The 144,179-nt window shown below is 39.5% G+C and overlaps 7 protein-coding genes across 7 annotated transcripts in view; 5 read left to right on the top strand and 2 right to left on the bottom strand.

Moving 5' to 3' along the window:
• The window catches only part of LOC123723013, a 957-nt gene extending 816 nt beyond the window's left edge, over positions 1-141 (top strand). The window contains exon 1 of the mRNA XM_045685556.1: positions 1-141. This exon is cut by the window's left edge and continues 816 nt beyond it. Coding sequence (XP_045541512.1) covers positions 1-141 — 141 coding nt within the window.
• Positions 142-7,286: 7,145 nt separating this feature from the next.
• On the top strand, positions 7,287-8,473 carry LOC106712835. Its single transcript, XM_045685764.1, has one exon. The coding sequence runs from the start codon at positions 7,422-7,424 to the stop codon at positions 8,343-8,345; it is 924 nt and encodes a 307-aa protein (XP_045541720.1). The 5' UTR covers positions 7,287-7,421; the 3' UTR covers positions 8,346-8,473.
• Positions 8,474-29,645: 21,172 nt separating this feature from the next.
• On the top strand, positions 29,646-33,296 carry LOC123723199. Its single transcript, XM_045685765.1, has 2 exons — positions 29,646-30,160; positions 33,249-33,296. The coding sequence occupies exons 1-2, from the start codon at positions 29,732-29,734 to the stop codon at positions 33,264-33,266; spliced, it is 447 nt and encodes a 148-aa protein (XP_045541721.1). The 5' UTR covers positions 29,646-29,731; the 3' UTR covers positions 33,267-33,296.
• Positions 33,297-48,730: 15,434 nt separating this feature from the next.
• On the top strand, positions 48,731-51,382 carry LOC123723012. Its single transcript, XM_045685555.1, has 2 exons — positions 48,731-49,758; positions 51,255-51,382. Exons 1-2 carry the CDS (start codon positions 48,765-48,767, stop codon positions 51,380-51,382), a joined length of 1,122 nt encoding a protein of 373 aa, XP_045541511.1. The 5' UTR covers positions 48,731-48,764.
• A 7,041-nt stretch (positions 51,383-58,423) lies between these two features.
• LOC123723010 lies at positions 58,424-60,329 on the bottom strand. Its single transcript, XM_045685554.1, has 3 exons — positions 59,910-60,329; positions 58,549-59,677; positions 58,424-58,488 (listed from the first exon to the last, which is right to left on the bottom strand). Exons 1-3 carry the CDS (start codon positions 60,327-60,329, stop codon positions 58,424-58,426), a joined length of 1,614 nt encoding a protein of 537 aa, XP_045541510.1.
• A 6,077-nt stretch (positions 60,330-66,406) lies between these two features.
• LOC106718281 (retrovirus-related Pol polyprotein from transposon 412) lies at positions 66,407-69,950 on the top strand. Its single transcript, XM_045685553.1, has 3 exons — positions 66,407-66,500; positions 67,427-67,669; positions 68,854-69,950. The coding sequence occupies exons 1-3, from the start codon at positions 66,407-66,409 to the stop codon at positions 69,948-69,950; spliced, it is 1,434 nt and encodes a 477-aa protein (XP_045541509.1).
• A 9,883-nt stretch (positions 69,951-79,833) lies between these two features.
• On the bottom strand, positions 79,834-142,288 carry LOC123723009. The gene is made up of 64 exons (XM_045685552.1): positions 142,284-142,288; positions 130,408-132,238; positions 128,550-128,623; positions 128,443-128,464; positions 128,184-128,300; positions 127,798-127,925; positions 127,518-127,618; positions 127,248-127,428; positions 126,722-126,838; positions 126,534-126,597; positions 107,496-107,704; positions 107,123-107,231; positions 106,915-106,961; positions 104,387-104,522; positions 104,199-104,299; positions 103,768-103,950; positions 103,215-103,384; positions 102,932-103,079; positions 102,580-102,787; positions 102,435-102,501; positions 102,152-102,231; positions 101,905-102,046; positions 101,177-101,295; positions 100,995-101,079; positions 100,539-100,698; positions 100,218-100,407; positions 100,006-100,130; positions 99,783-99,921; positions 96,136-96,259; positions 95,833-95,942; positions 95,307-95,530; positions 95,069-95,221; positions 94,762-94,975; positions 94,393-94,601; positions 94,233-94,309; positions 93,899-94,143; positions 93,716-93,789; positions 93,507-93,595; positions 92,933-93,063; positions 92,674-92,849; positions 92,343-92,468; positions 91,877-91,988; positions 91,617-91,793; positions 91,112-91,267; positions 88,343-88,444; positions 88,161-88,252; positions 87,631-87,838; positions 86,599-86,778; positions 86,229-86,394; positions 85,787-85,929; positions 85,683-85,707; positions 85,056-85,229; positions 84,564-84,677; positions 84,110-84,324; positions 83,694-83,922; positions 82,135-82,352; positions 81,921-82,056; positions 81,597-81,804; positions 81,450-81,520; positions 81,127-81,311; positions 80,874-81,038; positions 80,390-80,485; positions 80,203-80,274; positions 79,834-80,061 (listed from the first exon to the last, which is right to left on the bottom strand). The coding sequence occupies exons 1-64, from the start codon at positions 142,286-142,288 to the stop codon at positions 79,834-79,836; spliced, it is 10,482 nt and encodes a 3,493-aa protein (XP_045541508.1).
• Positions 142,289-144,179: the final 1,891 nt, after the last annotated feature.

Raw genomic sequence — 144,179 nt, 5'->3', positions numbered from 1 at the left:
AAGACGCGCGAAGCGGCTTCCCGCTTGCAATGGAAGTACGTGTGGACAAAAGGTGGCCGAATATTCGCAAGGAAGGAAGAAGGTAAGGCTATTGAACGAATCAGTAGTGAAGAAGACATTAAAAAAATTTTTGGATCTTAAATAGTTGGTCAGTAATATGTAGTGATAAACGCTTTTACATGGCAGGGTGTACTAGTCTTGCACTGTTTCGGGTCCAGTACGCTTGCACTTGCCCTTTTTGTTGCCACTGTTGTTTTGTGTTATTGTATTTAAGAAGTACTTATTGTAATATTAAAAAAAAAACGCTTGTTAACTTATATTCATTTTGCACAATATTTGATACATTACTTTTGTACAACCGGTGCGCCAACGACTTTTGTACAGTTAATTAATTTCTCGTTGTTTACATGTTTTTATATTTTGAATAAAATTGTACTTTTGTATGTCTTTTTCCTTCGTTCTTGTATATCATATGTCTGTTGCAATGCTGTTTGGTTGGGTCTTTGCTATTTTGTTTTTAACTATTTCAAATCTTATTTATTTAGGTGTATATGGAATCTTATAATGTTATTATATTTTTCTGTGTTATATGGGAAGTTTATTGTGTTAGTTAATCTTATATCGGAAAATATAAATTATGTTTTCATAAATAGACCGGTCAGAACCTTTTTATATATTATAATTAAGTCATCGATAAATCCATTTTATTTAAAGCAAAATTTGAGTACGTTCATTAACCGGCCTTAAGTCATATTTAAAGCTAGGTTATCTTAACGTCGGCTCACTAAACACATATTGTGATGATTTCGTGGCACTTGTCGTTATTTCGTGCACTGGCACTTTCGTGGCGATGTGTTGGCGGTGGGCGAGACGTGGCTACGCGCGGGCGAGGAACAGAGCGCCCCGCGTCCCGCCGGCTACCGGCTACAGCACGCGCCGCGTCCACGTTCCGTGCGTAATGGCAGAGGTGGCGGGGTAGGATTCTACATAAAACGCGGTATAAATGCGCGCATATACGCTCATCCCGTCGACCCATCGCTTATTTATGTCGAGCAAATGTGGTTAACGCTAAAGATCGATAGCAAGATGCTCGCTATAGGCACCGCGTACCGTCCACCGTGGCTCGACGCCGACTCATTTTTTGACGCACTAACTGTATCGATTAACTCGTTAGCGGTCTGTGATGACATTATACTTCTCGGTGATTTTAACATTGATATGCTCCGCCCTAATGATGTGAAAGTTGGTAAGTTTAACACATTCCTATATAGCTTGGACTTAGTACAACTGGTGACGTCTCCTACTCACTTTACCGACCACAGCCAAACCCTGATCGATGTTATTTGTACCAATACGAGAACGCGTAGGATTGAGGTTGAACCTGTCGCACCTCTGAGTAATCATTCCTTATTAATTTGTGAATTACTCAGTGAAAGAAGTAAGATACACCCGAAAAAAATTAGATACAGGCCACTCAAAGATATTCCAATAGAAGATTTTAATTTAACATTAAATTCCATTGATTGGAACGAAGTAACTCGTATACAGGATATAGATCGTAAGGTATCATCATTCAATTTCTTTGTTAGTTATTTATTTGACGTATTTGCACCAATAAAAACCAGTGTAATCAAGGCACAAAACCAACCTTGGATAACGGATGTAATTAAATTAATGATGAAGCTTCGGAATGCAGCCCATAAACGGTATTTAAAAACAAAATTAGATTCCCACAAAATGTATTACAAAAATCTGAAAACTTTAGTTATTAATTCTATTCACAATGAAAAGAGGGCATATTTTGATCATAAGGCTGGTTTTACAGTCACGCGTTTCGGCAGCGCCGTCGGAGCGCGCGCGCTCGGATATGTATTGGGGTATTAGTAGCGTTTCAAATTCGCGCGCTTGAGCAGCGCCGTTCGTTGAACGCGTCCTATTCGCGCGGCGCGGTCGAAGCGCGCGCCGCTCGTGCGCTTCTACGGCCATTGTGCGTTTTAGTCTCACGCCGTTGAGACGTGCCGTTAGGTACTGTTGTGTACAAAATATTTATAAAATTTATAACTATTTTCTCGTAAATCAGAGAAAGATGTTACGTGTTCGCCTCTCAGTAACCTTGTAGCGTTATAAGGATCAACACCTACTGTTCTTCGACGTTTTTGTTGCCTTTTTTTCCATAAAAAGTAAATAGCCAGTACTCTAACCGCATTGCCGTTCATTTTGTATCTGTTTGTACACGACTGTCTCACAGCAGCGAAACGCGCCGTACTAATGTCGTTTTTGGTGCACCGCTGTTCAAACGCGCGCTGTCCAACAGCGCGCTGTCCAACGGCGCGTCTAGCGGCGTGACTGTAAAACCAGCCTAACATAAATAATAATTTACATAAACCTAAAATTTTATGGCATAATTTAAAGTCTACAATATTGCCACCGAACAAATATACTTTACCTGCCCATCTGGCTGACCCTGACAATATTAATTGTCACTTTCTAAATATACCGGGAATTTCCCATGCTGACCCGTCTACTCTGAGTTATTTCGACACACACCTTCATCCGAATAATACCTTTTTCTCCCTTCATCCTGTTAGCGAGCTGTTTATTTCCAAAATTATTAATAATCTTAAATCAAATGCAGAGGGCATTGATGGTATTACACTGAAAATGCTGCTTATGACGCTGCCACAGTCTCTAAGTGCGATAACTTCTATTGTAAATTGTTCAATAACATCATCCACATTTCCGAAAATATGGAAGACCGCTATAATTCGACCTTTGCCAAAAAACCCTAATCCTCAGGAATTGAAAGATCTTCGCCCGATCAGTGTACTCCCATTTCTATCGAAAATCGTTGAGAAAGTCGTTTGGATTCAGCTAACAGACTATCTAGAAAATAACAACATACTTCCCGAATTCCAGTCTGGTTTTAGGAAAAGTCACAGTACCACCACAGCACTGTTAGATGTAACAGACAACATTATCTCCGCTCAGGACGAAGGCCTGTGCACATTGCTGGTACTTCTAGATTTTTCAAGGGCTTTTGACTGCATAGACATATCCCTACTTCTTTCTAAAATGTCATATTACGGTTTCAAGTCGGATACAGTGCAGTGGTTTCAGAGCTTCCTCACAAACCGTGGTCAGTGTGTGGAAATAACTCGGGACAGCGGTCAGACACAACGCTCGGCTTACAGATCTCTTGAAAGAGGAACCCCACAGGGAACCATCCTCTCTCCTCTCCTGTTTATTTTATACACAGCGGATATCATAAAATGTATAGAAAATTGCAAATATCACCTTTATGCCGATGACTTACAAATATACGTTTCATTTAGGAGTGGCGAATGGGCCTCCTCCGTACGGTCCCTTAACGAGGATCTCGACAGAATACAACGTTGGTCCGAGAATAACTGTCTCGTTCTCAATCCTTCTAAAACGAAATATATGATCTTTGGATCACAATATCAGATCAACAATATTCCGCCAGACTGTCAGGTTACGTTGGGGTCCGAAGTCGTTGAGCGGGTTTACGAAGCCAAAAACTTGGGACTACTACTCGAACCAAGCTTGCGCTACGAAAAGCATATTTCGCAGCTGCTTCTACAGATTAAAAGTGTTGTACAAAGTTCGGAGGTATCTAAGTGAACGGCTTCGTATCCAACTAGTGGAGGCGCTAGTATTATCGAAATTAAATTATTCAGACACAGTGTACGGACCTCGTTTATATGCTAGGACTGAAAAACTAATCCAACGGGTACAAAATGCATGTGCTAGATTTTGCTTCTCGATACCACCGCGAAATCACGTTACGGCATTCCTAAATGAGCATGACATGTTAAAAATCACTTATCGCAGAAAGCTTCACCTAGCGTGCTTGCTCTTTGAGATTATAAACACAGAAGCTCCAAAATACCTGAGCAATAAACTAATTTTTACAAGGAGCAGGGGCTCTGAACAGGGGCGACGTTTTCCGCAATTGTGCACCCAACGTCACAAGTCCGCCGCGTTCCGTGGTAGCTTTCGGTATGCGGCAACAAAGTGTTGGAACAACATCCCGCCGCCTATTAAGAGCGCACGCACCAAAATCACATTTAAAAGTAAATTGAGATCGTTTTTGATGAAAATTCAAAAAGAGTTGTGAATGCGTAATCAGACCTACAGACCCCTCATTTGTTTTTCAGCAATGATTGGAAGATTCCCCGATTATTATTTTTTCCCCTTTCCAAATTATACTTTATTTTACTCTCAACCTAACCTAAATTCGTAATTATACACCTTTTTTTTTAGAATCACTTTTTACCTATACATGTATGAAAATTAACAATTATTTACTGCTGTAACTGACGCACTGATGCTAAGGCTTTTGCAGAATATCAGCGCTTATTTCTGAAAAGTAATAAGCACAATGCTGAGTAAAGGCCTTGTCCATTCAGCATTGCAAACCTAGTAGGAACTTTAATTTTTTATACTTGTTAATATGTACATGCCTGTTGCTTTTTTATATATATAGTTTTGTGTTTTTCCCTCCCTTCAGCATGTTTGTTATTTTTTATTTTTTTTATATTACATTATTATTGTTTACTTTCCAATTATTGTTTGCTTTCTGAATGGATTAAATGAGTTTATTATTATTTTTTTTTTTATAGTAATTCTGTCTCCGCCTGGCTGGTTTTTATATGATAGATAAAGTAAGTAAATAATGGTAAAATAAAAACTAATAAATATACTACGTATTTACGATAAATACATATATATAAAACCTATATTACACACTATACATATATACATACATAAATAATCCTAGCCAGACGGGATTCCCTCGGCAGGGGAGACCAGACGGCCAAGGGTCAGGGAGAAAGGGAAAGAAACCGTATTATTATTATTATTATTATTATTATTATTATTTTTATTATTATTATTATTATTATTATTATTATTATTATTATTATTATTATTATTATTATTATTATTATTATTATTATTAAATCACTTTACTGAGTTCATACTTTTACACTTTGTCTAAAAAGTAGAACTTGAACTTTGGGATGCAAACGCCACCAATTGACTCCAAGTTCAATTGCAATCAAAATAATCAAGTGTGAAAAGATCGAATTAATGTGTTAGAGAATGTATAGTATGTATGTAATTAATAAGTGTGAAATTGTAAATTCAATTTACAAAAGTGTGTGCAATTCTTGCATATTATCAAAAGCCATAAAAAGGTCTTCTTTCCACTTGTTTTACCCATTTCTGTCGGCCCCAAAAGCAGTATAATTTTTGTATGGTTAACTTTTAACGATTAACTTTAACTTGCGTTAAATTTTCTAGAAAGTAACGTTTTAACGATTAACGAAGTTAACTTTTTAATTAACGAATTAACGATTAACGAAGTTAACTTTTCGATTAACTGTGCCCACCTCTGGGTATATCTATACAGTCAAATGCCCTTGAGAAATCTAGAAGCACTAACAATAAAATCTTGTAAAATCAAGTAAAATCTTGTTGATCGTAAGATATTGAAACGTTCGGACAAGATCTCGACCGAGAAAAGACAACCACATTACTTTTAGGGATAGATAATGACAGACCATGATCTAGGAGCCAATCTTGAAGATAGCTAATAGCTGAATTTAGGCGAGAAGAGGCCTCATCAATATTCTTAGAAGAAACGTACAGAGCGAGATCGTCAGCATATTGCAGAACTTGACAAAAGGAATTAACCGAAAGCTCCAAATCGTACGTATAAATACTGTAAAGTAACGGGCTAAGGACTGACCCTTGGGGAAGCCCCTTCCACAGCTGTCTGGGAGAGGAAGAATAATTTGGAGCACGAACCGAAACGAATCTAGGAGACAGGAGACTAGAAATTATGTTTACAATCTTCACAGGAATGCTCAGCTGGAGCATCTTCTGCCTGAGCACTGGAAGAAGAACATTGTCATACGCAGATGATATGTCCAGGAAAACACCTACTAAAGACTCGTTTTTAGAGAAGGAAGTACGAATGTCTGTTACAAATATGCTTAAACTATCCATAGTGCTAAATCCTTTTCGAAATCCAAACTGAGATTTAGCTAATATGTTCCTATTTTCCAGAATCCATTCCAAACGGTTCTTGATTAAATGTTCCAATATTTTAGCCATTGTACAGGACAAAGCGATTGGCCGATAACTAGAAGGGTCAGAACTGGGCTTTCCAGGTTTTAAAATAGGGATGACAATCTGAGTCCTCCATTCTTCAGGAGGAGTTCCAGTTAAAAATATATTATTAAGAATGGAAAGGAATAGCTGTTTTACAGAGTCGCTGCTATTGGAAATAAAAGAATACGGAATCCCATCGATTCCTGGGGACGAATCACTTAGACTCTCCAAGACAGCAGAGAGTTCCTCCCAAGAAAAAGGAGAATCAAAATCGTCAGTGGAGTTAGAGGATAAAGCAGAGGGAGAAGTTTCTTCCAATGAAGGTACAGAAGGAGGGGCTAACCTACAAGAAAAATGATCAATCCAGTCAGAAGGATCGTTAGTGTCATTAGATCGAGAAGAATAAGAGCAGCGGAATCGTCTCAAATTCTTCCAGACATGAGAAGGGGGAGAGATCGGAGAAAGTTCCTCGCAAAAACGCAGCCAACCAGATCTTTTCTTTTCTGATAACAGTCTTACAGTTTTGGCCGCAATTCGTTGGTAAGAGATGAAATTTTCCGAGGTCATAGCAGCTGCATAAGCATCCTCTGCTTCTGATCTGCTCTGGCACGCTTGAGTGCACTCAGAATCCCACCAAGGGGGAGAGGGGATTTTACATCTAGCAGAGTTTTTGAGAGGGATAGACTTAGTAGCAGAAGAAAGAAGAGCGTTTCGAAAAAATACATATGAAGAAAGGACATTGTCAGGGTTAATCAAAGGAATATTCATTATTTCTTGATCTAAATGGGATCTGAATTGAGACCAATCAGCTTGGTGAATGTTAAATTTTAAGAGGGGGGGAAGGGAAGCAGTAGGAATAGAATTAGGGGAATCAGGAATTGACAGAATGATTGTAAAGTGATCACTACCATGAGTGGAAGAAAGGACGGACCAGGAGAGGCTAGAAGCCAAGGAAGGAGAAGTTAAAGAAAGGTCTACAGCAGTCTTTGGATTCTGAGATGGAGGAACTCTGCGAGTAGGAGACCCGTCATTTAATAAACACAAATCTAGTTCATCACAGAGATCAAGAAACGGGAATGATATGGAATCACAGTAATAACAACCCCAAGATGTATGATGAATATTAAAATCTCCAAGGATAAGGACTGTCCACGGAAAGCGCGATCCTCACTCTCAAGCATACTGTTCAATATTACACTACGCGGAACACGCCGGTATACGCTTGCTTTTTAGATCTCTCCAAGGCTTTTGATCTTGTAAGTTATGATGTGCTTTGGAGGAAGATGGAAGACAGGGGTATACCGGTGGAAATTATAAAAATTTTCCAATTTTGGTACCGGCATCAGACAAACTATGTAAAGTGGGCCGGCAGTCTGTCCGAGCCATACAAGTTAGAGTGTGGTGTGCGACAGGGTGGATTGACATCTCCAAAAATCTTCAATATGTATTTGAATGATCTCATAATCGAACTCAGCAGTATGCGCGTAGGGTGCCGCGTGGGCGGTGTCTGTGTAAACAACATAAGCTACGCGGATGATATGGCGCTGCTGGGCCCGACTGCGGGGTCTATAGGACAGATGATAAGAGTTTGTGAGAAGTACGCCGCATCGCATGGTCTGATATATAATGTTAAAAAGAGTGAGTTTATGCTCTTCAAGGCCGCAAGCAGGGGTCCTGATATTTTACCCCCAATCAATTTGAATGGCACGAGATTGAACCGGGTAACGCGATTTAAATACCTTGGGCATATTCTTGCTGATGACCTTAAAGACGATGACGATGTTGAAAGGGAACGCAGGGCCCTGGCGGCTCGAGGGAACATGTTAGCCCGCAGATTTTCTCGATGTACGGATCAGGTAAAAATAACACTGTTTAAAGCATATTGTCAAGGCTTGTACACGGGGAGTTTGTGGTTTGCTTGTTCCCAAAGGTCTTTGGATGCCCTGCGCATACAATATAATAACTTTTTCAGGATGTTGATGAAACTCCCCCGATTTTGTAGTGCCTCCGTCATGTTTGCCCAGGCTCAAACCGACGGATTCCATGCAATTATCAGAAAAAAGGTAGCGTCACTGGTGAGGAGGCTCCGGGAGAGTGACAACAGCATCCTGAAAGCAATAGCTAGCGACCCTAAGGCGCCTGTGCTGAGACATCTCGTGCGGACTATGATCCCGCAAGGGATGTCTCCTAAATATATGACGCATTAGAGTTTCATACATGTAAATTATTCATATTTTCCACTAGTACTATTTCTACTAACCCTAGTCATCTAAGTTTTAAGTTTTTTGTAATTTACTAACCAAATATGGATCTATGTTGTCCGAAAATAAAGAATTTGAATTTGAATTGAATAGGTGGAGGGAGACTTGTAATAATATTTTTTAATTCTGAGAGAAGAGCTAGGTTAGGTTCTGGGATGTAAATGGAGAGAAAGGAAATATTATATACTCTAATAGCAACAGCAAAAATGCTACTACTGTGGGAAGGAAGAGAGATTTGTTTAAATATCACTTTTCTAGATACTAAAATAGCACAACCAGCATAACCATCTGACCTATCGTCCCGGAGACATGAGAAACCCGGAATCCTAAAGTTGGAACCGGGCTTAAGCCATGTCTCCTGGACAGCAAAGATAGAAGGTTTGTATTTATTAATAAGAGTGATGATATCATTCTTCTTGTGACGAATGCTGTGACAATTCCACTGAAGGAATTTTGGCATTTTTGATAGTATTGACAAGCTCAGTAAGTTTAGATACGACATTGTTCGGTAGTTCAAAATCACCAAAGCGGGAGAATATATTTAAAATTGTAGAAAGTAAAAGTTCGAGGAGATTATCATTGGGAGATATATAATCTGAAGGATAGGAACTCCCATTAGGGAGACTAGAAGAGGGGGTACCAATGATTGCTTGGTGAGCTTGCCTATCATAGCCTGGACTGGATGCCGGAACTGGTGGGGATTTTTGTGAAAAATAAGTTCGACGGTACGAGACTGAACTGGAAATGGGCTGAGTGAGGGCAGAAGATTGGGGTAAGATGTGTGTAGATTGAGTGGGAAAAGAGGGGACAGACGTACGAGAAATATCTGCAAAAGATCTAACTTGTGGGAATCTGACAGATGCTTCGCTATATGAAATATTTTCTTGTGACATCACCAGTTTGATAGATTTCTGTCTGGAATTCCGGACTGGAGTTCCGGGCAAGATGGATCGGTGGCTTTATGGTTGCCAGAGCAAAACAAACAGGTAGGTATAGGAGAGACACTATTACAATCACTACCAGAATGAGATTGTGTACAGATATAACAACGCGCTTTTGACCGGCATTGTGTAGCAACATGCCCAAACCTGCAGCAATTATTACATTGTATGGTTGGTAAAATATAAGTCTGAACCGGGAGGGAAGTGTAAAAACAGTAAACCCTATCTGGGAGCTTTTGGCCAATAAAAGTTAGAACTACTGTTGAAGTTGGAGTCCAAATAGAATTATTATTATCAGTCGACTTTTTATTAAGCCGACGGGCTCTGATGACACGTCCAAAACCATCAGGAACATCAATGGAAGAAACTAAATCTTCTAGGGTCCACTCTACTGGGACGCCTCTAACAATACCCATGCGGGTCACATTATAAGAAGGAATAATGGCATTATATTTAGCCGCGGCAAGACCTGGATGATCTAAGAAAGAATTAGCGGAAACTGCAGTTTTAAATTCAACAGAGACCCGATTTCGGCCTATACGTTTAACACCGTCTTTAGCAACATCCTTGATTTCATTGTGGTGTAGGAAGTGACCAAACTTAATCGGGTGAAGTACAGCACTAGATGAAGACTCACAATCTTTGCTTACATGAATCAAAAAGGGAGCAATATCCTGATCCAAATAACGTTTTCTGTTACCCTCATATTCTGGTAAAGTATACACCGACTGAATAGAACCGATTGTTTGTGATACTGAGTTTTTCTTTGGGGGAAAAGAGGAATAATCAGAATTTGGAGGAGTTTGTCGTTTTCTAGAAGGATGGATCACCTCCGTGTCCATTGGGACTGGAAAATTAGAAGAAACAGGGATATAACCTCCCCCAGGATCGGGGGGGTCAACGCCGTTCATAATTCTATCTACACTAAACTACTATATAATACTTACAAATAAGTCAACACACTTATATAAACACACCAAACCACTAATTAGATAATCAACAGGAAATAAAACCCTATAAAACACCTAAAAAATAAGTGAAAAAGACGGTAATGTCAAAAACACTTGTATCAATCACTCAACCACAAAGCAGAATCGTTATAAACAGTTATAATAGCCAATAACAGCCATAAAGATCATGTTTCTATCATCCTCAATTTTGTAGTATATACAGGGATCTAATTTAGTCTGTGATAAACCCATCTCTTTCAGTGTGAAATCAAGCTTCTTATTCCACTGCCTACTCGCTTGTTTTAGTCCATACAAAGATTTCTTGAGTCTACATACTTTGTCACTACTCTCATATAGAGGTGGCTGCTTCATATAAATTTCCTCTTCTATGTCACCTTGCAGAAAAGCTGATACCGCATCCATTTGACATATATCTAAATCATATTTTACCGCCAAAGCGAATAAGTATCTTAGAGATACAAGTCTCACAACAGGTGAAAAACTTTCAGTGTAGTCGATTCCAGGCCTTTGAGAACACCCTTTAATTACAAGACGTGCCTTATACTTTACTGTTTCTCCATTTTCATTTTTCTTTACCTTGTAGACCCACTTGCATGGTATGGCATGTTTATTAGCTGGTAGAGTAGTCAAATCCCAAGTATTGTTTTCAAGTAAGGATTTATACTCTTCATCCATTGCTTCTTTCCATTGCCTTGCATTTGGACCTGATAATGCTTCTTCAATAGTAACTGGATCTGAAACTTCCATAAGACACATGAAAGTATTGCCTTTCATGTTTTTTCTCTGATGTGACCTCAATGTAATTCTACTTTGTGCATATTCATTATGGGAATCATTATAATCATCTGTATCAGGATAATAAGTCTCATCAGTTTGTCTATTCAACATACTACTGTCAAATGAATTCTCATTACTTGAGGATGTCAATGGCTCATTCTGTGAGCTTTCATTGATAGTTGTTTCTTCTGTTTGATTCTGTGAGTCTAAACAATCAACTTGTGTACTACTTAGAGGAAGTGTAATTAGCTGTGGCTCTGATACAGTTTCCGGAGCCACATTTTTCAAAACATTAAAATTTTCAATAAATATCACATCTCTACTAATTACAATCTTTTTACTGATTTTATCATAGAGTCTGTATCCCTTTGTATTCTCACAGTATCCCACAAATATTAGTTCACGTGATTTGCTATCCCACTTATGTCGGTTTTGCTTAGGAACATGTACCATGGCCTTTGAGCCAAATATCTTTAAATGAGAAATGTGTGGTTTCTTACCAGTCCATTTTTCATATGGTGTTGTTTCAGCTAGCATACGTGATGGGGATCTGTTTGTGACATATGCGGCAGTTGCGACTGCCTCTGCCCAGAATATTTTTTGCAGTTTTGCTTCAAACAACATGCACTTCGCTCGTTCTACCAGCGTTCGGTTCATCCTCTCTGCTACACCATTTTGTTCAGGCGTATATGGAGTGCTGGTCTGATTTTTGATTCCAGAAGCTGCCAGAAAATCAGAAAAATCATTATTACAGTACTCTTTACCATTGTCACTACTTCAACAGCTGAAGCTGCAGCAGCTGAGTCATGTTAGTCGGCTATTTCAACAACTCAGTGAGGCCGCTGATAAAGTCCAACACCGGTATCCTACAGCGCAACTTGTCTTTTTGGGGGACTTCAACGCTTGTCACCAAGACTGGCTGTTCCCATACCAGAAAACCGACCACGCTGGGAAAGAAGCGCGAAATTTTGCGTCGTCGTTTAACCTGACCCAGCTCGTAAAAGAAGCGACTAGGGTACCTGACATAGTTGGTCACACAGCTAATTGCCTTGACCTTCTGCTGACTACCGATCCAGACAGATACGTTGTCGCGGTAACTTCACCCTTAGGAACCTCTGACCACTGTCTGGTGAAATCTGTGTCGTCTTATTCTCCCCCAGACCGTGATATACGCGGAGTTCGGCGAATATGGCAATACAAGGCAGCAGATTGGGACGAGATGCGTCATTTCTTTGCATCTTATCCTTGGCGGCAGGTTTGCTTCTCTTCTGAAGATCCGTCGGAATGCGCGGATGTCATAACCGATGTGGTGCGTCAAGCTATGGAATATTTCATACCCTATAAAGACGTCCCCATTGGTGGCAAAGCTCGGCCATGGTTTAACGCCGAATGCGCGGCAGCTGAAAAGCGCAAACATTCGGCGTATCTTGCATGGTCTGAGGCTCGACAGCGTAAATTACCAGATTTAGCTGATAGGAAGAGAGCCTTTAACCAAGCCGCCAAGTCTTACAAAAGGATTTTGCAGAAGGCTCGCCTGAGTCACATAAATCGCATTGGCGCAAAGCTCTCCAGGCAACCCTGCGGTAGTAGAGCTTTTTGGTCCCTAGCTAAAGCGGTAGAGGCGAACTTCTGTAGGCCCTCACTACCACCGCTGGTAAAACCCGATGGTACACTAGCTCACACGGCAAAAGAGAAAGCGGACCTATTTGCATCCCTCTTTGCCAATAATTCGCGGCTAGACACCGGCAATGCTCAACCACCCTCAATCCCCTGCTGCGAGACGATTATGTCGGAAATCCGCATTAGGCAGAAAGAGGTCTTAAAAGTATTGCGTAGTCTAGACGTGAACAAAGCCAGTGGACCGGATGGAATTCCAGCTATTGTTCTTAAGACGTGCGCGGCCGAGTTGTCTCCAATTCTGACACGTTTGTATCGCCTCTCGTTCAAAGCTGGAAAAGTGCCTAAATCCTGGAAGTTGGCTAATGTGCAGCCCGTGCCTAAAAAAGGCAGTCGTGCCGACCCTGCAAATTATCGTCCCATCTCAATCACTTCTATACTCTGTAAGATTATAGAACGTGTATTGAACTCCCGTCTCATCGCGTACCTAGAACAGAATGATCTCCTCAGCGACCGACAATACGGATTTCGCCGAAATCGGTCGACAGGAGACCTTCTAGCGTATGCCACTCACCTAATAGGCGAGGCCCTAGAAAAGAACGGGGAGGCCATTGCTGTCTCTCTCGACATCTCAAAGGCTTTTGACAGGGTTTGGCACGCCAGCCTTATTAGCAAGCTTCCAGCCTACGGTATATCCCCTGGTCTGATCGAGTGGATAAAGGACTTCCTGAGTGAGCGATCGCTCCGCGTCGTTGTCGACGGTTCTTCGTCTGACACTATGGCCACTAATGCTGGCGTTCCTCAGGGTTCCGTTCTCTCCGCAACTCTTTTTCTGCTGCATATTAACGACCTGCTCATTCCCGGTATCTTTGGGTATGCAGATGACAGCACAGTTATACAGAGATATCTACCGGTAGGTAGGACCAGTCGAGATCAAGTACAGTCTGAACGTGAGGCCATGGTAGAGCGTACTAATCGCACACTCGAGGCAGTCTCATCTTGGGGACAGGCCAATCTTGTGCGATTCAACGCCGCCAAAACACAAGCGTGTGTATTCACCGCCAAAAAGAGCGAGTTCACCCTAGCTCCCACTTTCCAGAATGTGTCCCTCGAATTCACCAACTGTCTGCAGTTACTGGGCGTCGAAATTTCGTCGAATCTTAACTTCGGACAGCTCATAGAGTCTAAGGCGAAGGTAGCTGCAAGGAAACTTGGAGTCCTTTCAAAGTTACGGCGGTACTTTACACCGGGACAGCTTTTGACCCTGTATAAAGCACAGATCCGGCCATGTGTGGAGTACTGCTGTCATATCTGGGCAGGCGCAGCAAAGTACCAACTCGCGGCACTAGATTCGGTGGAGAGGCGAGCCAAAAAGTTGTTCGGTGACCAAGACCTAAATCTAATCAGTCTTGAGCACAGGCGTAGAGTGGCTAGTCTCTCGGTATTTTACAGGCTGCATTTTGGGGAGTGTGCGCAGGAATTACACGATATAATTCCACCATCACCATTCTACCATCGGACGTTCAGACATACGGCTGGAATCCATCCTTATGTAGTAGACGTGCCACGCGTTCGAACGAAAAAGTTTGAATCATCGTTTCTTGTGCGTACTGCTAAGGATTGGAATAAGTTGCCGGCGTCAGTTTTTCCGTCCAAGTACGATGTGGGGGCCTTCAAGAGTAGAGTGAATAGGCATCTACAAAGCTAGCGCGTACCATCTTTAGACCACATCTTCACCTCACCGGGTGAGATCGTGGTCAAGCGCTAACTTTTCCAATATAAAAAAAAAAAAAAAAAAAAAAAAAGAAATTGTCCTGCATTTGGTAAAATTTGTACTTTCTGTAAAAAATTGAACCACTATGCGGCTGGATGTAAGATAAAGAATAAAGTCAACTGTATTCATGAACACTCTGATGATGAAAATATACAATATACTCAGAATTTGTGACTATTAAAAGTGTATGATTCTATTAACAAAAACAATACGGAATGGACAGAATCACTTTGTATTGAGAATAAAATTATGGCATTTAAGTGTGATACAGGAGCAAAAATCAATGTTTTGTCTTTAAGTGATTTAAAAAAGCTTGTAAATTATATGGATACAAATTATAAACTCATGGACACAACAGTAATTCTAGAGGTTTTTGGGGGAACTCAGATCAAACCAGCTGGTAAGGTCTTTTTAAAAGTTTTATCCGGTAATGAGTCTATTAGGACTGAATTCATAATAGTGGAAAGGAAAGTGAAGCCAATTTTGGGTTTACCTTCATTAATTGAACTAAAACTGTTCGATATTGGTACTAATAGTAATAAAATAAATTTAATAAAAGTAAGTGAAGAAAAAAATTTGTTAATAAAAAAGCATTGTGAACTTTTTCAGGGTATTGGAGGGTTTGACAAACCGCTGAAACTACACATCCAGTTAGGTGCTGAGCCCGTGGTCAGACCACCACGAAGAGTTCCATTTGCTCTTAAAGCACGATTAAAAGAGAAATTAAATTCTCTGGTAGACAGACAGATCATTTCAAAGGTTGAACACCCAAAAAATTTTATTTATTTATTTATTTATTTAACTGGAAAACTATGTTTTTATAGTTTTCGCAAATAGACAGCAAAAACAATAGTATCAAAATCGCGAAGAGAATAAAAACAATTGATAAAGAATAGGGAAGTATAAAAATAATTCAAAAAAAGTTGAACAAATTAAAAGTAAACAGGAAGGTAAAAAAACAAGCGGCTAGCGAACCGGACAATCAAAGAATTCGCTGCTTAAATGGCTTAAAATGTCAGCAAGCCTAGTATTAAACAAGTCGATGTGAGGACTTTGCTTTGATATTGAGTTAAACTGTCTGGCCGCTCTGCAAAAGAAAGCGTTTGCTCTAAAGTTCGTCGTTACTCGATTTATATTAAGATATATATTACTCCTAATTGGTCTCGATGGAACGTTAATATTTATTTTGGAAAGAAGTAGAGGAGAATCAACCGTGCCATTTGTTATTTTTGATAAATATGCAATGTCAGCTATATTTCTTCTCACAGACAATGGTAGTAGGTGGTGTTCTTTACATCGTAATGTATAATCTGAATTAGGTTTTTGAGTTTTATATTGTAAATATCTAACAAATCGTCTTTGAATGGATTCAAGACGTGATATGTACACGGTATATCTCGGATTCCACACCTGAGAGGCATACTCGAGGACACTACGTACATAAGTGCAATATAATACCTTAATGACCTTAATATCAGAGAACTCAGCAGAAGATCGAATTAAGAATCCCAAGGCTTTAGATGCTTTATTTACTATTGAATCGATATGTTTACAATACAAGAACTTTGAGTCTTGGATTATCCCCAGGTCTCGTATGTAATCAACTAAAAATAATTCCTGGTTTTTAATTGTATATTTACAATGAATTATGTTTCTTTTTCTAGTGAAATTAATAATGTAGCATTTTGATAAATTAAGATCTAGTCTATTTCGGTTACAGTAGTCTTCAAATCTAACCAGATCACTCTGCAAAAGGTAACAATCGTATTCGGTATTAATTTCTTTAAAAATCTTCATGTCGTCGGCAAACAAGAGGAATTGTGAATGGTGGAAGCATGAACTTATGTCATTGATAAAGATGACAAATAACAACGGCCCTAATATAGATCCCTGAGGGACTCCCGAGGGGATGGACATCCAGGCTGACATGAAACCATTGAGAGCAACTGCTTGCGAACGGTTGGATACATAGGACGTAAACCATCTAAACAAATTGCCGTGTATACCAGCTTTCTGGAGCTTTTGTAGCAGTATTACATGGTCTATTCTATCGAATGCCTTACGATAATCTGTATAAATGGTGTCCACTTGGATACCATTGTCCATACTCGATGAGACATAGTCGGCAAAAATAATTAAGTTCGATGTCGTTGACTTTTTCTTAATGAATCCGTGCTGTTGTGCAATAAATGTCAGTTGAAGTGCACAATAGACCTGCTTATGTATTATTCGTTCAAGTATTTTGGCAATCAAACACAGCTTAGAGATCGGTCTATAATTTGAGACGTCATTTTTGCTACCGTTCTTATGAATTGGCGTTACAAAGGCTGATTTCCAAATTGTAGGGACATAGCCTTCATCGATAGAGCGTTTGAACAAGATTGACAGAGGATAAGCTATGGTTTTAGCGCATCTAACTAAGAAAATAGGTGGGAGGTCGTCAGGACCTGCACCTTTAGTTAAATCTAATTTTTTTAACAGAGATATGATTTCTTCTATGTCTATTTGTATATCACTAATAGTATTGATGGTGTTAATATCAGAATGACTGGGAAGATCTGTGGTGTTATTAAGTGATGATGATATAAAAGTTGTTTGGAAGTATTGGGCAAAAAGATTACAGATTGAGTCACCGGTGTCCGCAGTGATATTATTATAGTACATAGATGATGGAAGCGCATTTACTTTTTTATTAGATTTTAAGTATGACCAGAAAACTTTAGGGTTCGAGATTAGGGCAGATTGCATATCATTGATGTATTTATTAAAAGAATGCTTCTCGAGTTCCTTTACACGCTCACTTAGTAGGTTGAGGGTATACAAATCATATAGGTTACCATATATTTTATATTTCTTTAAGTACTTTCTTTTTTCTTTAATAATTTTCTTCAGAGCAGGGCTAAACCATGGTGGGTTATGGGAAGTATTTACAAATTTATGAGGAACATGTTTTTCACGTAAACTATATAATATGTCATAGAATTGTTCAGTAGCCCTATCAACTGAGTTAAGATGAATCATTTCGTTCCAATCAACATCAGCCAAGGCTTCGTTTAAAGCATCGTAATTAGCCAAATGGTAAAGATATTTTTTCCTTACTTGATTTGTTAAATAATTAATTTTCAAGAATTTGAAAGAAATGTTTAAAGATTTATGATGGGGATCTTCAGGCACTAGTAGATCAGTACAAGAGGTAATTTGTAGCGAATCGGAAGAAAAAACTAAATCCAATAAACGGTTATTAACATTGAAAATACTATTATATTGAGATAGGTTACTTTGTGATAGGGCATTGAAAAAAGTTAGTTGAGAATCACCTGCCACGCCATGAGGTAATAAGTACTCACCATTGTCACGCCACTCAACGTTGCTAAGGTTAAAGTCACCCATAATGACGTATTTGTCTAGAGGACAAGACATAGTTATGTCAATGAGGGTTTCTGAAAAGTTATTTAATTGGGTACAAAAAGAGTTACCCAAGTTTTGAGCACAGAGGTAAATAACACAGAAGTGAATTTTTTGTGAGTGATTTCTACTAGATTTTATAGTAACTGTTACCCATAGGTTTTCGGCGGTTGAACGCCAGACTAATTGTTCGTTCGAGATTAATTCACGACGCACTGCAATTATAACTCCGCCACCACGGCCCTGGCCCGTGTCGGCGTACGGCCTGTCGCTGCGATACACAACATATCTGTCGTCAAACAATTCAGCGTCACTGATGCCATCTAATAGCCATGTCTCAGTAAGTGCAATGATATCGTAGTCATTAAGTAATAGGTTTCTCTTAAAGATAGTTGTTTTAGTACGTAAGCCTCGAGTATTTTGATAATATATACTAATAGGGAGTGGCACGGCGTCGAGTGGTGGAAGGATAACGTATTATATAAAAATATTTGGTGCCGAGGAAGTATGAAATCCGTGACATATTTCGGTTCAGGTATAACATTAATAGAAAATTAATGTAAAGGTCTAGTAATATTGAAGATTTTCCGGTGAGAACAAATAAACCTATTAAGTAAGTTAAAAAAAGGTGTTGCATAAACTACAAGTAATATCGAAGTAGTTATGGTCGAATAAATATGAGTAATCAGCTTTATAGTTAAAACAGAGGGTAGCAACAATGTTAGTAAATAAGTTAGGCACGTATTGATGGAATATTTGCAGAGCGGACAGAGACGTATCATTAGTAAATACACAAATAATAAGTAAAAAGAAACATAAAAACATTTGAAAAGGATACTTATGCGTAAAGCAATAAGCAATTGTTTTGAATGCGAGCACAGCGTAAACATCGCAAGCGTCAAAAAAATGACCCATTCAATAGTGAGCAATAAACACATTAGTGAACAAAAGGGCGCAGTGGTGTCCAACTCGTGAGCCGCCTTTACAATGAAAAAATTATAACTTTTAATTGATATGTTAAATTGAGGGAAAATAAGCGATATAGTTATTTTAACTTTTTGAGGTCCGATTCTGTTTTTATATATTGTATAGGCGAGGTTGGTGACTTTCTTGCCATTATCTTGCAGTGCTTCACCCATACAAATTGAAAATTTCTTTCTTTTGCTAAGACCTTAGTTTTGTTTAAAAGTTGCTTATTATATATCGATAAGTGGTCATTTATAAATACACGTCCTTCTTCGGGAAAATTCAGCGACTTCAGTCTTAGGTCCTTAAACCTTCGGGACGCAGCAATAAAATCTTCCTTGATATAGCGATTGTTGAATGATATTATAATAGATTTTACGTCAGATTTCTGGGAGGGCACCCTTGAAATAAAGTTTATTTCTTCTTTTTTTACTGGAAATTCGATAACGGAGGCTATTTTTAAGGCTATGTCATATAGATTCTCATTTCTCTTAAGAGGAATTCCTTTTACTTCCACATTGTTTGCTCTTGCCCATTGCTCCTTTTCACGTACATCGGCTTGTAAGCGACTTAGTTCTTCTTGCAACAATTTATTAGTGTCTTCAATATGGCTGACTTTGAAATACAGATCTTTTAGGTTACCTGAGAATTGGGTTATATAATCGTGAGCGGTATTGAGAGAAGTCTGCATATTTCCTATCTCCGATTTAATGATTTTGACATCTTCCAATAAGGTTGACAAAGGAGTTAATTTGATATTGATATCTTTAAGTTCTTGAATCATTTTATCCAGTGGTACAGATTGCACTCCCGGAGACACTGAGCTTGTTTTACAGTCCTGACAACGCCACGTACCTTTTCTTTCTCCGAGTCGTCTGAATCCAGCTTCTGAAATCCCAGCACATCGATAATCAAATGATCTAAGACAGTTAGTACAGTGTGGACCATCGTTAAATTCTGAATTACAGAGTGGACATGTGAACATTTTGTTGTTTTAGTTACGGGCCGCAGCTAAGCACACCTGACAAGATTTAGATTTTAAAATATTTCACACAAAAGTCGTGTATTCACTTCGCGATCACGAACTCAACGAAATTTTGTGAGTAATCTAGTAGTTTTGGAAAAGAAAGATGGTTCCTTGCGAGTTTGTCTGGATCCTAAAGATCTTAATAATGTCTTAGTAAGAGAACATCACTTAATACCAAAGCTTGAGGAAATAATACCTAAAATAACAAATAAAAAATACTTCTCAGTTTTAGATTTGTCAGAGGGTTTCTATAACATAAAATTAGATAAAGAATCAAGTCATTTATGTACATTCAATAGTCCATTTGGTTGTTATAAATTTAATAGGTTACCTTTCAGTTTATCCGTTGCACCGGAAATTTTTCAAAAATATAATGAAAATGCCTTCGGTGACATTCCTGGAGTAATAATATTAGGTCCTTACATATGAAATTGGCGTTTTGTATGGGAGGAACAAAAAGTCGAATATTTTTTAATATAATATATTTAATTAATCAAAGTATGAACCATTATTTTCTATGCACTTTTGCCATCTCATAGGTAGTTTATTGATCACTTTACTAAAAAAAACAGTCGGACGGGAATCAATAAAATCTTTGAACGCGATTTGGACTGCCCCATCGGAGTTGAATTTTTTCCCTTGCAAGAAGTTATCCAAATTTCGAAAAAAATGGTAATCTGTTGGAGCAAGGTCCGGGGAGTACGGAGGATGTCTTAGACTTTCCAATTGAAGCTCTTCTAATTTAGTAGCCGTCTGTTGCGCAGTGTGTGGTCTAGCGTTGTCGTGAAGCAGCAGTGGCGTGGAGCGATTGACCGGCCTAGGTTGTTTAGCCGCTAGCTTTTCCATCATGGTTTGCAATTGCTGACAATAGACATCAGCCGTAATAGTCTGGCCAGATTTGAGAAAACTGTAATGAACAATACCGGCACTAGTCCGCCAAACGCTTACAAGTAACTTTTTTGGGGTTAATTTTCGCTTGGGGCAGGATTTGGCTGGCTGGCCAGGATCCAACCATTGCGCTGAGCGCTTCCGATTATCGTAAAGAACCCATTTTTCATCACAGGTAATGATTCGGTTTAAAATACCTTCATTATTGTGCCGGTTTAGTAATGTAACGCAACAGTCGACGCGCGTTTGCCGGTTTGCTTCAGTCAATTCGTGAGGTACCCACCTTTCAAGCTTTTTAATCTTCCCAATTTGCTTCAAGTGAATTAAAACAGTTTTATCACTAACATCGCAGCCTGCAGCTAACTCGGACGTGGTTTGCGATGGATCCGCTTCCACAATAGCCTTCAACTCTTCATTATCAACTAGAGTCTCAGGCCGTCCACGGGGCTTGTTCTGCAGATCGAAATTTCCAGAACGAAAACGTTGGAACCAAAAACGAACTGTGCTTTCTTTTGCAACACGACCGCCATACACATCATTGACCATTCGAGTCGTTTCCGCAGCACTAGTGCCACGGCGGAACTCGTACTCGTAAATAATGCGATATTTTAAGTTTTCCATTTTGTAAAAAGAGTGACGCAAACAGAAAAAAACAGAAGAAAAAAAACAAATGAATGACGGTCATCGAACCACAAATACATGAGTCTATAGCTGTACAAATTTGAATTTGGAATTCCTTACCAAAGAGGAGAAATTCGTGATTAAAGTGGCCAGTACGAAAAACGCCAATTTCATATGTAAGGACCTAATATATTGTGATGACATGTTGATATGTGCAGAGAGTGAAGCAGAGCATGATGCAATATTAGAATAAGTCTTTAAAAGAGCAAAAAATTGTAATGTTCGGTTTAATGAAAATTAATTTCAATTTAAATTAACAGAAGTTAAATACTTTGGACATATATTTTCAGAAAAAGGTATGCAAATTGATCCTAACAGAGTTTTAGCGATTAAAAATATTAAAAGTCCTAATAACAAAAAAGAACTTCAAACATTTCTAGGAATGGTTAATTATTTAAGACAATTTGTTCAACACCTTGCTAATATTGCATCACCTTTGCAACTTTTACTTAAGAAAAATGTTGATTGGATCTGGACAGATGTACATGAAAAAGCATTTAATCTAATAAAAGAAAAAATAAGTCAGGCACCAATTTTGCAAAATTTCAATCCAAGTCTGGGTATTGAAATTCAATGTGATGCGTCAAAATGGGGTTTAGGTTGTTGTCTACTACAGAATGTTTGTTTGTTTTGCTTCAAGAAGTTTAACTTACAGTGAACAAAATTTTTCTCAAATTGAAAAGGAATTACTAAGTGTTGTGTGGGCCACAAAAAAATTTCATTATTATATATATGGTCGAAAAGTCGTAATTTTAAATGATCATAAACCTTTAGAAAGTATACTTAAAAGACATATTCATGAAGTACAATCACCTAGATTGCAAAGGTTAAAACTAAAATTGATAAAATATGATTTAGATTTTAAATATCTCAAAGGGAAATTAATGTTCATTGCAGATCTTTTGTCTCGTTCTTATTTAGAATGTAATAGCACGGACGAGTCATACATGTATGAAGTTATACATTGCATTGGTCTTGCTAAATATTTACAATGTACTAAGGAACAAAAAGAGAACTTTGTTATGCATACTAAAAACGATGCAGATTTGTCTTTATTATTAGATTATACATTAAATGGATGGCCAGACAGTTTAAAATCTGTACTAGATAGCTTGCACTTTTATTTTAAGCTAAGATCAGACATAACAATTGATGAGGGCTTGTTATTTTTCAAAGATAGATTAATAATACCAAAAAATTTGAGGTCAGAAATTATGCAGAAATGACATGAAGGACATTTAGGCATGTCAAAAATGAAAGGTTTGGCAAGAAAAATTTATTATTGGCCTAAAATTGATGATCATTTGGAACAGTTTGTTATGAGATGTCTAATTTGTCAAACTTTTAGTAATAAAAATATAAAAGAGCCATTGTTGGCACATGAGATTCCAGATATACCATTTTCAAAGTTAGGGATTGATATACTTGATTTTAAAAATAAAAACTATTTAGTAATTTATGACTATTATTCTAAATGGTTAGATATTAAATTACTAACTAATAAAAGTGCAAGATGTATTAATAATGTTTTAGTTGATGTTTTTTCTAATTTTGGCTGTCCAAGTGAGATTGTATCGGATCATGTTCCATTTGACTCAAAAGAATGTAAAGAATTTGCCAAACAGTGGGGATTTAAATACACATTTACTAGTCCTAGATATCCTCAATCTAATGGAATGGCTGAGCGTGCTGTACAAACAGCTAAGAAGATGTTTAAAAAATGTTTTGAAGACAAAACTGATTTAAGAGTAGCTTTGCTACAATACAGGAGTGCGCCTGTGTGTGGCACTTGTTTTTCTCCTGCTGAGTTACTCATGAATAGAAATTTAAAAACAAAGTTACCAGTTCCCTTCAACTATTTAAAACCAAAGATGAATGAAAAAGTTCAGTTTGAGTTTGATAAGTCACGTAAAAGGAATAGTAAAAGATATAATAGCAGAACTAAAACAAAGGATGACTTTTATGTTCGACAAAATATAATTTTCTTAAAAGATCCCACTATTAACAGATGGACTCAAGGAACTGTACATAAGTCGAATGGTTTAAGATCTTATGATTTAATTGATAACAATGGTTTTAGATATACCAGAACCTCATATCATATTCGACCTTGTTGATCTGCCTGTTCCCCAGTTATTGTTAGTGATTTGGATGTGTGGTTTGAGCAGGTTAATTTAAAATGTCCTATAGCTATGAGATTTATTTTTTGTGTTAAAAAAAAATAGGCAAAAGTGTGCAAAGTAATAAATGTTATTTAATAATTTGTTAACCATTTAAATTTTTATTTCTCATTCAATGTGTAACAAGTTAAGTTGTTAAGTCAGATTGTTAGTTATATAAAAAAAAAAAAAAGTTCTTGTTAATCTTAATTTCATATTATTAGTGTGGGGTAATAGTTGTTTTGAATGTTAAGGTGTTCTAAGTACTATAATTAATTTTATTTAAGTTTCAGTTTGGAAAAGGGAGGGATGTGGCAACTTTAGAAAACTGTTTGTACAACAGTACAAAAATTTGTATTGTGGCAACTTTAAAAAAACTTAATGTCAAGTGAGTAGGGAGCATGTGAAAAAGTTTTGCAATATATTAGTTAAATATTAAATAAGTTTTATTTGTTAAAAGTGTGTAATATTAACCCAAATAACAAAAATAGTACAAAGTCAACTATCGTCATGGAAAGAGCTTTGTGATCTTTTACTTGACGAATTCGAGATAGTTGACTACGACTACCGATTGATTGATGAAATTAGGGCTCGCACACAGGGTCGTGATGAACCTATTCATATATACTTTGCGGTAATGAGTTGTCTTTTTTCTCGTTTGAAAAAACAATTGTCCGAAGAAGAGAAGTTGGAAATTCTATTGCACATTATCAGACCATTTTTTGCTGAAAAATTAGCGTTACATAGTTTCCAAACAGTTAGTGAAATAAAGGAAGTGTGTCGTAAATTAGAATCAGCACGGTTTAAGAAAAGTTTGTTCACCGAACCACCTTCTACTTCTGACTTGAACCCAGATTTAGTTTATAAGGGAAAGTGCAAAGCATCAGTTGATGCTGTGGAACAATATAGGCCTCAGGGTAGGAAATTTGCGAACAGTCACCCAAATGACCACAGTAGGCAGTTCAGGTCAAAGGTGGACACCTTTTGTAATAGGTGTAAGGTAAATATTCATAACAGAAATCAGTGTTCCGCACAAGACAAGCGTATTAAATGTTTTAACTGCGGTGAGCTAGGGTACACTGTTAGGTCGTGCCCCAAATGTAAATCGACACACCAAAAAACTAATTTACTCAAACCAGGGCGAGACCACCCCAGAAAAGGTCGATTCTGAGGATTGGAGACATTGGCAGAAATTAGTGGTTAAATATTTTAAAACTAATAACGTCGCCCCTGTTTTGTTCGAACCACATTCTAGTGATATTCGACCATATTTATATGTAAATTTAATGGATTTAACGTTATGTGGACTCCTAGATTCAGGTGCCGCAGTTACAATTATTGGTAACGGTGCACACCAGCGATTGCTGAAAGCTGGTTACTCCATAGAATCTTTTGAAAATTCTAAGGTGACCGTAGCTGATGGTTCTGAATGTAATACAACGGGCTATATGACATCACCTATTACATTTAACGGAGTTACCAAGGTTATTAAATTTTATGTGATTCCTTCTATAGTTACAAACATTATTTTTGGAAAGCCTTTAATTTGATGCCGGAAATATTTAAAAACATTTCATACATAGAAACGCCTCCTGATTTTTTGTTGAACAGTTCAAATTTAAATAGACCGGTGACAGTAGTTCAGTCTTTTCGTGATTTGACAGAAGGTCAAAGAGAGTTGGCGGAATCTATGGTCGAGAGTTTTCGCGATGTCTCGTTTGAACGCAAAGGGTTGGGACGGACTAATTTGATTCAGCACACGATTGACACGGGTGATTCTCCTCCTCCTATAAAGTGTCGACCATATCCTATGTCGCCAGAGAAGTTATCTCAACTCCATAAGGAGTTAGATAAAATGTGGTCACCAAAAGTGAGAGCCCGTGGAACAATCCTGTGCTAATGGTTCCGAAACCCGACGGAACCTGGCGATTTTGTTTAGACTGTCGTAAATTAAACGCAATTACGAAAGGTGATGCATACGCGATACCATATATTCCGCAAATTCTCGACAGTTTGAAAAACGCGAGATATATCAGCAGCGTAGATTTTAAAGCCTCTTTCTGGCAAATACCTTTAGAGGACGCTTCTCAGGAGAAGACCAGTTTCACAGTTCCTGGCAGAGGGCTGTATAAATTTAAAGTTATGCCTTTTGGACTTTGTGGTGCACCAGCAAGGCAACAAAGTTTAATGGATATGCTGTTTGGTCATCCATTTTGTAGTGACATAGATAAGGGCATGATCTTTTGCTACGTTGATGACATCATTATAGTTAGTGAGGATTTAAAAACGCACCTTTTATTGTTGAAAAGACTACACGAAAAAATCGAGAGTGCTGGTCTAACAATTAATTTTGAAAAGACTAAATTTTTTAGAAGCTCCTTGAAATATCTAGGCTATATCGTTGACGAGTGTGGGTTTAGAACGGATCCGGAAAAAGTGAGCGCTATTCTAAATTTTCCTGTACCAGCAAATGCGAAAGAAGTGAAAATGTTCATAGGGACGTGTTTATGGTACCGTAGATTTATAAGGAACTTTTCGAGTATTGCTGCTCCTTTAAATGCACTTACGAGTACTAAGGTTAAGTTTAAGTGGAACTCGGAGGCAGATTCGGCTTTTACAGAACTCAAAAACGCTTTAGTTTCGGCTCCAGTATTAGCTTGTCCTGATTTTGAGCAACCTTTTTTTGTACACTGTGATGCCTCTAACTACGGTGTAGGAGGTATGCTGACACAGGTACTGAACGGAGAGGAACATCCCATTGCGTACATCAGTAGGTCTTTGACAAAAAACGAACGAAATTATAGTGCAACTGAGCGTGAAGCGTTGGCGGTAATCTACGCAGTAGAAAAAATTGAATCGTATTTAGGGACACGAAAGTTTACAGTAGTTACTGATCATGCGTCACTGCAGTGGTTTTTGCGTTTAGAAAATCCTACTGGTCGATTAGCACGCTGGGGATGTAGGTTATCACAGTATAATTTCACGGTTGAACACAGAAAGGGAAAGGATAACGTAGTACCAGATGCATTGTCTCGTTTGTTACGGGTAGAACCGATTAGTAACGTTGATAATACCGATGAGTGGTATAATAAGATAGTTGACGGTTGTAAGAACTTTCCACTAGTGATGCAACGGATGTCTGTTTCCGTTTCCGCAAGTGCGGAAGTTCCGCATGCTTTTCAACATCCGTTTCTGCTTCTGTTTCCGCAACTTTTATAACGGAGATAAAACGGAACTTAACGTCGGCTGAGAGATCCAAATGCGCGGCGCGAGACGCGCAGTCCGTGCGCGGCCTTTCGGCACTAGTCGCGTTTGTTTGTTTACGTACTTTTTCGTGAATTTAAGCGCGTAATATTATCTGCTGCTGTTTGAAACAATCAGTTTCTCTTGCTGGAGTAAACTGTCTAGTTGTTGTCCATATAAAATTTGACAACTGGCAAAATGTGACTATTTCATACTTACGAGTTATTAAATGTACTTTTGAATAAGTGATAACCATGTAATATATCATCATCAGCTCACTATACATCCCCACTGAGGGGCTCGGAGCCTACCCCAAATTAGGGGTGACTAGGCCATAGTCAACCACGCTGGCCCAGGGCGGGTTGACTTCACACATATCATTGAATTTTTTCTCAGATATGTGCAGGCAGCATCACTATGTTTTCCTTCACCGTAGGAACGTCGGATAAATGTAAATATCTAAATCGAAAAACACATTGGTACATAGCGGGATTCGAACCCAGGCCCTGCAGATTGCAAGTCAAGTGCCTAATAATTATATCTTTTTCTAATCTAGATTTGGTGTTTTGTTGGTGGGTCTTGTTTCTGGGAGTGTTTAAACATATAGATAAATTAATAATGTTTTTTGTATTTGAGCGCTAGGGATGGCAATGGTTTAGTTCACTAATATGTAGATATTTGTTCCACGATTGCATTTCTGTGTACTAATACGTTACAAGATTTTGACAAAGTCAAGTTTTTCATCAAATTCCAGAATATTGAGTAAAACATGTAAGGATACTAATCAAAACCAGCTTTTATCATCTCGGTTCAAGATCTTGTAACATTTCATACACACCCACACATACACACACGTATACACACACACATAAAAATAAACGCATACACACACACGTACACACACATACAGGACATACATATATTTAAAAAATATACATACATAACATAAAGTTCAGCCTCAGCTTCATGTGATACAAGATATTTGTATGTTTGCCTCCGTACGAACGTGGTACTAATCACTACAACACTGTAAGAATGAAACTAATACTCTTTTTCGTTAGTTGGCTATATTGCCAGAGTGGCCACACAAAGCAACATGGACTCGTATCAAACGCCGGCGGCTTACTGGCTACTACAAAATGAACGGGCCCCTCGCTCGGATCCGAGGGGGAGGCGCCGCTACTAATAGCTCTGCCAACTCGGATCCGAGTGGTCAGCAGTGAATGTATTAATAAAGAAATATATTTGTCGTTTATCAATACGAGTGGTTTGACATTAATTTGTAAATAGTGTAATTTTGTTTCCTAAAAAAAAAAAAAAAAACGTATTTTAACTTATTGCAGCACAGTAAAAATACATATATTGAAGGCTAAAGGACACCGATATCCAATGCCTTAATAAATTAAAAACGAATACAAACTGTTCTTACCAAAAAAAAATTTTGTAAATATGTTTTTTTTTTATTATTTACACTTCTGTTTCCGCTTCCGTTTCCGTTTCCGTTTCTGCTAAAATTTATTTTTGACATCTGTTTCCGTTTCTGGTTCCGGTAAGACACTTCCGTTGCATCACTACTTTCCACAAAACTTTCCAAACTATCGTGTGGAAAATAACACACTGTATCGGTTCAGTAAAGGTAAATACTCGCTGACTCGGGAGTTCGATTGGAAGGTTGTAGTGCCCAAAGCGCAACGATCTCGCGTTATTGCTGAACACCACGAACCTCCCACTTTTGGTCATTTCGGTGTCTTTAAGACCCATAGGAAACTTTCATTGCAATTCTACTGGCCTGGAATGTACCGAGACGTGGTTGGTTTCGTTAGGAACTGTAGTACGTGCGCTGCATATAAACACACAACTCAACTCGGTCCAGGCTTAATGGGAAAACCGAAACAGTGTTACAGACCTTTTCAAGCATTGTCCGTCGATTTGGTTGGTCCTCTACCTAAGTCGCGATCTGGGTATATTTATCTTTTAGTGGTAACTTGTTGCTTCTCCAAATATACAATGCTGTTAGTGCGAGACGCGACGCGACCGCGAAGTCTTCGGATTAAACACTCGCCCTGAAGATGGACCCCCGATGGGTCCGAAACTAGTCGTTGCCGCCACCGGACGATCAAAACGTGAGTTAAGCCTGTCAGGTACTTGTAAAGATGTTGAGGGTAGATATAGAAAAACAATAAATCAGTCGATACTCAGCTCCTCTTTGATTAAACACCTCTCGTATATATTATAACAATTACATGGCGCAGCCGGTAGGATACTGGAAATTTTAAGCTAAGCTAGTTTAAAAGTGGTGTTAAGACTATATCAGTGAAAAGATTTAACAGTTATCAAGAAAGTGCAAAGTGTACGTTCAAAATGAATAACGCGTTACAACCGCCGCCGCCGTTTCGTTTCGACGACTCTGTGAGCAACGTTACATCGGGCAATATAACGCGAGAGTGGAGCAAGTGGAAAACCAGTTTTAAGATTTACATGAAAGCGATCAAGCTGGATAAGGAGACACCGGATGTGCAGGTCAACGTATTGCTGCACGTAGCTGGCGAGAAGTGTCAAGAAATCTTTGAGCAATTTAATGAACAATTCAGGACGGCTGAAGATTTACTAATAAAGTTCGACGGATATTTTGGTGGTAAAAAGAACCTAACGATCGAGAGGCATAAATTTTTTGGACGCAATCAACAGGATTGTGAATCTATGGAGCAATATATTACCGAGTTAAGTAAACTCTCAATGTCTTGTGAATTCCAAAGTTTACGCGAAGACTTGTTAAAATACAGGCTAATATATGGCATTAGAGATGACGGCCTCCGCGAAAGGCTATTGAGGGAGCAAGACCTTACTCTCAATAAGTCTATCGAAATATGTAAGCTAGCGGAAATGTCGAGAGCACAGGCCAGTATGATTAAAAGAGACAATCTACGAGAGCAAGTACTTGAAGTGAAGACAGAAGGTCATGTACATGCAATTCAGCGGTCTCGCGGCTATCTCGGGACTGGTAACATGGTGTGTACGTGTGGCATAAACCAGGCCGGCAGTTCGGCGCGCCCGGTAAACAGTGAGCGTGCCACCGGCAGCCGGCAGCGCGGCAGCGCCGGGCGCGCGGTGACGTCATCTCAACGGTCGAAGAGCGCAGCGCGACCTGTTCAGTGGCAGCGCGGCGCATGCGGTTATTGCGGCACTGTGCACTCGAGATTCGAGTGCCCGGCGTACGGGAAAACATGCAGAAAGTGTAACAAATTGAACCATTTTTCAAAAATGTGTCGTGCGGGTCATATCCATACCGTGCAGGAGGACACCTCGGATCGGGTATGTAAAAATTATATAATTTCTAAAAATAGTGATTGGGTGGTAGATGTAATAATCAATAATACTGTATTGAAAATGAAGTTGGACACGGGAGCTGACGTAAATGTTTTGCCGACTAGGTATTTGACATCAATAGGTATAAATAAAATTAACATAATTCCAACTTCGACTAAGTTAATAGGATACTCGGGTACAGCAATTAAAGTTATGGGTAAATGTAGTTTGAAAGTAAAATATAAACAAAACGATTATATATTAAGATTTATTGTCGCGGATGTGGATTCTGTGCCTATTTTGGGGCGTCAATCGTGCGAGGAGTTAAATGCAGTGCGCCGGGTGTTAGCAGTTAACAACCAGACGAGTGATAGTATTTTAGATGAATTTGACGACATTTTTCAAGGCATGGGCTGTTTGCCAGGTGAATATAAAATACAAATAAAAGACAATATCTCACCGGTAATACATGCGCCTCGGAAGTTACCAATAGCGTTGAGAGATAGTGTAAAAAACAAGTTAGATGAATTAGTCAAACAAAATGTAATTGCTAAAGTTGAGGGTCCGACGGACTGGGTGAATAGTATGACAGTCGTGAAAAAACCAGACGGGGACATACGTATTTGTTTAGACCCCAAAGATTTGAATAAAGCAATTAGGCGGGAACATTTTAAATTGCCTACTTTGGACGAAATCACATCCAGGTTATCGGGTGCAACATTTTTTAGCACCCTGGACGCTAAGCAGTCTTTTTTCCAAGTAAAATTACACAATAGTTCAACCAATTTATGTACCTTTAATACCGCGTTCGGCCGATATAAATTTTTAAGAATGCCGTTTGGGATTTCGTCGGCATCCGAAATCTTTCATAAAAAATTGTACGAATTTTTTGATGACTTAGATGGCGTTATATTATTTGTGGACGATTTGTTAGTGTTCGGTCCAACGCGACAAGTGCACGATGAACGGTTACGGCGTGTATTGAAAAGATGTAGGGAAATTAATATAAAATTAAATAAAAAGAAGTGCAAAATTGGATTAACAGAATTGAAATATTTAGGTCACAAAATTTCAAAAAATGGTATCTCCCCTGATGACTCGCATACGTCGGCCGTACAAAATATGCCCACACCTAAATCCGTAAAAGATTTAGAAAGGTTTTTAGGCCTTGTAAATTACGTAGGCAATTTTATACCAAATTTGTCAGAGAAAACACATCTTCTTAGAGAACTACTTAAAAAAAATGTTGAATGGCACTGGGATGAGAGACATGATAAATGTTTAATGAATTAAAAACGTGTTTGATTAGTCCACCGGTGTTAAGGTACTACAGTTTAGAGAAGCCGGTGACGCTGTCCGTGGACGCCAGCAAGCACGGGCTGGGCGCGTGCCTCATGCAGGACGACGCACCTGTCTGCTACGCGTCCAAGTCGTTAACGGAAACCGAGCAGCGATACGCACAGATTGAGAAAGAATTATATGCGTGTGTATTCGCTTGCGAAAAATTTTATTCGTATATTTATGGCCGCGACGATGTTATTATAGAAACCGACCACAAGCCTCTCATAAGTATAACAAAAAAGCCAATATCCGAGGCACCGGCACGCTTGCAGAGAATGCTCTTGAGATTGCAACCGTATTCTTTTAAACTTATATACAAACCGGGCAAATACTTGTACGTAGCAGACACGCTGTCACGCGCGGTGGCACCAGCGCCGGCGTTGAGTGAAGCCGCGCGTGAACACTGGGCGATGCGCGCGCAGGTGTGCGCAGTCGCGATCAGCAATCCTCTGACGGACACGCATTTTTTGGAATTGCAGCGCAACACAAAATTAGATGAGGAAATGCAATTATTAATTAAAACTATAAAGAAGGGTTGGCCCGATCACAAGAGCAAATTAGATTTAAGCTTGAGACCTTATTGGGACAGTAGGGATGAGCTCACTGTTGCGTACAATATGGTATGGAAAGGCGCTAAGATAGTTATACCTAAATGCATGCGCAAGCAAATGCTAACAAAAATTCACTCAGGTCATTTAGGAGCGGAAAAATGTAAAAACAGAGCGCGCGAAATAATGTATTGGCCTAATATGAACTCGCAAATTGTAGATTTGATATCGCATTGTCAAGCTTGTCTTACTTATAGAAAACAAAACAATAAAGAATGTCTGATACCTCACGAGATACCCAACAGGGCATGGTCTAAGTTAGGAGTGGATATTTTTCATTTTGCAAGTAAGCCATATTTATTAGTGATAGATTACTATAGTAAGTACATTGAAGTGGTCGAGTTAAATACCATGACCTCATTGGAGGTAATTAACAATTTAAAAAACATATTTTGTAGACAGGGCATTCCTGATATATTAATGACAGACAATGGGCCTGAATTTGTGTCACAATATTTTAAACGGTTTGAGACTGATTGGCAGTTTAAACATATCACCTCATCTCCGCGGTATCCACAGTCTAATGGTCAAGTGGAACGAGCGATACAAACTATCAAAAGTATGCTCAAAAAGACGTACTACGATCAATCAGAATTTCGGTTAGCGCTATTAGAATATTTAAATACACCAATTAGTACCGAATTAGCGTCCCCCGCACAACTTTTAAATAATCGTAGACTTAGAGGTATATTACCGAGGGCTCCGACATTTCTCCAACCAAAAATTATAGATAAAAACAAAATAATAAAAAGTTTACGCAAACGATAAAATTATCATAAGTTTTATTACGATAAAAATTGTAAACAGTTAAAAGAATTAAAGGCAGGAGATAAAGTAAAAGCTTTAATTAATGGAGATTGGTCCAACGGCATTATAATAGGGAACATAGGGCCCCGTTCTTATATTATAAAAATGTGCACAGGTCGCGAGATACGCAGAAACCGTAGGCACATAATAAAAGATAGCCAGTTCCGTTCTGAGTCATATGTGTCGCCGTATGATGCGGACGACTTCAACATGAGTCGCGAGAGTACGTCACATGACGACGACGCCCGTGTCCAACCACATCAATCTTCCACCCAGTCATCATCATGTAATAATACAAGTCGAGACGGCCGTAACTTACATGTAACTAAATTTGGCAGGACAGTGAGGCCTCCTGAGCGGTATGGATACTCCTAAGGCAGGGGTAAGAAATTTATAAAGTGTAATAGTTGCACAATTGTTACGGAAGGTTTTTGCTGGTTTTTGTTATTTTTTAATTTCCATTAATTTTAGTGTTGTTGTAGTTAGTATGCCCTGTAGTATGTAGTATTAAAAAAAAAAAAAAAAAAAAAAAAAAAAGTTTTATATGCTTTTATATTTTTAAGAAGGGAGATGTCAGGTACTTGTAAAGATGTTGAGGGTAGATATAGAAAAACAATAAATCAGTCGATACTCAGCTCCTCTTTGATTAAACACCTCTCGTATATATTATAACAATTACAAAGCCGTTTCTTAATTAATTAATTATGATGTCTCACGAAAGTTTAAACAATTTAAATGTTGTTTCCTTTAAGACGCGCGACTAGTGCATTGGTATCGAAGGCGTTCGAAAATTTTGTTCTTCTAACGCACGGGATTCCAGAAACCGTAATTACCGATAATGGGGTTCAATTCACGGGATCGGAGTTTCGTAGACTTTTAGAACGGTACAATATACCTAGAGTGTATTATGGCCCTAGATACACGCCACAGATTAATTTAGTCGAGCGTTATAATAAAACTGTAATTTATTTATTTATTTATTTATTTATTTAATTCTAGGAAGACCAACAGCCATTTTAACAAAGTAGGTAAGACAGTAATTAATACAAACATAGCCAATAATAGGTCCTCACAAATAGAAACAATTTAAACAATTCTTTTGCGCGAACAGAATATAAAAATACAAACAAAAAGTCAAAAAAAAAGCACAAGAAACTACAAAGATTACTAAAAAGAGAAACTTGATCTAGTTTAATTATTATAGTTTACAGTTTGTTCTTAATGAAAAAGTTTCGATAGAATGCCTGTTTTACAGAATTAGTTGTGGAATTAAAAATATCTAAACTAGAACTTTTAGAGTAACTGTTAATAAGAAAGCCAGCGCGCCACATAAATGAATTTTGACGATAGTTAGAAGATGCCATAGGGAGATGGATAGGAGTGTGGTGACGTGCTGATTTCTTTGGTACAATAAATGATACGTTGGTGAGAAGAGAGGGACAGTCAATATTACCATTTATAATGTTTACCATGAAGGTTATGTCTGCTACTTCGCGTCGAACAACAAGAGGGAGAATATGAAAAGTACTACATAAATTTAGATAATCTTGTGAACGATAATTGTAATTTAACCGGAAGCATAAATATTTAATAAACTTTTTTTGAATATTTTCAATGCGGGAGATGTATATATTATATCGCGGGTTCCATACTTGACTGGCGTACTCGAGTATGCTGCGTACATAAGAACAGTACAATATCTTATTGGTCTTCGCTTTCTTGAAGCTATGTGACGTACGCATTACGAATCCTAGAGCGTTATATGCTTTGGATATGATGGCCTCAATATGATCATCGAACAATAATTTGTGGTCATGAATAACACCTAAATCTCTAACTCGGAGACATCTTTGCAACCTTGTCTGTTTAATTGTGTAATCAAATGAGATCGGGTTAATTTTCCTGCCGTATGTTACAACCATACACTTCGAGGGATTCAAGTCTAATTTATTTTGGATACAGTAATCGCTAAGGCGATTTAGATCAGACTGCAGTGCAATGGCGTCGTCAAATGTTGAAACACAAGAAAATATTTTCATGTCATCTGCGAAACAAAGAAGATGTGAATAATGGAAACATTTATCGATATCGTTGACAAAGATTAGGAACAGTAGAGGCCCGAGCAAAGAGCCCTGTGCTATACCGCTAGGCAATGGTATCCAGCTAGAAACATAGTTATTTATGACAACGGCCTGCGAACGATTAGATATATACGACGAAAACCATCTAAGAAGGTCTCCACGTATGCCTATCAGTTGAAGCTTGTATAGCAACACCTTATGGTCAATTCGATCGAAGCATTTACTATAATCAGTGTAAACCACATCGACTTGCTTTCCTTTGTCCATCGCTCCAGTTATGAAGTCATTAAGGATGACGAGATTGGAGGTGGTGGACCGACCTCGAAGGAACCCATGCTGGACGCTACTAAATGAATGTTTTAAAGCTGCGTATAGCTGATTGTATATTATTTTTTCAAGTACTTTAGCAAGTACACACAATTTTGAAACTGGTCTGTAATTGGTCACATCGGTTCTCGAACCTTTCTTATGAACAGGCGTAACATATGCACGTTTCCACAATGTTGGGAAAGTACATTGAGACAAGGATTTTTGAAATAACAGCGTAACCGGGACAGACAAAGATTCGGCACAGTTGATCAAAAATATCGGCGGCAAATGGTCCGGGCCGGCAGATTTAGTGGTGTCTAACGATTTTAGGTATTTCTTTACCGCAGCGTATTGTACTTCGATAGTAGCGATATCAGACAACGGATCACAAGCAATGTTTTGGCGACGTGCATCAAAACATGCTTGTGGCGCTTGAGAGTATGTTGAATTGAAGTAATTCGAGAATAAGTTACACACTTCGATGCCGTTCGATGCCACTTGGTCGCCATAGTAGACCGACTCGGGGATTCTTGTTTGTGCTTTTTTCGTTTTAACGTATGTCCAGAAGTATTTAGGGTTATTCTTAATAGACTCCTCTACAGTATTGATGTACTTGTCATAACACTCTGTCTCTAATTTCTTTACCCTATCCCTAAGTAGCTTATACGTTTCGTAATCGGACCTGTTATTATATTTTTTAAATTTCTTGAAATATTTGTGTTTCTCTTTAATACATTTTTTAAGTGCCGGGGTGTAATGGGCAGGAAATGATTTACTTTCATGTACAATAATCTTAGGAATATACTTGTCTATTAAGTTGTTAATAATTGAATAAAAGCGATCAAAACATTCGTCTACGTCAGTTGAGTAAAGTTCGTTATACCAATTGACATTTGAGATTTCTTCATTAATTGTGTCGTATTTTCCCTTATTGAATAGATATTTGAATCTTGGGGCAGGCTTTAATATAGGCACATCAATGGTCGACACGTAGCAAATGATGGCCTTGTGATGAGGATCAATGGGAACTAAAGGTGCGTCACACTCTGCGACCTCAACAAACTGATTTGCTAGGACGAGGTCCAATAATCTTCCGTGCATGTTGTGTACATGATTGTACTGGGCTACGCCTACCGTACTCATCGTATCGAGCAGGGCGCACTCGTTTGCGCCGCTCGCGTGGCCGGTCAGCAGAGCGCCCTTCTCGCCGTCCTCGCTGCGCCATATAATGCCGCTCAAGTTAAAATCTCCCAAAATAATAAATTTATTGTTTACGTTATTAAACATAGATTGTTCTAATTTTTCCAAAAAATTATTTAACTGACAAGAAAATGATAGTCCGAAGTTTTGCGAACATAGATACAAAACACAAATATTAATGTTATAACATAGTTTACCGTCCGCATTTTTAATAGGCAATGTTATCCACAAGTCCTCCGCCGACGAAGCATAGTGCGGTTGCAGAGAGGCGGCGAGATCCCTGCGCGCGGCGATGAGCACCCCGCCCCCGCGCGTCTGCCCAGTGATCGCATACACCCTGTCTCGTCGCCATACTAAGTACCGATTGTCAAAAAGTTCAGAATCACTAACACCGTCGATTAACCATGTCTCCGTTAAGACTATAATATCATAGGTAAATAAACATAGGTTTCTATAAAAAATATGAGTCTTTGAACGAAGTCCACGAACATTTTGATAATAAATATTTAAATTGGCCGCATTATTGTAAACAATCGTTTCATTAGCCATTGTTGCTGTGTGATATTAATGTCATTCCAAGTAGCAATACAAAACGGAGAAAAGCAAAAATATTAATAAAAAGTGATGACAGCGAGACTAGTTCATTTACGAAGTAGCAGCGACTGACCATTAACTGCAATAGTTGTAAACGAGAGCGGTTATCAATATAAAAGTTAAACACGGAAGCGAGCGAAATGTCTAACCTCTCTTTTTCACGTGATAATTGTATATGTAAAATAAAGTTAGTGAGCGAAATGAATGGTAAATACACACAGTGATTGGTTACGTAAAATGATTGAATTTGTAATGCGACGGCGCAACGTAAAATTTTAACGAAACATGTTGCCGGTTCGGAATAAATACCCACAAACATAATCGACATTTTTCGTAACTTTAATATGAAGGCAAACAAGACAAATAGAAGAACAACACGACTTACGACCTTAACACTTATACAATAAGGCATAAAATTACAAGATAGGTTTGAAACAATAATAAGTTGGTAACAAATCAAATTATTTTGTTTAAATCGTTGTCTTTCAGTATAGTAAACACAGGGCTAGTATCGTTCTTTCTGACGTGAATCTTACAGTATTTTACCCAAACGTATTTGTAGCCCTTCTCGAAGCAAAGTCGCTTCGTTTTAGTAAGTAGGGCTTTGTGATGCGGCGTGAGATGGTCATTTATGAAGATCCGTTGTTTATCACCGTCGAAACCGATATCTTTCGCGAACAAATCCTTGTTGGCCCGCGCCGCGGCGGCGAACTCCTCTTTGACATAGCGATTCACAAAGGTGACAATAATAGATTTAGCACTCCCAGAGAAAGACGGAACACGGGCAATGTAGTTTATTTGAGATTTATTAAACGAAAAACCGATCTTCTGCTGTATTAATTCAATCAAAGAAAAGAGGTTCTCGTCTTTCTTTAAGGGCACTCCTTTGATTTCGATATTGTTGAGTCGCGACCACTGCTCCTTGTTGGTTAGTTCGGTTTTTAGGTTAGAAATTTCTAACTGGGCTGATTCAAGGGCGGCTCGTAATGGCACAAGTTCCGCAACACTCCGCTCGACTACTGTAATCCTGGATTCACATGATGTTATTTTTTCATGATTGAATTCCAATGACAATTTTAAGTCGGCAATATCTTTTTTTATGGTCTTCACGTCATCCGCGAGGGAATGAATGAATTTAAATTGCGTCTTCAAATCGCGGATCTCGCTGAGGACCACTTCGATGGACGCAACTCCGATGTTGGTATTTGGCGGCGATGCAGCCAAGGGGGGCGCCGACGAAGCTGAGGCAGGGCTGCGGCACTGAGGACATCTCCAGGCGGCCCTGCGATCGGCGCCCAGCTTCCTGTACCCCGTCTCAGTGATGCTCGCGCAGCCGAAGCACAGTTCTTTATTGCACCATCCACATTTGACACAGTCACTCACCACCGACTTGCATAGCGAACAGTGCATAATTGGAATAATTTCTTTTCTACGTTTGACTTAGGGTAGTTACGCACGAGCGTATCGTTAGGCGTTTCGCGACTGACTGACTGAATGACAGCAGTCTTGTCTTATGTTAAAGACGATCATCGTACTTGGGACGCGAATCTATCCAAGATACAGTTCGCGATAAATAGCGCTGTAAACGAGTGCACGGGGTTTTCGCCATTTTTTTTGGTGCATGGCAGGGAGCCTATTATAAATGGTTCTTTTTATAAGCAATCAGATGATTGCGATTATGAAGTTACTGTTCCGCGAGAAGAATATGCGGGCGAGTTTGGTATATTGAAAGAGGTCTTTGAAAAGGTCAGAGAAAACATACTTAAAGCGCATCAAATCAACACCAAATATTACAACTTGCGCAGGCGGCAAGTCACTTTCAATGTAGTGTAATAATTTTATAAAAGGTAGTTTTAGTTTTCTTAGATGGCAGCACTGCTCGACCCCGCCACTCTTTTGTGACAACTTCCGGCGAATGGATTGAGAGTGGTGGGGTTGAAACAGCGTTTGATTATTGAGTCAGGAGCTCGGCCAGTCGTTGGATATCCGTCGATGCGATAAGTCGTCTAGTGAAAGACAGTCGTCTAGTAGAATTGACCGTTAGAAATGTTGAAAATGGAATAAAAGTATTCACTGTGCAATGAATTGGAGTTTTTCTTGACATTTCAGAAGTGGGATATAAAAATCCAGGTATGAACGCCCTCAGAATTTTAAATACTAGTACAAAGTAGCTATAACGCTTGTTAATTTTTTTTTTTTTTATTATTTTATTTTACTTTCGATACTGCACAAATATGACACTGTCATACTGCATTTGATCACGACTATTTTCCGAAAATACAAATTATGCATATCTTCTATCTATCTATGTATATATATAAAAGAAAGTCGTGTTAATTACACCATTTATAACTCAAGAACGGCTGAATCGATTTGACTGAAAATTGGTGGGCAGGTAGCTTAGAACCAGGAATAGGACATAGGATAATTTTTACCCCGTTTTCTCTTTTTTATTCCGCGCGGGCGGAGTCGCGGGTAAAAGCTAGTGTTACAAAGACTTTTTATTGAGATCATTATTTACGTCATTATTAAAAAATATTTATTTAATGTCTTATTGATTTATAAGTATCGAATGTGATTTTAACTCGTATTTTCACTTTTCTTTATTTATATTTATGCTACCTATTTTGAATTCTTTAGAATTTTAAACGTTTTACGGGATATTTGGAAATTGAATATGGGTAATGATTTCATAGTTATACAAGCGAGACCCCCCAACAGGGAAATAAATAATAGAGGTTTCTATTTTATTATGTATGAAACTTTATTTGTGTGTGAATCATTTACTTACTTTTTATTTTTTTTGTATTTATGTCTATTGAAATTACTCGCTTCGAACGATTAAACAGTGGAGAAATATCATGTTTTTGGGATACCGATTGAGCGAACAATGAATGTTCGCTGGATAATGATTGAGCGAACAATGATGTACGCTGGATAATGATTGAGCGAACAATGAATGTTCGCTGGATAATGATTGAGCGAACAATGATGTACGCTGGATATTGATTGAGCGGGCAATGATGCTCGCTGGACTGTAAGAATCGACTGAACTTAATGACTGAGTGAACAATGATGCTCGCTGGACTATAAGAAACGACTGAACTTAATGATTGAGTGAGCAATGATGCTCGCTGGACTGTAAGAAACGACTGAACTTAATGATTGAGTGAGCAATGATGCTCGCTGGACCGTAGGAAACGAATGACTTTAAATTCGACTGAGACTGAACTTTGATGTAAATAAGAGAGATTGAGACATGATTCCAGGGATTTAATACATTTAGATATGACGTCAGACGATGACTAAGTTGGAGGTACGCTACCTACAACTCCACCAAGGAAGCGTAAGCACGCAAAACGGAGGAAAGTAAAGAGGAAAAGAGCTCCTTCGACGTCATCTACTTCGACGTCGTCAAGTGAGAATAAAAGTAAATGTGTGTATGTAAGGACGCTTGTTGGGATGAATGTGTATTGATGTATGATTGCGTGTGTGTGTATGTTTATGTACGTTTATAAAAGTAAAGTTCTATGTTTGTATCAAGGATTAAAAGGTTCTATACAATTAAATCAATGAGTATAATATGAAATAATATCATTTGCATTTGAAAGAGGTAAGATTGGGCTTAAGAAGTATGAAAATTTTCCGGAAAACGTAGTATGAACTCTTGGCACTTCACATATATTATGTGCGGAGCGTTGAATGAAGATTAGTTCGTGATTGTATATAATTGATGAGTGATGATGAAGGATAAGAGCCGGTATATATAGTTGCCTTACTGTAAGAACTTTATTCCCTGTACAGGTTAGCTGTTGGATATCTGTATGGGCGGTTTGTGCTGCATTTTAGTATACCGCGTTGGGCTCTCTCGAGTGGAAAAAGATTTATTTTATTTGAACCTCCCCAAGACGAAATACAATAACTTAGCACAGACTGACATAGGGAGTAATATAACATTTTAATGATGTCTTTTATATGCACAAACCCTGATGTTTTGAAAACTGCAGTTAATTTTCTGATTCGCTGAGTTAATTGATTACGCTAAGATATCTAATTGAGGTAACTTTTTGTATGGTCTGGCATTTACACATGATATTCGGGAACCTGTTTTGGCAGGTAGATGAGGTGTGTGCAAGTAGAAAGAGGGACTCGAAATTCTGCGGGTTCTCAATGGAAAATGTTACATGCTTTGTTTTTCTATATTTAATGTTGATCTATTATTTCTGAGCCACATTGAGATGTTGTTAAACGCTCCCTGGGCTGATGCAAAAGTCTCAGGCCAGGTGTCTCCTTGGACAACTAAAACTGTATCATCAGCATAAGTGATAATGATACCGCGATCGACTGGGAGGTTGCAAAGCTCGTTTATATAAACTAGAAAGAGGGTAGGCCCTAGTATACTGTCCTGCGGAACACCACAGCTAACAGTTAAGGGGTCACTTATATGAGGTCCTATCTTTATGCTCTGTGTCCTATCCGAGAAGTAGTCTTTGAAAAGGTTAAGTTGAACATTTTTGATTCCTTGTTTTTAAGACCTTCTAACTTGTTTAAAAGTAGCGGTATTGGCACAGTGTAAAAGGCCTTTGCAAGATTTAGAAATAGAGCAATACTCTTTTTTCTGATAGTTTTTGGCGACATATTCTGTTAATGTTAGTACAGCATTTGAAGTCGACCTATTTCTTCGGAAGCCAAATGGATTTTTAGAGAACATGTTGTTGTGTTCTAGATAACTGACCAATCTATTGTTAATTATCTTTTCAAAAACCTTCGATAAATATGTTAATATGGAATTGGGCCTGTAGTTACCAACAATCATTTTATCATCACTTTTGTGCATAGGTATTTTTTTGCCATGTTTAAGAGATTTAGGAAAGACTCTTGACTGTAGGGAAAGATTAACAATGTGTGTTATGACTGGTGCAAGTAAGTAACTATTTTGGCGTAGTACAGCGGAGGGAATATTGTCCCAGCCCATGGAGCTATCGATTTTTAACGCGTTAATGGTGTTCAGAATTTCAGGTATATCGGCATCTGTTAGGATCACGGAATTTAGTATTGTATTAGTTGGCTGTAGACTATTACTTATATCAGTGTCGGGAGCAATATTTTCTGCGAGAGCTTTACCTATATTAACAAAATAACTATTCACATCGTTGACTGCTTTTTTTTTATAGTTGGTTATTTTCTAGAAGATCTTGTGATACCTTGGGAATTGTTTTAAAATGTGTAATTTCGTTTATGATTCGCCACGTCATTTTCATATTTTTCGCTTTACTAGCTTCCCTCAGACGTTCTATTTCATAATTGGCTTTTGCTTTTCTAAGAAGGGTTTTACAGTGATTTCTATAACGTTTATATGTCTCAATAAAAATAACATTAACAGGTTGATTTCGTAATTTCATATGCATTCGATCTCTATTTTTCATGCACCTTAATAGTCCTGTCAAGATCCAGAGTTTTTTTTAGTGTCTGGTAATTGGTTTAGATATATTATCTAAAGAAAGTTTGTGGCCAAGTTACAATCAGCAGTAATAAATATTTTTGAGAGGTCTGATGCTTTGATTGTTTCAGAAACTTCTTTGTAATTAGTCTTGGTAACAGTGATAGTGAAAAAGGGTTTTGTTTGGTTAGTATCCATGACTAGGAAGGAATATGGTATTGTGGTCGGTGAGAGCATTTTGAACATTATGTTCATATCACCTGTTATTACGATGTTTTTTTTATAATTCTTACATGAGATTAATAGTTCTTCTAATGATTTAAGGAATGGTATTACATTATGAAACGATTGCGATCTGTTAATGTACTTTAGGATAATACCATTTTTTTATTTGTTATAATACAGGTAGCATCTGAAAGTTTATGTTCAAAGGAATCACAGTGTAAATAGTTTTTAGTATATATATCATTATGCCATCGTTTTAGTTTTTTTTTTAAATTCTAGACTACTAGTATTGTACCCCTTTATTTAAGGGATACATAAATTGTTAAGCCAGCATTCTAATAAAATAATGGTGCCAGGACTTATTGCTATTCTGGAAAGAAGTAATAGGAAACCGTTAAAATTGCACAATATACTCTTTATATTCTGTGTTAGAATCTTTAGTTTATGTGTTGGTGATTTTATTAACGAGTTGAATTCTTCAGATGTGCAGGTTTGTGCCTTAGATGGTACAATGTTGTCGATGTTATCATTAATTATTGAGATTGTGTGGTACATTATTTGTATGTCGGATATAATTAAGGGTACATTAGTACTCCTACCAAAAAAATGAATGGATATAAGTACTACGTTTAGGGCTGTTTGTTTTGTAAAACATCAGAGTGCCTTAGTATGTGTATACATAATACGACATATTAATAGAGGTTTAAATTGATAAAACGTATGTTTTGATTTTGTAAACAAAATTCGTGCTTCGTTATTAAGTAACAATAACAGTTTTCATGAAGTTGACACTATTGGAGGAATGATGTTATATTTTTATTGTCATGAGTTTTAATAATGTTAGTTGATAGTGTGAAATTGATATTTATATCATTGTATATAAGATATTGTAGATTAGTAATATGACACGTATATTGCAACTTTTATTGTAACTTTACATAAATTTAGTGTGCATGAGTAATATATAATGTTCTCGAATGGTAGTAGTAATAGGCCGTACAGTGTGTTGATGTTTACACAGTACCAGTATTTACAAATTAAGCAACCGTAATATGGAACATTAATTTCAAGGTTAGCATACTTGTAAGATAAACAAATTGGGGAACTAATGTGAATTTTATAAGTATGCCTGGCATTGTACACTTCTATGATGCGGTGGTAGTATGTGTGATAAGAGTAAGTTGATTGTTGGCAGTTAATTGTATTATTTTGGGAGTGTTGATTTTTATGTTTTAGTAAAGTGTGTCTACATATTACATTTATAAAATGAACAAGCAAGATAACATTATGGACGGTATATGTTATACAAATGTGTTCAAATATTGTACTACGTAGAATATTTTATTTTGTGTCCGTAATGAATGTAGTTGATCTTCGTTTTTAATGACAATGCCCCTTCTGTTTTTCGTAAAAGTATTTTACCATTTTTAACCCAGCTGTGAGCGTATTTTTCTGCCTTTGCTAATTCTCTGGCGAGAAAATGTACTCTTCTAATTTTTGTTAATCTCTTTTAATCTTTATAACATGTAAACTGGAATGACTTCTCCGACGAAAGGAAGTTGCTTGGAGTTTAGTTCGTCAGTTCTGTTTTTTCTGTGCTTTTGACAGACGCTAGCACATCCATTTCAGTCCAAGTATTGGTAAATTCGACAACGACTGTAGACGTTGTGGAGTCGGCTCATTCTTCTCAATTTGAACATCCAAAGTATTAGTTAGGCGCTCAAAAGTTTGTAGGAGATTGGATTTGAATTCTGCTTGTTTACGAAAAACGTTCCAAAGTATCTAATCGCTGTCTCTAATAATTATTACATAGGTTGAATACTTTTATGAGGAAAATAGATACTTTTATACCGTTTTATAATATTGTATTATAGTTATATTGTTAAATTAAATTAAGATTTTATTATATTGGCTTCAAAATTATAATAAGTAACTTAAGTTAGTAAGTAATTAATTGGCAGAGTTCCTGATGTTTTAGTGTGCCAGGAGGCTACACATTTCGTAGGATGGCCGAATGTAATAATTTTATAAAAGGTAGTTTTAGTTTTCTTAGATGGCAGCACTGCTCGACCCCGCCACTCTTTTGTGACAACTTCCGGCGAATGGATTGAGAGTGGTGGGGTTGAAACAGCGTTTGATTATTGAGTCAGGAGCTCGGCCAGTCGTTGGATATCCGTCGATGCGATAAGTCGTCTAGTGAAAGACAGTCGTCTAGTAGAATTGACCGTTAGAAATGTTGAAAATGGAATAAAAGTATTCACTGTGCAATGAATTGGAGTTTTTCTTGACAGTAGGTCAGGAAGTTTGGCGGAAGACTTACATTCAAAGCGACGCTGCTAACTACAAAGCCTCTAAACTCGCTCCTAAATACGAAAAGTGCATAGTGGCAAAGGTTCGTTCACCTTTAGTGTACGAACTCGTTTCCCATAATGGAAAGCCACTAGGCGTTTGGCATGTTAAGGACCTCAAAGCCAGTAACTGAATCTGCCATGCCGTAGGCCACGTTTACGTGTGTCAGTGTCTCCCAGGAGCACTGGCGATGCCAAGGCAAACCTTTTTTTTAGTTTAGTTTTAGTTAAGTTACTTATTAAGTTGTTTTTTTTTTAACCTGACTTTTATAAAATAAGTACATATTATATAGCTACATATAGGTATTAGGATTAGTTATATAAGATTTAGTTAGTTCATAAATGATACCAAATGTATGGTCTATTGTTGTAAAGTCAGTCAGTCCAGCGCGGTCCTTGATACTGCGAAGACGGTTGTCACCCTACATTTATTATAGGAGTGATTTTTTTTTTGTAGTGATTTAGAAAATACAGTATGTACTTAGAAAATAGTTTAGTGTACTATGAAGGTAGATTAATACAACAAAATAGGTAAAAACGCCATTGTAGTATTAAATTAAGTAAACTTAAATAGGGAGTGTGAGTTTCTCCGTAAAACTCAGGGTTCAAGTTCGCGAAGTGGGTGACAGAAGTGAACAAACTTTTCTGCTACTTTAAATAGTCCGGACAGCAGGGAATTTGATTGAGTGTAAGAATAGTCCTGACGATTGGCGGGGTGGGGTATGGATCACTGAAGGGTAGTTTGAGCGCACAATTGGCTCACAATATGTGCTGCATTGTTTTTTTCTCTTCTTTTGTTTTTTTATTGGTGTAGGAAATGTGTATGTCGCGGGTTTGTGTTGCCGATTTGGTTATTCGTCCTTATGTTAGTTTTGTTAATTTTCCTTTTTTTTTCTTTTGTTTGTTTTTTGCTTTTTACTTTTTTTTGAATCTCACAACAGTAATTAAGTCGTTCGGAAGCATTTAGTTGTAGTTGTTGGTATATAAAAGTGTTATAATTACATTTTGTTTAATTTAATATCTCTGAAATTTGAGGAAGCTACGGGGTATCCTCTCGTCCCAAGACTTACCGCAGTGTCTCAAGACGAAAGTCTACGACCAGTGTGTGTTGCCAGTGTTGACCTATGGAACTGAGACGTGGCCCCTCACTGCGGGCAACATTAGGCGGCTCAAAGTCACAGAAAGGGCAATGGAGAGAGCAATGCTCGGAATCTCTCTGCGAGATCGCATCAGAAATGATGTGATCCGCAGCAGAACCAAAGTAACCGACATTGCCCAAAGAATTGTAAACCTTAAGTGGCGATGGGCCGGCCATATTGCCCGCAGAACGGACAGCCGATGGGGCCGCAAAGTGCTGGAATGGCGGCCACGTACAGGTCGACGCAGCGTGGGCAGGCCTCCCGCAAGATGGACCGATGATCTGGTCAAGGTTGCGGGAGTATCCTGGATGCGGGTTGCACAGGACCGATCATCGTGGCGATCTTTGGGGGAGGCCTATGCCCAGCAGTGGGCGTTACGAGGCTGAATGGATGGATGGATGGATGGATGAAATTTGAGGATTGTGTTACCGACGCTGAGGGCAGCGCAGTTTCTCACTGGTTCGAAACTTTCGTTGGTGGAGGGGTATTGTAACGTTGCGATTTTTTTCGCATCATTATTTTTACTTGATTCGGTTTTTTCTTCTCTTCGGTTTCCGAACGCACACATCTGTCAATTATGTCAATGTCGTATAAAAGGGAGATTGTCAAAATCAATTGCCGGTGGTAGTCTACCGTCCTCGGATTTATTATTTGTGCTGTTGTAATTCTACTTTTAGAGAATTTAAATCATTCGTGATCGCACTTGATATTGAAAATATTATGGCAGGTTAGCCAAAATAAATAATAATGGTAAGTTTTTTTATGATATTAAAATCATATTTCTTCAAACCTGAAGCCTTAGGGCTGAGCACGTTGATTGACCCCTTCGCTGTTTCACAGGGAGAGGTGGGAAATCGCGAGCGGATTGGTTTATAAGTCCTTTGGGACAAAATTGAATTTGTAGCAGCCGCCGTGGTATGTATAGGAAAATAATTTCAATTTATTCGGTGTTATAGTTGTTAGATTTGTGAAGATTGTGAAGTAAGGTACAACCTTCCTTACCATCACTACAAATCACACATCCAGGTCAGTGTCACCAAATTCCTGAATAGGATCTGTCCAGTGGATACTCGGACTGTTATCCGGAAGTTTCCCTCCGAGCCGCCACTGCACAGGTATATGGCTGATCGAGCATAGGGACTTGTTGTGTTGTTTAAAAATAATTTGTTTAAAATGGTATAACTTAAAGTCTCAATATTGTTTAAAAATAATAAGTGGGTAAAAGCAAAGTTGATCAAGACACGCGAAATAGTAACGCGACCCTGAGTATAAGTTTTATCCTTTACTATCTCCGATAAACATTTTTAATTAAAAAGCCTTAAGCTAGATAACCTCTTATTACATTTCTATAAAATTTAAATAAAACAACTATCATTTGGATAATTCTTATTGTTTATATATGTTTCTATTCTTACTGTAATATAATAATTTGTGAAATTAAATGTGTTGGTTATATGAAGACAAAAGAATAAATAAATAATATTATTGTTGTGAGATCATATTGGTTTTTTATTCCCCTTATATCTATAGACTTGTGAATGTAAGTAAAATACCAGTTTTCAAATTCAAGTCGGCCACGGCTTTTTTCACTGTTGTTGGTTGCTGATAAATGGTATGAAACCATAAGGGGTTTTGTAATACGATGAGTGTCATCCGCCACGGCGGTTCGCAGGTAACTAGCTGCCCTCACCTTATGCTTCCGTTATATTAGTTTTAATTTCACATTAATCATTCAATTTGAATTGTAACAAAAAACAAATACAACTTTAGGGTAAATATTTACTGTTCTTCAAAAAACTGAGAAAATATTACGTTTTTTATGGATGTTTTGACCACCGACGCTCAAAGTAATTGTGACTAAATTAGATATATTCATTTGCAAGCGGTTCCTTTAATTATGTTTGTGTTTGTAAATCGAGCATAAAATATCAACAATAATTTGACGCAAATTAATTATATGAATCAACGAGTTATAGGCGACATAGTGAATGGTGACAAGAAATTGATTTGTCAGTATAAGTGGGTTATTAATAAAATAATGCTGACATGCAGTTTTACGGAAGTATGTTAGGAGTTACTCGGAATTTGCCGTGGTAAGGGAACATTGTGACATAAAAATAATTTTACGAACATAAAAATCGGCGTAATAAAGATAACGTAGAAACAAATTATCACTCGCACGCTTACCGCCGGACGACACGTAGTTATTTTATGCCAAGATATTTTCAAGTTTTACTTGTTAAAAGTTATACTTTCTTCTCAGATTTTGTTTAAGAAGATATTTCAAGTTACAGTCAATATTATAGTTTAATTGTATTTAAACAATATGAGTCAGTTTAATTAGAATTTGTGTATAATTGTGATTTAGATCGTTAGTAGTGAACAGTGAAATACGTCGCGGTAAAACGCGTAAGTGACGGCTGCTGCATGGCGCTTATGCCATTTTAATCGCAGACTCTAGTGACTAGCGTTATTAGTTTGCTTATTATTTTGTCCATCTCAAGTGCATACCCACAAAATGAGTTCGTGCCTTGGCTGTCAACAGCTCATCAATGTCACTGATAAAATCTCTTGTTTTGAATGTAAAAATAACTTCCACTACGCCTGTGTTGGATACACAAAGACATCTTTTGGCAGACTTGCAGCTAAAGCTAAGTCAAACTGGAAGTGTCCAGAGTGTAAATTACCTCCAAAAAACGACGATAATACTCCGGTTAAGTCAATGTTCGACAGTTCACCGCCCCACGTACCCTTGCCGTCGGCGGCGGGGAACTTAGATGAATATTTTAGAAACATGGAAGTATCACTTTTGTCGAAACTAAAGACTGAGTTGGTTTCTTTAATTGAAGAAAAAATACTTAAGGACATACAGAAAAAAGTAGGTGCAATACCACAAGTTAAAGCACACCTTGATGAAATAACGCAAAGTCTGAGCTTGCTATCAGATAAGTACGATACAATACTTGCAGAAAACCAGCAATCACGGGAAAAGATCAGTAGATTGGAGAAGACAGTTGTAAATATAAACAATAAGTGTGTGTATTTTGAGAAGAGCAACGCTGCGCTTGAACACAAGATCCATGAATTTGAACAGGCTTCTCTAAATGATCAAATAGAAATTGTGGGCATAGAAAAATTACCAGGTGAAAATATCAAGGACCTTATTTCTAAGGTTGGGGACACAATCAATGTAAGTACTTCAGAAATAGAGTGGGCCAGGCGAACCACGACCACCCGCCTTATGAAAACAAGCGCAAAACCGGCACCTATAGTGGTGAAATTCAAGGTCTCAGGCGCTGACTCTCGTGACATCTGGTTGGTGCAGCGCCGTAAAATGACGGAGGTGACGAGTAACAAAATCACAGGTGGATCGGCGACCAATAAAATATACATCAACGAAGCTCTTACTAAGGTAACTAGAACCTTGCTGTGGAACACGAAGAAACAGCTTCATGGCGTATACAAGTATATATGGGTATCTAGTGGTAAAATCCTAGTTAAAAAAAGTGAAGGTGAAAAGTCAATATGCATTCGTAATGATAGTGATATCGTGGCTTTGCTTAACAACAACTGAAGTCTTTTTATTGACTACCTAACAACTGGTGGTATGTCTGTACTTAACTATTCTCATAAAATTCAACGATTCATTTCAATTAGACTTAATATTAGGTCCTTACATATGAAATTGGCGTTTTTCGTACTGGCCACTTTAATCACGAATTTCTCCTCTTTGGTAAGGAATTCCAAATTCAAATTTGTACAGCTATAGACTCATGTATTTGTGGTTCGATGACCGTCATTCATTTGTTTTTTTTTTTTCTTCTGTTTTTTTCTGTTTGCGTCACTCATTTTACAAAATGGAAAACTTAAAATATCGCATTATTTACGAGTACGAGTTCCGCCGTGGCACTAGTGCTGCGGAAACGACTCGAAGGGTGAATGATGTGTATGGCGGTCGTGTTGCAAAAGAAAACACAGTTCGTTTTTGGTTCCAACGTTTTCGTTCTGGAAATTTCGATCTACAGAACAAGCCCCGTGGACGGCCTGAGACTCAAGTTGATAATGAAGAGTTGAAGGCTATTGTGGAAGCGGATCCATCGCAAACCACGTCCGAGTTAGCTGCAGGCTGCGATGTTAGTGATAAAACTGTTTTAATTCACTTGAAGCAAATTGGGAAGATTAAAAAGCTTGAAAGGTGGGTACTTCACGAATTGAACTGAAGCAAACCGGCAAACGCGCGTCGACTGTTGCGTTACATTACTAAACCGGCACAATAATGAAGGTATTTTAAACCGAATCATTACCTGTGATGAAAAATGGGTTCTTTACGATAATCGGAAGCGCTCAGCGCAATGGTTGGATCCTGGCCAGCCAGCCAAATCCTGCCCCAAGCGAAAATTAACCCCAAAAAAGTTACTTGTAAGCGTTTGGTGGACTAGTGCCGGTATTGTTCATAACAGTTTTCTCAAATCTGGCCAGACTATTACGGCTGATGTCTATTGTCAGCAATTGCAAACCATGATGGAAAAGCTAGCGGCTAAACAACCTAGGCTGGTCAATCGCTCCACGCCACTGCTGCTTCACGACAACGCTAGACCACACACTGCGCAACAGACGGCTACTAAATTAGAAGAGCTTCAATTGGAAAGTCTAAGACATCCTCCGTACTCCCCGGACCTTGCTCCAACAGATTACCATTTTTTTCGAAATTTGGATAACTTCTTGCAAGGGAAAAAATTCAACTCCGATGGAGCAGTCCAAATCGCCTTCAAAGATTTTATTGATTCCCGTCCGACTGGTTTTTTTAGTAAAGGGATCAATGAACTACCTATGAGATGGCAAAAGTGCATAGAAAATAATGGTTCATACTTTGATTAATTAAATATATTATATTAAAAAATATTCGACTTTTTGTTCCTCCCATACAAAACGCCAATTTCATATGTAAGGACCTAATATTAGTAATAACCGAACCTAACATCAATTATTCTTTGTTAACATTTTATAACATTCCTGGATTCGATGTTAATGTACACACTCGTTGTGGGCGAAGAGGTGGAGGTGTGTTGGTTTACTCTCGTGCGGAGTTGGGTGCGCGGCTGTGCACCGAATCTGCACCAGCCGGAAAGTCAGTGAACCGTGTCGTCTATTTAGCCACTCGGATAAAACCGGTCCTATGGCCTCAATTGTCCTGCAGCCTTTTTTTTTTTTTTAAAGAGGGGAATGCTTTATGCATACGCCGTGCCCCGGGGGGGACACGGAGTTATGCGAGATTCTCTCCCCTAATGGGAGCATACCCGCTAAACCACCTCTGTTCCTCCTGCGCATTGGTGACGGGGCTACGGGTACGTTTTCGCACTCCTCCGCGGCCCCGTCTGCGCCAGCCGCCGAAGCGGCTCCACCACTGGGGTGGGTAAACCCACCAACCATCCTTTGGGGAGGCGCGCCGGAACGATACGCGCCATCCTCCTGGCCCTTCGAAGCGGGTGACAGGTCCCCCCGAACCTGCCACCACAGGGCTATGGAAGCCGGAGATGCGGGGTTTTACCCCCGCCTCCCCAACCACCATCGGCGGGTCCGATGACGGGTCCCGCCGTTAACCCTACCGGGCCGCGGGGGGGCTGGATATGCCAGTACCCCCCCGCGGCCCCACCACATACATCCGGCCACGAGGGCGGCAAGGGGCAGGATAAACCAGTAGCCACCCGCACCCCCCGCGGCCCCACCTCCAGGCATTGTTCCGAGGCGGACCCCCAAAGTCCGCCTCTGGCAGCCTCCTCCGGGTGGGTCGGCCCTGCACGCTGGACCAGTCAAGTCCGGCCCAAGACGACCGGTCCTACACGCTAGGCCGACCCTGGTTCCTCTTAGCTTCACCGTGGGAGGCGACCACGGTTACTAGAGCCCCACCGCCACGACAAGGCGGGAACCGTTGGTGGGGAATTGTCCTGCAGCCTGCTCTAGGGTGGGCTAGCCTTTCTTTCCACCCACCGAGCAACAATTGCTGGGCGTAGAGCTTCTGCAACTTCCATTCTCTAGGGCAAATTTCTTCGCCAGCTATTCTACGTTGAACCCGCCATTGATATGTAGCCGCAAGTGCCTCAGCTTCCAGATCCCAAGGAGGGGATCCTGCCATCACACAAGCCGCTTCAAAGGAGACCGTACGGTAGCCACGTATAACTCCGATGGCCATAGTCCTTTGCGGTCGCCTGAGGTGGGCGAGGGTGTGCCCTGTTAAGGCCCTCGCCCAAACAGGTGCACCATATAAGGCCATAGATCGTACGACCCCCAAATAAAGACCACCATGCCACCTAGGTTTGGCAATAGTCGCCTTAAGGCAGCAGCCACGGCCATTAATCGAGGGGCTAGCTGGGCAAAGTGTTCCCGAAAGTTCCAGCGGCTGTCAAGGATAAGTCCGAGATACCTCATTTTAGATGTAACTTCTATTCGATAGTCACCAACACTGATAAATGACCCACGGGGTGGCGCTTGACGGGGTCCGTGGAAACACATAGCCTCAGATTTATTGAGTGCCACGTTGAGACCCAGAAATCTTATTCTGCTAACCACCTGCTCAACGGATATGGACGCGAGACGGACTGCGTCTTCGAAGTTACTTGCTCGAGCTGTAACAAGCGTGTCATCTGCGTAACAAACTAAGTTCACACCAGGGGGCAGGTTGCCGCGCAAAACCCAATCATATCCTATGTTCCACAATAGAGGGCCAAGAACGGAGCCTTGCGGAACACCCCGTGACACTTCTCTTCTCACCATATCGCCTGTGTGTCCAGTGTACGAAATATACCTGCCAGAAAGATAATCAGCAACTATCCGTCTTAAATAGAGGGGCAACCTGTGGAACATTAGTGCTTCCCTAATGCACGACCAAGGCTTAAATGCATTTACGATGTCTAAAGACACTGCTAAAAGCACCTCACCCCTCGCTATTGCCTCGTCCGAGTAGGCCTTAACTCGCATGATAGCTTCTATCGTCGAACGACCCACTCGGAAGCCATACTGTTGGTCCGATAGGTCGGGTCCCACCGAACCGAGATGTTCCATGATCCGATGGGCAATGACCTGCTCAAAAATTTTACCGACTTCATCTAGCAAGACAATTGGGCGAAAAGCGGTGGGTGAGTCTTCAGAACGTCCTTCTTTCCTGATGAGGACGAGTCTTCCAGTCTTCCATTTGGATGGGAACTGGCCCGTCTCAAGACAGACGTCAAATAGCCTACGTAACCGGTCTCCCAAAGCGTCAAGGGCTATAACCCAAACACAACTAGGTACTCCGTCAGGCCCCGGAGCTTTATTTTTAGTTCGTAGTTTAGAAATTACGCTATCGAGTTCCATTTGTGAGGTCTTTTCTACTACTAGTTGCACGTCATGGGAAGACTCCGTTAACGGTGGTGGTGGTGAGTGTTCACTTTGACCGGGAAATAATGTAGCCAAGACGTTTTCCAAAACACAAGGTTGCAGGGTTTCTGTAAGCGGTCGCGCCCACGGTCGAATTTTCCCCCTTACAGTTTTATATTGGCGTCCCCAAGGGTCACGGTTAAGCTTCTCTAGCAGTTCCTCCCGCGATCGAATCTTTGCCTCTTTGATGGCCTGCCTGAGGGCTTTGGTGCGCTCTTTATACTCTGCGTATAGCTGGACTTCCAAATTAACGTCGCGGTGTAGTCTTCTACGATACCTAGCATACCGTCGCCTAGCTACCACACATTGCTTCCGCAGATTAGCTATGTATAAAGACCACCAATATACTTGACGTTTCGGACGTCAACACTGAGAAATCTTGCGCATACCGGCGTTGCATACTTGGGCCATGCCAAATGCAAACCAATTCGCTTCTTGTTCAACGTCAGTATTTCCAGGTGGAGGGTCCAACCACGCTTGAACTATGGATGCTTCCTCCAGCGCAACTTTATTATATCCTTTTACAGACCACCTTCTAGTAGACGTCAGAGTATTATGTCTTCGCGTATAGTTTGTGATGGAGACTTCTGAGCTATCAGAGATGTCGAACCTGATGTAAAGATGGTCAGAGAGTGTTTCAACATTTTCTTTTAGCACTTAAGCATAAGTGATGCCTCGGTCTTCAGCTCCGGGCTGGAGATAAATTACTACAGCCGCGGATTTAGGTGTACGAAGTCTAGGTTGCCGATAACGACTATTCTCCACTGATCTTAAACCACTGTTGCCCGCAGATGAGGTTTGGAGTCCTACATTGTTATTCTTCTTTTTGTCTCGGCTTTTACGTCTCACCACAGTGGCCCAACTTTCACTGACTTTTTCGGGCTCGACATGTTGGGAACTAGTTCGTTTTGAGTTTTCTTCTTGCAGGTTGCTGCCACCAGCCGTCACCAGCCCTGACTCACTGCGCTTATCAGAAGCTAAGGGAGGACGAATGCGCCTCGCTGGCAGGAGTCTCTCCTCCAATGCTTCGAACCTCGCATCTATCATCCTCCCGACCTGGCGCATAACGACGCTGGCTTCTCCCTGCGACGTATCAGTGTCATTAATGGGTGTAGGAGTCGACCTTCTGTTTATCTGCTCCACCTCTTTACGCAACTCCGCCATATCTTTCTTAAGATCTTGGATTACACCCTGCAAACGAGTGTTTTCTTCTTGTAGTTTGGCTGTTTCTTCACTTGATGTTCTGAGATGTAGTGTGTCAACTGCAATTTTGATGGACATAGCTGCGTCTTTTAGTGCCCGTACAAATGTCCCTTTTAGATTTTTTGACTTATTAGCCACCTGCATGATCACCCCGATGTCGGTAAGTACCTGATCGCTTAACGCCGCAGCTGTGCGATCATCACATGGTACACCGGGAGCCACGTTGATGGCTGCGCGTCTTTCTGCAGCCTCTCGCGCCGTGTCTTCCATGTCTTCCTCGTCTGTTTTATCTCCCTCGATAGGTTTTGGTAAAAGAAACTGTTGTCTCATCTCGTTCGCTTGGGTTGCCTGCACCTTAGCCGGTTGAGCGGTAGGTGTCTCGCTGTCGGTTGAACAAACTGTCTTAGACAGACGTCTTTTTCCCCGTGCTGGCTTAGAAATCTTTTTCGCTTTATCTGTAGTTGTCGTGGCGGTTGACATGAACGAGGCGTCTGATGCCTCACTTTCACTCTCACCTACCCGACCTCCTGTCGTCGTGTAAGGGCGAACGCTTCGCCCTCGTCTATTCCGTGTTGGTACTTTACCTTTCCACAACATCGCTATTTGGTCACCAGATGGACCCGCGGCCGGCACAATTGCATTGTCGCGAAGTAGAGCAGTGCCCCCCCCAGATACGTTGGGGCTGCCCAGGCAAGGCCCGGGGGTGGATTCTCCGGTATCGCCGGTACCACCCTGGGGTAGATTATCTTTCAACTCTACATTCATTTTGGTTTTCCTTTAATGGGTGTGGTCCCAATTAGCGCTAGCGACCAGGTTCCCCCCCAGCCATTCATCCTATCAGCACGCGAGACCTTAGGATTGGGGTTATTTTTTATAGAGGTTGTCTTCCTCGTAGCTCTTTAGAACTTCTGCAGAGCCCCCGATTCCGTTGCCTACGGGTTGCCCGGTGTCGACTGAAGTCGAGTGCACTTGACACATCACCGCGCTAATCACATCCCACGTTTCTTCTCTATTAGAAGGAATCAGGGAGCAACCTGAAACCCGACTCGCAGGTCCCCACCTTTGGCCGTTTCTCAGTTCCTAAAGGAACCGAGGGTACGCCCCAAACCCAGCCAGTTTTGTTCCGCGTCGGATATCCGATACCACCCATATTAGGGTGGCGTTCCCCTATCCGCCACCTGGGGACGCGCCCGAAAGGAGATCTGGCGACTCCTACGGGGAGGGGCTTGGAGCCTACCCCAAGTTAGGGGTGACTAGGCAATAGTCAACCACGCTGGCCAAGTGCGAGTTGGTTGACTTCACACATATCATTGAATTTCTTCTCAGATACGTGCAGGCAGCATCACGATGTTTTCCTTCACCGTAAGAACGTCGGATAAATGTACATATATAAATCGAAAAACACATTGGTACATGTCGGGATTCGAATTACAAAATTACAGGACTTACAAATTGCAAGTCAAGTGCTTAACGCCTGAGCTACCGACGCTCTTATTAAATGGTAATCAACAATTAAGAACCAATTTTTTTAAAGTAATTATTAAGAGCTTACCCGTCTAACATATGTTTAACTAAAGACATTTTATTTAAACATCGTTCCAGCTACCACACATGACGTGTACCTGATCGTATGCGTGTTGCCAGTCGTTGGCCAGCGCCTGCAAAGTGTAGACGTGCGGCACGTTCAGCGACACGTATACGTGGTCAGCGCACGTGCGCACGCGCCAATCTCTCGCCTCGGAATCCCGCACGGGCGTCAGCAACACTGAAGCCTGCACCCGGAACTCCTCCACGAGTCGCTCCATGGTACCCGTAGTGCAATCCAAGATGTCGCTTCTGTTGAACGAGAGAATCAAAGAATTTTTAGCAAAATTAATAAGTCGGTTAGCAAACAACCTTGTTGTACGTTATTATATAGAAACAACTAACGAGAAGTGGGCGTGCATAAGACAGCGTCGGGTGGAGGGGGCAGGGCCCAGGTGTAGGTGGGCGGCGCTGTCGCGCGCGGACAGCGACAGCACGCGGTGACTGCGCCGCAGCGGCCTCGATACGTTCCAAGGTAAATACTTTATATCTTTTTAAAAGAGAAATTTATAAAAATTCGGAGCGACCTTTAGAAAATAAAATTTTGACGTCAATTTTTCAGAATCTTTATATTATTTTACACTTAAAAAGATGACATGACGAGAAAAAAAAAATTAGAACAAAAAAAATCTGATTTTCGGCAATTTTGGAATTTTTCAAAAATTCTGAGCGACCTTTTAAGATTTTTTTTTAACCTGTCCTTTGGTGGAGGTTCTTAAAACATAGTAAACTCACATATTTTCACACGAGAATCGAAAAAAACAAAAATTTTATTTTTTTGGGCCACCCTACAGTACACAGAAAAACAACCTTCGACATCTGAAAATGAATCTCATTTACAGTCTGTATCCACAGAATCTCCCACGACATCTCAGCCAGCTCCAATTTGTGAATCAATAGATTTACAATCTGCAACTCTTCAAGATATTTCTGACGTTTTTGAACCAGAAGTTAGTGATAATAATTTTGTAACTCAATATGTTAATATTTCGACCGATAATATTGCTGGTAAAAATGATAACGAAGTTATTTGTATATTTTGTAATAAAATGAAGAAAAAAGTGCGATCGAGAATGCTTCCGCTTCATGCAGCTGATGTTCAGCAATTTAAAGATAGTGTCAAACCTAATATTGAAAGTCATAAAGCGTTTACATATTTTTCTAATAAATTAGATAATTTTTCTGGCTCAAAAATCTATTATCATACCGAATGCCGAGTTGATTTTAATAATAAGTCATCTTCATAAAAAGCAACGCCTAGCAAAAAGGAGTGGCATTATCAATGATGAACATGTTTAAAGATTTAATCAAAATAAATGTATTTCTCTGTAATTTTTTTATTAAAAAAAATTGCCCTTTGATATAATAAACAATAAAATTTGATTTACTTTAATTCATTGGCTTTACAAGTTTGATAGAATTGAAAATATGTAATATAAATAAAATTATTAGAGTTTCGATATGATTGAAGTTGTATTAGAACAATTTTACTGAGTAATGTTTTGAATATTTGTTATTCAAACTGTAAAAATTTATTTAATGAGATTTCTTGATAAAAAAAAATAAACTGCACAATTTGAACTTAATAACAGTGTATGCGCAGTGAAGGGCCGAAATAGACCAAGCGCTCTGTCTCACTCGCACTAGTTACTGTATACGCTCCTTGCTCACTTGCTCTCCGAACTACTGCTCACTTTGAATGCGTCTGGCAAGATGATAGAACCGTCGAAACTGTCCGGCTTTTATGTAAACATAGATTAATAGGCCCCCAAAAAATTATATATAAAATTTAGGTTTTATAAAATAACGTAAGTATAATTATAAATTATACTAGTTTAAGGGTGTCCGGCAGAGGGTTGCCACCATACTAACTGTCTGGCAATGAGCAACGCGACTTTTGATATTATTATGAATCAAATATAAAAAAATTGAGTTTTATATTATGATAAATTTGAGATGGAATTTTATACACCTTTATTACCTGTTACCTACCAAAGCCACCGCTGCCTCAGCTTCATGGGTGGGGATCATTCTTACCTGTACTAGGGACACACATAGAAAATTTTTCAGCTTTTATAAAATTACGAAGGTCTGGCACTCACGGGCTCTTGGACTATTGTGTCTGTGCAAGTACTCGGAGTTAGCAAGGCGAGAACAACCGGAAGTGACATGTCTGAGGGACTCGCCGGGGCAGTGGCACAAACGACAGACATCTAGCGTGCCGTCCCTCATAATGTATTTCCGGTAGTTGTTCGTCTTGATAACTTCGTCCATAATTGCACAGACAAAGCCCTCGGTTTCCCCAAAGAGGTCGCCGAAACGTTGCCAGTTCACAGAGGCAGGCAGGTCTACATCAGGCCCATGCAGAGCCCGATAAAACCTGCCGTGTAACTCCTTGCTCTTCCATATATCTAAACGCTCGGAGGTGCTCAACACTGAGTGTTTACGCCAGTTCTCGTTATTAAGAGAGAGCGGGGTGAGCCCCTTATCTACCGACACCACATCTCGATGTATTTCCTCATCGATTTTCAGGAAATACTCCCGTAGATTGTATACCTCACGGTTATGCATGTCCTTAGCATTAAGGAGGCCTCGGCCACCACATTTCCGTGGGATATACAATCTCATAACCGACGATCGTAGGTGATGCATCCGATGTGTGGTCAGCATGCAACGGACCCTTCGGTCCAAGATATCCAGCTCTGTTTGAGTCCACCTTAGTATACCAAAGGAGTAAGTTAACGAGGGCATAACCCAGCTGTTAAAAGCGCGAAACTTGTTACCACCTGATAGAAGACTATTTAGGACTTTTCTCAGGCGACCAAAGAATCGTGCTTTTATCAGATGTTTTACATCCTCATCAACAATACCCAACGACCGTGATATACCAAGGTACTTGTAGGTCTCACCTTCGGAGAGGGATCTGAAGGACATACTTTCGGTGAGTTGTAGCCCATCAGAGCTTGCAACTCTCCCTCGCTGTACATACATGACCGCACACTTTTCGACACCAAACTCCATCTCGATGGAACTACTGAACTTTTCAGTTATTTTGAGCAGTTCCACTAGGTCGGTCTTTTTCGATGCGAAAAGCTTGAGGTCATCCATGTATAGAAGATGAGATATGACTGCACCCCCTCTACGAAGCTGAAAGCCCAGCCTTGATTCGTTTAGCAATGTGCTTAAAGGATTCAAGGCCAGGCAGAACCACAGCGGACTCAAGCTGTCACCCTGGAAAATCCCCCGCTCAATCTTTATAAGTCCGTTCGAAATAGGCGCTGCACTCCCAGGTAAAGAGAGTCTAGTAACCCACTGCCGCATACATGAACTGAGGAAAGTACATAGAGTTACATCAACTTTGTATAGCTCTAGTACTCTCCTCAACCACGAGTGCGGCACCGAGTCATAGGCCTTTTTTATAATCGACCCAGGCAGTGCAGAGGTTTTTGCTATTTCGACGGACCTGTTGGTTGATGGTCATATCTATGAGGAGTAGTTCCTTCGTACCACGGGACCCAGGTCTACATCCATTTTGAGTTTTGGCCAAAAGATCTTTGAGATGCTTTGTTAATTTTGAGCTCAAAATGGACGTAAGCAACTTATATAATGTTGGTAAACAAGTAATGGGTCTATAGTTCTTAGCTTCCGTGGTACAACCGGATTTGAACAAAAGGTGGGTGACCCCTGTGGTCATAAAGGTTGGGAGACTACCCAGGTCGATGGCAGCCTGGAATTGAGCTGCCAGACAGAAATGCGAACTCTTGAACCATTTGATCCAGAAATTGGGCAATCCATCGGGCCCAGGACTTTTCCAGTTATGAGCCGAACGGATTGCACAACTCACATCACAAGGTTCTATTGTAACAGGATCCATAACTGGCATCTGTTCACATCCCTGCCCGACAGCTTCAACCCAGTCTGATTCTGTATGATTGACAGACACCGACCATATTCCACGCCAAAAATTATTTAAATCGTCTTGGGATTTGGGAGTTGCCTGTCATTCATACTTTCACTAGGTTGCTCCCAGCCTCTATAAACACCCTTTTGATCACTTTGGAAGCGACGATTAAGAATAAATCTGTCCGCTCGTTTTTTATACCTGCGTATGCGGTTCGCCTAAGCGCAGATCTTCTGCTTATAAAAGTCTATGCGTTCCGTGACCCTAAGTATGTAATTATTAGGACTAATATTAGTCCCGGAAAATGCCTGGGTCACAAAACGCATAAAGTTCAATTCTGGCTTGCCAGGCTGGTGTGCTATAGGTGTGTGGTACGGTTTGGGTATTTTTGATATTAAATTTGACACCTACCATACGACACACTGCGACAACCCCGCAATACAGAATAGAGTGTGTTTCTGCTAAGCTACTACTAGCATCAAAATACGGCGCTAGTAGTGCGTTCATTTGATTTACAATAGCCAAACTACCCTTATGGATAGGCAAATGCGGTAACCGCGATCTACTTAATGTAGGGACCTATCAATAGAATTTCACGTGAATTTAATGAAACGATTAATAAGTTATCGGATATAGACATTTTCTTTGATTCAGTGTCATCCTTTCTTAAAAAACTTAATGCAACTGTTTCCTTAAAACCGGTTAAGTAATATATACATTTTATTCTGTTTGCTTATATTTCATTACATGTTACTGAATTATATTTTTTTTCTGATTGTCACTGCACTTTGTTTTGGATCTCTTTAGATGTGTATAAGTATAATGTTATTTATAGTTTTGTTTTTGTGGTACTCTCTTTGATTACATGAATGCTGTGTTTGCCTGTAATTGAAATATGTTTAAGATTACGCTTAGATGAAACTTATGTTTTAGATTATGTATAACTGTATGTAACATATTTTGTTGGCAACCCTAAATAAATAAAAATAAAAAATAAAATAGGGACATCTTTAAATTCCTTAATGGCCTCCTCCAAAGTTCTCCTCATATGCTCATTATCCTGGCTACTTACGTTCGCAGCTATAGCATCACTTGTGCCTACGTTTAACGGTGCTATTGGCGTCGGTGGCCGACTGGCTACACAGTCAACGTCTAGCGGCACCGTAGGTGTAGACTCCGTGTCCCTAAGGCTAGAACGTATTTCAGTGTGTAGACGGTCAAGAACGAGTATTCGGTCGAAGGACCTGAAACAGAGACAACATCCTACCACGATACGCTGTGAGGTTTGTTTCCAGCTCTGTCCCCTGGTAATACGCGCGCATGACACTCTCGCTTAGTTCTGAAGTCCATCTCATGCGGCGCACTACACCACCGGTGGCGGGGGCCAGGTGCGGGATGCGTCCCGCAGGCCCTGAGCGTGCCGACGGTGGCCGTCCACGGCCCCGCACAGGTCTTCGTGGCGGGGTGGACGGCGCTGGCTCCTCCTCACTAGCGGTCGGGGACTCATCTTCATCCGACGTTGATGGTATTAGGCCCAGCGAGGTGAGCGACGCAGGTCTTAGACGTGCGCATCTCCGACGCGGCTCAATTTTGTCCTCTGAATTATGGTTCCTGTATCTTCATTCTATGGTTTTTTGTTATAAATATTGATATTGTTAGGACTGTTGAGGGTAGTCACTCAAAAGGTTTTATAAGGAAGCGTGCGCTGCTGCTCGAGGCAGTCTCTTTCCATCCGTCATTGCAGAACGTCTGACATTTTTGTTTATTTACGTTCGATTTGAGGATACTATTGCGAGGATTATTTAAAAGTAGAGTTAAATTCACTATTTCGCTGTTAATTTACTTCTTTTAAAATACTTTTGCATCAAATATCTAACATCAGAAGTGGGATAGGATTCGCGTGATTCTATCCACTTTGCTCACTCTGTGTTTGTGCTTGTATTTTTGTGAAAATAAATGCAAAGAGAAAAATGTCAGATCGTTACCGTGATCATAATAATCGTAGTAGTAGTAGTAAGTTGAGTCGATATCAAAGTCGTGCCAGTGTTCGCGAAACATGGGTAGCGTGGACCAAGCCATGCATGGGAATATGTGGGTAGTGAGGCGAACGCGCTGTCTGTGTATTTCACAGCAGACGGGATCGTGGACACGATCTATTCAATTTGTACTGCGGTAAGATCGAACGAATATTTTTATATTTCAAATTTTGATGCCAAATAAGACAACATCTGACTTTTTAATTAATGTAAAAATGTGTTCTTTACTTAAGACTGAAATTGAATACCTCGGTCAGTTCATTTGTGAGGGTCAGGTAAGGCCGAGTCGTGATAAGATTAAAAGCCTTTGCCTGAGTCAGATGGATGTCATTATGTCGTAATAGCCATTGATGCCCTTTATGAGTGTGAGACGTTTTTGTATCAGGAGATGATGCTTCTAGGGTATCTTCAGGACTGACAAACTGCGGGACGCTCCTATCGGCAACGGACTGCGGGACGCTTGTCCTACATTGTACCATGGTGAGAAGAATGATGTCCCGAGACGTGTACAGCGTTCTTTGAAAGTATTTCCACCGGTTACTTCGATGTCATGTTGATATGATTTATAACAGTAATTGTTTATCATATGATCCGATGTAGTTGTTACTGGATCGGTGTTGTTTGATGATCCGATGTAGATGTTACTAGATCGGTGTTATGTAATGATCCGATGTAGATGCTACTGGATCACTGTAACCCAATAAATACACTGAGGCAAGTTTAATCTGTAAGGCCTGTGGCAGTGTGGTCCCTGAAACACGCGCCTGAGTAGTGCCTGTCTACAATCAGCGCACCTGAGCGGTGCCTGTCTACAATCAGCGCACCTGAGCGGTGCCTGTCTACAATCAGCGCACCTGAGCGGTGCCTGTCTACAATCAGCGCACCTGAGCGGTGCCTGTCTACAATCAGCGCACCTGAGCGGTGCCTGTCTACAATCAGCGCACCTGAGCGGTGCCTGTCTACAATCAGCGCACCTGAGCGGTGCCTGTCTACAATCAGCGCACCTGAGCGGTGCCTGTCTACAATCAGCGCACCTGAGCGGTGCCTGTCTACAATCAGCGCACCTGAGCGGTGCCTGTCTACAATCAGCGCACCTGAGCGGTGCCTGACTACAAGCAGCGCGCCACAGCCGCGCCTGACTACAAGCAGCGCGCCACAGCATCGCCTAATGACGAGCAGCGCGCCAGTGCAGCGCCTGACGACGAGCAGCGCGCCCGCATCGCGCCTGCCAACGAGCTGGTATCGAAAGACCCCATGCCATTGTTACAGACAAATTCCAGTGTTGAAGATGCTGGAAGAACGAGCCCGAGGACGGTCTCATGTCAGGAGAGGCCGTGTTAGGACTGTTGAGGGTAGCCACACAAAAGGTTTTATAAGGAAGCGTGCGCTGCTGCTCGAGGCAGTCTCTTTCCATCCGTCATTGCGGAACGTCTGACATTTTTGTTTATTTACGTTCGGTTTGAGGATACTATTGCGAGGATTATTTAAAAGTAGAGTTAAATTCACTATTTCGCTGTTAATTTACTTCTTTTAAAATACTTTTGCATCAAATATCTAACAATATATTCTCTTTTGACATGTTATGTGTCATACATATGATTCGGTTTTTACAAGTTTTTTGATGTTGCACGCTTTTAGTATTGCTTTATATAGTTCCCAAATGATTTAAATCCTTTTTGAAAATGTTCCTGTATTTGTTTTCCGGTATATTGTATTTAAATCAAATTATAAAATTTTACATTAAAAATTCAGTTACTTTTTCGGTGACGGCCGCTGTCATTTTTTATTATTATTATTATTATTATAACTGTAATATCAAAATTTCACTATGGATGAATTTATTATAAAATGTTAGTAGGCTTAATTTTATAATTGGACATAGATAACACAGGACAACAAAATCAAACTTTTTTTTTGTTGCATGAAGTGTTTCTACTGTTGTTTACTAATTTGGGTGCGCTGATTTCAAATCTATCCTCAGATTTTTTGTAGCAGCTCTAGTTAGTGAGATACAGGTACCGGCTTGAATTTACATAAGTAGTCGGTAGTTTCTATCTATAGCGGTGTAACTTAACTAGTTCCTTTATAAATTTTATTATGTCTTCCTCAAGAAGGACGTGTTTAATAATCCTGATTGTTTTTGTGTTATTTGTGGAGAATATATGTTCCAAAAATTTCGTTTAAATGTGTCGGACTTTGTGAAAAAGGCATACTTCGACTACTTTTGGTTTCCATTGCCGTCAAATGCCAAACCTTGGATAACAAGTTTGGTATGCAAAAATTGTGTTGAATCTTTGCGACTGTGGGCAAACAAAAAAAGACCCACTTTTAAGTACAAAGCTCCTATGATTTGGCGTGAACCATCCAACTGAGGTGGGGGAACGTCATATTTCTTTAAGTATGTAAGCTAGTGTTAGTTTTATTACACATTAAATTAGAGCGTTATCCAAAGCAGACGTGTTCGTTATTTCGCGCCTCCCCGCACTCCACACCTCATGGCGACCCTGCCATGCCGTGACGTGGACGAGTGTCGGATAGCCGATATGTGCGCACGGTGCACATTCCTGTGTGCCTCGGTGCCACTTATATGAAGTTATAACGATTTAATTAAAATTAAATTACTGAAGCATACAAACAACATGGGTACCCGTTCGGCATAAAAGTCAGAAAGATGACATAATGTTGTCTGAAACATGTTGACAAAAGAGCTCAGCAAAATGTTGTCTTTTCGATAACTTTTTGCCGATGTCATTTTAAAGCAATCTCAATGATAACTAAATGATGACTTTTCGAGAACATATTTTTTTGTTAATAAAACTTTTAAAAACCAACAGCGGCCATTTTGTTCTATACGGACCTCTCACTCATCCATTAAAGAGTGATTGTTGACAAGCGTGAATTGCATCGTAATTCGTTCAACATTGCTAAGTGTTTTTATTCAATTATTACAACATAAACGTAATATTTTTGACTTAACATACTGGTTGAAAATATAATTAATAGTATTTGTGATTCTTCTTATTCAGTTAGTTATCAAGAATTTAATTGCCGAACAAATAAACTTGTAAGTATGAATATAGGTTATAAACACATTTTTTCATATTTTATAACTAATTAAATAATTCAAAATTGTTGTAAGACGATGCTCGTCGCTATTTTAATTAAAAGCAGTTTAAATATTTTACTTTTTAAAATATTTCTAACTTTAAACATTTGTATACAATTTTGTTCATTTAATTCATACATAATAAAAAAAAAACTTATCAGCATCGTCTTTGTAAAAGTGTCTGATAAAATTTAGAATGCGCTAAAATTTAATGAATATTTTCAATTTCTGATTTGATATTTTTTTTAGGATTCAACACAAGATGTATTTCGTAGTTTTTTGGGATAAAACGTCTGCAATCGTAGCTGCATCATGGGTAGATTCAGAATCTCGAACTTTCAAGTGGCCGAAAACAAAAAATCCTACCTTACTAATTATTCGAGCTGATATGGTATGTAACATGGTATGGTATGTATGATGAGGTATGTAACAAATAAAGTTGTTCAATTATATATAATTATTTTGTTCCTTATTAATAAAACACTTTATTTTCAGATAGCGGAATAAATAATATACCAATGCCACCTGCCACGTACGTGAGCCAAAAGGATCAGCAACCACCACCAACATTTAAAACTCCTATATCATTACTTGAGCCGTAAAAGTATTTGTAATTTTAATAATAAGATTATTTATATTGGTATGTAATATCGTTACTATTCATTGTGTTATCAAATAAACAATAATTAAACCTATTTTCCATGTCAATTTTAATTTTACACTAGCCTCTTAATTTTAACATAAAAACGTTAACTTTATGATCTCTAGAAAATGTTATCTTTCTGATATCTTTTTAATGATCTCTAAAAGATGGCACTAGATGGCTCATAAGAGAGCTTTATGTTAACTTTATGTTGACTTTTTGGTTATCATTTCTGATATCAGATCTTGAATAATGTTAACATTAAGAGGACTTTATGCTATCTTCTTGCCGAACGGGTAAAAGTTACTCGAAGGAAGAAGATAAAGAGGTGATAATCACTCAAAACGCAGCAGGATCTAACAACGCTGGTACGTCAGAAATAGAAAAACACATTATTACCAATAATATATTATTAACAGTGGCCCTGGTAATTTTCCTTGCGGGTGCAATATACTTGGGTTGCAAGTGTTGGAGAAAAAGCGAGCGTAACTGGATGGAAGGTCGCATGCAGGCCGAGTACTTTCGAAGAATGCGGCAACGACTTTCCGGTCGATTTAATTCGACCGATGGTGGAGATGCAGCCTGACCAACGTGCAGAAGAAAAGAAAAAGTGTAGTGAAGTAAAAGTGTAGCGTTCGTGTTAAAGTGTTAATTTAAGAACTATATGGAACAGAATTTAGAATATGTATTAAGTAAGTTAACTGATATTCAAATTGATTTAAGAAAATTAGGCCCTAATAGGAGATTAAAATATTCAGAAAATGTTCATGGTAAGATTTTAGAAGCTCAAAAATTATTTTTAACGTATAAGGACATTATTAGTAACTTTAATGAGCAAAATATTAGAATAGAAGTAACAAATTATGTTTTAGGAACGTTACAACAACGTATTGAATTAGTGTATAATAAAATTTTGCATTATAAAGTTAGTAATTGTGAACAGTATAAAATTATAAAAATGGATAGATTGATATAAAGACGGCAACTTCTTTGATCCCCGTCATGGACAATACGGAGGAAACTATTGAAAAAATTATTGATGGAATTGAAATGTACGATGAATGTCTAGTATATAATACACAGAAAAATTTATTAATTTCTTTTGTGTTAAAAACAAGATTAACTAAAACTGCTAAATTAAAATTAAAAAGCGAATATAATGACGTAAACACTTTAGTACGAGATATTAAGAATTCTCTATTGACTAAAAAATCAGCAACTGCTCTACTTAACCAATTGAATAGTTTATCTCAGAATAATATGTCAATTCATGAATACGGAGATAAATTGTCAGAGTTATTTGTAGGCCTTACTATCGCACAGAGCGACGGAAATCCAAAGTCGTGTGAGATATTGAGACCTATAAATGAAAAACTTGCAATTAAAAAGTTTGCAGATGGTTTACGCAACAGGCGGCTAAGTACAATTATATCTGCTCGAGACTACTCTGAGCTGAAGGATGCAGTGCGTGCTGCTGAAGATGAGGAACTTGGACAGCCTTCGTCTCCTTACAACATATTCAATGCACAAAGAAAAGGTAACCAAGTCCCCTACAACAGGTTTTCTCATAGAGGTAGAGGCGGCCGAATGCAAAGAGGAAGTTATACACATCGCGGATGGAACCATAACAGTATCAACAATAACACGAAAGGTGCGTACATAAATAATAATTATAACTGTGGTCATTATTATCACCGACCAACAAGAGGTTTTCGTAACAATTTTAGTTCAAATCGATTTCGTGGTAGCCGTAGTAATGATAATCGAAATCAGCGTAATATGTATCAGGCACAAATCGAAAGTCCGACAGAACATGAAACTACTAAATTAAATCAGTTTTTTCGGTCCTAAAAACTATATTTTGACTTGCGATGATAACGTAAAATATGTTTATTTGAGTTTAGACAGTCAAAAATATTCATGGTTGATAGACACTGGTGCGTCGTTATCAGCAATTCGCAGTAATACCTTATCGGTACACATACCGATACATAGAGACCCTATTGTTATAAACGGTATAGGTGGTAAGACATACTCGGAAGGTTATGTTTATTTAACTTTGCAAGCATTAGACGGAACTAGTTATGAACATAAGTTTTATTTGTTTGAAAATTTACCTTGTAAATCAGATGGTATTATTGGATTAGATTTTCTAAACAATTTTAATTCAACTATCGATTTAGAGAAAAATATATTAATTTTAACAAATGAAAAACAAAGTCAGATACCATTATACACTTCGCCTAAAGTATGTACAGGTTATATAACGATACCGTCACGATGCGAAACTATTCATTACATAAAATTAACTTCAGATGTGAAAGAAGACAGTGTGATTGTGCAGAAAGAATTACAAGAAAATTTATTTTTAGCTGGTTTAATAGTAAAACCTAAAAATAACGTAATACCTATCAGGTTAATGAACACTAGTGACAAAGAAATAACAATACCTTTTTTTCAACCTCAATTATTACCTTTAAGCGAATATAATGTTTGTTCTTTCGATAAGTGTACTTTGGACTCTACACGTGCAAAAACATTGTTGCAATCTTTGAAACTTGATCACTTAGGTACGAGCGAACGTAATAGTATACAGAGTATTTGTTCGAAATATGCTGACATATTCCATTTACCCGGCGATAAACTTACTACTACTAACTTGTGTGAACAATCAATTCAATTAAAACAAAATGTAAATCCAGTTTATGTAAAACCGTATAGATTACCATATATGTAGTTTAAAACCGGAAATAGAAAAACAAATAAAACAAATGTTAGATGAAGATATTATAGAACCATCACAAAGTGAGTGGTCCAGTCCTATACTATTAGTACCTAAAAAATCAGACGATAAAAACAATAAAAAGTGGAGATTAGTAATTGACTACCGTAAGTTAAATGACGTAATACAGGATGATAAATTCCCATTACCGAACATCACGGAAATATTAGACTCACTCTCAGGTGCAATCTATTACACGCATTTAGACCTTAGTCAATCTTATTATCAATGTTCATTAAAACCTGAATCTAGACCGATAACATCGTTTACAACTGGTACAGGTCAATATCAAATGAAGCGTCTTCCTATGGGATTAAAAATCAGTCCCAGCGCTTTCTCTAGAGTAATGTCAGTAGCTATGTCAGGTCTTAACTACGTAAATTGTTTTATTTATTTAGATGATTGTATTTGTTTCGGGAGAAATTTAGAATCGCATAACAAAAACTTGATAGAAATTTTCGAACGCTTACGTAAAGTCAATCTCAAATTAAATCCCAGTAAGTGTCAATTCTTAAAAACAGAATTATTATATTTAGGTCATACCATATCTTCTAAGGGAATACAACCAGATCTAGACAAAATAAAAACTATTCAAAATTATCCAACACCGACAAACGTTGATGAAGTAAGACGTTTTGTCGCGATGTGTAACTACTATAGAAAATTTATTAACAATTTTGCAGATATAACGAATTGTTTAAACAAACTTTGCAAAAAGAATGTCAAATATGAATGGACTGAGCAATGCGATAAATCATTTAATATTTTGAAAAATGCTTTAATTAATCCTCCTATTTTACAATACCCTGATTTTTCAAAAGAATTTATATTACAAACTGACGCGTCAGGAACAGCCATAGGTGCAGTACTTTGTAATAACAACATGAGAGTTGTAGCATATACTAGCAGACCTTTGAATAAAGCTGAATTAAATTATCCGACTATTACAGAAAGAGTTATTCGCTATAGTTTGGAGTGTAAAATATTTCAGACCATACTTATATGGACGTACTTTTACTATCATGACAGACCATAAACCTTTAATATACTTGTTTGGGATGAAAGACCCTTCAAGTAGACTTTTAAAATTTCGGTTAGCACTAGAGGAATATGATTTTAAAGTAGTATATGTTAAAGGGAAAGATAACGTTATAGCAGATGCTTTATCGCGGATAAGTATAACTTCGCAAGATTTGAAATTGATGAATGAAAGGACATTGGGAGTTATGACAAGAGCGCAAGCTAAAATACTAAAAGAGACCGAAAGAGGAGATGAACGTGAGGATGATAGAACAACAAACGATATCACAAGTATTAACCCGAACGATTGGCCCGATCAACCAAGAGTTGTGGAAATACTTAGGATACCGAATAATACTGTTGAATTAATTTCAATAAATGGAGAGGATTTGAGAAAAATTAAAAAGAATATTGATGTCGAATCTGAATGTTTCGCATTTATAAAAAATAAAAATATATTATATATTAACCTTGATTTTAAAGCACAATACACGCGAGACGTTTTTGTGGAAAAATTAAGGGACATATGTGAAAAGTTAAAAATTAAAGAAATTTGTATAATAAAAAAAGAAGATAACATCTTATTTATAAAGAATCTTATAGAAGAGATAAAGAACAGAGACAAATGGACCGGTCCACGTATTTGTATTTTGAGAGGAGTAAAAAGAATAGATAATGACGAGGAAAAACAATTTATTTTGAATGACTATCATCTGCTACCCACAAGCGGTCATGCTGGGGTTCGCAGAATGGTTAATAATGTAAGACGTAAATTTTACTGGCCAGGTTTAGAAAATGATGTTAAGAATTATGTTAGAAAGTGTGAAAAATGTCAGAAAATGAAACATTCTAGGTATATTAAAGAACCTATGGTCATTACGACCACAGCGAATTCCGCTTTAGAAAAAGTTTTTCGGGACATAGTAGGTCCGTTAGATATAGATATAGAAGATAACAAATATATATTAACTATACAATGTGAATTAAGTAAATTTGTCGAGGCTTATCCTCTTAGAAATAAGGAAACGGGAAGTATTGCTAAATGTTTTGTTAATAATTTCATTTTAAGGTTTGGGATTCCGAAAGTTATTGCTACCGATCGTGGAAAAGAATTCATGTCTGAAACAATGGAAGAGGTATGTAAATTACTAAACATAGAAAAATTAAGTTCTACTGCGTATCATCATCAAACTATTGGTTCTCTTGAAAACGCACATAAACATCTAGGTTCATTTTTGCGCATACAATGTAATAATCATCCAGAAACATGGAGCCAATGGCTACCATTTTGGTGTTTTACGTATAATAATACAATTCATTCAAGTACAAAATACGCACCCTATGAACTAGTTTTTGGTAAATCATGTGAAATTCCCAGTAGAATTTCTTCAGACATAGAACCATTGTATAATCCAGATAATTACAGTTTAGAATTAAAATATAGACTACAATTAGCTAATAAGGATGCTAAGGAAAATTTATTGAAATGTAAAGAGAAAAGGAAACGTAATTATGATAAAAATGTAAATCAAATTAATTATAAACCAAACGATATGTTACTAGTAAAAAACGACACAGGAAATAAATTAGAAACATTGTATAACGGTCCATATATAGTTGTAGAAGAACAGGAACCGAATGTAAAGATTTTGAGGAAAGGTAAAATTGAAATTATTCATAAAAATAGAACAAAACCATTTGTAAAACATAATTAATGTAATTAGTTGTAAGCTACTAGAAATTAAGAAAAATAACGAGAAGGTTATGATTATTTGAATATTTTACTTAATGTGAGTTACTAGTATGTAAAAAAAAAAATGTATTTCTTAATAATTTTTTTTCTTTTGCTTCCCCGGAGATGAGGTGGGGGAACGTCATATTTCTTTAAGTATGTAAGCTAGTGTTAGTTTTATTACACATTAAATCAGAGCGTTATCCAAAGCAGACGTGTTCGTTATTTCGCGCCTCCCCGCACTCCACACCTCACAACCATCATGATGACTGTTATTTCTGTTTAACGAAAATCATAGGAATAAACCACAAAAATTGCTCTAAGTGGATATATCCAAACTTAAAATCTGCCATACGAACAGTCTTGAGTATTAGTGACACATCAACATCACAGCATGCATATAAAACTGGGGTTGATAAAACAGTTCGTAAAAGCTCTTAACAAAGATGGCGAATGTTTCAAATACATTGAAAAAGTGTTTCTAAAATTGAGTAGTGAGAAAATCAAAGGTGGTATTTTCGATGGCCCACAAATCAGGAAGTTGATAGATGATAAAAAAAAATGTGAGCCGTCATGGGACGCCTGGCAGATGTGAAATATCGTGTGTGTACAAGTAATATGCATAACAGTTCGGTTTACAAGTGAGCTTATAGATGTTTCACATCAATTTGATTTAAGTTCTAAAACACGATATTGAAGTTTTTCTAGTAGCTTAATATATATGCAAAGCAACGATTTAAAAGGTTCGAGGTTCCGATCAGTTCAATTATCGGGATTACATGCTGAACCTTAAAGGTTCCTTCATCCTGTGGAAAGTCCCGGGCGACAGGGCGGAAAGCGTCGTATTGTGGTGGATTCAGGCCGGGTTCGGTGCCATATAGGGAGGGAATTTACGACCCGTTTGGTTATCGACCCGTAGCGTTGCTCAGAGCAAAGATAATGTTGTTAGAGATTTAAATACCTCAGTACAGCTTGGCGACCGGTCGCCACGGCAAGCGTCGCCACGCCAACGATTCGGTTTACAAGTGATCCTATAGATGTTTCACATCAAAATTTATCAACCACATGACAGCTGTCGAGAAATGTGTATGGGAAGAGTTTGCTTGTGTAGTGAGAAATTTTTTGGGCAATAGGAAGTCTGACGGGTACATTCAGCACGTTGAACAGTTGCTGATACACTTTCAGCGGCTTGGATGCAACACGAGTATCAAGCTTCACTACCTTCACAGCCATCTTGACTATTTTCCTGAAAATCTCGGTGACCTGAGCGAGGAACAAGGAGAGCGCTTTCACCAGCATATTCGGAGAGATATCAGGGGTACTGGAATGAATATATGATGGCTGATTATTGTTGGAGCATTCAAAATAGTACTCATAATACATCTCACTCTAGAAAACTAAAAAAAAGTAAATTTTGTTCTGAATAAATATATTTAATAAATTTTTTATACTTAAACTATGTGCATTTTCAATGAAAAATCCTGTCACTTCGTAACTCCAAAACTAGAGCTGCTTCATAAAAACGGCATATATTTTTGAAATCAGCATGGCGTGGGATTTTGATGTTACCCTTACCAATATTTATTCTAGAGCCTGAGGAAGGACAAAGCCTACTTTTTAACGCGAAAAAAGGGTTATAAGAGGCTGAAAGTAAGGGTGGAAATTTATATGGAAGTATCGTCATTTTTACAGTTAGAAGCTTTAAACTTATTTTTTAGGCTGCTGATTTGATATAAATAAATATGACATTTGAAATTTGTAAAAGTTTTACCCTCAAGGTTGCAATGTAACAAAACGGAATAGGGGATTAAAGTTGGTATGGGAAGATGTTTATGTGAATATTTTGTAAGTTTAATATTTTTTGGCATTTTTTATAAGTTTAAGTAAAAACCACAACAACATAATTCACGACCCGTAACCCAGAGGGGTAGGCAGAGACCCAGGACCTACATTTGGCGCGGTCCCGGCACACCTCTTTCTATGTTCTTCTATGTGCCGTACACGACGGGTTCGGGTCCCGCGGCACAACCTGCCTTAGACTACGTATCGCAATGGTTGGCGTAATATTGTAATTATATGAACTGGCACTTACCTACTCGATGCCCCGTTCACCGCCTGCAGGTGCCTGGTCACTCTGTCGGTGTCAGTCGAGTCAAGTAAGTCACTGTCATACAGTCTAAAGGCGCCAGCAATGCTGCACTCCTGATGCACCCGATGCACCGCTTCCCGTAAGCGCCCTATAGACGCGTCCTTATCCGAACCGAACGCGGAACCGTAAACTTAGCGACCCTGTACGCTAAATATAAGACACGTCCGATGAGCTATCCAACTGCCGACCACTTTTTATGCTGCCACGATGCGCTCTGTCGACTCACTCCTTCCCCGCACAAGCCCCCCCGCAGGCCCCGCGCCCGTCCGTAGCGGAGAGGGATTTCCAACTACCCGCTTGTGCGGGAGAATAAAAATGAGTCGACCTACCAACATAAAACCCGTATTGGTCAACCGCGAAATTCAAAACTAGCGAACTACAGTGCAACTGTACCGAACAGTCCCCCGCCCCAGCCAGACGATATCTGGCTGCGTCTAAAAACGTTATTCGAAACCCAAAATCAAACGAGGTGGGGGAGAGTTGCCACTGCTCGCTTTACCACCAAGTGGCCTAATAAAATCTATGTAACCATCCAATTCGCTTTACCTGTTCCGCGAATAAATCCGTAATCCGTACCCGGTCGATCCGCGACCGCAAATGTTCCACCGACCGTATTTAAACAATGCATCCCTATGAACCCGAGTCCAAAACCGCGCGCGTGGATACCTATTTACTCCGAAGAGAACCGACGCGAACCTGAGCGGTGGACAGTGAAACCGTACTAAGCGATGAGATGCATTGCGATGGAAAAGTGGAACGAATTATCGTTCCTGCGAAGATTTATTTATATGTGGTGTGGAGGAAGGGCGATCCTGATCACTTATCACCTGATGATCCGATCGACACGGTCGGCGACGCTCAAACCGAGGCCAGTCCAAGAAGTGGAGTGGCGAGCGAGCGCCGGCCGCACCAGGCTCCTTTGCCGCAGCTTGAGGGGCGCTACAAGAATCACGCGGCCCCCCGCCCGTGCTCACTGGTGAACCCTGAACACGTTGCCGTTCGTGGTTTGCCCTAAGCCGTGGTGGAGACCTAACATCACGGCGACCTGATGTCCGCTGCATAGCTCCAGACCACTGTTCCTCCGTATTTTTATTGTGAACAGGGGAAGTTACAAGTCCCCGAGTGTTTGGCGAGTGCGAGCCGTTGCGGTTCCCACACAGTAGGAGATGATGCTTACCTCCACACTGACCGCACGCACGAGTGGACTGGCAGTGCGAGACAAGGTGGTCCCCCAAGCAGCAATAACACCAAAACCGTTGGCGAGCAATACCGCGCCGAGCTTGCCAACGTAGTTCCCGGAACTTGGGGCAACCCGTAACACCGTGTCCTGTATCCCGACAATAACTGCAGTGAATGTCCTGTGCCTGTCGTACCGCTGCGTTAAACATCCGCGGCCTACTATGCGCCCAAACCGGTGGACGGTGTTCTTTACCCGCGGGCCTCGCTCTAGGAGCAACTACGAGAGGCTCTGGAGGAGGAGGAGGGACATTCTCCGTTCGACGACACTCATCCTCCAGGAATAAAATTAGGTTGTCAAAGCTGGGAAGATGAGTGGCGGAGTCCCCGCCGTATTCCAGTTCAAATCTATGTTGTAAATCGTATGGTAATTTGGAAAGAATTATGTGCAATAATAAAAACGACCACGTGGACACAGGTAAATCCAAACCCTTGAGACCGTTGACCGCTATTAACAAAGGATTTAGAAGTCGTGTGCGCAACGACTGCGTAACCGAAATCCTAGGTAGGCCTAGAATAGCAGCAACATGACTATCTGCTAATCGCCGAACATTCTGATACCTACGATTGAGTAAGTCCCGGGCGATATCATAATTACCGTCAACAAGACCTAAATGTTGGACAAGGCCCTTAGCCTCTCCCGTTAACGACGCCAACAAATAGGCAAGCTTCTGAGCAGGGGTCAAATCCCTACGACTGTGAACAATGCTTTCAAATAAATTGTTAAAAGCAACCCACTGTTCCAAGTCACCGTTAAATTGTGGCAAATCGAGCAGCGGCAATCTACTCATGAGCGCTGGTGACGCCTCCGACTCCGCAGCAACGCGCGCGTCAGCAGCGCTTGACCCCTTAAGGCAACCAACAGCCTGAATAATTTGATCAGCCAGGTCGTCGGCCTGATCAATGTCAGCATTAATCTTCGCCATGGCATCCGCTTCTAAGCCTAACTCTAGAATGCCACGGTACGCCGCATATAGATCCGCCATTTGATCGTCTAGAACCTGATATCTAGCCATAAGGGCCTGCGCACGGTCCTGCCTAGAAATATTCAAAACCGCTGAGCCGAGCCATCTCAGCACCCCTGTTATCCTAGCGGTATATTTGCCGGCCATAATTAATAAAGTTCAAAAATTAAAAAATAAATAAAAACGAAGGTAGAAAATTATCGAAACCGCTTACTACAAATGGTCGATAAAGGAAAAAAAAATCTAAATGGTGGGTAGATAATTCTCCCCTTAACCAAATGTATGAAAACCGTTATAAAGAATTACCTAATTAAAAAAACCAACCGTAATGAAAACTGACCAACTTAAATTATCGACGGTAACATAAAAACTACCAAACGAAAAAAAATACAAAATTAAATTATTAACCGTAATAAAAAAAAAAAAAACAAATTAAAAAATCACCAAATTAAATTATGCACCGTAACATAAACTACAAAAAAACCGTTACGTAAAAAAGCCCTAATTTAAATATACTAGAAAAAACCGTGAAATTACTCAATTAAATATTATGAAAGAACCCTAAATTAAATAATCTAAACTATAAGAAATCAACAAACGGAACCCTAATGGCCGATTAATATTACGTAGCAATCGTACAATAAAAAATGTAACGTAAACGACCCGATTAAAAACCGAATATCGTACGACGTAATATGTTATAATATTCTGTATTCCGTTGTATTCCGTTATATTCCGTTATATTCCGCGCGAGAAGGAAGTTACAATATTTCGCCAAGCAATGTAAATACGTACCCGAAAAACACGTAACCCGAATATAACCACGCGGTTATAACCTACGTGTTAACCTAACCACGCTCTGCTACCATCGAATTGTGCCGTACACGACGGGTTCGGGTCCCGCGGCACAACCTGCCTTAGACTACGTATCGCAATGGTTGGCGTAATATTGTAATTATATGAACTGGCACTTACCTACTCGATGCCCCGTTCACCGCCTGCAGGTGCCTGGTCACTCTGTCGGTGTCAGTCGAGTCAAGTAAGTCACTGTCATACAGTCTAAAGGCGCCAGCAATGCTGCACTCCTGATGCACCCGATGCACCGCTTCCCGTAAGCGCCCTATAGACGCGTCCTTATCCGAACCGAACGCGGAACCGTAAACTTAGCGACCCTGTACGCTAAATATAAGACACGTCCGATGAGCTATCCAACTGCCGACCACTTTTTATGCTGCCACGATGCGCTCTGTCGACTCACTCCTTCCCCGCACAAGCCCCCCCGCAGGCCCCGCGCCCGTCCGTAGCGGAGAGGGATTTCCAACTACCCGCTTGTGCGGGAGAATAAAAATGAGTCGACCTACCAACATAAAACCCGTATTGGTCAACCGCGAAATTCAAAACTAGCGAACTACAGTGCAACTGTACCGAACATTCTACATACATCAAAGCATAGCACGTTGGTTAAATAAAATAATTAGCCCAAAAAAAATGCTACCCAAAATAGTATTTCACGCGGACGAAGTCGCGGGCAAAGCTAGTTTCTTTTATAAATGCACTTAACGCAACAGTTATTAAATATTTATGGATTGTTATAAGAATTTATTTATTGTTATTCAGTAAACACAAGTGGAACAGTTGTCCGTGAAAACCAAGAGTCTATGACGGAGAGAGGGGGAAGTATGCTAGCATCAATGGGCGGGCGGCTTTAATTGACTAAATTCTTGTGACGTCACCACTACGTTGTACAAATACGTCACACTGAGTCATAAATGTCTTCATTACTATCAACGAAATGACGCCCTCAATTGTACATACCTTCTATAAAGAACCATATACTTCAGACATACAAAAACAGGAGTGGAATAGTATGCAAGTTGCATATTACAAAATAGTATTCAATATGTAGGTACATTTATTATTTGACTAGCTGTCACACGCAACTCCGTCCGCAAGGAATAAAAAAAACTTAATAAGTAGCCTATGTATTCTTCTAGACTATGTTCTACATTTGTGACAATTTTCATCAAGATCCTTTGAGCCGTTCCGGAGATACCTTCAAACAAACTCCATCCATCCATCTAAGCTTTCGCATTTACAATATTAGTAAGAAGTAAGATAAGTTCATAAAGTTTTTGAATAAAAGTTATTGATAATCAAACCGTCAGATATTAAATCAAGTCAAATGAATATTTAACACACAGTTTTTAAGAAGGAAGCAAACGCAATAACGCAGTGGACCTGCCACAAATATTTGTGACAATCGCCTTTGTATTGTCATCGTCAATTGACGAAATTAGTGTGAGGTTTTTGGTGTACTTTTGTAACGTATTTAAAACGTCACATAGTCTGTGCACTGCGGCGCACGCGCCGCGGGGACTGCGCGGGTTAGAGGGGCGACCCGGGCTCGGCGGGGTCGCTGCATACGTGCCGGGCCACTTGCCTGCAATCTCCTGAGAAGAGCGGTCACCGGCGTCTTAGTCTTGGTGTGATCGTTTCCGGCTAACGTTGGCGTTCGAAAGTTATTTTTTTTTCCTACATTAATACTAATACAATTTAAGTACTTGTTCCCGTTTTAGGGTAAGTTTTATGGCACATAAAATAAAATACGTAATGTTGCTAAATTTAATTGTCCTTTATAACCGTATTTTTTTAAACGTTCTTTGTTCTTGTTGCTAACGGTCATTTTTTAAAACTTTAACTTATTTCTGTTGTACATTTAAATTTGTGTTTTCTTTATTTTACATAAGATCTTATTGCTGATTTTTCATTATTTATCCTTTATCTTTATAATACGTTATTTCGCATTTTATTTAAATTTATTTTTATTTTCGTTTGCTCCGCTTTTGCTTTGTAAACTCCGTTCTGATAGTTCCACCATCGTCAAGCCGCTACGTATTGCTTTTCTTGAGTTGCTGATGGTGGATACCAGGCGGAGGAACAACGCCTTACCGAACTAACGGTCTGGTGTTTTGAATTTCCAGGAGCACTGTACGAATTTTACTGAAAGCTACAATCAAGCTAGCAATCTCCGAGCAAGCTACCGCTTGCCAGCTTCATACATCGGTAGCTGACCTGCCGTTGCGACCTTAGCACCGACGTCTACCGAATTCCTGCGGCCGCCGCTTAGCTGCCTAGGGAGCACCCAGCTACGGTCGACGTGCACCTCCTGTCCTGCCGTTCCTTGGCCTGCCGCCGCTCATCCGTCGCTGGGCGACGCCACCGTAGTTCAGCCAAAGCAGGGGAGTAATAAACGCCGCGGAAGCAGAGACTGATAGCACGTTACCCCACGACCTTATAAATTTTATGTGCCTACCGCTGAGTGCTTGGTAATATTATATATATCTTTTGTTACCACCTGAGTTTCTTTTCTCACCTCATTAGGGAGTTAGGGACCCAGGGCGCAAGGACACCCTTTTAAGCCTTGCGGGACGGTACACTTTATACTCGATAAAGGTCGATAAAGACGATACGATGGCCAATGGCACAAATATTAGTGCATGGCCCACGGAAGAAAAGATGCACCGTCACCATCTTTGTCCGAAACTAAGAAAGACCAAGTATAAATTTGAGAAAAAGCCTACAGGAAAATATAGAAAAGTGTAAAAAAGCATAAAAAACATCCGGTCCAAACATTTTATATTCTATGTTTGTTGTGATTTCGTGGGATTTTCCCGGCTTCAAAATTTTTTTAAGCAAGTTCGTTAGTTTAAGCAAGCAAGCAAGTCGGACATGCATATTCAAGCAACGTCACTTGTGCTTAGAATCAAAGTAGAGTTAGCAGCCACACTGCTGACTCTACTTTGATTCTGAGTACGAATTACAGTAATGGAAAGTGTACGGCGCAGTTGTGTTGTATGGCTGCGCAGAGTGTAGCGTGCAGCGAGTACGTCTGTGTGGGCGCGGTGCGCAGTAGCAAGTTGCGTGCGCCCGCCTCTGGCCCCGCCCCCGTCGTGCTCGCGCCCGCCCCACCCTCTAGCTCCGCCCTAATGCCCGCCGACCCCGCCCCCGTGTACCGCGCAACACGAGCCATAGCTGAGGCGCTTATCTGTTTATTACAGACATCATTTTAATATTCAGATATGATAAAATTTTGGTAAATTGTAAATCTTTGGTATAGTGTTGTAACAGTTCGATAAAATTACGCACGACCTCATCCGTAAGCGTATTGATTTTTATGAATACATACTTGATACTCGTTGTCTTCATCTGGCCCGTTAGAATCTGGAGTCTTTGGAGACCGCCGCTGTTTAACCACCAACTACAAGATGAAATTTATTTATATTAATATAGGAGTTATTAAGATACAAAAAGTAACATAAACTCCTATAGTTAGTAATAATGCAAAATAAACAAATCGATGCAGTTCAGTTCACCTCTACGACGTGTCCAACTAGCGGCTGTACCGAGCACGACTTTAGATCTATCATTTCGACGATGCGCTCGGTGTGAGGGTCCGCCACCACCAGGAACTGTATTAAAAAGAATCATTTTAATTTACAATCAAATACTAATGTAGTACAATATGAATAGCATGTAGCTTTTGGTAGCGTCCGTGGCTCAGGGGTTAAGCACTTGACTTGCAATCTGCAGGTCCTGGGTTCGAATCCCGCCATGTACCAATCTGTTTTTTGATTTTCGATTAACATATGTACATTTATCCGACGTTCTCACGTTGAAGGAAAACATAGTGATGCTGCACATATCTGAGAAGAAATTCAATGATATGTGTGAAGTCAACCCGCACTGGGCCAGCGTGGTTGACTATGGCCTAGTTATGCCTAACTTGGGATAGGTTCCGAGCCCCTCAGTGGGTACATATAGTGAGTTGATGATGATGTTGCTTTTAGTGGAGGTTACCTTTTGTGTAATGATGAGTAGGAGAGGCGCGTTGTCGAGCAGCACTCGGAAGCCGGAGATCGCGGGCAAGTCGGCGAGCCTGAACGCCCAGCGCACGCACTCGCGCTGCCACACGCCCGCCGGACCTATACTAGCCTCTCCCTCGTCGCCGCTCCATGCCCTTGGCTATTAATAATCACACGTAGCAGTTTTATACAAACATACGTGTAAAGTACATATATTACGAGCACTAGATTATTTAACTAATAATTACCTGAGGCGTTACATCCCAGCCGGTCTGCGCGAGTAGACCTTGACCGGCATACGCAAGCAGGTCAGCAGTGGCGCTAAGGGGCTTAGTCAAAGCGCCGACTAAACCACGCCTTAGCGCCGTCCCGCCTCCAGCCTCGCCCACACACACGCCCACCACTGAATGGTGCGCGAGACCGCCCACCGCACCTCAAATACAAAGACACGTCCTTATAACAGGTGCAAACTTATTTGCAGGCAATATTTGCCAATCCAAAAAAATATACTAAGACAAGAAAACCTAAAATGACAATAATCAAAATCACGTCTAAAAAGCAGAAACCTTACCAAGTATATTGATAGCGAAGTTAGTGAGTCCCGCTGTAAGACCGGCTAATAAACTGGAAGGGGGTTGTCTCCTGAAAGATATGATTATAAAATCAAATGTTAGGATTAAGCGTGGGTAAAACATGCAAATAAATAGCAGGCATTTACCTCGCGGCGGCAGCTCGCTCCGCGTGTTCGATGTCACCGGCGAGTAAATCGAGGTTGCGCGCCAAGGAGCTGGCGGCGGCGCTGAGCGACCGCAGTACGGCGGCTGCGGTCGCGCTCGCCACGCCCCGCACGCCGCCGCCCGCTCCCACCACTCGCGCCGCCAGCGCCACTGGCGCACCCACCAACTCTAGACCCCCCACCACCCAACCTGATACATATACGACACGATGACACATTATTGTTTCACTAAATCTGCGTGTTGCCGATACTATATAAATTATAATATACAATAGCTATTTAAATGTAAGCTATAAATATAGAGACCTGCACTGAGAAGCGCTGCGGACAGATAGTGTACGGTGAAGGCATGCGTAAGCCGCTCCACTGAGGTGACCATTGCGCGCTGTCGGAACGCGGCCAGACGCAGCGGACTCTGATCCAACGCAATGTACATGTGCGCCTGCAAAAACACACAGAAACACTACATATTTTCTACTGAACAGTGTAATTGCCAAGGGCGGGAAGAAACATCACTTACGGCAGTATGCAGAGTGAGCAACAGATCTATGGGCATGACGGTGAGTGTGCGCAGGCGCAGGGGGCGCTGCACGCGGCGCGCGGCGGCGAGCACGTGCGCGCACTCGTCGCTGTCTCGTGCCGGCCACGCCTCCCGCAGCAGCGCGGCCAACTGTCGCACGTACGCGTCCTCGATGTACAGCGCGAGCGCACCCACACGCACCTCCACTTCCGTTATCTCTGATTTATATAACTTGCTCTTATAATATTTATGTAACTGATAGCTATAATTTATACAAAAGTTATCGCTCGCGATGATAACTTATGTGAAGGAAGATTAGGGTGGGCGTACATCAGTATTCTGCTCTTCGTTCAACCTTGATGGTGTGGATGTTCGAAATCAAATACGCTGTGCGTTCAGTTGGTTTAATTAACCCTTTCCACTCCAAGGCTGTTTTTGTTTTTATTCCACCAGCTCCACGCTAAAATTACGTTTTTTTACTTTTAGTGTTTTTTTGTGTATTTTGTAAAAAAAACGAATTTTTCTTATTTCATAAACTTTGTTTAATGAGTAATCACATGATACTATATTAAAATCCTAAATTTTAATCTTTATAATCCCTTTTGGTATGGTATTTTTCGAAACAAATCCCAGGATGAAGCAAAGGTTTTGTCTCACATGTTTTGCAAAAATAGCATGTTTCCCCCCCCCCCCCATCTTTTATTTTTCAGTTGAAACACAGCACAATCCTTGTGCTTCCCCCCACGTTGTAAGTAAATAAAGTGAGGGGTTCTCCACCACTTGAGTGTTTTTCTATTAAAGTAGTATGAGATAAGATGTTTACGACGCGAACATATAACGGTGCGATAACAACTAGTTTTATTATGTAGCATCGATAAAATTTAATTGAATTATAGTATCTTACAATTCTAGAATATGTTTCATTCATTCGTGATTCAAACATTTTAGTAACAAAAATCCCTCCTGTTTTAAAAATTTTCGCAAAAAGAGGTATTACACCATGTCGAGTATCACTCGACAGTGGAGCTAGTGGAACAAAATCATTGTCGAGTGACACTCGACATTGGAGTGGAAAGGGTTAATTGAATGGAGATTATAACAATCACGAAATATGGCCGGATGAGCAAGATGTCACTGGATTGTTTTGGAACGCGGCGAAGTCGGAAGGAGGTTAACAACACGTCCGTTCGAGTTGATGTCTGTCGCCTGACTGCCCTTCAAAAGGTTGAATACCATAATGATATCTCCGATTTGACACAATAACATTGACGAATGGTCACCCTGACAGCTGACAGTGTTGTTATCCTCCACTTCCGAATACACCCAAGTCAAATCAACTTGACGTTCCAACAATCACTACGAAGATGTCTTTGTATTCTGCGCTCTCCGATATATGTTTAATTTTCTTTGATCCTATTAGCTTAATAAAAAAAGAAAAACGTCTTCTCAATTGTGACGACAATTTTGCAAATACCAGAAACGTGTAATCTTTTTCGCCAAATTCTAAAATATAAAATACTCAAGATGTTTGTTGTGTAGTTGAAATTGCTGTTACTTACCACAGAAGTCTTGTTCGGCGACAAACCACGCTTCGGTGATAATATCTAGGTTGAGGACATCTTGGTCGCTGGATTGTTGCGGGGGCGCGGTGCCCCACAGCGGCGGCCAGCGCGGGGCCGGGGGCAGCGGCGCACGCGACGTTGCCACAACCGCGAAATCGTACTCCCCGCTCGAGTACTGAGCGTTGTCGATCTGGAGAGACGACACTGATATCGTCGCTCGGCCCCTCTGTAATATTCAGTCGATTTACCATTAAAAGTTTGTGTAATGAGTGGTGGAACTTGACTTGACACGTCGAAAACGATAGGAATCTTTTAATCCACGTGCCAACTTTAGCCTCGGATACTATAAATCACTACTTGATTCACAGTTACTGAAACACAGCGAGCGTTTTATAGATTTTCGTATTGCGTACATGCATGTCTGCGTGGTTGAGGGCCAGCAGGTTGTCGAGATGCAGAGCGACGAGCGGTGGTCGGTCAGCGGCGGCGGAGAGGCGGATGTGTACACCGCGCACCTCGCACAAAGCGCGCTCGCCACCTCCCAGCCCCCACCCACCGCCGTCACCGCCCTCTTCCTGCTGCTGGTGCTGCTGCTGCTGCTGCTGCTGCTGCTGCTCGCCGCCGTATACTGACAAACATCAAAATTGTATTTAAAACAAAAAGACATATATTAAACAAGCAAACAGAATAAGTTTTCGTTTAAACAGATGATAAATAAATGCTTAGTGGATGAATTTAAAAATAAAAAGCTTTTTTTTAACTAAAACAAATTTCACCTTTGTAATATTCACGTTTAATTAATTGATAAATAAAATTAAGTTTTGTATACGAAACTAATAAAAAAATTGTAAATAAAAAAATAGTTACAAAGTTCCTTGAAACTGGACTGATCGGCCTCAGAGAGGCACTGCACTATTGAATCCTGAGAATTATCTTCATTTCCCACTGCCAGTACACTTCTCGTCAGCTCTCTCTCCAAACCTAACGCACAGCACAATCACAGATAATACAAATAAAAAAAATAATAAATAAAACAAAATTATTATTTAAACAAAAAATATTTGTGTGAAAAAAAAACAAAATAAGTGCATAACAAAATAAAAACAACATGATGTTTTACAATGGTTTCTCATTTTAGTGTCAAAAAACGAGCTATTTCTTCTAGATGAAAGATTCTATCAACTACGATCCAAGATCTCAAAAAATATGAAGGTGGCAGCCTTTAAAATCTTAATATTGTATTGGAATTACATCTATTTATATTATTTTTTTACTCTACGTATAAAAAGTATATATTTTTTTAGTCCAAACTAGAACAATACTAATGCATAGGCAATGAAAACGGTCGCACTCTCTTACCACGTGATGAGAGCTGTGCGTTAGCACCTCTTTCAACGTCAACGGACAACTCTTTGACATTTAACGATTGAATCGTATTTGTATCACTAGATTGTGAAATCAAATCATCTTTTATATTGATATTGCCTCGAGATAGAAAATTATTGCGCAAGCGAGAACTTGAAGTCTCCATTACTGCGAGAAAAAAATGTGAGTAATTGTTATGTAAATAACGTACGAGTACTTACTGTGGGTTTCTAAACTCAAAATCTCAGTTTAAAACATATTGTTTTCTCTGTTTTGTCTAAGATAAAGACAGGGATAACGATAATTTTTAAAGAGATTTTTGTCTCAGAAACCAACAGTTAGAAATGCAATTTACAAAATAATATCAATTATAAGAAAAAACCTACATGTATTTTTACATTATCAAATAACTTACAATTCTCTGTTGCGTTAACTCGTCCATCGACCGGTGTTCATCAATGTGTTTCTAAAAATTAAAAAAAAAACCTAAAACATCTCGTATACTGAAAATTTAAGCGAAGATGTTCAGTTATGGCTTGATCGTTAGCAAATTTCAAATTTATTTGTAAACTAGAATGAGACAAATGATATTAAAACGAGTTGAAAATTGTCAACACTTACTTCTTGAAGTGTAGAGTTGCTTTTTCTATAAGTAAATTTTAATTTTTTTTTTTCTAAAAGCTATTCTTATTTTCAATGTCAACGTATGTGTTAGTTGTACATACCTGTTGGACGTGTTGTATATCGAGCAGGGTAGAGTGGGGGGAGGTGCGCACGCGCAGTTTGACCGTCAGACCGGCCAGCTGCACCAGCTGCTCGCCGCTCACCACACCCACCGGCACACACCACTTGGGCATTCGTTCCTCCTCTATGTACAGATCGTTGTTACATCTTTAATGCTATTTTCAGAAGAGGACAGAACAATGAGACAAACAGTAGACAGTTTTACAGCTACTGTTTGAATGCTTAATGACAAAACTTATAATGTTCTGTATCGACGTTGTCCGTTCAAAAATAGCAGTCCGTTTCTCTGCAACTCTTTTCTGCTTGGCTCTAGTTTATCGGCACGCTGTGTAGTGGCCTCTTCCCGAATCTCTACGTACCAACACAATTCGAGTTCTGCAACGACTCGGCAAGATATTTGAAAGCATTTATTTAATCTGTTACCTGTTGCTCGGGCAAATGTAAGGAATATGGGAGCGAGGGCGTCGCCGTTGTCTGCGTCTGAGGCGGGCGTGGGGTAGCGTGCGCAGTACGCCGGCGTCGTGTAGTGCGTACTCATGCCCGGACCCACCGTGCACATCCAGCGGGCCCCCTCGCACTCTCTCACTGCCTGTTTACAGATATAAATATACTTTGTAAATAGAAAGACCCGACTTCTATGAACCACTGCCCATAGACATCAGCAACCATCAGACAAGCCACAGGCGCATTGCTAACATTGTTTTAAAGAACAGACGACGGGTGTTGTTTTTATGAAGGATACACAAAAGTCTTAAAATTTGTAACAATATAAAGCTATTTACTAGAATCTGACCTTGACATTATTAGACGCGGTATTCTGTTGGTAGTCATCATATACTTCGGGCTGATCGACCTGTGCGACTGCGAGCCTTTCGCCCGTCGCGTTGTACACGACGAACTGCGGGCAGGGGTCGCGCGCCACTACCACCTGCCAGCGGCCGTCATGGTGGTGCTGAGTCACCACCACTGGTACCTGGACACATATACAGTGAAACCTGGTTAAGTGAGACATCAAGGGACCTGCAATGTCATTTCACATATAGAGGTATTCCACTTACCCAGTGTCTCAGATATACGGGTATAAATAAATATCTGTCTCATTTACAGAGGGTTCCATTAATAGAGGTGAGAATACAGGTTATTTCAGTTTATTTCAGATATTTCAGTTTGACATTTTTCAAATAAACATCTGTATGATAGTAAAGCGAAACTAAAACTGAAGGTAATTGAAGCTCAAAATTTGTACTTACGTACTTGGAATTACGTGTGGAATTTGTGGGTAGAATAAGAATGAGTAAACAAACAATGTTATCTCAGTAACAGAGGTTTATGCATATAAAATTTACTCGCTGTCTCAGTTATAGAGGTAACTATGATGATAAATCGAAAGAACAAATCCCAGATATAGAGTTCGTAAGAAACGGGATTCTTACCACGATTAGGCTAATCGTGGTAAGAATCCCGTTTCTTACGAACATTATATTAGTAAAAACCACGAAAGTTTGAAGTTATATACCCAGATATAGAGGTTTACATCGTCCCACTACCAGAGGTAATTCAGTGCCAAAGTGTTGGGATCTCAGCATGAGTTCCAGTTATGGAGGTTTCTCACTTATCCAGGTCCCACTTAACCAAGTTTCACTGTACATTAATTGAACTGTAGAATCAGGACTCGTATGTATGAAAAAGTATACACAATGAGTTGAAGAAGAAACCAAATCCGTCTAGTATGTGGAGGAATAGAAAGTGTTTATAAATTTATATTTGGCATGAAAAATCGTAGCTTTTTTCGTATTGTATTTTTTTTGTAGGAAAGTTTACATACAGATTGGTTGTTGTGATCGCGCAGTGCGATCGCTCGTCGTGAGGGCTGCGCGCCGTGGTGGGCGGGGCCGGCGTGCTCGGGGGGCGTGGCCAGACGTACAGGCACGGCGCTGTCGTGTGTTAGCGAAACACATAGGAATGTGTTGGCACGAGCTCCACTACGCCAACGACTCCATATCCACGCGCGGCACAGTGCTTCACCCACACATCTGTCGCCCAATATAAATAAGAGCTTGTACGAGGTATTATTAAGAAGACATATATCAAATGTACTTAAGACTACTTACTATTTAGGGCTTTTAGGATAGTATTTAACGACTTTACCCATTGTTAAAAACCTTCACGATCGTTTTTAATCTTAGTAACAAGCCAAGAAATACTGTGACCTTAGACTTTAGTGCTGTGGTCAAACTAAAAACTGTAGTAAAGTAATTAATTAAACTAATTAAAAAAACATACAATAATGCACATGATCTGTCTTGGTGTTTCTTGTATAATTGATCGGTCAACTAAACAAAAGGGATAAATTACCGTTTATCCTTTGAAGGCGGGATCACTTTAAATGACTTCGGATTTAGCAGCACTTCATCGTCGGTGCCTTCCGGTACTGCAATGCAAGTTATCTGTATTTATAAAAATATAATTATATAATTTCGACAAGATATTACAAATACAACAATTTCATTTTAAAAATAAATAATATTAGAACTTACCATAACATCAGTGTCCATATCATTTCTGAGAACATAAGTTGAAGTGATGCCCAACACGTTCATGTCTTCTTTTACTTCCAAATACATGGTAAACAATGCTACCTGTAATAAAAAAAATCGTTAGAAAATAACAATGTCACAGTCAATTAGACAAACTAATGTAAAATAAAAAAAAACACGACAAGGCATAAGAAATACGGGAAACAGTTTGCACCTTTTTCACATCCTACTAGCTTTTTCTAACCTTGTACAAGTCTCCTTTAATCGAATTTCCACTAAGCGATTAGTCGCGTACCTGCTATTTATATTATCAAAAAGTTGAGAAAATCTGATACTACCTAGTCAGGTCATAAATTCTGTCACACGTTTAATCCTTACTAATATTATAAATGCGAAAGTAACTCTGTCTGTCTGTCTGTCTGTCTGTCTGTCTGTCTCGCTTTCACGCCAAAACTACTGAACCGATTTAAATGAAATTTGGTACACAGATAGTCTAGAGCCTGAGGATGGACATAGGCTATATTTTAACGCGAAAAAGGGGTTGTAAGGGGTTGAAAGTGGGGGTGAAAGTTTGTATGGAAGTGTCGCCTACTATTGTTTACTGAACCGATTTAAATGAAATTTGGTACACAGATATTCTAGAGCCTCAGAAAGAACATAGGCTACTTTTTAACGCGAAAACAGGGTTGTAAGGGGTTGAAAGTGGGGGTGGTGGTGGTAGGGGGTGGTAAGTAGGGTGTATGGAAGTATCGTCATTTTTACAGTTAGAAGCATGAAACTTCTGTCTAAGGCTGCTAATTTGATATAAATAAATATGAAATTCAATTTCTGTAAAAATTTTCCCCTGAAGGGTGCTAAATAACAATAGGGGATGAAAATTTGTTTCGCAATATGTGAGGTTTTAATGAATGTTTTGTTTAATATGTTTTACTATTATACTTACTGATATTTAGCTTAGAGCCTGAGAAAGGACAAAGATTAATTTTTATCGTGAAAGAGGGTGTATAAGGGGGTAAAAGTAGGGGTGGAAATTTGTATGGACGTATCGTCATTTTTACAGTTAGAAGCTTATAACTTTTTTTAGGCTACTAATTTGATATTAATAAATAGGTCATTTAAAGTTTGTAAAAGTTTTACCCTTAATGTTGCAATATAATAAGGGAATAGGGGATGAAAATTTGCATAAGAGTAAATGAATATTTTGTAAGTTCCATTTGTTTTGTTGTAATTTTTTATAAGTTTAAATAAAATACCTCAACAACAACAACTAAATTCACGCCCATAACCCAGAGGGATAGGTAGAGACCAAACACCTACATTTGGTGTGGTCGTGGCACACCTATCTCTATGTCTACATCCATACATCAACGCATAGCACGTCGGTCAAGTAAAATAATAATCCTTAAAAAAAATGCTTAACGAAAACAGTATTTCACGCGGACGAAGTCGCGGGCACAGCTAGTATAAAATAATTGAAACAAGTTTATTCATTATGTGAACATTTATATACCAAAATGAACTTAACAAAACATAGATTCTTATGACACGAAAGTTTATTAAAAATGACCTCCGTGATTTTGAATACAGCAGGCCTTGAATCTGCGCGGCTAGTCGTTTTTCGCAGCACGAACAAAGTCCATGTCAATATCTTCGGCTGTCTTAATTAAGGATGTCTTGAGTGACTCCAAATTGGGATGAGGCTTTGAGCACGCCTTTTCCTCCAAGTGTTGCCATATCTTGTAATCTAACGGATTCAAATCTGGACTGGAGGAGGGCCAGTCTTCGTGCCGGATGAAGTCGATTTCACGCGCCGCCAGCCAGTCTTGTGTGCTCTTCGCTCATGAGCTGGCGCCGAATCTTGTTGGAATACCCGGTGCCTGTTATTGAACATGGTATGAGGAACAGGTTCCACAAGGTTCGTCAGGACTGTATTTTGATACACAACTGCATTCGTTTTTACACCTTTCTCACAAAAATGTACCTCTGTTAAGCCCCAATAAGAAACTCCCAACCATACCATGAGCGAGGATGGAAAATGACCTCGTTGGATACGCGGAATACGTTTGCTCGCTTCATCACTACTGTGTGCGTACACCTTATCATTTTGTTTGTTGTAGCTCTCTTCTACGGTAATAATTTTTGCATCCCAAAAAAGAATTTCCCGATATCTTTTTCCCGCGTACCGCTTCAACAAAGCGCGGCATCTCTTCAGTCTCAGGTCCATTAGACGAGCATTCAAACGATGTCCTGTTTTTCTTCGATATGCACGAAGCCCTAAGTCTTCATTTAACACACTTTTCACCGTGGTTCTGCTTAACCCCATCTGAAGGGCCACCAGTTTCTGCTTACGTTTGGGATTTCTTTGAACTCGCGCCCTCACAGCTTTGATCACTGCTGGAGTACTAACAGACCGAGGGCGACCACTTCTCGACCTGTCATCTACACTAGAGTCTTCATTGTATCGTTTGATGGTACGATAAACGAATCTTTTGGGTATATTCAAATTTTTCATTATGTCAAAAATTAGAATTGGCGCGTAACCGAAACGATGCAACGCAATAACTGCAGCACGATCTTCTTTAAACGTCCATTCCACATTTAAAAATGAGTAAAACTCTAAAAAGTAAACAGTTTTATTTTCATGAACAATTCGAAATTCGAATTCAATAAACTTCTTTGTGGCCAGCATTCTAAAAGAAAAGTTTTTACTGTATGACAATACTTATGACCTGACTGTGTATATGTGTGTATGCCTGTGTACTCGTATACCTTGTGATTGCATTGTATGGCGATGTTTGCGGCGTGACCGAGGGCCAGGTGACCAGTCGGCAGAGCACCGTAGCGGCCCGGCTCCTGCGAACTCACCACCAACGGCTCGCTCACAAATGTCTCGCGACCCATCTCCAGCGACAGGAAGAAAGGTTTCTGCAAATTACAACATATCTAAGTCAGTCCGTTACAGGAATATATAACTTTCTGAATTTTACGTGTGTTGATCACTAGTAATAAAAGTGTAGACGGACAAAATTTATACCAATATAAATCTAATCCCGAGGAATAAGAAGCAATAAGTAAATCTAAACCCGTGCTAATTGTTAGCATCTAAAATAGTGGACAATTAAATAAAACCGGTTGAAATGTTAGTCGTCAATATCAAACAAATCATTATGTTACAAGCGTAAAAGCCAGGGGGCGTAACGGGACTAACATACACAGTATGTATGGTCAGTATCAGTCAGTTTCAGTCAGTTTTAGGGAGAATAATTATATAAACCGTGAGCAGAGTGGACGGTGGCGAGACAACATGTCCAGGCTCGAGGCGGCAGAGTGGTGCGGCGTCGTGTGCGCGTAGTGTGAGCGGCATGGGCGCGGCGTTGGCGAGTAACATCACCGGCCAGAGCTGTGCCGCCAGCGAGCAACCGCCGCCCGCGCACACCGCGCTGTACTGCACCTGTACACACACATACATCATACATACACGTGCAGTACATCACATCTTTGATGCTGGATGCTGCATTGACTGAGAGGTGATACCGTGATATCTGTACGCGGCTGCAACAGCGCCGGCTGCCACACACCGCGCCAGTGCCGGCGCACCAGCGAGTAAGGCCAATCAGACCGCGCCTCGCGGCCCCACTCTCGTAGCCTGACAAGTAGACAAGAATTACTTACATACCCCCCCTAAAGTTATCTAGCTTATATATAAGAAAATGTAATTTATATAAAGTGTCTCATACAAATGTACTGCACAATTGTATTTTAAATTTTATAGTGATACTAGCTGTCGCCCTCGACTTCGTTTGCGCGGAGTTAAAAAATCTTGATTAGTAGCCTATGTGTTCTTCCAGACTATGTTCTACATCTGTGCCAAATTTCACAAGATCCGTTGAGTCGTTCCAGAGATACCTTCATGCATCCATCTATCCATTCGCAATTATAATATTAGTAAAATATTGTAATATTATTACTGTCATCAAATAAACATTGTTTGTTGACTGACCAGTTGTTTATGTGTCGGAGTACATCGTCGATGTCCTGTACAGGTTGACTCTCGTCAAACACTGATGTCTGCGTAATGCCGTAGTGCAAAGGCAACCCCTTCGGCGTCACTGGGCAGTCTATGTTCCTACACAATACATATATATGTATAACAACTTAAAAACACAAGCTTATGTTATTTTATTTGTTTTTTTTTTTAATATTACTTCGCCGTAACTTTTGTATTAAAACACATTTCTCTATTTTTTTTTTTTTCAAAGAGTGTGGACCATATTTTTTTAAACATGTTTTGATGGTGGGAACAATAACAAAGTGATAAAATATGACATTACTTATACTGTAGTGTGAGAGTGTGGCGGGCGGCGGTGGTGCCGGGCGCAGTGAGGTGTGTGGTAGCGCCGCGCCCCAACGCCGTCTGCACCAGTCCAGGCGCCGCCCCCTTGGCACCCGTCTCCGTCCCCCCACTCTTACCCATAATAGTATCCGACAACTCTGTTGTTATCATCACCTTCGATACAATAAATAATCAATTTACTTTTAGCTTACAATTTAAATCGATTTAATAATCATGACACTATGTTATAAACAGACCTCTGTATCTAGGGAGAGATGAGAGCGCAGCATGAAGAGCGGCCAGAAGGTGGCGAGCAGGCGGCCGTCGGAGGTGGCGCGAGACACGCGGCACCACACCGACACGTACGCCATGTCACCGCCACTCGGCACTGACAAACATACAATATTTATACAAGAAGCTTCGTAATAACTCGAAAATAAAAAGATTTTTTTAATTGGTCTAATTTAAGTGTATTTACTAGCTTCCTATCTGGTTATGACTGCAGGAGACCAGAAGTTTCTTAATAGAGCGTAAATAGTGTTCGGTACAGATGCACCGTGGTTCGTCATCATCAATTACGAACTATATTTTTCAATTTTGCGGTTCGACTTTTTGACTGTGACTTATTTGACTCGACTGACACCGACAGAGTGACCAGACCTACAAGTGGTGAACTGGGCATCGAGATGGTAAGTACCACTTCATCTATTAAAATCTTACATTATCCCTTACAAAGCGTAGTCTAAGGCACGCTGTGTCCCGGGACCCGAACCCGTCGTGTACGGCACGAAGAGTGTTTTAAAATGATTTTAAGCAATAACTTAACATTACCTTTAACCAGCCATGGTACATTTTCTTTTGGACATTCTTTTATTGGAATATCACCCGACCAACCGGCATCGTGGGACAAGAATTTCACCCTGGAATATTGAATAACTTGAGTAAATTTAAAATTGAACATCAACACAAAAATTTTAGAACATTATTTAAGCTATTACAATGCAGAAAATAGTACAAGTTAGCTTAGAAGTTGTATTTACTTAAGAGAGAGATCGGCGGCCGTCTCACAGAGGAGGGCGGGGCAGACGCGCTCGGGGGACAGCTCGCCTGCGCACTGTCGCGTTAGTAACAAATTTCGCTAAGTTTCGTCTGTCTACGTTAAAATTGTAAAAATATCAAATATGTAACTGGAATATTTAATGTAATAAAGTGTGATGTATGACCTTATAGAGTAGTGGATGTCGAAGCATGTTAGCAAGCGTGAGTCGGCCAGTCAGACGCATGGTGCGCGTGGGGCCGACCTCGGTGACGCGCGCGTAGATGAACACGCCTGCCCCCGGCGCGAGGCGGGAGATCCCCGGCGCCACGTCTGCCCCGCACGCTTTGTCACTCACAGCCCCGCCCCCGTTCAGACATACATTCGGCTCTTCCAGACGTACCAAGTACTTGCCTTCCGCGAAAGGTATACCTTAAAGATTCATCAAAGGAAAATAAAACTAAATATGCAAATACGTGGAAAACGTAATTGAAATCGTTGTACTCGAGCGCTTCACTTACTATTAGACCAGTGCCAGTCCGTTGATGGATTGGCGAGGGAGAATCGTAGCTTTTTCGCCTCGTTTGGGGAGTGCCATCTATAAAAATAAACTAATGAATTTAATACTTGATTTTTTTTTAAAGATTTGCTAGTCAAATGAATATGTGCATTCGACGTTACCTATACGCAAGCATGGAATCGGGGCCCAACGGAAGCAGTTCTTCGGTAGCAAGTTGAGACACGCGAAGTGCGGCTCCGCACTCGTTGTACAACCACAACGAGACGCGTCCGCGCAGTGCACGCTGTGACTCCTCCTCCTCTGACAACTCCGGCTCCTCATTCTCCTCCGTCGCACTGCTCTCCACACAATCTTTTTCTTTCAGTACATACTGCAAAAATATTCAATAAACTAGGTATTATTAAATGGTAATCAACAATTTTGTACCAATTTTTTCAGGTAATTATTAAATGCAGCTTACCCGTCTAACATATGTTTAACTAAAGACATTTTATTTAAACATCGTTCCAGCTACCACACATGACGTGTACCTGATCGTATGCGTGTTGCCAGTCGTTGGCCAGCGCCTGCAAAGTGTAGACGTGCGGCACGTTCAGCGACACGTATACGTGGTCAGCGCACGTGCGCACGCGCCAATCTCTCGCCTCGGAATCCCGCACGGGCGTCAGCAACACTGAAGCCTGCACCCGGAACTCCTCCACGAGTCGCTCCATGGTACCCGTAGTGCAATCCAAGATGTCGCTTCTGTTGAACGGGAGAATCAAAGAATTTTTAGCAAAATTAATAAGTCGGTTAGCAAACAACCTTGTTGTACGTTATTATATAGAAACAACTAACGAGAAGTGGGCGTGCATAAGACAGCGTCGGGTGGAGGGGGCAGGGCCCAGGTGTAGGTGGGCGGCGCTGTCGCGCGCGGACAGCGACAGCACGCGGTGACTGCGCCGCAGCGGCCTCGATACGTATAGACCTTCCAATTTCCTACAATTCTCCCTAAAAGATTATCAAATTACAATTACAGTATTTTAATGCATAAAATGATTAAGTTAATCAAAGAAATATAGCTACGAATACGTACTCGTTTAGGGCGGGCATGTCATTGTGCAGGTATATGCTGAGCGCTGCGAGACGCATTGCAACACGTGTAGGCGGCAGCAGGCGGGGCGCAAAGTATGAATCGACGCGCATCGAACCCCACAGCTGCTCCGAGGTGAGTTGTCCGCCCCCCATTCCGCCCCCCGCGCTACTCCCTGCGCTGTCGCAGTCCGTGTCGGACACGGCGGACCACATCGCGTCCGCACCCTGTACATACAAGATAACCTTAACGTATGAACTACAAGCTGTCGCCAACGACTCCGTCCGCGCCGAATAAAAAAAAAAATTAAAAAGTATCCTATGAGTTCATTCAGACTATGTTCTACATCTGTATCCAATTTCATCAAGACCCGTTTAGCCGTATCTCCGTACTTTCTAACAAACACCCATCCATCTAAACTTTCGCATTTATAATAATAGTAAGATTCATAACAGACGGTCATCATAATTATACTTCTTTTATTTTTGTTCTTAACAACACAATAAGGTACAAAATAGATGTCACTCACCAAGGGGTCATGTTGCGACATGAACTTATTGGCGTCGAAGAGGAATGGCGTCTGCTCGTCCTCCGCTCGCGGGCTCAGTCGTACACGCCACATTAACGCGAATACCATGGCTGTACAGGAAATATTAGGATTGTCATTTACTGCCGCACTCAAGAGTCCTTCAGGGTCGTTCTAAATGTACACTTAGTATGATAAATCTGTAATAAAAGACTCGTTAATACTTAAATTTCATCTGAGCGTGGCGTGTGGTAGTACATAAAAAAGTAATTAGTGAGCATAAAAAAGCAATAAAACCGAATTCACCCGCTGGGTTTCCATCAAGTTTAAATTCCCTTGGCTCGCTGGTGGGCAAGTGGAAGTAGGTGTGCGGCTCCCACCGCATCAGCGTAGAATCGAACAGTTCCAGCACACACTCCATCTCTTCATCCTGCAGACCAGAACAAGTTAACATATCTTGTAAGTACAGTTAGACTCCGATTTCAACATTCCAGATCCATTTGAGGGCCCATAGGAAACGGCAGAGGTCACAGATTTCCTTTTAGTGAAGATTAACAGTGGTAGATCCCGCAACAACAATATTTGTTGGGTGCACGAATTGGCCGGGTCGACCGGTGCAATACCACGACCACACAGAAGACAGACGTGAAGTGGAAGAAATTCCGCGTTTCGTCTGATGAGTGTGGTTCCGGAGGCCTAATCCCCCCCCCTTCATTCAGCATGGCAGTCGGATTGGAAGAGTACATACCCCAGGGGGGTACCAATACCACTGGTATTGGAGAATCCCCCTCCGCGCGTTTACGCCTGAACTCCCTTTTGGAGTTTGGGCGTAAGCGCGCGGGCCGCCCTGCGTATTCTGGGGGGGGCACCATTCCGCTCGTTGCTGGAGTTCGGGGCAAAAGCAAGAAACGCGCAGCGGTTTCCCCTAAAACGTTCGCCGTGGACGTCTGTAACATTAGGGGACTCCACTCTAACTTGGAGGCCGTCCATTACCACCTACGGATGGCTAAACCGGCCTTGCTTTTCCTTACTGAGACGCAGATATCTCCTCCGGCGGACACATCGTATCTATCCTGCCCGGGATACAGATTGGAACATTCTTTTTTGCCTCGGGCCGGGGTGTGCGTGTACGTCAGAGATGATGTCTGCTCTCGTCGCCTCAGCCTTCTTGAAGGTAGGGACCTATCCATTTTGTGGCTGCGCGTAGATAGCGACGACCATCCGCGAGTCTACGCGTGCCTCTATAGGTCCCATAGCGGTAATGCCGAAATAGACCGACTCATGGAGCAAGTCCAAACGGCTACAGATTCCGTCCTGGAGCAGATCCCATCCGCCGAGATTGTGGTACTTGGCGATTTTAATGCCCACCATGCCGAATGGCTTGGCTCTCGAACCACCGATCACGCGGGGAGATCTGTCCATGACTTTGCCTTGTCCTATGATCTGACGCAGCTGGTTACATCGCCAACGCGAATACCAGATGTGGAAGATCATACACCTTCCCTGCTGGACCTTCTGCTGACCTCACATCCAGACAGCTACTCGGTTTCCGTCGACGCCCCCTTGGGGTCGTCGGACCACTGCCTGATCCGGACAACAGTGCCTATCTCGCGTCGCCCACGGCTCAAGCCAAATGGCCTCCGCCGAGTGTGGCACTACAGGTCAGCAGACTGGGATGAGATGCGGTCCTTTTTTGCATCCTACCCATGGGAGCGAGTTTGCTTCAAGCTGGACGATCCCGATGCCGTTGCCGACTCTGTCACCGATGTCGTGCTTCAGGGGATGGAACTATTTATTCCGTCATCTGTCGTGCCTATCGGGGGCAGCTCTCGGCCCTGGTATGGTCGATCCTGCAAATTAGCAGCGCGCTACAAGCAGGATTGTTACCGAGCCTGGGCTGAAGCGTCAGCGGCTAGGGATGTAAATACCAGCCTGCTCAAAAAGAAGTACAACTCCGCCTCCAGGTCCTTCAAAAGAGTTATTGCCAAGGCAAAGTCGGAACACGTGGCTAGCATTGGCGAGAGACTGGTGAAACTTCCTTCGGGAACTCGTGCGTTCTGGTCTCTCGCCAAGGCTGTCCAGGGGAATTTTTGTAAGCCATCTTTACCATCTTTGCGCAGGGGGGATGACTCGTTGGCCCACACCGCAAAAGAGAAGGCCGATCTTCTAGGCTCTCTTTTTGCGTCGAACTCGACTCTGGAGGATAAAGGTAGCTCACCGCCGAATATCCCGTGCGGTGACACCTTCATGTCCGAAATCCAGTTTCGCCAGAGATCAGTACGTAAAGTGCTGTATTCTCTGGACGTCCACAAGTCGAGTGGGCCTGACGGAATTCCTCCCATCGTGCTTAAGACTTGCGCTCCTGAGTTGGCACCGGTTTTAACGCGCCTGTTCCGGTTCCTCTACTCCTTAGGCATCGTCCCGAATTCATGGAAGACTGCCATAATCCACCCGATCCCAAAGAAAGGCGATAGCTCGGATCCGTCTAACTACAGGCCGATTGCCATTACCCCTTTGTTCTCAAAAGTCATGGAAACGACCGTCAATTGCCAGCTTATGAGGTACCTTGAGGAGCATCAGCTGATTAGCGATCGGCAGTATGGATTCCGTCAGCGTCGCTCAGCTGGTGATCTTCTCGCGTACCTCACGCATCGATGGTCGGAGGCTATCGAGGGCAAGGGGGAGGCCCTGGCGGTTAGTTTGGACGTGGCCAAAGCCTTTGATCGGGTGTGGCACAAAGCACTTCTTGCGAAGTTGCCTTCCTACGGGCTGCCCGAGAAACTATGCGCCTGGATTTCTAGCTTCTTGGAGGGTCGGAGCATCAAGGTCGTTGTTGACGGTGCGTGCTCTGACCCGAAACCAATCAACGCTGGTGTCCCACAGGGCTGTGTACTGTCGCCCACATTGTTTCTTCTGCATATCAATGACATGCTGCAATTCAGCAACATTCATTGTTATGCAGACGATAGCACGTGTGACGCACTGTACACGGCCCGTGCCAATGTTTCTCGGGCTACTGCCGATGAGAACCGGACCAAACTTGTGTCTGAACTGGAGACCCTACTGGGTGAAGTTTCGGATTGGGGTCGACGAAATCTCGTTGAATTCAATCCCAAAAAGACACAAGTATGCGCCATTACCGCTAAAAAACAACCCTTTGTCGTAGACCTTCGTTTTGAGGGCACTCCCCTGGTTGCCTCAGCCAGTATCGGTATTCTCGGCGTTGACATATCGAGTGACGTTCAGTTTCGCGGTCACTTGGAAGACAAGGCCAAGCTGGCCTCCAAAAAGCTGGGTGTGCTCAGTAGGGCGAAGCAGTATTTCCAGCCGGGCCACCGCCTTCAACTGTACAAGGCGCAAGTTCGGCCCCACATGGAATACTGCTCGCACCTCTGGGCGGGAGCACCCCAGTACCAGCTTCTTCCATTTGACCGCATACAACGGAGAGCGACTAGAATCGTCAACGACCGAGCTCTTACCGATCGGCTTGATACTCTGGCCTTGCGGAGGGACGTCAGTTCCCTCAGCATTTTTTATCGTTTATACCACGGGGAGTGTTCCGAAGAACTGTTTGGAACGATTCCTGCCGCCGAGTTTCGTCATCGGACGACCCGACAGACCGCCAGGTACCATCCATACCATCTGGATGGCTGGCATTCCACAACAGTGCGGTTTTCGCGAAATTTCTTGCCGCGCACGGCCGCGTTGTGGAATAGTCTGTCCTCGGCGGTATTTCCAAACCACTACGACTTAGGGTCCTTCAAGAAGCGAGCATATCTCTTTCTTAAAGGCCGGCAACGCATCTGCAATTCTCGTAGTGTTGCGGATGTCCATGGGCGTCGATGATCACTTCGGTGTTCGCGCCGCTCGTTTGCCCCCTTCTCTTATAAAAAAAAAAAAAAAAGATTTTGCAAATCTCTCGCAATGAATATAGCAATGTTAGTAGTAGTTACCAATCCCGGGACAGGGAACGCGACAAGCCTGGTGAGGGCGCGAGGGTGCGGGTAACGCCAGGCCAGCGCGCTGGCCATAGCTCGCACCTGGTACGCCATCGGCACCTGTCCGCCGCGCACCAACTTGAACGCGCCGCTCCTGGTCCACATATTTATTGCCCATTTTAACGGTCGCTTAGTGCTGACTTTTTGTACACTAAGCGAAGCCCTTAGTGAAAATTACCTGAGATCATCCTTGTAGTAATGATCGGCGAGATCCTCGAGCGAGCTGGTAGACGATACGGTTGCTGTAGACGATGTACTGGGTTTTTTCTCGCCGACGTTAATCCACGAATCTTGAGTTTCGCCCTGTCAATATATATTGGTATTTAATTTGTGTTTCTTTTGAGAAAATCTTTTTATTTAATTGTAAACACATTCACGTATTAATTTTACTTTTAAAAACTGCTGCAGATGCAGGACGGCGTGGTGCAAAACGGAGAGGGCTTCGAGGTCGCCGGGGCGCAAATCGAGCGTTACCGCGTCGGCATACAGCGCGCCGCGCACGCCTCCTGCCGCGCCGCTTCCGCCCCCGGCCCCACCCCCACTGCGCCGCCATCCCTCCCAAGTCGCCACCACCGTAGCCCTGCGCCAAACAAAATGTAATAACATACATTTTTCTTAAATTACATCAGAAACAAACTGTAATATATAGTTGTAAAAAAGAACTATACAAAATGAAAAAAAGTTGAAGGTGAATTGTGAATGTATGTTTACCCGACGTTCACTGGCAGCAGTACCGGTCTGCGGGCGTCGCAGGGCGCGCCTGCGCAGGCAACAGTACGCGTGCGTTGAGGCGGTCGGGACGTACGGCGGCGGTGACGTGTGCGCTCGCGCTCGTCCACCCCGCCGTCCCCACAGACCCCCGCACTCCCACCTGACCCGCGCTCAGCGACACATTCGCTACACCGTGCCTCGCTGCGGTTAACACATCATCGTTACACACGCAAATTTATATATTTTGATGATACAAGATTTCATTCGTAAACTTAAAAACTACTCTACTAATATTTGTGTGAGAAACACTTTTTTTTTTATTTATTTATATTAAACAGGGTACAAAATACAAATTTAATACAATATTACAACACTAAACTAATCATACATTACAACAAAAATAATACATTATAATAAATGCATTCTTGAAAATTAATCTGAAATGTAAACACTCACTCATTAATTTGCGTAATCTCCTCATAGAAGACTGAGTTGTATCTTCTTCTGTCGTTGTTTTCACTTGCTTCAACTGCTTATTGACCTGATTAACCGACATACAAGAGTCGTTAAAATCATCATTAAAGTGATTATTTATATAATAATAGAGTGTTATTATGTTCTTAAAGACGCTTACTTACCAACTTGACAATAGTATGAAGACGCATCAGTCGGTCCGTGCAAACATCAAACAGAACAGGTCGCTCTATATCTAACTGAAGCGTGCCTCGCGCGTTCGGTATTACCGTTGCAGAAATACCTATAAAACCAATAATACATATCTAGAAATTCAAAAATTATACTACAAATTCTTTCTTAAAATAATAAAAAATAAAATTTATACATTGCGCATGGACTTTTTGGTTTTGGTATTTTTTTTTAATTCATAACCCAAGATTTAAAAATTGGATAGACAAGGCTTCAAACTTTCGTGAAACATTATCTTTAACTAATATAGAACGGCTAAAACACTCACGTACATATGCCCGGTGTCGGCACCAATTAAAACTAGTTTCGAGCCCATCGGCGGTCCTTCATCAGGGGTGAGTGGGACTGGTTTTATTTCGCGGACTCGGCCCGTCGCTCACTGCGCGCCTGCGCTCTTTGTGCGGATCTTGAGGGGGCGGGGGGCGCGGGGTGCGCCGGCCTCGTTGACGAGGTTGATACCAAAGCGTTATTGGTGTTGTTGTTCAAGTTTCCCTGATGAAGGGCCCCCGACGGGCTCGAAACTAGTCGTGTGTAACTAGTAACTATGTACGTAGGTGTTTTAGCCGTTCTATATTAGTTAAAAGAATTAACCATAGACAATATTAAAATATACGTGTACGCGTACACGTTCGAAGATGTACGTAACGTTTCCAATACTTACTGGTGGTGGGTATGGTTGCTCTAAGTGTGGCGAGGGCTGGCGGAATGTCGGTGAGTGGGTCTCGGGTACCGCGCTCAGTACTCAGTAGCACACGACGCGATGTACCTCCTCCGAGCGCCACGCCCGCGTCGAACAACGATACCTGAAGTACAGCGAATGCAACTTAGGTATAAACATGTTAGGTAACACTATTTTTCGGGTGGTTTTAAGGCAACTTAGTTAAAAACGTCGCTTCTTCTATTTGTACCTGAAACGTCCTCTGTGTTTCTTTTCGCCAGTAGTACAGGTTTGGTTGTTGCAAGCTAATATGGATCATCTGCAAGTAACCTTACGTCTTCCTGGCTTGGGGCAAGACATTCTGAAAACATCAATAGCACAAATTAAGATTAAAAAAATTCTTTTGTAAATTAAATATAAATTGAGAATTTTTTTTCAACTTAACCATTTGACTTAATTGAAATAACTAACCATTAAGTCAAAGTGAGTTTTGTCGATATCGGTGCTTTTAATGTCGTCCGGTGCGATCGAACTGCCGGCGGTCGCTGACTCGCGTCCGTCGTCTTTCTTACTCGTCTCTTTAATGTCTTTGAAACTAACCTATGAAAAACAGATTTATTTATAACATCTTGGTAACTGTTGTTCAATAAAAAAAAAGATATTTGCATGTATGATTACATTGGGGCGTGACTGGTCTTCGGGCGCTGTGTCAGTGGCGGGGCCCGGTGTGGCGCTGGGCGGGGCCGACACTGGCACATGGTCGGCCAATGGCGGTTCGCGAGCGCGTAGCGGCGCTAACTCGCTGCCGCCAGTATCCGCAGCATACAAACAAGCTTCGATCACCCCCATTGTCACAAACAACTCAAAATGTTCCCATGGATCGATCCTGTGGTAAGATGAGTCGTTTGTAATATCAAAATTTCACTATGGATGAATTTGTTACAAAATTTTAGTAGGCTTAATTTTATAATTGGACATAGATAATTTGGACAAGGCCGCTGATGTAAAATTCAGTAAAAATCTTAATTACCTATGATTTGCGAGCGCAATGGATACATTTTTCTTGATGGGTCCCTGCGGCTCCTCACTTAAGCTATATTTGGCTGCGCAGTGCGAGGCGGCCGACGCCACACCCGAATCCATGCCTCCCCGCATCGAATCACTTCGCGTTGTCCAAGCTGTAATGTTTCATTTACATTACTACCAAAGCTAAGAAAAGTTATTAAGCTTAACTCTATAATTATTATCCGAAAGTCATTCAATGGCGTTGGTAAATGGGACTACAAATACAATAGTATAAGAATGACTCTTACGAGAAGCAGGTGTGGAGTTTGCTGAGGTTGTAGGCGCGACGGTCGCGGAGGATGGTGTAGGCGGCATGGGCGCTGTATCTGGCCAGGGCGACAGCGGCTCGGGGATCAGCTGCGAGTAAGGACACGTGTTCGACTCCTCCTCAGCCTCATCTGCATCAACGTCTTCCACCCTGTTAATTACACAATTTTTTAAGATCATTGGAATATTAATTATCGTATACGTTTTCTTCTATATGAATACATTTTTTTATATGTTTCTCACTTAAACCACTGTACATGTTTCAACGAAACTTTGACACAATGTTCAGGTTTGTGTCATAAAAAATCTAAAAAAAAATTTGTGCACTATGATTTTGGCATTGCAACTTGTCCGATTCAGCTAGTATACAGTCGAAAATTAATAAACAAGAGTCCAAGGGATTGCGATATTTTTCTCACTAAAAGAAGTTTCTCTCTAACCCTAGTTTCTCGATTATGTAAGCCGTTCGTCGGAACCGGGAAATGACTCCCGTTTATAAAGATTTCTCTCTTAGCCAGGTTATACATGTGTTACCCGTGTGTGAGGGCATCCCGCATTGAATCGCTGAGGGAGACGAGGAGCGCGAGCTGGTGCAGGCCGAGCTCGACGGAGCAGTCGGAGGCGAGATTGAGTTCAAGTGCTGGCCCGCATGCCACCGTCGGCCCCTCCTCGTCGTACACCACCACCGTAGGCGCCACCACGCACTCCACGTCCACACTGCAACACAACATTTCTATATATATAAAAGAAAGTCGTGTTAGTTACACTATTTATAACTCAAGAACGGCTGAATCGATTTGACTGAAAATTGGTGGGCAGGTAGCTTAGAACCAGGAAACGGACATAGGATAATTTTTACCCCGTTTTCTATTTTTTTATTCCGCGCGGACGGAGTCGCGGGTAAAAGCTAGTTTTTGTTAAAATCTATAGTTTTATAGAGATATGACAACAAAAACACAACTTACGAATGTAATATTGGTGTGATGACAGGTGAAATCGTTGGCTGACTCCATTTCAATGCTGGATTTTCACCGCCCGTGCCTTTCATAATTTCTGCTTCGCTTACCTAAAAATATTGAAACAGTATTTGTTCGAGTTTAATCTAAATAGTATAAAATTGAACTTGGACATGCAAATTATGAGTTATTGCTACCTCTTGTCTGACAAGCTGATGAAAGCGTGCGGAGCGCAGCGCCACGCCCCGGGCGAGTGCTTCATACTGTCGGCCATCAGGAGCACTTGCGCCCGTCGCCCACCCGCTCGTCTCCGCACACGCGTTCACTACACGTCTGAACATACGATGTGTCATTTGAAATCAATTTGCTTTTGTCTAGTCTATGTGTTCTTGCAGACTATGTTCTATATCTATGTCAAATGTGTTTACCCGTTTCGAGATACCTTCTAACAAACATTAAATTATCCATACATACATCTAAACACACACTTTAACAGTGGTAGATCCCGCAACAACAATATTTGTTGGCTGCATGAATTGGCCGGGTCGACCGGTGCAATACCACGACCACACAGAAGACAGGCGTCAAGTGGAAGCAATTCCAAGTACAGTCTGATGAGTGTGCTACCGGAGGCCTAATTTTAGTCGGTAGTTAGGAAGTGGATTTGGCGGAAGAGGGGACGCATAGGAAGGAGAAATATTCTCTTTCTGTGCGTCCCCTTCTCTGTTGATTAAAGTAAGGCAACGCATCAGTATTTGCGGATGTCTATGGGCAACGGTGGCCTCGCTATTGCGGCGAATTCGGGTGGCCGTTTGCTCGTTTGCCACCGTTTTTAGCCGACTTCAAAAAGAAGGAGGTTATCAATTCGACTGTTTTTTTTTTTTTTTATGTGTGTTACCGCGAAACTCGGCCCCTGGTGGTCCGATTTTGATAAAAATTATTTTAATCGAAAGGAAGTGCTTGCAGGTGGGTCCCATTTTTTTGTTTTTTTTTTTAAATAACTAGAAGACTAGTAGATTTTGAATATAGCTTCAAAATTTGTTGCGGAAATTAGGGACATTTTTGCTTTCAGCGCTTACGTAGGCTAAACTATAGGACCTACATAAAAATGATGTATGGCGAATTGTAGCTCTTTAAATGTGCTAAAAAAAAGTCCGCGATAGCATATATCTATCTTTTATAGTTTTCTCACAATAACCATTTTTTTTCTTTAGAAACATTAATTAAATTCATGCCCTATTTCCGACGCTATTATTCAAGTTCAGTATTAACCCTTATGTAAATAAATATGTTCATTATCAAGAGAATTTAATGTAGATTATATTTGCAATTGAAACTATATCATTCTGTCTAATAGTTTAGGAGAAATCGTAAGAATAAAATTACGCGGAAACGAAAAATGCTACATCGCGTTACAATGAATAGCACAAATTTGCTTTCTGGGCTTACGTAGGTCAAACTATATGACCTACATTAAAATGAGGTATGGAGTAATTATAGATCCTTAAATTTGCTAAATAAAAGTCTAAGGTGGCATATATCTATCATCTATGGATGTCTCACAAAAACCATGTTATTATGAACAAACTTCGATTAAATTGCACACGAAAAACAGCGTCGTAAGCTTACGGCGCTATTATATTATATTCGATATGAATCCTTATCCAAATAAATATGTTTGATGGCTAGAGTATTAAATGCAGATTACATTAGCCTTTAAACTATGTAATTCTGATCAATAGTTTGGAAGATATTAAATTATTAAAAACTACGCGCATTCGAAAAATGCTACTGCGGCGCGCGACTGGACAAAATTAAAGGCACGCTACGATGTATTAGTTCGTTAATTTTCAATTTGTATACCGATTTTGATAATTATTTCATTGTTTAAAGGATAAGTGGTTATCTGGTGTATTCTAAATTAGTTTTTGAATTGAAGTACACACATATTAAATAGTAAAGTCCTTTTCTTTATTTGTCTTATTTATGTCCTTATACGTATTAAGGAAATTTGTAATTGAACTTCAAATTCACTAAAAATTGAGAAATAAAACAAACATTTTAAGAAAAAAAAATAGCCGACTTCAAAACAAAAAAAACTATCTCAAACAAAATGCGCTCAAAAGTAACTTTAAAAAAAACAATTTCAAACAAAATGCACTCAAAAGTAACGTAAAAAAACAATTTCAAACAAAATGCACTCAAAAGTAACGTAAAAAAACAATTTCAAACAAAATTCACTCAAAAGTAACATAAAAAAACAATTTCAAACAAAATGCATTCAAAAGTACCATAAAAAACAATCTCAAACAAAATACACTAAAAAGAAACAAAATAATTTCATGAAAACTTCTTTCTTTCTTTCTTCTCTCTTTCAAAAACCCTCTAAACTCTAAAGAAAGTTCTCTTATTTCTTGTAACATGTCTATATTGTATAATTATTGTTATTTTGGAGTCGGTTTCGGCCTAAGTAGGGACATAAACGTAAGTATGTCTAATACATCTCAAATATAAAATGTCACCTATTTACTTCGGCCGACACCGACTGCGAAATAACAATAATTATACAATATAGACATGTTACAAGAAAGAAGAGAACTTTCTTTAGAGTTTAGAGGGTTTTTGAAAGAGAGAAGAAAGAAAGAAAGCAGTTTTCATGAAATTATTTTGTTTCTTTTTTTATGATATAAAAAAATCGCATTTATAATTTTAGAATGATATGCACCTGCAAATAGGGTTCTCCGGATGTGGATTTACAGTAACTTTTCCGATCTGTAAAAAAATAGTAATATAAGTCCCAACTACAATCAAAACTACAACTACGTTATAAAAACTATATCAAAATTAATGTTTTTGATGTTTCGGAAACAAGTAATTTGTTTGTTCGGATATATGTTTGTTTGTCTGTCTATAAAATATAAGTAAATACTAACAACGAGCATGATTGTGTCATCTTCCGCACTCTCTGCCCCGTGCTCAGTAAGCAGCAGTCGCAAGCCGCCGGCCGACATGTAGAAAAATGGAAGCTGCCATTCGCTGCGACTGAAATTATAATATTGTCTCAAACACTATTCAAAAAAATTGTTGACAATTTTCCATTTTGACCCATACTTTAGTGCAGGGAGAAAAACAGAAAGTTCCAAGTAGATGGCGCCAACGTTAAGTCTGCTATAATCTGTCATCTGTCAAAGTTTTTATACGTCAATCTCGCGATTTTTATTATAAAAATTGACTAATTCATTCGAAATTAGATTATCCTCTTACGTTATTTATATAGTTTTTGTATAAAATATAGTATATTATTACAGTGGGGCGTGTGTCGTGGCGAGGTGGGAGATTGGGCGGGGCGTGGGCGTGGGCGTGGGCGTGGGCGTGGGCGGGCGCAGTGGGCAGGCGGCGGAGCTCGGACGCAGCAGACGCAGCACGGCCGCCGCCAGCCGCACCACGCTCGCCTGCACCACTGCCTCCAGTGGCGCCAGTGTTACATACACCTCCCACATACTGTCCGACCCTTGCTACATATTACACAAAACACATAATACAAAAAATTATTTCCTTAAAATTGCTGTCTATTATTACGTCATATATATATATATATATATATATATATATATATATATATATATATATATATATAACATCCTGGTGGTAGCCTGACTTCGTCAACGCAGAAAAAAATAGCGTATAATATGCTCGTATGTTTCAACTACCTTCCCGTCAAAATCAAACCAGGCATTTAGCATTTTACAGGCGTTTAGACAAACATACATAAAATAAGTTTAGAAATTGGCGTTACCAGCAAAGGACTGAATAAGCAATTTTGAAAATAGTAAAGTATGTTTTACGAGTTATGTTAGTAACGATTACAAAACTAGATGGCGCTGTTCGATAACGAAACGCGATATGGTTTGGTGTAACTATTTTGAATATACATTGTATTAATTTAAGATTTTCTGAGTTGTTCTTTTTCTTGTGAATTATTAAGTGAGTTGTGAGTAATAAATCTATATCAGTGAGTGAGTGTCTAGTGCTTTCCCCTACAATTTTATGGTCCAATCTACGCCGGATTTTGAGATAACGGGACTTTCGATTATTCAAACACTTAGAATAATTTGGAGAATTTCGCTTATAAGCGACTTAGAATATTTTACTGATTACGAGACTTGTAAAATTTTCAAGTTTACTGATCAAGGGACTTAGAAAAATTTTCAATAAATTTGGACTTAGAAAAATTTTCAATAAATTTGGACTTAGAAAAATTTTCAATAAATTTGGACTTAGAAAAATTTTCAATAGATTTGGACTTACAAAATTTTGTAAAATCCAAGTGAATCAAAAACATTGCAAATGGAGACCTTAATATCAGAACAAGAAGTTACTTTAGAACTTATAAAAAAAATTGGAGTAAATTTCAGAAAATCCTCTAAGTCAAGATTGAAAGTTGCTACAATTCAAGTGAAAGTTGAGACGTTAAATGAGTATTGGACGAAATTCAGAACAACACATTTTTCTATAGTGCAAATAGCTACTTCTGAGCAAAAATTAAAGCATAAATATTTCGCTATAGACATGTTTGGCATAGGAGAAGAGGAATATATCAACACAAAATCAGACATGTTAGAGAAAATAGAGGAGTTAAGTGAGAAAGCACCTGAGTCATTAGAGAAAAATATAGTCCGGTCGCGGAGCACGAAGAATTTCGTACATTGAACTCGCATTACCTGTCTCTGTCACTCCCGCGTAAATACAATTAGTCTCGCTCGCACAGAAACAAAGGCCGCCGTCCTCAGGGATTGTAAACCTTTAGTTTGTTTGTTTGCATAATAAAAATTTTATGGGCTCCGTTAGAAGGATTACCGAAAAGGTTAATTATTCGATAGTTCGAAATGAACAATCGAAACGAATATTTGAAAGACGAAATTGCAGGCAACATCATCTATTTTATTGCCGGCTTTCCGATAGTTACTTTTTGGTTTTAAAATATTATACAAATGAATTCTTCACTTCTCGAAATTGAACAATAGAGCAAAGTAACAGTTACTCCGAAACAGAGGAATCGGATTCTGATTTTTGATTTTTTATTATTAGATACTTGTCTAGATTTTTATTACTTGTATTATTAAATCTAAATAAATGATTTATATAATAATAATAACTATATTTTATAAGTTGGTAATTTTTCTTTCTCCTTCAAATAATTCATGTAAACCGCACTAAATACAAAAATGTTTGTAACCTCTGTCAGTAGGTAAAGAGGTCATTGTACGAAATTCTTCCTGCTCCGCGACCGGACTATATAACACATAACCAAACACAGGAAGTCAAGCTACCAAAAATTAATATACCCCAATTTTCTGGAAATTATCATGACTGGAGTACATTTAGAGATTTGTATACAACACTTATACATAACAATCATTCTTTATCCAAAGTTCAAAAGCTACATTATTTAAAATCAAGTATAACCGGTGAGGCAGAGCAATTATTAAGACAAATACAAATCACGGAAAGAAATTACGATGTTGCATGGGAGACTTTAAATAACAGATATAATAATCGAAGAATAATTGTTCAAACTATACTAAATCGACTCTTTAACCAAAGAAAACTATCCCAAAGTACAGCCAAAGGAATCAAAGATTTATTGGATACGACAGTCGAATGTCTTAACAGTTTAAAGAACAATGATGTGGAAACCACAAACTGGGACATCATAGTAATCCATTTGATAGTCAATAAGCTGGACGATGAATCACATAAGCAATGGGAAGAAGATGTTGGAGAGTTACCCATAGATATCTTACCCACTTTTGAGAGATTTACGAAATTCCTAGAGACAAGATTTAGAGTCTATGAGATGATGTGTACTACTTCAGTTAATGTGTCAAAAGAGAGAAACCCTTCAAAAACAAAATTATTTATTACAACTAATAATACTCAACATTGTCCATTTTGCAGACAATATCACCGCTTATCAGCATGTACAGAATTTGCGAAATTAGATGTGAACAAACGAATTGAACATATACAGAACGCGAGATTATGTTTTAATTGTCTATCACCGAGTCACAGTGTCATAAATTGTAGATCCAAAGCGTCCTGTCATGAGTGCAGAAAGAGACATCATACATTAATTCATCTAACCAGAACAGAAAGAGAGAGTGAGCCTAACAGGTCTGAAAATACAACCATAGAGACTCCAACTACATCTGAATCGAGAGTTATTCGATCCCATCTCACAGTACAAGGAAAAACTGCATTATTAGCAACTGCACTGGTTAACATCGAAACTAGTAAAGGACCTCAAACCTTAAGAGCTCTTATAGATCCATGTTCACAAGAGTCCTTTGTAAATGAAATAACTGTGAAACGTTTACAATTACGCAGAAGAATAGTGGAAGGCGAGGTGAGTGGTGTGGATCAGATGACATCAAAAATCAAATATGCTACTGAGTTGGAGATCACGCCGAGACTTACAAATGCATTCAAAATTAACTGTACAGCATTTGTGGTAAAATAAATTACTGACTTTTTACCTACTTCAAGAGTCAATAATGAATCATTCTCTCACATCCAACATTTAACTTTGGCAGATCCAACATACATGGAGCCAGGTACCATAGATTTACTTTTAGGAGTTAATGTTTTTACTGAAATAATAATGAGTGGAGTAATTAAAGGAAGTGAAGGGTCACCAATTGCCCAACAAACACAGTTTGGTTGGATAATATCTGGAGGAGGTATAAAAGAAAATATAACAAGGGGAATAGTAAGCATGCACTTAAACGTAAAACTAGAGAAAATGTTAGAGAAATTTTGGGAAGACGAGAATGTGGAGATTAGAACTAACCCACCTTATACATTAGAAGAGTTACGAGCTGAGCAAATTTACGAGAATACTACAACACGAGAACCTAATGGAAGATACGTCGTCGCACTTCCGTTTAAGCAAGACGAACCTAACCTACCTACACATACTTATGAGAGAGCACTAGACAGATTCAAGAGATTAGACAAAAAACTATCACAAGATGAGAAACTGAGTCACGAGTATAATAAAGTCATGAGAGAGTATCTTACTTTAAACCACATGGAGCCGGTAAAAGAGAGAACGAGACACGAGAGTGCCATATACCTACCGCACCATGCAGTATTGAGAGAAGACAAAATTACGACAAAAGTTAGAGTTGTGTTTGATGCTTCGAGTAAAGGAAGCAACAATATTTCACTTAATGATGAGTTATTAATTGGTCCACCACTACAAGAAGAATTACGTAGTATTTTGATGAGATGGAGAATGCATAAGATTTGTTTTACAGCGGACATAATCAAAATGTACCGACAAATAAGACTGAGCAAGGAAGATACAGATTATCACAGAATATTATGGCGTTTTAGTGGTGAAGAAGAAATACAAGATTATAGATTGCTAACAGTCACATTTGGCACAGCATGTGCGCCATACCTTGCAATGAGTCATTACAAGAGGCACAGAGAGCCATTCTTAACGATTTTTTCGTCGATGACATTTTATCAGGCAGTTACGATGTAGAAACTGCAATCGACATTCAAAGTAAAATAACAAAAATACTACAATCAGGAGGTTTTGAGCTACAAAAATGGAATTCTAATAGTAAACAATTTATGGAAGAGATCGAGAATAGTAAAAGAGCATCAAAAAATGAGATAGAGCCAAACATAAAAGATACAATAAAAACGTTAGGTATTAACTGGAATACACTAACTGACAAGTTACAAATAACAAATACAGTCCACAATTCGAAAATATCACTTGAACCAACTATAACTAAAAGAAAGGTACTTACCGTCATTGCTTCGCTATTCGATCCTATGGGTTGGCTAGCACCGAGTATTATTGTTGCAAAAATCTTCATGCAAAAACTGTGGGCAGCAAAAATTGCATGGGATGATGAGCTACCAGCCTCACTACGCAATGAATGGTGCAAATACAATTCTCAGTTAAACAAACTTTCTGAAATAAATGTAGATAGATGGATGGGTACCTCGAATACACATCGTAGATTTGAGTTGCATGGTTTTTCAGACGCTTCAGCAGCAGCATATGCCGCAGTGGTTTATGCTAGAGTTGTGCAATCCAATGATGAAGTCAAGGTTTCGTTGATAATGTCAAAAACAAAGGTAGCACCTTTAAAAGAAGTAACGCTCCCACGTTTAGAATTATGTGCTGCTCTTCTGCTGACAAAACTTTTAAAACATGTCGCGACCGCATTGAGAGTTGATGAGACACATACTTACGCTTGGTCCGACTCACAAGTAGCGTTATGTTGGATAAACGGCGATCCCAATAGATGGAAACCATATGTAAAAAATAGAGTGATTGAAATATCAAATACTTTCGAACCAAATTGGTCCCACATACCTACAAAAGAGAATCCTGCTGACCCAGCATCACGAGGAGTAGCGCCTGAAAAATTAAAATCCCATGAGTTGTGGTGGCAAGGTCCATTATTTCTAAAAGATAAATACATAAAAAGACTTTCCTGTGAAGTACCAACTACTACATTGGAGCTAAAAGAAACAGTTTCTTGTATGACAGTTAAGTCGCAAGAGTCAGAAGATGGGGAAATACTTACCTTATTAACTAAATATTCTTCTTTGAGAAAACTAATAACGGTGATAGCATACTGTAGACGATGGCTGCACCTGAAAAATAAACATAAGGTTAATACATCATTTATAAATTTTGAGGAAAGAGAAGAAGAACTTACCGTTTGTTTAAAGTTGTCACAAGGCATAGAGTTTAGAGATGAAATTGAGAATTTGAAAAGGGACTTACCTCTACAAAAGAAAAGTCGTTTATTATCATTAAAACCGTTCTTGGATGAGAACGAAGTGTTAAGAGTCGGAGGTCGCCTAAAGCACGCTCACATTCAGTATCAGAGGAAGCATCCTGTAATTATTTCAAAAACTAATGTACTCTTACCATTATTGTTAGCAGATGCTCATTTTAATACGCTACTACTAATATGGAGGGCCACAATTAATGTTGTCATACTTACGTGGCAAATACTGGTTGATAAATGCAGGCAATACTGTAAAACGATTTGTGAGAAATTGCATGATTTGTTCGAGACAACGCGCCAATAACACCACACAGATGATGGGAGATTTGCCAGAGTGTCGTGTTACTCCATCGAGACCATTTCTTATAAGTGGAGTTGATTTTGCAGGCCCTATAGATGTACGTATGAGCAAGGGCAGAGGAGCAAAATCCTATCGTGGCTACATCGCATTATTTATATGCATGGCTACAAAGGCTATACACGTAGAGATCGTGAGTGACATGACCGTTGATGCGTTCATGGCTGCATTCAGACGTTTCATATCAAGAAGAGGTCCATGTAGAGAGATGTGGAGCGATAATGGAACTACATTCGTCGCTGCCAGTAAAGAAATTTTAGAGATGTGGCATCAAGGCAAGGCATCGATACCAAAAGAACTTGAATCACTACTAGATTCCAAATCTACCAAATGGCGTTATATTCCACCTGGATCACCAAATTTCGGAGGATTATGGGAGGCCGGAGTGAAATCTATAAAATATCACATAAAGAGAACAATAGGAGAGGCAACACTTACCTTCGAGGAGTTATACACCGTCCTCGTCCAAATCGAGGCGTGCCTAAATTCGCGACCGCTCTCTCCCATGAGTGATCATCCTGATGATTTTGAACCTTTAACCCCAGCACATTTTTTGGTTGGCGAATCACTGATCACAGTTCCTGAGCGAGATTTAACTGATTTCAAAATACACAATTTAACACGATTTATTTATTTATTTATTCCTTTATTGCATGTTACAGTATTTCTTGTTTAGAACTTACATGTAACACCCTGTAAGGGCATAGCAATATACAGTTGCATATGTAGGTACCAGAGTGTTTTACAATATTAATTAAATTCTTTTAAACATTTTCCAGTTTACATAAATAGTAATTTCACAATCTATAGAGAAGGTTAATAATAATAATAATAATAATAAACTTCTTTATTGTCATCATAAGGAATACATACAATATTTATGGCATTAATAACAACACAAGAATATGACAACAATCAGTGCCGTCTTTAGGATCAACGAGGCTATGGGCCAAGGTACTGGCTGGGGCCTATGTAAGGGATGGAAAATCCTTAAATTTTAACTTTATCATTTTTCAGTTTACAATAACGCAATAGGCTAAATCGTAACCCCGTCTCTTAACACCCGACATATGAGAGTATCATCGAAGCACAATGTCACAGTCACGATTGAATCATCTAAGTTTAATGAGTATAGAATCGGACTTATTAAAATCGATTGATTTTGATGAACTCATATCTAATTTTGCTGCGAAGAAATCGAGAAAAAAAGTTTTTTAAGCTGTATATAATTACTGTTATTTTAGTGCAAAAATAAATTTTTAAACAAATTTTCTAAATCTTGTTTCTATTTTACCAAGTGTGTGATTTGATATTTTTCTTATTATGTTATAAAATTTGTTGTTGTATATCGAAAATTTTCAGAATTGTGGGGCCCCTGCCTACCTCGGGGCCTCGGGCCAGGGCCCTGCGGGCCCTGCCTTAAAGACGGCACTGACAACAATGGGCAGCAGGCTCAGCGTAGACCGCAAGGCATAGCCTTGTGGAGCTGGTTTTCAGCCTGTGCCGGTGGGCCATGCGCCCGTTCAGAGGTGCCCATCTGCTGGTTTACAACATAAGGAATTTAGTAATACAAACAAAAAATACATCCTAATATAGAGAATAAAAAAAAAAAATTTGGTTACTTTAAAATAAAAAAGAGCACATTAGCTTTATATTCAAAAAATAGATTAATTATAAGTTTAATTATAAGTTTATTTGTCTACACAATAATTTTTGCTTAATTTTTTTTTTAAAAATCTGTACAGATACAGGACCGCGCAAGGGTGGGGGCAAGTCGTTCCATATTTTTGTGGAAGCAAACTTGAAACTTCCTCTGTAGCTTGTACTCCTATGTTTGGGAATTTTAAGAAAATTCTCCATTCTTCTACGTGTTTTTCTGTCAGTTCTGTCTTGGAACCAGTCGAATTTTGTATATAAATATGATGGCTTTTTAGATTTTATAACTTTATGTATACAACAAGCTAAGTGTAATTCCCTTCTCGCTGCCATGTTTAAGATTTCGCGCGCGTTTATGTACGGAGTAATATGCGAACGTTTTGGTATATTATAACAAAATCTGATACATGCATTTTGCACGCGCTGAATGCTCCTTTTTGTCTTTTCTGTAATTCTAGGTCCATAAATAATGTCACAGTAATTGAAAAGGGAAAGTACTAGTGCTTCGGTAATTGTTTTTCTGATATCCTCGGTTAAATATTTACGGAGTTGGTATAGGTGTTTCAGTCTATAAAGAGCATTTTTTATCTTGCTGTTTACGTGTCCTTCAAAGCGTAAATCCCCGTCCATCAATAGCCCCAAATTTTTCGCGTATTCTACTCTATCAATTTCTTGACCCGATATCATGATTCGAGGAGACTGCCTGACAATAGCTTCACGTTGGTGTCTATTTCCGAAAACTATATATTTAGATTTGCAGGGATTTATCTTAAGAGAATTTCTCAAACTCCAATTAGATAAATTGTCTAGGTCCTGATTAATCTTTGCCTCCGCTTGTTTTAAATCCTCGGGGCGGCATGACAAGTATAACTGCGTGTCGTCTGCATATAAATGATACTTACAGTGTGCGATCGATGTTGTGATATCAGCTGTATAAAGACTAAAGATAATTGGGCTTATTATGGAGCCTTGAGGGGTGCCGCTAATGATGTCTTTAACTTGTGATCTGACATTTACACCTTCAACATTCTCGATTTCAACAAATTGCTTACGACCGGAGAGAAAAGACCTGAACCATTGGCAAGCTTTGTTAGATATACCGTAATAGCTTAATTTCTTAATTAGAAGCTCTATATTTATAGTATCAAAAGCTTTGGAGAAGTCTAATAGTACTAGAAGAGTTCCTTCCCCCACATCACGTGCTGCGAGGATATCGTCGCTTACTTTAGCCAGTGCCGTAGCTGTCCCGTAACCACTCCGGAAACCTGATTGTAGTGAGGGTAATAGGTCTTCAGATTCCAAATAGCACGTTAACTGTTTGCATACGATCTTTTCTGTAACCTTAGAGAGTGTCGGCAGAATACTTATTGGCCTTAAGTCTTTCAATTATTCTACGTGAGGTTGCTTAGGAATTGGCTTGATTTTTGAAAGTTTCCATTGCTCAGGGTAAGTGCCTGATTGTATAGATTCATTAATTATATGTTTTATTACACTACAAGTAGATCCAAGAGTCATCCTAATCATGTCAATTGTTATTCCATCATGACCCATCGCTTTTGTGTTGATCGATTTTATAATTGTTTCTATTTCATTCTCTGTGCAGTTTTCAAATTGAAATCTACTATCGGTGCAGATATTATTATCGAAAGAGCTTAAGGTATTAACGTCCGTTGCAGTGCTAAGCGAATTCAAGAAAAAGTCATTTATTTTGTCTGGATCACTCAAATGAGGTGCAATTATTGGTGTACCTGGATCACCAAGCACTGCAGCTCTTTTCAAATAATTCCACATATGATAGGGCCTACATTTGTTTTTGTTAACATAAAAGTTAAAGTAAGCTGCCTTTTCCCTATCAATGGCCTTGGTGGTATAGTTTCGTAGTGATTTGTAGTATTCATAGTGACATGTACTTTTTGTAGCCCGAGCCTTTTTAAAAGCGTTGTCGCGAAGCTTCATCATTAATTTTATATTTTCGGTGATCCAGGGATGAGACTTATTATTTATACGAGTACGCTGTAAAGGGGCATGTTTATCAAATAAAACATTGATGAGAGCATTTAGGCATTCTACTTTGTCATCAATTGTATTGCACTTTAGTACTAATTCCCATGGTAAGCTTTCTAAGTCTTTTTTAAATATGTCTAAATTAATCCTATCAATATATCGTTTAAAAACAAAGCGTGTAACATCTCTAGTTTTTTTTATTTTTAATTCAGCAATTACCATAGCGTGGTCACTGAGCGTGGGATTATGAAATACGTTAACGTCTTTGCATAGGTTTGGTGAATCAGTTATTATTAAATCCAACAATGTAGCTGTTTCGTCTGTTACTCTGGTCGGTTGATGAACAACTTGCTCTAGATTGTAATTTGAGAGAAACGAAATAAGATCTGACGCTGGTTTCTTATCTGGGTGCATTAAATTGATGTTAAGATCGCCTAATAGGAAAATGTGCTTACAATATCCAAAAACTGCAATCATGTTACTAAGTTCCTCGATGGTCGTATCAACTTTAACAGATTCTGGCCTATAAGCAGTACCAATAGCCAAGCAACCGAGTCCTGGTAATTTTAATTCCAGCCACATTTGTTCCATAATAGATACCGGTTTCGCTATAACCTTAATTTTTAGATTGCGACGTATATAAAATCCGACACCGCCACCCTTTATACCATGAGGTCTAGGCTTATGCTTTAAAATATACCCAGGAATTGCTGGCGCGTATTTTTCATTGCCAGCTTTTATCCAGGTTTCATTAAGTGCAAGTATATCAGGTTTATGTCTTTCCAAGTACACAAACAGTTCATCTCTGCCAGTATTCAAAGAACGAACATTTAAAAGTCCTAACTTTAAATTAAATGATTTTTTAACCATGACACATATTTATAAAAAACATGAATGTATTTCTATAATTATGACACATTTAATATCCTAAGATTTTGTAATAACATACTTTAAGCCAGGACTTAAAGTAACACAGTTATCTAACAATAAATATACAAGAAGGCTATCGACGCGATCTATGATAATGTCTGTAGTTGTTCTAAGTTTCGAATATGTAAATATTCTGACGATTCTGTTTTTCTCATATATACCCGACCGCTTTTTACCCACACAAATTTGTAGTTTAATTCCCTGCCACGTTGCCTCGCAGCAAAGTGAAGGGCCCTATTAGACGGTGAAAGATTCTCGACGACAAAGATACGCCGCGGCGGATCCGCGGCTATACCGAGGTGGTGAGTGTCCAGCTTGCAGCTACCGTTGGCTCTGTTGAATTTTGCCGCGCAGTGAAGAAATTGGTCACGATTCGTCTGATTTTTGAATTTAACAAGAATTGATCTCGGCCTCGATGACTGTGGATTCGCCTTGGAAATTCTTTGAGAATGAGTTTTATCTTCTTCCTTCATTTCGCAACCAATCGTTTTACTCAATTGAAGGACGGTAGTTGTTAAGTTTTCGGACTTGCTCTCTGGCACGCAGTGGATTTCTAAATTTTGAGCTCGTAATTGTTGTTCAAGACTGTCTACTTGCAATTTTAAGTCGATGTGATTTTTCTTCACTCTCTCAGCCTCGTCTTCTAATTTTTTAATCGTAGTATTTTCCTCGGATATTTCAAATTTAAATTTTTCGTACTGGTCATTAAAAAATGAAATCGAGTTCTGAAAATCGGTGACCAGCTCCCTGATAGATTTCATTTGTTCATTGATAATTTCTTTAACGGTTTCTTTTATAACTGTATTGACTTCTTCACGTATAATTTCGCGTATATTTGCCATCAGATCGAGCTTGTCATCAGGATTTAACATAGGCTGAGATGATTTTGTCCGTTTTTCCATTCTTCTCACGGTTACGTTGGAGTTGTCACTATCGGGGGAAAGATCTGGCCTTGCTGCACGTACAGGGGTATCAGTATTGTCACCTTTGCGTTCTTTGTTACGACATTCTTGACATTTCCACGATTCCTTCCGATCTTTACTCATAGTGTTATGGAATCTTTTTTCGGATACGTTTGCGCATACTAAATCGTACAGTTTGTGACAAAGACAGCACACTAAGTACTCTTTGTTTGCGATATTCTTCAAACATCCACTACAAGTAAGAGATTTAATTGTTTTATCCATGTTGAGACAATTAAAAAAAAAAATCACTGATACTCGACGGTAGTTTAGAAATTGTTGCTGTTTACTTTTAATTGCACACAAGTTTATTTACTGTTTTACACAAATTAGTGTTTTGTTTCTTCATATAAAAACACACACTACCACTAGTTAAATGTCCAAATATGATGATAATATTTTTACGTCCGTAATAACTTTTTACACATTGATTTGTCTTAAAAATCGCGGAGCAACAAAATACGCGTGCACACCTCTGAGCGACGCGCGACCTCTAACACGAAGCTAATTATACAATACTTAAATAACATTTTATTTCTGCTAATATTATTTTACAAAAATATTAATTTAACATTCTTTTAAAATATTTTCAATCAGTATATTTAATGTAATAATTTTATAAAAGGTAGTTTTAGTTTTCTTAGATGGCAGCACTGCTCGACCCCGCCACTCTTTTGTGACAACTTCCGGCGAATGGATTGAGAGTGGTGGGGTTGAAACAGCGTTTGATTATTGAGTCAGGAGCTCGGCCAGTGGTTGGATATCCGTCGATGTGATAAGTCGTCTAGTGGAAAGACAGTCGTCTAGTAGAATTGACCGTTAGAAATGTTGAAAATGGAATAAAAGTATTCACTGTGCAATGAATTGGAGTTTTTCTTGACATTTCAGAAGTGGGATATAAAAATCCAGGTATGAACGCCCTCAGAATTTTAAATACTAATTTACATTAAAAAAAAAATTACTTTAAAGTACAAAGTAGCTATAACGCTTGTTAATTTTTTTTTTTTTTTTTTTTTTACTTTCGATACGGCACAAATATGACACTGTCATACTGCATTTGATCACGTCTATTTTCCAAAAATACAAATTATGCGTATCTTCTATACCTATCTATCTATCTATATATATAAAAGAAAGTCGTGTTAGTTACACTAATTATAACTCAAGAACGGCTGAATCGATTTGACTGAAAATTGGTGGGCAGGGAGCTTAGAACCAGGAAACGGACATAGGATAATTTTTACCCCGTTTTCTATTTTTTATTCCGCGTGGACGGAGTCGCGAGTAGAAGCTAGTGTTACAAAGACTTTTTATTGAGATCATTATTTACGTCATTATTAAAAATATTTATTTAATGACTTATTGATTTATAAGTATCGAATGTGATTTTAACTCGTATTTTCACTTTTCTTTATTTATATTTATACTACCTATTTTGAATTCTTTAGAATTTTAAACGTTTTACGGGATATTTGGAAATTGAATATGGGTAATGATTTCATAGTTATACAAGCGAGACCCCCCAACAGGGAAATAAATAATAGAGGTTTCTATTTTATTATGTATGAAACTTTATTTGTGTGTGAATCATTTACTTACTTTTTATTTTTTTTGTATTTATGTCTATTGAAATTACTCGCTTCGAACGATTAAACAGTGGAGAAATATCATGTTTTTGGGATACCGATTGAGCGAACAATGAATGTTCGCTTTATAATGATTGAGCGAACAATGATGTACGCTGGATATTGATTGAGCGGGCAATGATGCTCGCTGGACTGTAAGAATCGACTGAACTTAATGACTGAGTGAACAATGATGCTCGCTGGACTATAAGAAACGACTGAACTTAATGATTGAGTGAGCAATGATGCTCGCTGGACTGTAAGAAACGACTGAACTTAATGATTGAGTGAGCAATGATGCTCGCTGGACCGTAGGAAACGAATGACTTTAAATTTGACTGAGACTGAACTTTGATGTAAATAAGAGAGATTGAGACATGATTCCAGGGATTTAATACATTTAGATATGACGTCAGACGATGACTAAGTTGGAGGTACGCTACCTTGGAGGTACGCTAACTCCACCAAGGAAGCGTAAGTACGCAAAACGGAGGAAAGTAAAGAGGAAAAGAGCTCCTTCGACGTCATCTACTTCGACGTCGTCAAGTGAGAATAAAAGTAAATGTGTGTATGTTTATGTACGTTTATAAAAGTAAAGTTCTATGTTTGTATCAAGGATTAAAAGGTTCTATACAATTAAATCAATGAGTATAATATGAAATAATATCTTTTGCATTTGAAAGAGGTAAGATTGGGCTTAAGAAGTATGAAAATTTTCCGGAAAACGTAGTATGAACTCTTGGCACTTCACATGTATTATGTGCGGAGCGTTGAATGAAGATTAGCTCGTGATTGTATGTAATTGATGAGTGATGATGAAGGATAAGAGCCGGTATATATAGTTGCCTTACTGTAAGAACTTTACATTCCCTGTACAGGTTAGCTGTTGGATATCTGTATGGGCGGTTTGTGCTGCATTTTAGTATACCGCGTTGGGCTCTCTCGAGTGGAAAAAGATTTATTTTATTTGAACCTCCCCAAGACGAAATACAGTAACTTCTTAGCACAGACTGACATAGGGAGTAATATAACATTTTAATGATGTCTTTTATATGTACAAACCCTGATGTTTTGAAAACTGCAGTTAATTTTCTGATTCGCTGAGTTAATTGATTACGCTAAGATATCTAATTGAGGTAACTTTTTGTATGGTCTGGCATTTACACATGATATTCGGGAACCTGTTTTGGCAGGTAGATGAGGTGTGTGCAAGTAGAAAGAGGGACTCGAAATTCTGCGGGTTCTTAATGGAAAATGTTACATGCTTTGTTTTTCTATATTTAATGTTAATCTAGTAATTTCTGAGCCACATTGAGATGTTGTTAAACGCTCCTTGGGCTGATGCAAAAGTCTCAGGCCAGGTGTCTCCTTGGACAACTAAAACTGTATCATCAGCATAAGTGATAATGATACCGCGATCGACTGGGAGGTTGCAAAGCTCGTTTATATAAACTAGAAAGAGGGTAGGCCCTAGTATACTGTCCTGCGGAACACCACAGCTAACAGTTAAGGGGTCACTTATATGAGGTCCTATCTTTATGCTCTGTGTCCTATCCGAGAGGCAGTCTTTGAAAAGGTTAAGTTGAACATTTTTGATTCCTTGTTTTTAAGACCTTCTAACTTGTTTAAAAGTAGCGGCATTGGCACAGTGTCAAAGGCCTTTGCAAGATTTAGAAATAGAGCAATACTCTTCTTTCTGATAGTTTTTGGCGACATATTCTGTTAATGTTAGTACAGCATTTGAAGTCGACCTATTTCTTCGGAAGCCAAATGGATTTTTAGAGAACATGTTGTTGTGTTCTAGAAAACTGACCAATCTATTGTTAATTATCTTTTCAAAAACCTTCGATAAATATGTTAATATGGAATTGGGCCTGTAGTTACCAACAATCATTTTATCATCACTTTTGTGCATAGGTATTTTTTGCCATGTTTAAGAGATTTAGGAAAGACTCTTGACTGTAGGGAAAGATTAACAATGTGTGTTATGACTGGTGCAAGTAAGTAACTATTTTGGCGTAGTACAGCGGAGGGAATATTGTCCAAGCCCATGGAGCTATCGATTTTTAACGCGTTAATGGTGTTCAGAATTTCAGGTATATCGGCATCTGTTAGGATCACGGAATTTAGTGTTGTATTAGTTGGCTGTAGACTATTACTTATATCAGTGTCGGGAGCAATATTTTCTGCGAGAGCTTTACCTATATTAACAAAATAACTATTCACATCGTTGACTGCTTTTTTTTATAGTTGGTTGTTTTCTAGAAGATCTTGTGATACCTTGGGAATTGTTTTAAAATGTGTAATTTCGTTTATGATTCGCCACGTTATTTTCATATTTTTCGATTTACTAGCTTCCCTCAGACGTTCTATTTCATAATTGGCTTTTGCTTTTCTAAGAAGGGTTTTACAGTGATTTCTATAACGTTTATATGTCTTAATAAAAATAACATTAACAGGTTGGTTTCGTAATTTCATATGCATTCGATCTCTATTTTTCATGCACCTTAATAGTCCTGTCAAGATCCAGAGTTTTTTTTAGTGTCTGGTAATTGGTTTAGATATATTATCTAAAAGATAGTTTGTGGCCAAGTTACAATCAGCAGTAATAAATATTTTTGAGAGGTCTGATGCTTTGATTGTTTCAGAAACTTCTTTGTAATTAGTCTTGGTAACAGTGATAGTGAAAAAGGGTTTTGTTTGGTTAGTATCCATGACTAGGAAGGAATATGGTATCGTGGTCGGTGAGAGCATTTTGAACATTATGTTCATATCACCTGTTATTACGATGTTTTTTTTATAATTCTTACATGAGATTAATAGTTCTTCTAATGATTTAAGGAATGGTATTACATTATGAAATGATTGCGATCTGTTAATGGACTTTAGGATAATACCATTTTTTTATTTGTTATAATACAGGTAGCATCTGAAAGTTTATGTTCAAAGGAATCACAGTGTAAATAGTTTTTAGTTTATATCATTATGCCATCATTTTGTTTTTTTTTTTTAATTCTAGACTACTAACTAGTATTGTACCCCTTTATTTAAGGGATACATAAAGAATTGTTAAGCCAGCATTCTAATAAAATAATGGTGCCAGGACTTATTGCTATTCTGGAAAGAAGTAATAGGAAACCGTTAAAATTGCACAATATACTCTTTATATTCTGTGTTAGAATCTTTAGTTTATGTGTTGGTGATTTTATTAACGAGTTGAATTCTTCAGATGTGCAGGTTTGTGCCTTAGATGGTACAATGTTGTCGATGTTATCATTAATTATTGAGATTGTGTGGTACATTATTTGTATGTCGGATATAATTAAGGGTACATTAGTACTCCTACCAAAAAAATGAATGGATATAAGTACTACGTTTAGGGCTGTTTGTTTTGTAAAACATCAGAGTGCCTTAGTATGTGTGTACATAATACGACATATTAATAGAGGTTTAAATTGATAAAACGTATGTTTTGATTTTGTAAACAAAATTCGTGTTTCGTTATTAAGTAACAATAACAGTTTTCATGAAGTTGACACTATTGGAGGAATGATGTTGTATTTTTATTGTCATGAGTATTAATAATGTTAGTTGATAGTGTGAAATTGATATTTATATCATTGTATATAAGATATTGTACATTAGTAATATGACACGTATATTGCAACTTTTATTGTAACTTTTCATAAGTTTAGTGTACATGAGTAATATATAATGTTCTCGAATGGTAGTAGTAATAGGCCGTACAGTGTGTTGATGTTTACACAGTACCAGTATTTACAAATTAAGCAACCGTAATATGGAACATTAATTTCAAGGTTAGCATACTTGTATGATAAACAAATTGGGGAACTAAGGTGAATTTTATAAGTATGCCTGGCATTGTACACTTCTATGATGCGGTGGTAGTATGTGTGATAAGAGTAAGTTGATTGTTGGCAGTTAATTGTATTATTTTGGGATTGTTGATGTTTTAGTAAAGTGTGTCTACATATTACATTTATAAAATGAACAAGCAAGATAACATTATGGACGGTATATGTTATACAAATGTGTTTAAATATTTGTACTACGTAGAATATTTTATTTTGTGTCCGTAATGAATGTAGTTGATCTTCGTTTTTAATGACAATGGCCCTTCTGTTTTTCGTAAAAGTATTTTACCATTTTTAACCCAGCTGTGAGCGTATTTTTCTGCCTTTGCTAATTCTCTGGCGAGAAAATGTACTCTTCTAATTTTTGTTAATCTCTTTTAATCTTTATAACATGTAAACTGGAATGACTTCTCCGACGAAAGGAAGTTGCTTGGAGTTTAGTTCGTCAGTTCTGTTTTTCTGTGCTTTTGACAGACGATAGCACATCCATTTCAGTCCAAGTATTGGTAAATTCGACAACGACTGTAGACGTTGTGGAGTCGGCTCATTCTTTTCAATTTGAACATCCAAAGTATTAGTTAGGCGCTCAAAAGTTTGTAGGAGATTGGATTTGGATTCTGCCTGTTTACCAGGGACGTTTCTTATTTCAACGGCTGTTTTTAAAGGAAAACGTTTCAAAGTATCTAATCGCTCTTCAAGTAGCGATGTCCGTTTTTCCAGATCGCCTCCTCAGCTAACGTAGATAACTTACCTTCAATGTTTTTTAATTGGTCCGTTAGGAAGTCTAGACTTTTATCAAGCTCTTGGTTAGATTGATCGACTTGCGATTTTAAATCTTTCATAAGAGCTTCTACTTGAGTCTCTAATAATTATTACGTAGGTTGAATACTTTTATGAGGAAAATAGATACTTTTATACCGTTTTATAATATTGTATTATAGTTATATTGTTAAATTAAATTAAGATTTTATTATATTGGCTTCAAAATTATAATAAGTAACTTAAGTTAGTAAGTAATTAATTGGCAGAGTTCCTGATGTTTTAGTGTGCCAGGAGGCTACACATTTCGTAGGATGGCCGAATGTAATAATTTTATAAAAGGTAGTTTTAGTTTTCTTAGATGGCAGCACTGCTCGACCCCGCCACTCTTTTGTGACAACTTCCGGCGAATGGATTGAGAGTGGTGGGGTTGAAAGAGCGTTTTGATTATTGAGTCAGGAGCTCGGCCAGTCGTTGGATATCCGTCGATGTGATAAGTCGTCTAGTGGAAATACAGTCGTCTAGTAGAATTGACCGTTAGAAATGTTGAAAATGGAATAAAAGTATTCACTGTGCAATGAATTGGAGTTTTTCTTGACATTAAATTTTAACGATTTCCCTATTCTCTTTTTTATAAATTTTAATTTGACATTTTATCATTAAAGAATTCGCTCAGGCTATAATAACTTTTTTGTATGAGAAATTTTTTGAGTTCTTTTATAAATTTAAGTCTTTGGTATATCTTTTATGTAGTTAGGTATGTAGTTAGGTAGGTTACGATGGAGACTTCTAGATGATGCAATCCTTTTGGAAAAAATGGCATGTCGAATATTTATCACGATTACAAGAGCGACCAAAATGGATGCAACTAAAGAAAGAGTTTAATGTCGGTGATTTAGTCCTTATGAAAATACCTAATCTGCCGCCAAGTAAATGGTTTCTTGGGCGCATTGAGAAAAAATATCCTGGCCAAGACGGAATAACGAGAACTTATGATGTACAAACAAAGGCAGGAGTCTACACGAGAACTGTTGGGAAACTATGCCCATTACCTGATGTTTAAAGGACTATCGTCCTTTCCGGGGGGAGTGTGTTAGTAGCGATTTCAAAACTAGATGGCGCTGTTCGATAACGAAACGCGATATGGTTTGGTGTAACTATTTTGAATATACATTGTATTAATTTAAGATTTTCTGAGTTGTTCTTTTTCTTGTGAATTATTAAGTGAGTTGTGAGTAATAAATCTATATCAGTGAGTGAGTGTCTAGTGCTTTCCCCTACAAGTTAAATCATATAGGACTCTTCTTTGTTATTATTTGAACATTGAGAACATAAAATATTCAAACTTACAGATTTTTGCTCCAATAACTTAGGATGTAGCTCTTCTCTCCAAATGGCTGGTAAATTAGATATCCTAAAATAATAAAACACATTGTAATAAAAAAGTAGCTAGGAGTACATTATCAAAGTGATTTATTAGTTTTCAGTTTATTACAAATTTTGCTACCAACTTAGATCATACAATGCTGAATACTGACTTTGCTTGCGTTACAGTGAGGGCTAGGAAATGGTTGTCTTGTTTGGAGTCGAGAGGCTCCCGAGCTTCAAGCACTCGGCCTCCCATAGCTCCGGCTTCCCATTCATCGCTCTCCGATCTAGGAATAATACAATAGAATTTTATTCATTAAAACAAATCAATATATTGTAAGATATTTGATGCAAAAGTATTTTAAAAGAACTAAACTAACAGCGAAATAATGAATTTAACTCCACTTCATAATAATCCTCGCTGTAGTATAAACTCAAACCGAACGTAAATAAGCAAAATGTCAGACGTTCCGCAATGACGGATGGAAAGAGACTGCCTCGAGCAGCAGCGCATACTTCCTTATAAAACCTTTTGTGTGGCTACCCTCAACAGTCCTAACACTATTGATACTTGACTACGAATAACCAACGAGATATTGACCATAGATAGTTAGTAACTATTACAAACTTACTTATATAGAACATACACATAATCAACATCAGATTAGCGTGTATTTTGTGTGGCATTTCTCTTACCGTCGATAATGACGTAGTGAAGCGGAAGCAAGCTTCAGTTTTAACTGACTGTAGTGAGGCTGCAGATCCACTGTGGCGATAATATCGTCCACGTCTGCGGCCAGTCGCGCGCGACCAGTCGATACTGCGACCGTCGCACGCGATATTACCCACTGCACCCATACGAACATCTTCGTCTCTACTGCAAATAAAATATGTACCTATATAAATAAATTAGAGTATTGAATTATAGTAAATAGTTCTTTCAGCAATTTATCTACTCAAACTTACGTTTTATGGCGCTCGCTTCAAATATTGGAATAAGATCTGAGCGGTTGTCGCTAGGTGTCCGTTCAGAGGGCGTTTCTCTCTCTTCCTGTTCGGATACAGATCTGAAGAAATAAAGGTAGTGTGTGTGCATTAGTTGATTACATTAGATAGATAGATTGCGACGAAGATTTCGTGGATGGAGCGATGTGGAAGAGACTAAAAGGCAAAGCTGTCCCCATCACCATATGGGATAATATCAAGCAAGAAAGACAAATGGTAATATCAATTTACAACGGGATACCTTATGAGTGACTTGTTGACAGCAGGAACTGAGGGTGTGTAAGCTGGCACGGGCGGAGAGACGGACGACCGGCGCAACAACAGTGCCAAATGCGACAAACAGTGCAATGCGTCCGCTAACACGCCCACCTACATACATACAGGAATTAGGAATTTTGCAGTATATATCTTAGTAAACTAAGAATAGTGCCGTAGAAATAAATATCGAATTAAAAATAAAGTTAATAAATACAACTTATTACTTTTTACATTTTTGTATAAGAAAAAAAAATGCAGTTTATATTGACCTTAGACTTACACGACTACTTTTAATGAGAGAATTAATGAGAGAAAAAATTGAAAAATAACTTTGAAATATAAAATGTAAAGTTATAAATAATAAAATACCTGATCTTGGTCTAGATGTAGTGTGATGGGGGGCGTGTCCGCGTGCACGTGCACGCCCAGTGACACCACAGGCCCGCCCGCAGCCGGCGCCGCCGTCGGCTCCGGGCTCGCTTTCGTCTGTGTACAAATACACACCTCGACACTCACAGTAAAAAAATTATATGTTTCTATTGTGTATGTAACCCCCTTACGTAGCTGTACAAATAACTAAATGGAATATAAAAATGCTAACTAAATTAAATTTAGATACTTTGCTCACCTCCACATTAGTTCTCTTGTGTCTGAAAAGACAAAATAAAAGCAAACAATTCGAGGGCGATACAATAAAATTAATTTAACATAATTAAAGACAAAAAGAGAACGTACTTAGAAGGACCTCGGATGAATTCCTTCAATGTTGAAGGCTTAAAGTCAACGCCGCTTGTGAAATATTTAATTTTCTGTAGGGGAAAATGAAATGTGAATTATTGAACGACCGATGTATTCGTGACTCGGTATAAAATATTTGCTTCGACTTAATGCCGCATTCAGAGCTGTCAATTAAGCACTAAGGGAGTCTCTCAGTATATATTTGCTATACTAAATGTACAAATATATCGACGCTGGAAAGCATAAACGCTGTAACCCTTGAAATCGCGAATATGTTTTTCACACGTTAATAATTTCAACCATTATCAAACGATAATGATTTTATTCACAGGTGGGCACAGTTAATCAAAAAGTTAACTTCGTTAATCGTTAATTCGTTAATACAAAAATTAACTTCGTTAATCGTTAAATTCTCGAAAATTTAACGCAAGTTAAAGTTAATCGTTAACAGTTAACCATACCAAATTTATACATACTAATTTCGCTCTTATTGTGAAGACACTTGTTTTAAATAGTTATTTGACTATTTAAAACAAGTGTTTTAAATAGTCAAATAACTATTGACTATTTAAAATAGTCAATAGTTATTTGACTATTTTAAATAGTCAATAGTTATTGACTATTTAAAATTGTATTGTTAACGGCTGAATCGATCAGTCAAATCGATTCAGCCGTTCTTGAGTTATAAATAGTGTAACTAACACGACTTTCTTTTATATATATAGATTAGTATTAGAGACAAGTATGAATGCATTCTAGTATATTTCATTACGAGTGCGCAAAGCCTGTAATTGTAAAGAGTTCCGACAAATGTCTACCCGAGCGGAGGCGCAGCCGAAGGTGAGGGTTGACAGTTGGAACAAGTTGTAATGACGGTTCGCACGTGTACTGAACAACTATTTTTAATGCAGTTGCGAAAAAATGAAGCAATTTAATAGAATAATAAAAACACAATAAACTCAACCAACTAAAATGTTTGAAAAATGGCGCCGTAAAAGAATACAAACAGAGATTTTTTTTGTTTTCTTCACCCATTCTGGGTAGGCAAAGGGAACTATGCCCAAACGGCCAAGTCTTCGGTAGATTATTTTTATTGATATGAAATGAAAATGAAATTTAATGAGATGAAATAAAATTAAACCTTTTTTTTTTTTTTTTTTTAAAGTCTGGAAATGCATTTACGCACCCCCTACGCCGGGCTGTGCAATGGCGTAGGGGAGTGTGGGACTCGCCGGCCGCAGAAGGCGACCGGAATACCCACTAAAACCAGACTGCCCTCTCACGCGTTACGGCGGGGCCACGGGAAACGCGTTAGCTTACTTCCGTGACCCCGCCTGCGTTTGGCCTCTACGGGCCCTCAAATCTAAGGCGTGGGGAGAAGGGCAGCAGCGGCAAATTGCCGCCTCCTTCTCCCCACTCTTCTCTGCCGGAGCGCGGGCGCTAGGGGATCCCCTTCGCGCTCCCGCTCCTTCTCCTCCTTCTGCGACATGACTGTTTCGCAGAAGGAGGAGACCGCGTTCCAAGACCTCTCACTTCCCAACATGGCGCGTACAACGCCGGGAAGTGAGAGGTCGCCGCCTATCGCCGCCACCAGGGTGCGGCGCTCTTCTGTCCAGGCGCAGCACACTTCAAGTGTGTGCTGCGCCGTATCCTCATCGGCGCCGCACCCGTGGCAGCGCATCGTCTCTTCCCTTCCGATCCGACACAGGTACCGTCCGAAACAGCCATGTCCGGACAGCACCTGTGTCAGTCGGAAGGTAAGGGAGCCGTGGCTCCTCCCACACCACTACGGGAGCTGTGGGCGTATGGCCTCTATGGTGCGCACGCCATATTGGGCGTGCGCTAGGCCACTCGCCCAGAGCTCCACGGTCGTCTTTCTCCTCGCCTCCCGGGCGCGGGAGAGCTCCTCTGGAGCCGGGGCTTCGCCCCGAGCTCTTTGTGTTGCCCGCGCCCAGTAGGCTTCGGCCAGCACGCCCGCCTCTATTTCCCACGGAGGGGTGCCGGCCAAAACGCAGGCCGCCGCGTGGCCTACCGTGCAGTAGGCCCGACACGCACGCGCCGCAATTATGCGTTGCGGCCTGCGGAGGAGGGCCCTGTTTGGTGCGTTGAGGGCATTTGCCCACATCGGTGCACCGTACAGGGCCATGCTTTTGACGACCGTGGTGTACAGCAGTCTCGTATGTACACCCGGACCTCTAAGGTTAGGGAGGAGCCTCGACAGGGCTGAGGCCGCTCCCACGAGCCGGGGGGCCAGCGCTCGGAAATGATCGCCGAAGCGCCAGCCCCCGTCGAGGACAAGACCCAGATATTTCATCCGGGCCCTGACCCCGACTTCCTCTTCGTTGACCCGGAGGGTGGCCCCCGCAGGAATCCTCCACCTAGGCCCTTTAAAATAAAGGGCCTCGGTCTTGCTGAGGGCCACTCGGAGGCCTAGCGCCTCGATCCTCCGGGTCAACAACATGGCTCCGGCCTCAGCCCTCCTTTTAAGCCGGCTCCAGGTAGTGTCCCGGACGGCTACCAGCGTGTCATCTGCATAGCAGATGACCGCCATCCGGGACAGCACCTCTCCGCGGATGGCCCAATCGAATCCGATGTTCCACAGGAGGGGCCCTAACACGGACCCCTGTGGAACACCGGAGGCCATCCGCCTTTCCTCACGGCCAGTTCTCCCCATGTAGGACACTACCCGCCCTTGCAGGTAGTGTCCTACGACTCTCCGCAGGTAGAGGGGCACTCCGTGATACCGTAGCGCCTCCTCTATTACCGCGAAGGGGAGGGAGCCGAAGGCGTTGGCGATGTCTAATGACACCGCTATGGCTCCCTGCCCCTTTTGGGCCGCTTCGTCAGTGAACCTCTTCAGGGCGGCCAGGGCGTCCATGGTGGATCGTCCTGACCGGAACCCGAATTGGTTCACCGAGAGCTGCGGCCCGTCCCTCGCTAGATGCTGGATGATCCGGGAAGCTATCACGCGCTCTAGCAACTTCCCGACCTCATCCAGCATCACCAGCGGGCGGTATCCCGACGGAGAGTCCGCGGGGCGGCCATCTTTCCTTATGAGGACTAGCCGCCCCTCCTTCCACACCTCAGGGAAGTGCCCCGCTGCCAAACAATCGTTGTAGAGGCAGCGTAGGCGGTCCCCGAGGTGCTTCAAGGCGATGGGGAGAACCTTCCCGGGCACCCCATCCGGTCCCGGGGCCTTCCGCGGGCCTTGGAGCCGGCGGGCCGCCCCTAGCATTTCCTCCTCCGTTATCAGAGGAGGATTAGGGGCGGCGTCATCCTCGTTGTCAGCCCTCTGCTGCGCCATGCGCGGTGGCTCAAATGGGGGGCTGTCTGGAAACAGCCCCTCTACCACCGCGCTGAGGACGGCCGGCTCCATGGCCTCCGTGGGGGGCGCCGTTTTGAGTTTGGCCCGTACCATCCGGTACGAGCGCCCCCACGGGTCCGCGTCTAGGGCCGCCAAGAACTCAGAGTAGGCGGCGTCCTTGGCGGCCCCAATGGCGGCTGAGAGCGCCTTCTTTGCTGAACGTGATTCTGCAAGAAGGCGCTCCAGCTCGCCCGGTTCCTGGTGCCGACGTCTTCGGCACCGGGAGAGAGCACGGCGGGCGGCGTTGCTGGTGGCATGTAGGGCCGCGAGGTCCCGCGACCACCAGTACACCCCCTCTCGGGGAAATAAAATTAAACCTAACCTAATTCATTGAATAAAATCATTAAATCTGATGTTGGCGCCGTTTCCGCTACAGCACAATAGATGGCGCTGTATGTCTGTTAAATCGCGATGGTTAAAAATTTGTCTTGCTAGTAATATACTTCCCGCGTATTGCTGATACTTTGGTATATGTTTGGTTGGTTTTCTTTGCGTTCTTGAGGTCGTTTGAGTTCTGTAGTATTCGTTCGTTCCGCTGTTTGTTGTTGAGTCGTCCAAATTCCCGACACACGTTTCATAGGAGTGTAAACAAGTGGTCCTTCGTATGCCGAATTCTCGGACTAAGAGTATTAAGTCATATTTGGACTTTTAAGGTTTCAAGTCGGTTTTGTATGTTAACAATCTCGTGTTCGCAAACAAGTTTACAAACAATCGTGGGTTGTATAAGACTTAGCGCGTTGTCACTCGTAGATGAATAATTCGGTTTGCGTACAGTAAATTATACTCACTTTAAGCTGGTTCAGCAAGTAAACAACAGCCCATTAGTTTTATAATTTTGTTTGTTGGATCTAATTTGAGTGCTTGTCATGGAGCAAGCTAAAAGGTTAATCAATTTGCAAGAAGACAGGATTGAACAAATCCAGAAAGCCCAAAGTAATTACCTAAAATCATCTAAGTCTCGAGTGACACCAAGTTACATAGAAACGCGACTTGAAACATTAGAAAAAATATATTGTTCATTTATTAAGGGTCATGAAGAATTATTGGGTTTGATTCTTCGTGGTCAGAGAAGTACATTAGATTATTTTAGTCAAGACAAAAGAGAACAATTAGAAGAACTTTATACCAACTATAAATCATCTTTAAAAGAAAAATTACATGAGTTGGTTAAAGAAACTACAGCAAGTGATACACTTACTCCGAGTCGAACTAGTGCTAATACAGATATTAGGCTGCCTACGATTCAAATTCCGACATTCTCGGGGAATTACACGGATTGGCCGTCATTCAGGGATTTGTTTACTTCAGTAATTCACAAAAATACAAGTTTAGACGACGTGCAGAAATTGCATTACCTGAAGTCCCTAGTAAGCGGAGAGGCTGCGCAATTATTGCGGAGCATTAATGTTACAAACGAAAATTACACTCAAGCATGGGATACACTGTTTAAAAGGTTTAATAACAAAAGATACATTGCGAATTACGTATTTAAAAGACTAGCTGTGCCCGCGATTTCGTCCGCGTGAAATACTATTTTGGGTAGCATTTTTTTTGGGCTAATTATTTTATTTAACCAACGTGCTATGCTTTGATGTATGTAGAAGAACATAGAAAGAGGTGTGCCCGGACCGCGCCAAATGTAGGTCCTGGGTTTCTGCCTACCCCTCTGGGTTACGGGTCGTAAATTATGTTGTTGTTGTGGTTTTTACTTAAACTTATAAAAATGCCAAAAAATATTAAACTTACAAAATATTCACATAAACATCTTCCCATACCAACTTTCATCCCCAATTCCGTTTTGTTACATTGCAACCTTGAAGATAAAACTTTTACAAATGTCATATTTATTTATATCAAATCAGCAGCCTAAAAAAAAAGTTTAAAGCTTCTAACTGTAAAAATGACGATACTTCAATACAAATTTCCGCCCTTACTTTCAGCCTCTTATAACCCTTTTTTCGCGTTAAAAAGTAGGCTTTGTCCTTCCTCAGGCTCTAGACTAAATATTGGTAAGGGTAACATCAAAACATATTAAACAAAACATTCACCAAAACCTTACATATTGCATAACAAAATTTCATCCCCTATTGTTATTTAGCACTTTTGGGGGCAAAATTTTTACAAAAATTTGATTTCCTATTTATTTATATAGAATTAGCAACCTCAAAAATAAGTTTCAAGCTTCTAACTGTAAAAATGACGATACTTTCATACAAATTTCCACCCTAACTTTCAACCCCTTACAAACACTTTTTCGCGTTGTAAAGTAGTCTTTATCCTTTCTCGGGCTCTAAACTAAATATTTGTAACGGTAACAGCAAAACATATTGAACAAATATTCAACAAAATCTAAAATATTCCCAAACAAAATTTCATCCCTAATTGTTATTTAGCACCCTTAAGAGTAAACTTTTTTCAAATATTGAATATTAATTTCTTTATATCAAATTAGCAGCCACAAAAATAAGTTTCAAGCTTCTAACTGTAAAAAAAGACGATACTTCCATACAATTTTCCACCCCCTCTTTCAACCCCTTACAACCCCCTTTTCGCGTTAAAATGTAGCCTACGTCTTTCCGTAGGCTCTAGACTAAATATTGGCAAGGATTACAGCAAAACATATGAAACAAAACATTCACCAAAACCGAGCATATTGCCAATCAAAATTTCATCCCCTATTGTTATTTAGCACCCTTGGGGGTAAATTTTTTAGAAAAATTTAATTTCATATTTATTTATATAGAATTAGCAACCTCAAAATAAGTTTCAAGCTTCCAACTGTTAAAATGACGATAATTCCATACAAACTTTCGCCCCCACGTACAACCCCTTGCAAACCCTTTTTCGCGTTATTAGATGTAAGTAAAATTGTAATTTTGGTTTTTAAATAATTTTTAATAAAGAAATAAAGACACCGTGTACCCAAGGTCCCTGACCCATAAATATGTTAGGGGAACGAGAGGGCGGCATAGCGCCGCCATAAAAAAAAAAAAAAAAAAAAAAAAAAAAAAAAAAAAAACCCTTTTTCGCGTTAAAATGTGCCCTATGTCCTTCCTCAGGCTCTAGACTAAATATTGGTAAGGGTAATAGCAAAACATATTAAAGAAAACATTCAACAAAACCTCACATATTGCCAAACAAAATTTCATCCCCTATTGTTATTTAGCACCCTTGGGGGTAAAATTTTACAAAAATTTAATTTCATATTTATCTTTTTCAAATTAGCCTTGAAAATAAGTTACAACCTTCTACCTGTAAAAATGACGATAATTCCATACAAACTTTCACCGCCACTTTCAACCCCTTACAACCCCTTTTTCGCGTTAAAATGTAGCCTATGTCCATCCTCAGGCTCTAGACTATCTGTGTACAAATTTTCATTTAAATCGGTTCAGTAGTTTTTGCGTGAAAGCGAGACAGACAGACAGACAGAGTTACTTTCGCATTTATAATATTAGTAAGGATTATTTGGACTAAAACCACTTACCCACGAATCTGGTCACTTTCTGAAACAGTTGCTGGATACTACGTCTGAGTGTCTTAGTTCTTTAAAAAACATTGGTATACAAACAGACACTTGGGACGACATAATAGTATACATTACAGTTACAAAACTAGATCCTACCAGTCACCGGTTGTGGGAGCAGCATATTTCCTCAGAAAATGACAAAATGCCGACTTTCCATCAGTTGTCACAATTTCTTGAAGTTCGATTTAAATCATTGGAAATGATAGAAGACCAAACAAAGTCACATAAGTCCAAATCTTTTCTCGCGACAGCGTCTGTATCTTCGCTCAAATGTACCTTATGTAGTGGCGATCATTACATTTTTCAATGTAAAGATTTTGTGAGACAAGGCCTAGAACAAAGAATTGAGTTTGTAAAGTCCAATAACTTATGTTTCAATTGCTTAATTCCTAATCATTGTGCCAAAATGTGCTTGAGAAGCACAAGTTGTAATATATGTAAGAGGAAACATCACTCTTTACTACATCCGGGTAAGGGTGAATCTAGAACGGAAGAACAACCACCTAAGCAGAATATAGACAACCTTGAAAACAAAGACATCGCTACCCATTTTGTAAGTCAATCTGGTCAGGTACTGCTAGCGACAGCACTGGTGGATGTTTCTTGGAAGAATGGTTACACACACATTTACCGTGCTCTACTTGACCAGGGGTCTCAAGCCTCATTCGTAACTGAGGACCTCGTTCAGTCAGCAGGTCTTAAAAGAGTAAAGGTCAACGGTGAGGTTTCCGGACTTAGTAACGGGAGCAAATTGCGTACCAAGTACGTAGTTGATTTGGAATTACGCTCTCGGATTGAACCACAATTCACTTTATTCGTAAGGGCCTACGTTTTAAAGAAAATAACAAATTATTTACCAACCCATAAAAGTACAGTGAGCAACTGGCCTGAACTCGAGTCAATCGCTCTAGCTGATCCCGAATTCAATGTGCCGAACAACATTGATATTTTACTGGGGGCCGAGGCTTATGCCAAAATAATTGATGACGGGTTACTGAGAAACTCAACAGGGGCTATTGCTCAAAAGACAAGGCTCGGTTGGGTTTTGTCAGGAAAATTATCTGAAACACTACCTAAAATCGTCGTCGCTCGCTGTCAGTGAGTCATTACAGACGTCGTTGCGCGTAAAATTATTTATAATTACCCGCGGAAGTGAAATATTTTTGAAGTAATTATGGCGAAGTGTGCAAAATGCAATAAATTGTTAAACAAGAAGTGCCCAGGATTGCAGTGCGCTAAATGTACGAAATGGATTCACGGGGCATGCGCCGATTTGTCCCCCGAGCAGCTCAACATGTTGTTTGACACCGACGACGCAGAGTGGAAATGCAGCTCGTGCAGCGACGGTGCCAGGCCCAGGCGCGTCTCCTTTATTATGCCAGACCCCGAGGAAGAATTCACCGATACCGAAAATACACTCGAGACTTCGGATGTTATCCAAAAAATTACTCAAAAAATCACTAAAAATATCATGTATGAAATACGCAAGGATATAAGAGAAACTGTACAAAAAGAACTACAAAGCATATTACAATTTTATTCCGATAAAATAGACGAATACGAAACAAAAATGAAATATTACGAAAATCAAATAAACGAATATAAAAATACATGTAAAAATTTAAACCTAAAAAACGAAGTGTTAGAACAAAAAATAAATGCTATATCTCAAAATATGTTAAGCAATCGCCTCGAGATCCACGGTTTACAAGAACAGAAGGACGAAAATATTATGTCTATAACGAAATTAATATGCTCAAAATTAAACCAACGGCAAGATGCTATCATAGAGGTCTACCGAAAAAAGATTAACAAACGGAACTCAAATATTACTAACCCCACCCCAATCGTGGTTGTCCTGTCTCACGGCGAAGAAAATAAATGGCTGAGCTCGGCGAGGAACATCATCATAAATTGCAAAGACATAGGACGCAGCGATGATTCAAGATTACGAATACGCGAATCGCTTACACCAAATAATTCATTTTTACTATGGAAAGCTAAGGATACTCTCCTGCGAAACGGTTTGTGCAAGTTCGTTTGGTACAAGAATGGATCAATCTTCGCTAGACGTACAGAGACTGACAAACCCCATATTATTAGATCTACCGAGGACATTGAAAGACTGGATTCAACGCTAAAAAGTCAAAGCAATACCCAATGAACCGCTACTATAGAAGAAACTAACCTGGACAGCTGGAATGATTTTATCAACAACACATCTCACAGTAAACCAAACGCGTTAATTATCTTCCATGTAAACATCAGATCAATTATCAAAAACTTTCCTCAACTTGAGTATATTATAACGAATAGCAAGAAAATTATAAGTATTATTGCAATAACGGAAGCGAATATTTCAGCGGAATGCACTAATTTATTTAAACTCGAAAACTACGAAATGTACTATGAATTGCGTGACAAGAGAAGAGGTGGCGGAGTTATTCTATATGTGCACAATAGTTTAAAATTTAACAGAAGACCTACAAATACTCTTTCTTTCGAGTGTATCACAGGTACGATAACTACAAGTTATGACTACAAGACGGACATCTGTGTGGTGTACAGGCCGCCGAACTCAAGTAAGCCACTTTTTGTTTACGAATTGTCGCGACTTATCAAGTTATCCCCACATAAGACTAATTACGTGCTTATAGGTGATATGAATATTGATATATCACAATGTAACACCCTCACCCTACAATATTTAAATGTATTGAGCGAGTTAGGATTAGAATCGGGAATCAGTCAATATACGCGAGTGGAATTAAAAAATGATCGCATTACCAAAACATGTATAGATCATATTTTTATCCGTGCGTCGTTACTACAAAATAACACTGAACGATTCATAAAAACTGCAGTTGTAAACAATGCGATCGCCGACCACTTCATTACCGGATTAGTCATTGTCGATAACTGTAGTATAGTGCATAATAGGCAAAACGTACTTAAACTCGATAAAAATAAAGTCCAATCTCTATTGCGGGATATTGACTGGAGCCCGGCGCTTGCATACGAAGACCCTAATGACGTATTGAATTTTATTTTAGAGAAGTTTAACTTTGTTTATGATAAATGCAGATATATTTGTAATGTAAAATTAAATAAACGTGGACTTTGTAATTGGGTAAATAACAGAATGCTTTATATGTGTGCTAAAAGAAAGGAGTTGCTAAAAATTTGGTTAAAAGATATGAGTAATAAAGAGAACAAATTATTATACAACAAATATAGAAATAAAACAAATAAATACATTAACAACTTAAGAAACAGAGTAATTAAAAAAGATGTACAGAGTAATTTTCATAACCCAATAAGATTATGGCAAATTATAAATAAATTATGTGGAAAAATAACAAAATCGTTAGATGACACAATTACAAAGTCCTTTTCAAACTGTAAGTTACAAGACCTAGTAAATAACTTTGCTCGAGAATTTAGAAATAATGTTAAAAATATTAGCTACTCTTGTAATAATCCATTGTTAGATGAACAAAAATATATAAATCGTCCGGAAACTACAATGAGATTAAAAAAGGCAAAAATTGAGGTTGTGGAGACTATAATAAAAAATCTGAATATTAATAAAAGTCCAGGTTATGACGGCATACGTGCCTCGGACATTAGATATGTATGTGAACAATTAACTCCTGTAATAACACATCTTATAAATGTATGCATAGCGAAAAGTACTTACCCAGATAAGTTAAAAATTGGTGTTATACGACCAATACACAAAAAGGGTGCTTTCAATGTTTTTAATAACTATAGGCCAATCACAATTCTCTCTTGTATAGATAAAATTATAGAAAAGTATATCGGCAATGAATTGTGCAAGTATCTAATTAATAACAACATAATAGACGAACGTCAATATGGTTTTCAAAAAAATAAAAACACTACGCAACTATTATGTAAATTCACGAATGATGTTAACAGTTACCTGAATGAAAAGAAGCATGTACTTGCAATGTTTATAGATTTTAGTAAGGCATTTGAAACTTTAAAATTCTCAACTTTATATGAGAAACTCGCACAAAATGGCATACAGGGACCTCTTTTAGATTTATTTAAAAATTACCACAACAACCGATTAACGACATTAAAGATAAATAACGTTTTTAGTGATTTTATTCCAACTGAAGAAGGCACCGCTCAAGGTTCAGTACTGGGTCCGACGGAATACTTACTATATTGTAACGACTTGTGTAACGTACTAACTGAGGGCTCTGTATACCAATTTGCTGACGATACTTGCATTGTTGTAGCAGATCAATGCCTAACGAACGCAATAGACAAAATGCAGTTAAATTTTGATTTGTTATGCAAATGGGCTCACGATGTAGGCTTGGTCATAAACCACGAAAAAACTAAGCTAATGCACATACATTCCTCTCATATTAAATCATTAATCAAACCTTCCATAACAGCACATTCCCACCAATGCCTACACCGACAAATACCCGTTTGCAACAAAGGTTGTACCTTAATTGAAAATGTCAAGGAACATAAATACTTAGGACTTATTGTAGATAGTAAGCTTAACTGGAAGCCACATATAGATTACGTTTGCAAAAAGCTAAGATCAGTTCTTTCTAGGCTGACCCTGCTCAGACAGAAATTACCGTATAAGATTTTGAGAATGTTGTACAACGCTATGGCTGACGCTGTCATAGGTTATGGGTTGAGCAGTTACGGCAGAACATACAGTAGCTATATAAACAATATATATTTGTTGCAACTTAAAATACTAAAAATAATCATACCAAAGCAGTTAAAAAAAACATGCACTGAGCAGAATATTTTCAGTTACTGTAACATTTTAGATATTCATAAAAAAATTAAATTGTATACTATTTGTGATGAAATAGATAACTTACCCCAATTAAAACTAAATCAAAGGCCTAATCAGTTACGAAATTTACCTAATGTACCTAAATATAAATTACCTACTTACAATAATGTATATGGTATGCGCAATTGGCAATATCTCTTGCCGCAGCTGCTCAACGAACTAGAAAGCGATGTGCTTGACCAAATCGTTAAAAAGCCAACAAAATGTAAAAGTACCTTGAAATCGGCACTTCTAACTCAATAATTTATATTTATCATACAATTGTCAATCAAACGGTTTTTATGATCTGAAAACAGTTTAATCATTCTCAATAAAATTATTGAAATAAGTAAAGGACGTCTGTAATATTGTTAATTTGTTGATTGTAATAACCTAAGCGACCAGTGAGTACACTTAAACCCTGTGGGTTTTTGTACTGCTGTCTATTATAAATTGTATTGTTTCTAATTGTTTTTGTACAATAAATTAAAAAAAAAAAAAAATAGTTATAAATATGCATGTATGTGATTGTGATAATAAACTACTACGAAGATTTTGGGAAATAGAAAGTGATACTAATGTTTCAGAGCGAAAGCACACTAAGGAAGAAATACAATGTGAGAACATTTACAAAAATACAACAGTGAAAACAAGAGATAACACATACAAGGTTTATCTTCCTTTTAAAGTAGGTTGTGAGAATCCTGTCGAAATGTGCGGGGAGACAAAGGAAATAGCAATATCTCGATTTTTACAGCTGGAAAGGAGGTTTAGACTAGTGATGCAACGGATGTCTGTTTCCGTTTCCGCAAGTGCGGAAGTTCCGCGTGCTTTTCAACATCCGTTTCTGCTTCTGTTTCCGCAACTTTTATAACGGAGATAAAACGGAACTTTACGACGGCTGAGAGATCCAAATGCGCGGCGCGAGACGCACAGTCCGTGCGCGGCCTTTCGGCACTTGTCGCATTTGTTTGTTTACGTACTTTTTTTGTGAATTTAAGCGCGTAATATTTTCTGCTGCTGTTTGAAACAATCAGTTTCTCTTGCTGGAGTTAACTGTCTAGTTGTTGTCCATATAAAATTTGACAACTGCCAAAATGTGACTATTTCATACTTACGAGTTATTAAATGTACTTTTGAATAAGTGATAACCATGTAATATATCATCATCATTATTATCATCAGCTCACTATACATCCCCACTAAGGGGCTCGGAGCCTACCCCAAATTAGGGGTGACTAGGCCATAGTCAACCACACAAGCCCAGAGCGGGTTGACTTCACACATATTATTGAATTTCTTCTCAGATATGTGCAGGCAGCATCACTATGGTTTCCTTCACCGTAAGAACATCGGATAAATGTACATATGTAAATCGAAAAACACATTGGTACATGGCGGGATACGAACACAGACCCTGCAGATTGCAAGTCAAGTGCCACGAGCCACCGACGCCTAATAATTATATCTTTTTCTAATCTAGATTTGGTGTATTTGATACTTAACACATTCACTGTTTACAAAATAAAAAAGGTAACAGCTAGGAGCCAAAACTTTTTACGCTGAATTTTTATTATTTAATAATGTTTTTATTTTTAAGTTTCAATATTTAAAAGCCTCCGTTTGTCAACACGTATTTTAACTTATTGCAGCACAGTAAAAATACATACATTGAAGGCTAAAGGACACCGATATCCAATGCCTTAATAAATTAAAAACGAATACAAACTGTTTTTACCAAAAAAATAAATATTTGTAAATATGTTTTTTTTTCATATTATTTACACTTCTGTTTCCGCATCCGCTTCCGTTTCCGTTTCTGCTAAAATTTATTTTTGACATCTGTTTCCGTTTCTGGTTCCGCTAAGACACTTCCGTTGCATCACTAGTTTAGACGTGATGACAATTTGAAACAAGAATACACCAAGGTCATTCATGAATATTTACACTTGGGTCATATGGAGCTAGCCAATACTGATACAAAACAATCAATTTACTTACCTCATCATGCCGTTATTCGAAATGATAAGGACACAACTAAAACTAGAATAGTCTTCGACGCTTCGGCAAAGGGATCAAAGGGATGTTCGTTGAATGATACCTTACTTATTGGTCCTACATTGCAAAAAGATTTGCGTACATTGATATTGCAATGGAGACAGTACGCAATCGTTTTAGCCAGCGATTTAATTAAGATGTACAGACAAATTCGTGTTACCGAAGAACATACGGATTATCAAAGAATAATCTGGCGAGATAGTCCAGATGAAGAGTTAAAAGCATATAAACTACTTACTGTTACATTTGGAACGGCCGCTGCTCCTTATCTTGCAGTACGCACGCTTTTACAGACGGCCGAAGATGGAATTAATGAATTTCCGTTAGCTGCTGAAATCACAAAAACATCTTTTTACATGGATGACTTACTTACGGGTTGTTATAGTGTTGAGGAAGGTATGGAGATTTACAATGAAATGAATGCATTACTAAAAACTGGAGGGTTCGAATTAAGAAAATGGTGCAGTAATTCAAACGAGTTATTGGCAAAAATTAGTGAAAACAAACCGGACTTGAAGGAAACATATGAAATTAAGTTTGATGAAATTATAAAAATATTAGGATTAGTGTGGGATAGAAATTTAGATGTATTTACATTTTCCGTTAATTTACCACCCATTGAAGATCGAGTAACTAAACGAAAAATACTATCAGATATTGCACGCTTGTTCGATCCATTTGGGTGGCTTGCTCCGGTAATAGTAACTGCGAAGATATTTTTACAAAGGTTATGGCTGATGTCAATTGAATGGGATGATCCTTTACCTATTAATGTAATTACTGAATGGAGCATTTATAGAAATGATTTGATTAAGCTACAAGGTATTAAAATAGATCGTTGGATTAATACTTACCAAATCAGAACTAACGTCGAACTTCATGGATTTGCCGATGCTTCCACGGCCGCCTATGCAGCTGTTGTCTACGTCAAGGCGTTAGATGATGATGGAAATCCTAAAATAACGCTTTTGGAAAGTAAAACTAAAGTTGCACCTCTTAAACAAATTTCTGTTGCTCGTTTGGAGTTATGTGGGGCTCTTCTTGGCTAAAATATACATTATTGACGGTCGAGTTGGCGATTGTAGCTTTTATGGCGAACACAATTATATCTAAGGACTTACTATCCAAAGTTTAAAGTTGCGGAGAGAGGAGTTTTTATTAAATAAAATCGTACTTAGGTTAGTTATTTTCACTACTTTTTATGTAACTTTGACAGTTTTATTTTATAAGTGGTCAAAGGTTTTTATTTTATACAGCCGTAAGTCATGTATGCTACTAAAATAAATTAAAAAAAATACTCTATTTAATTCGATTAAAGTTTTTTTAAACCAAACATATTATTTATTTTAATTTTTATTTCGAAATGTTATCTTAAATTGATTAAAAATAATAAAAATCTGACATTTATATTGTTTACTTATTTCATAATTTTGAAGACACGGAACGCAAAACTACGAAGTAGCAAAGAGTATGTACCCATTTCATAGTATACTAGCGAAATGTTTACATACTCTTTGGCATTATCTGTTATGGTTATTCAGTTGAGATTTAAACATACTTTTATGTTATGTCTGTTACTGTTATGGCGTCTCCGAATCCTCGGGATTTAGAATCAGGTGAAGCTGAGGTGATGATACCCGGAATATCTTCTGGGTCATCAGTACGACGAAAAAATCCGTACACGGAGGAATTGTTGTAAGTCACATTAACGGTAGTAAATTCTTTGAAAATTTGTATTGTAAGGTTGGATATGAGTCACAGAACCGAATCAGTCAACCCCGACACCACGTGGTACTTTCTGCCCTACCCCTAGAGTGTTTATGAAAAGCCGGAGGCGCG

This window comes from Papilio machaon, chromosome W (assembly GCF_912999745.1).
Source record: "Papilio machaon chromosome W, ilPapMach1.1, whole genome shotgun sequence".
In the NCBI taxonomy this organism is placed as follows: domain Eukaryota; kingdom Metazoa; phylum Arthropoda; class Insecta; order Lepidoptera; family Papilionidae; genus Papilio; species Papilio machaon.
Note: the sequence above shows the minus strand (reverse complement) of the source record. Positions and strands in the feature narration are given on the sequence as shown.

Excerpts from the sequence above, each read along its gene's own strand:
- LOC106712835 (XM_045685764.1), top strand. The coding sequence starts at position 7,422 with ATGGAAGACAGGGGTATACCGGTGGAAATTATAAAAATTTTCCAATTT.
- LOC123723012 (XM_045685555.1), top strand. The coding sequence starts at position 48,765 with ATGAGTTCGTGCCTTGGCTGTCAACAGCTCATCAATGTCACTGATAAA. Across the intron at positions 49,759-51,254 it reads CCTAGTTAAAAAAAGTGAAG|CATTCCTGGATTCGATGTTA; the intron begins GTGAAAAGTCAA and ends AACATTTTATAA.
- LOC123723199 (XM_045685765.1), top strand. The coding sequence starts at position 29,732 with ATGTCGAGAGCACAGGCCAGTATGATTAAAAGAGACAATCTACGAGAG.
- LOC123723010 (XM_045685554.1), bottom strand. The coding sequence starts at position 60,329 with ATGCCAGTTATGGATCCTGTTACAATAGAACCTTGTGATGTGAGTTGT. Across the intron at positions 59,678-59,909 it reads ATATGACCATCAACCAACAG|GGTGACAGCTTGAGTCCGCT; the intron begins GTCCGTCGAAAT and ends GGGATTTTCCAG. Across the intron at positions 58,489-58,548 it reads ACACAATAGTCCAAGAGCCC|TACAGGTAAGAATGATCCCC; the intron begins GTGAGTGCCAGA and ends GTGTGTCCCTAG.
- LOC123723009 (XM_045685552.1), bottom strand. Across the intron at positions 128,465-128,549 it reads TTCATCCGAGGTCCTTCTAA|ACACAAGAGAACTAATGTGG; the intron begins GTACGTTCTCTT and ends TTGTCTTTTCAG. Across the intron at positions 91,794-91,876 it reads AGCCGCGTACAGATATCACG|GTGCAGTACAGCGCGGTGTG; the intron begins GTATCACCTCTC and ends GTGTGTGTACAG.
- LOC106718281 (XM_045685553.1), top strand. The coding sequence starts at position 66,407 with ATGCTATCTTCTTGCCGAACGGGTAAAAGTTACTCGAAGGAAGAAGAT. Across the intron at positions 66,501-67,426 it reads AGCAGGATCTAACAACGCTG|AGTTATTTGTAGGCCTTACT; the intron begins GTACGTCAGAAA and ends ATAAATTGTCAG. Across the intron at positions 67,670-68,853 it reads ATTCAATGCACAAAGAAAAG|ATTACCATATATGTAGTTTA; the intron begins GTAACCAAGTCC and ends AAAACCGTATAG.